At 37.4% G+C, this 144,179-nt stretch overlaps 1 protein-coding gene across 3 annotated transcripts; it reads left to right on the top strand.

The window, feature by feature from the left end:
• Nucleotides 1-69,280: 69,280 nt before the first annotated feature.
• Nucleotides 69,281-127,615, top strand: ERCC6L2 (ERCC excision repair 6 like 2). 3 transcript variants are annotated; one of them, XM_014069620.2, is made up of 19 exons: nt 69,281-69,621; nt 72,639-73,063; nt 74,921-75,040; nt 79,942-80,135; nt 81,215-81,376; nt 82,322-82,529; nt 86,620-86,760; nt 90,159-90,272; nt 92,262-92,381; nt 97,365-97,436; nt 98,608-98,753; nt 100,146-100,241; nt 100,337-100,436; nt 102,376-102,528; nt 103,183-103,254; nt 104,862-106,026; nt 107,684-107,838; nt 121,026-121,213; nt 124,957-127,615. In XM_014069620.2, the coding sequence occupies exons 2-19, from the start codon at nt 72,710-72,712 to the stop codon at nt 125,885-125,887; spliced, it is 4,491 nt and encodes a 1,496-aa protein (XP_013925095.2). In that variant the 5' UTR covers nt 69,281-69,621; nt 72,639-72,709; the 3' UTR covers nt 125,888-127,615. The 3 variants fall into 3 exon arrangements, with proteins under 3 accessions (XP_013925095.2, XP_013925093.2, XP_087572042.1); XM_014069618.2 differs by having other exon boundaries at nt 69,281-69,815; XM_087715916.1 differs by lacking the exon at nt 86,620-86,760 and having other exon boundaries at nt 69,281-69,815.
• The last annotated feature ends 16,564 nt before the right edge of the window (nt 127,616-144,179 follow it).

Below are 144,179 nucleotides of genomic sequence, written 5' to 3'. Positions count from 1 at the left end.
TCAGTAGCAATGGTGTACACAAAGCCATTTTCATGTATTTAATATACTTTCTCATAATAAACCAGATATAATTCATTATCCTTCTATAAGTATTTGCACATGTTAATGTTTATTTATCAATCTTCTCATCTTTAATCACCATTCTATTATGGAATACAAATACACCTGCTTGCTCAAACATTTGCCATTTATATACCATTTGCAATCGTTCACTTCACTTTTCTTGTCAAATACAATTAATTTGTATTTGTAACTTTAATTAGTTCTAAAAATGCAACTAATTTGTCTTTGTTACATTTGTTTTTGGTTCCATACTCCTTGCTTTATCATACAATTTGTCTGGCATTTATTGAGAATCACTCACAGCACCAACAAACTCTCAGTACAAGTATTCCTTATACATTTACCATAAATACATTAAAGCTAAAAGGGCATTATGTATCCTTGTATTATTCTTGAATCATTAACTAAGCATTCATTTTTTCTCATGCAAAATTTACTTTCATTTACCATCTTTATCTTATTCAGCAACCAGGCTTCAATTTCATCTTTGAACAAATATTCCACAGCTTGTCCATTCACATTCCATGTTTTCTCTAAATCAAAAATCTAATGAACTTTATTTCTCACATTCATGCATTTTGCATAAATATCCTGCAAAGCAAAAATCTGATCTACACAGCTGCATAAAGCTACACTACAAAATTTTGCTCAATGTCATATCTTGTAATACACTTTGAATCAGAATATTGCCAAACACTTTTCAAAGCTAATTCCCTTGTTGGTTTTGCATTATTACTATTATTATTAGATATAGAACAATGTGAAGTCACACCTGCCAGTTCTTTAACTGACATTGGCCTTCATATTGAGTTCTTCTCAAGAACCTAGGATGACATAGTGTATTGGAAAATATAGGCACAGATCCAAGCAGTGTGACCTTTGGCAATTGACAGATAGAAATTTTGTCAATGTACAGATTTTCCAAGTGCTATCCAAGATTTTTTGGTATGGTACCCAGAATGCTGATAATCACTGGGACCACCATAGCTGGTTTATGCCACACTCTTTCAACTTCTGTTTTCAGATCTCGATATTTTCTGACCTTCTTGTCCATGCTTGATGTTATCCAACTGCATAATGCTCAGATTTTGGGCTGTGTCCTGATGGCTCCAGAGGATTGTCCTTTTGGCATTTCAATTCCATCACTGTTCATGATTTTACCCCAATTTATTGGTACTGCAGCACATTTCTCTAGGCAAAAATTTCATTGCTATATCTGTGCTAATAATTTTTAAAGTATTCATCAGTGGATGGATTTTGACTTCTGATTTTCCATGAAGCTTCAGATCATACATATAAAACAATTATGAGATTATGTTTCGTCACACAGTCAGTGAGATCTTTAGATTGGATTTGATCTTTTTATCTACCTATTGAATCCTTTCCAAGGACCTGGGAAAGCCACAGTGGTGGGTTTCAAAAATTGTTTGAACCTACTCTGTGGGTGTGGCCTCCTTTGTGGGAGTGGCTTGCCACCCATGTGACCGGATGGGAGTGGCTTGCCGCCCATGTGACCGGATATGAAGATGCTGACGACACTTGTCAGAACCAACTTAAACTACCTCACACACAGCACTGGCATGCATAAGAATATGATGCAAACTTGTTTTTTAAAAGGCATCTTTGGTTAAAACAACTTCAACACACACAATGTTCTGATTGCACCACAAATGCAGTAGTCACCCTTATCTTTCACAGAGGCACTGAGTTTTATAAATATGAACATGATAGTGTAGAATAATCATATCCAAAGACCAGTGGTTGGTATCAAAATTTTTTGGAACCTCTTCTGTAGGTGTGGCCTGCTTTCCGGGTCCACTGGTGGAACCTCTTCTAACCGGTTCGGTAGATTTGACGAACCGGTTGTACCGAATAGGTGAGAACTGGTAGGAACCTACCTCTGGAGAACCAGATATTGCTAACTTTGTATAGGAAACAGTCCTTCCACTTTTCATTTTAATACCACTTAGGACTTACTTTTCTTTTCTTCGATTTTAACATGTGTAGCATTTATTTCAGTTTTACTCTTCAACATACCATAATCATTCTCATGAAAATCTCTAAAATAATCCTTCCAATATAAGTTAACTTCTGTATCATTCTAAATTATTATTTTATTTTATTTTTTAACTCTATTCACTCTGCTGCAGAGTCCTTGTTTGGATCTTTTCACTCATTTCAAAACCTTTTTTTTTATTTCCATCAGCATCTCTGCATTCTCTCTGCCTCATTTAATTCATTGCACTTCTGACTGTGTTCTTTGGAAGTATTCTTTTTCTCCCCAGGTGTATTTTACATTATTCTTCTCTCGTCCTCATTTTTCTCACTCTCACCTACAGCCTCTTTCACTTCATTATTCCACTAAGCATAATTTTTCATCTATCTACTTAGATAAATCCACACATTTCTGTGGCACTGTGATAATTTTCATTCTGTTTCAAGCAGCTTCCACATCTTTTTCTTTATATCCACTTTCCTTATTCTATTTTTTTCCCCATACTGGACTTGTTTGTCCTCTTACCGCAATCCATCTGCTTTCACTCTAATTTCTTTTATTTATTTACTTTCTTCCATGTCCATTTACCCCCAAGATCTATTCTTGAGAGAACAAAAAAAAAGTTCGCCTCACAGTCAATATTGTGTACTCTTCACTAAATCTCTCAATCACTTCTTATAAACAAACAAATAGCCATTAATTCTTTTTCCATGCATATGCCTGGATAAACTTATATTTAAACCATGTATTGAAAACAATCGTAAATTTTTCTAAGTGGATATTCTTAGAATAACCATCACTATTTATCCCTGGATCTCCAAATGATCCAATTATTTTTCTCTGAATTCCTTTGCCTTGTTCTTGTCCATCAGTTCATGTCATCTAAGAAAATAGTTCTGTTACCCTGAATGGCATCCATTCAGGTGTCACACACTTTTCTCCAAGACTTAACCCTACCTCATAATCATAACCTATTATCTTCCAGTAGAGTATAACATGCAGTTTTCCCCAATCGATGAGTTCTTACTTTTAAGAGTATCCACAACAAAGCAGATGACTCTGGTTCAAACTTTCTGATATATATTTTAGTCTTTCTATTCATAATTCAAGATCCACGTTCACTTCGCCATACGTATTCAACTCTATTTCATAAAATCAAATGATCTTCATTCAGATTTATTACATCTTTCCCCCTTCTCTTAGCTTCTTAGACACACAACATATATATTTCTCTTATTTCATACTCTTTATCATTTGTTTCAGGATATCCACAGGCTCTGTCAAAGTAGTCAAGATGGCCACCAGTTTGAAGTCAATACGTTTGTGATGTCTGCATCCCATTAACTAGGAGGCATTGCATCACTGACACTCTTTGTCTCTGCATCTCTGTTTATTTTACAAAAAATAGACGTACTGGCAATTTTTCCCCACTTGTTTTTTAAAAAGCACAATGGGACATTATCTTCATATTACTTGGAGGCAGCATTTCTGAAGATTCAGAGAATAATTTTCATGTACCAAGACACTTAGAGACAGGGAAGAGGCCCTCTGGAACACAGCAACTTGTGGCTGCCATCTCCCAGAATCTGCTGCCTGAATTTATTAATTTAATTTAAAGTATTACGTTGACTATGGATGCCCACTTCAGAAAACTCTGCTCAGCTTACAAATCCAAAGAGAGAAAAATCCCAGTAAAAACAATTAAAACCCACACAACTATAAACATAGGAGAACCTGAAGTTCTTGTTAACAGGATTTGTGGTTTTCATTTAAAATCTGACCTGTAGCAGTTAATTTACCCTGTATTTGCCTGCTGAAGTTTTTTCAGTGAGTTTCAATATGTATATGATTCTTTCATATTTTCCTAAATCCAGTCCTAAAATGATTTTCCTATGGACTTCATTTGTATTATAGTATAGCCTATTCCTAGTATATCTAGTAGAAGAATGAATTACATGAGGGACCAGGATAGACAATAATAGACATATATTAAATCAAACAAATGGGTCCCCTCTTAAAATCATTTTCATTAAGTAAACAGTGTGCAAAAGATTGGATCTTACAGGATCTGGACAATGGGATGATATTGGGTAATCTCCCACTGGGCTACTTTCTCTTAAGTTAAAAGGCCTTTTACTACATGGGTTTAGAAAAATAGATATTTCCCTCCTTTTTCAGATTTAAAAATCAGCTGATGACCATTAATGTGATTAGAAATTACTTTAAAACAGGTATTTTCGAAGGGAACTCTAAGTTTTACTTATGCATTACACTTATAGGCAACTTTTCTTTGTGGCCTCAAAGCGGCTTCTTGGGTGTTACCACTAATTTTATTTCCACAACAAACTTGTGAGTTTAGTTTCATAGAGAAAAATGACTGTCCAAAGTCAGTCAGGGATCACGGAAATAGAGGTTAAATTATGCCTTTTCTCACTCCAAGTCTCAACTGCCTATTACTACACTATACTGGGTAAAATTGTGGAAGCTACCCTTGACCCATATCAATGGACAATAAAAATACATTTGTTTAGACTGCTCTGTTCTTGGCTGTGTATCATTGTCCATTCTATCAATTGTTTGTAGTGGTTGTATTCTTTCCCCTTCTGTATTGTGCCAGAGCAAGCATTTTTAAATAAAGAAAAAATGAAATAAAACTTTAGCCCAGGCATAGCAATAGCAAGAGCAGTTAGACTTATATACCGCTTCATAGGACTTTCAGCCCTCTCTAAGCGGTTTACAGAGTCAGCATATCGCCCCCACAGTATGGGTCCTCATTTTACCCACCTCGGAAGGATGGAAGGCTGAGTCAACCTTGAGCCGGTGAGATTTGAACCACTGAACTGCAGCTTAGTAGTCAGCTGAAGTGGCTGCAGTACTGTACTCTAATCACTGTGCCACCTCGGCTCATCAAGGCATGTTCTACCCTTGGCCCTTGGGCCAAATGTGGTCCAGGACAGCTAGTAATGTGGCTCCACAGGATCCTAAACTTTTAACATAATTATGTGATTTAGGTACATTAACTATATATTTTATATGCAGCCCAAGACAATTCGTCTTCACTCAATGTGGCCCAGGCAAGCCAAAAGGTTGTACACATATGATTTAGCCAGATAGGACTGTAATTCTGATGAAGTAGGAGTGGTGGAAAGCAATAGGTAATGAGAAACAAGTGGAAAGGAGACAGCCATCTCAGCTGACAATAGAGAACAGGTTTAAGGAGAATAGAATGATTCTCAAAAGGGTTTGTAAAAGAAGCAGATCTTGAACAGGAAAAATGAAGCTGTTCCATAAATAGAAAAGGGAAAGCTTTTCTCCATATATAGAAAAGTGTGGAAAGATGCTGTGGAAATTGGAATGAAAGCTATTAAAAGGAACTTATCGAGATATTCATTTGGGTGGTGTTGGTGGAGAGGGGGGATAATAAATGAAAATAATATAAAAACTGGACTAAAACTGGACTGTTTATTCTGATCTTGTCTCAAAGATAACATTTAGATCCCTTTCAGTCTGGTTTCAGGCCTGGTTACTGCACTGAAACCGCTTTGGTCGCACTGACCGATGATCTCTGGTGAGCCAGAGATAGAGGACATTCCTCTATCCTGGTGCTCCTTGACCTCTCAGCGGCCTTCGATACCATCGACCATGGTATCCTTCTGTGGCGGCTGGAAGAGGTGGGAGTGGGATGCACTGTTTTACGGTGGTTCTCCTCTTACCTCTCTGGCAGGTCACAGTCGGTGTTGGTCGGAGGACAGAGGTCAACCCCTAGACCCCTTAAATATGGGGTGCCGCAGGGCTCGGTCCTATCCCCCCTCCTATTTAATATCTACATGAAGCTGCTGGGTGAGATCATTCGCCGGCACGGGATTAAATACCATCAGTAGGTGGGCGATACCCAGCTGTATCTTTCCGCCCCGTGCCAACTCAGTGAAGCGGTGGAAGTGATGTGCCAGTGCCTGGAAGCTGTCAGGGTCTGGATGGGAATGAACAAGCTTGCACTCAACCCTGACGAGACCAAGTGGCTATGGATGTTGCCCCCCAAGGATAGTCCAGATACGCCATCTTTAAGCCTGGCGGGTGAAATCTTACACCCCTCAGAGAGGGCCCGCAACTTGGGTGTCCTCCTGGACCCGCAACTGACACTAGAACACCATTTCAGCTGTGACCAGGGGAGCTTTTGCCCAGGTTCACCTGGTCCACCAGTTGTGGCCCTACCTGGACCGGGAGGCACTCCAAATGGTCACTCACGCCCTCGTCACCTCAAGACTTGACTACTGTAACGCACTCTACATGGGGCTGCCCCTGAAAAGTGTTCGGAGACTACAATTGGTCCAGAATGCAGCCACGCGAGCGATACTGGGTGTACCTATCCTCTGCAAGCTGCACTGGCTCTCTATCAGTCTCCGAATGCGCTTCAAGGTGCTGGTTATCACCTTTAAAGCCCTACATGGCTTAGGACCTGGATATCTTCGAGACCGTCTCCTGCCACATACCTCCCAGCATCCGATAAGATCTCACAGGATGGGCCTTCTCCGGGTGCCATCGACTAGACAATGTCGTGTGGCGGCTCCTCGGGGAGGGCCTTCTCTGTAGCTGCCCCGGCCCTATGGAACGATCTACCCCCAGAGATCTGGACCCTCCCCACTCTCTTGGCCTTCTGAAAGTCTACTAAGACCTGGCTATTCCGGCAGGCCTGGGGCTGTTGACCCTTGATTGAGTTCCAGCCCCTCTAAGGTTGAGTGCATGTTGTGTCCTTTTAACTTGCTTTGTCTCTTTATTTTAAATTTTTAATATTTTTTTTAAAATTGTGTTTATGTAAGCCGCCCGGAGTCCTTCGGGATTGGGCGGCATACAAATTCATTAAATCTTGAATCTAAATTCATTAAATCTACTCAGCCCTTATCTCTCAGTCTCACCTTTCTCAGACATTTGTTAGGACATTAAGATGTCTCATCCAGGCTTTGATGTCTAATTGTACAATTAACTCAATCTTTATTTTGGTTCTGGATAAATTAAATCCAGCATCTAGTAAAAAGAACAGGGTCTGATGGAATCTTGAAAACATTTATTCTGGCATAAACTTTTATGGATTAGTGCATTATATTCAATTCATGGACTGTTATCCAGAGGTGGAATGATGAAATAGTCGGGCTAAGTAGAGATAAAATTGCAAATAATGAATAATTACAGGTATCTTTGTCTGTGATACAGACGGGTGTGTACACATGTTGTTAAAATAATGTCAGAATGGTGACTGCAAAGATGTTACCAAAGCATCACCTCTACATACAAAAGTTGTGTACATAAGAAGCAAGTGAAACTTTGATCATACTGTGTTCTTCCTGATAAGTACCCATCTTACACGACACAACCATATCATGTACAGGATTACCATTAGATGGGTAGATTAACAGAGTTGGAAGGGGCATTATAGGTCATCTAGTCCAACCCCCTGCTCGAGCAGGAGACCCTACACCATCCCCGACAAACAGCAATTCAATCTCCCCCTGAAAGCCTCCAATGATAAAGCTCCCATAACAAGACATTTCCCTTCTCATCCAAGAAGCTTCTTTGGCTCTGACTGGAGGGTGGGCGATGATTTAAATGCTGTTGTAACTTCCAATTGTCACTAAATGAAAGTCAATGACTGTCTATAGGGCACCCCCTTGGAAATTCCCCTCTGGATCTTTGCACCTTAGCAAACATGATGGAGCTTTGCAATATATAAATCTTTTTAAAATGCTCTTGTCCTCAAGATAAGAAGGTTACATTCCAAGCCTAAGAGATGGAGGTATCAAGTATCCATGCTAGGACTGATGAATGTGTTAGATTTATAGTATATCTTATTTTAACTCAAGGATGCCTATATGTGGACCTCTCCTCATTTTGCTCTCATAGCTGCAACACTGTGACACAAGTTGTACTAAGGGAACACAATGCCCAAAACCCAGTTCATTCCAATGGTTGATGTCAGAGCGGAGTATGGGTCTCCCCACCCCACTGTCCTTCTTTGATATCTTAACCACAACATCATGGTAGATCTCATTGTGGATTTATTTAATGTGTAGATCCTGGCTCATATGTTTGACTAGTTTTATCCATCATCTCTAGATGTTCTTTTATTTTATTTTCTGGCTGCATTCTTTAGAGGATTATATCTTTGGCATCACCCTCTTACACTAATATTATAGTACTGGGAGTGGGGCTATGGTTAGTAGTTAGTTTTGGGTTAGATCTGGGAGCATGGAAATAATATAGCAGCTCATCATATAGCTTAATAGCTGTATCCAAAATTTAAACTAAGGAAATCTATTGTTTTAAGCAGTGCTGTGTGATCACAACTGTGTGCAGATTCTTGAATTCCTTTTTCAGACCACAGACTACCACAGACTATTTCAAAATGAGGGTTGGTAAGGTTGGACCAATATATTTCTTGCCTGAAGCAAATTACAAATGGTTCTTCTCACATACACTAAAGTCAATTCTTCTCACATGCACTAAAGTCAATTCTTAAATTATGGGGCAGTGTCCTTCACAGAAACATAAACAGAATAGTTGACCAGAATGATACAGCCATTCTCTATATCAGCCACTCTCCCCAGGCTGTGACATTGCTTGAGGCACTTGTCTTCTTCAGCCCTGTGGTAGGGCTGGCTCCGATGCACTAAAGTAACTATTATACTGTAAAGTTTCTTACAAACTCCCTTGAGGCATTACTGCCTAGTCTTATTTCTGGGATAAAGATGGGGGAAATCATGCAGATTTGGGCCAAACTATTTGATGGTTTATTTCTATGGACAAGTGCCAGTTAGACTACAGGCTTTTCACTTTATTCTTATCCAAACAACATTAAGGATGTAGAACCTGAAGTATTTAGTTACCTCTATTTTTCTTACCGACCATCACCTCATTTGCTATCATCTATGCCTGACTTGAGAAGCTGGGAGAAGCAGTGGATTGTGCCAGAATAAATTGTAGCCATTTGTGTGATTGTTGGGAAATCAGATGGAAGCCTTTTGGCAACACTTGTGTGAGACTGATTCAGTTACAATTTGGGTTCACAAGATCCTCAGAAAAAGGAAAAGACACAATAACTGCCAATAATAAAATCTAAATTGAAAAAAAAAACCCAAGATATCTTCTTTTAATATAATTTTATTGAAACTTTTTAATAAGATAAAAACTAACAAACGGTCCTTATTTCCATGTAAAATAAGAAAGAAAAAAAATTAAACAAAAAGCAAAAAAAGGTCAAGTAAAAAAGTAAATAATAATAATAATTAAAAAATGGCTTCCAATATTCTTCACAGCAATTATAGGCACAAAAATACATTATACATACATCTCTCTCTAAAGTTACATCATGTTCCCCTTTTTATAATAATAGGAAGATTTGTCTAATCATCAAAACTGTAAACCAGTGTCTTTTAAATGTTTCAAAGAAAAAAAATCCATAAAAGGATTCCAATCACTAATAAATTTGGATAGCATCTTTTCTGTAACCAAAGATGTCCATTTATCCATTTCAACAAAATCTGTCAGCTTCATCAACCATTCTTTCACAGAAGGTAATGTCAAATCATTCCATGATCTTGCCACAGCAATCACATAACAGCTAGCTATTCTGTGTTTTATTAGTTAGCGTCAGTCGTGCTAGAAAGATACCCATGGGAAATGCATGGCTTTAGAACATCTGGAGGCAATTGATGGAAAAATTGTGTGGTGTGATCTTTTGAGAAAACCCACAGTTCCAGATACATGCTGATGGGCCTTACTCTGAAAAGACTTCAAACTAATATTTTTACAGTAAGGAATAGCAGGTTTTATTCTGATATCTTGTCTTTACCGTTCCCATCACACAGTCTACCACATTTGTTTTGCATTAATATTTTTAATCCAGAGGAAGACAAATATAGACTCAATTTTGATAGATTTAGAAGAATAGTTGAATCTGAGCCATTGCAGAGTAAATCCAGGGATTTCTATTAAGAATCAGAGGTCCATTATTATTTCATGCAAAAAATTCATAGATTTTTTAAATAATGCTATTAATTTTTACTACTTTAGTGCCCTACTTTAAGGGTGACAGCAATTTTATATTCTTAGATAACAGGGATTTTTTTCCAGATCATACAGCTATTTTTCAGGAGATCTGAAACTAATTTATGCTATAATCTACAACAATGATGGCGAACCTTTTTGGCACTGAGTGCCCAAACTGGAATGCGCATGCATGCGCACACCAGAGTGCCAGAAACCCAAATACCAGCTGGTGCATGTGTGCACACCAAACCGGCAGTAATGCCAGCAGTAACCCATCCCTGCTTCAGACTTCCCCATTATCTGGCATCTATTAATGTGGCTCAAAAATATTTTTGCATTCTGTATGGCAGTGGTCCCCAAACTTAGCAACTTTAAGAGTTGTGGACTTCAATTCCCAGAATTCTCCGGCCAGCTATGCTGGGAGTTGAAGTCCACAACTCTTAAAGTTGCTAAGTTTGAACACCTCTGCTGTATGGTGACAAAACAGTATCAAATCTATTCCAAGAACTTTTTCTAAGTATAGTTATCAGAACTGACAACTCTGATACCAGAGGTGGGTTGCTCCCAGTTCGGCCCGGGTCAGGCAAACCAGTAGTAGCAGCAGCAGGAAGCTCCACCCACCCGCCCTGTCACTTTGAAGTGACAGTGCAAGAGCTCAATGATGTATTAAGCATAGCCTTATGCTTCAGTGCTGTACTTGTTTGCAAAATGTGGAATTTTTTCAATGCCACAAAAGCCATTTACATATATAAATGTTCTCCTTTCATTTTGGACCCTTTCTTGCAGAACTTGAAGCTGCAGCAATGCTAAACATGGTGGAAAGTCACTAAGCACACTACATAAAATTGTTATTTTTGAAACTATGATATTCTCATTTTGAAGGACAACAGATGTTATTGGAATCAGTCCAGCTCTTAGTTGTTAGATAACCCTTATTACCTAGTACTCCCCCTTGTGGTACTGTCATGCATTTTGTGCTAGAGTTTCTGTAGTAGTATCTCAGAGAGCCTTGATGATTGTTTCTCAAGATCAACATCTTAACTGTGGACTACAGCTCCCAGGATTCCTCAGCCAGCTCCGTGGCACATACGGAATTCTGGGAGTTGAAACCCACAGTCTTAAAGTTGTTGACGTTGAGAAACATGGGCCTAAAGGATTAAACAGGAGAGTGATTAATTCTATTCCAATATTCCATCCAACCTGAATGCTACTACCTTGTCTTGTAATCCGATTGTCCCAACTTTCTGTGCCTTCCTTCTAATAACTTATTCAAAAAATTGAATTCAGCATTGTGTGTAACTGTTTGTGATGCTTAATCCCCCTTCCACTTACTTTCCATCAAGTGAATAGTAACAACTTTTGCTAAACCTAAATTTGAAAGCCATAAAAAGTGAAATTTGAATCCTGAACATATACAACCCCTGCATTTGTGAATTAATATCAATTACACAGATGAATATTGGTAAGAAGTTGAATTTGTCTAAAATGTTACATTTTAGTTTGATTTTAGATTTTTAGATCTAGGTTTTAGTACATTTTAGATTTTGTTGGTAATCATATTGTTTAAATCAGAAGATGTTTTGAAAGGATCTTTAAGAATATGACAATGGACATACCTTAATTTCTTAGAAAAGGAAAAATAATTAGGGGAAAATCAGGTGTAATTTGTCTACCACAAGTTCAAAATGGATTTGATCATAATCAGTTAAGGATGTAAACAGAGCAATAGTTTATATAACTGACGTAAGATAAAAAAAACAAGGCAGTTCTTGCAGATTCATCAATGTTTTTGAATTGCAAACAAAACATCTAAAAAGATTTTGTTACAAATAATTATATTTTCATGTTACCTTTATTGAAGATATAACTGAATTTCTAACAAGTTCAAAATAATATTTCAAGGGAGTAAGATACACACACACACCACACACACACACACACACACACACACACACACACATATTGAAAAATACCAAAGAAATGTTTTGTTCTAATAGAGAATATATGTAGCTTAGGGCTAAATTGTGAAATCCTAGTTGCTCTCTGAATTTGTTTGCAGACATTTCATTACCCAAGTAGGTAACAACATCAGTGTTCCACAAAATGTAATTATTTAAATAACATCCAAATTCTTGTTGGGTCATGTAAGTAAATTCTGTCTCTCTCTCTATATTTTAAAGCGAGTCTATTTCAGTGGTTTCGAAACAACAACAAATCTTAATATATTTCAAGTCATTATGAGACATGGTGGCACAGGGGTTAGAATGCAGTATTGCGGGCTATTTCTACTGACTGCTGATTGCCAGGAATTTGACAATTCGAATCTTACCAGGCTCAAGGTTGACCCAGCCTTCCATCCTTCTGAGGTTGGTTCAGGTCTAGAGAGTTCAAATGAATATATAGGTTTATTGCAAGCTGAAGATCTCTACAAGAATATGAACTACTAATGGTTAAAGCAAATTGGCAGTAGATAAGAATCAGTGGAATTCAAGTTAGGCTGGACTTAGATCTCTTGTGGACATGAAGGGACTCGAAATGGCTGATGTGTTTAACCGCTCCCTCAAGCTCAGCCTAGTTATCTTCTTCATAGACATGATTAAAAAAACCTAGCAATATTCTGGTTCAAACATCACTAAATTATAAACCATGGTTTACAAGGTATTGTTGAGTTTCCTCTTGTATTAATTTAAAATCTAGAATCCATATTTATTATACCCTATTTTTAACTTTTGATGCCTACCGGACTCCTTCCTCAAATATTTTTGAAATTTAATTTTTTAAAATTAAATAAGAATGCTGCAAACTGCAAAGCAAAGGGCCAGCATTTAGCACTCTTTTTAACTTCAATATCCCATAGGTATTTTAATACAAAATAAGAATTCTGACTTTCTGCAACATAGCACATCCTTTGGAAGTTTGATCAGGAAAAAAAAAAGAATGAAAACAAAATCTATACAATGTAAGTTGGTTGATAGAAAACATCTTGGTAGGCTAGAGAGGACTGCAAAAGGTAACTTCACTATTTTACCTGATGATAAATAGATGTTTAATTTTTGGCCATGCTACTGTGGATACCCACCATGCTTTCAAAACTCCAAATGATGTCATCCTTACAAAAGATACGTGTTGGCCCTCTTTCAATCATGTTGGGACATCTTTCTACTCATCAAAGGATACCACAGGACATTGTTCTACAGGGAAATCCCACCCTGTCCCCATGCCTATATTCTAATTATTATTTCAGATAATACTTTTGTTGCAGGAAAGCAGAGGATAATTAGGGTCCTGCTGGACCCTAACTCTGGTCATTTGTTTCACTAAAATCTGGCTGACTAATCTAGAAAAAAAACCTCCACCAATAACCCTTACTGATTAGTAAAGCTCATCAGAATTCACCAACATTTTAGGTCAGTGGCTACACTTTCTTTATGGTCACTTTTTATATAATCAAACTTGAACTAGCTATTGCTATTGCTATTGCTAACTAGTGTTTCAATTAGCATTGTATTCGCTGGAGATCTTCTAAACAGAAATTGTTTTATTATGAAGGTGTTGCTCACAATATATATAAAAAATACACTGGCTGTCCCAAGGCTGGTGCTAAATACTTTTAAAAAATTGAAAAAGAGAGCTGAAAATGAACAGATCCAGTGTGTCTGTTTCTTAGAGATTGCTATAGTTAAAATACATGGAGTGAATGATGATTTGGTTGCAGGAGGTTAATTGTAACATCCTTAGCTAAATCTTAGTTAGTCAAAATCCTCTCCATCTGCCTTATCATCCATAACATCTTTTTAAAATTCAAATCTTCACACACTCTTAAGATCATACTTTGAGATTTATTCTTGTTTTTATATCACCAGTGTAGTATTTAACTAGGTAATGGGATTTATCATTTTGTTGATATAAGTTGTCTTGGCAACACACCATAAAAAAACCCGAGTTGCCTGGCAACTTGGCATTGTGGAGCTGCAGTAGAGGGGAGACCTTTTGTCTCACTGAAGGGAGGGTTTAAAGAATATTGAAAACTTCTGTTCATACGTCTCATGAAAATACTTATATTCAAGGTCATCCAATTTTTCCCTTTTCACAATTAACACAAATAGACTGTCCTTTCAAAGAAGCCCCCTAATGAATTTCTTGAAGATAGTCTTATAGTCAGAGAACAATTGGATTAAATGGTTCTTATTCCATGTGCACACTTGCCAAATAAAGTGTGGTGTTAACTATAGGACAGCTCTCATAAAGCAGGTCTTTTCTTTTCTTGGATTTTTCTACATTCATTAACAAATCAGCTACTGTACACCCCAAATCTTCTAAGATCGCAGGAATCCAGGACTCCTTTCTGCAAAAAGTGTACTTGTTCTGGTTTTCTTTCAAAAATTGAAGCTTTTCTTTCCCTTGCTTGGTTCATTGGTGGCACTATGGGGAAAAAATGGTATTTTGGTAGATGAAAAACTGGGCAAAGTAGATTTTGAGAGAGAAATTTAGCTGGCGTATGGAATCTTCCCAAAAGGAAATATATTTAGTGTGCTGATTTTTAGAGGGTTTATTGAGATGTTAAGTACATCTTACATATTCAATCATTAGAATTGCAAATGTAATTAAAATCCAAGATTCTTTCCTTTGGAAAAAAAACTGTTGTCCCAAGATGATACTAAAATGCATTCTCCCACACATCCAAACTAAACAGATGGAGACAGAAGCTGACACAGGATAAGGTATTGAAGTAGACATATAAGCCCACTCGGCAGAATCAGGGGAGGATAATGTAAAATGTATCTTGTCTGGTTTACCATTGATGTTGGACTGAAATCTGCTTTATACTCTATTACTAAAACTACAAAGGTGGCAGAACACCACAGATGATATCATATATCAGAAGGCAGAATATACCTTGGACCACTTATAGGTAAATAATTCAACAGCACTATATTCTACCCTTGAGTTTTCGCCCCCTTTCCCCTTTGAAAACGATTTTCAGGAATAAAAATTCCTGTGAATTATGTTACTTTCTGCTCTGTTTTCATCCATATCTACTGTATACTTATTTATTTATATTTATTTTTCACATTTCTGCTCATCTTCCTCAAAGAAGTACTATAATTACCATTTCAGCTGCTTTTTTCCTGTGCTCATGCTGGCTTCATTTTAAACTCTTTGTTTTAAAGATCCTGTCCACTCCAAGATATTTCATCAACAACTTGCAAATTATAGATTGTCCTTGTTTAGTGACCACTTATTCAGTAGCTGAAATTACAATGGCGCTTCATGAGGGGAACTTGCTACTGGTTCTTGAAATTACAGCAATTGCAGCATCTTAGCATTCGTGTAATCACAATTTGAATGGTTGGCAACTGGCTCGCAGTGCAGCATCCTGTGGTCATGTGATCGCCATGTGTGACCTTCCCCACTGGCTTCCTCAAATGAAATCAATGGGGAAGCTGAGAAGAGGTTGCTAGTACTCCATATGCCCAACTGCCATACTCTGTAGTGCCTACCTGAGGCAGCCATCTACCTCTAGCTGTCACCTGCTGGCTTGCTTAACTGGGATGTGGTTTTGAAGGCATAAGCAAGTTCTTCTGGATTTCTGCTCTTCCTACGGGAAATGGAACCAGATGAGCTAATACCATTTTTGTGAGGCCCCAAGCCAAGAATGACACACGGCGGTTCTTCCAAGCTGCGTTCTTCATTGTTTCACATCTTTAGACAATATCTTGCCAGACTGAAGACTCTACTAATCTGCACCTACAATATACTTTGTGAACTATTACAGAGAGGCTGTCTTCTCCCCTTTCTCTCAAGTATGATATCTGGGATGAGTTGCCCCTTATTCATCTAGCATGAAACCCCTCCCTCCTGGGGACCCACCTTCCCACTGCCTCACATCACAACTGTATTGTAAAGTTGCATTAACAGAATCTTATTAAAGCTCCATTTAACTTTACATATAAAATTTGAATGAATTTATGCTTATCAATATCAACATTTTAGAAACTACAATTAATATCTATATAAACTTTGCTTTTAAAGTTTAATCTATCTATCTATCTATCTATCTATCTATCTATCTATCTATCTATCTATCTATCTATCTATCTATCTATCTATCATCTATCATCTATTTTACATAACCACCTATCTCTTGCAGATCTAATAATCTCCAGTCAATAATGTATAAACACCACTGTGCCAAATATTATAATGTACTACTTGTGTTTCATTATAATACAATAAAACAATAGGGAAAAAGCAATCAGATCATAAGAAAAGAAGAATCAAGCTATCCTGAAAATTGTCATTGGCCAACACTAATAACAGATGCAGGAAAATTTTTTTTTGCACAATAACATTTTAAAAGAAAATGTGAGAGTTGTGCCTTCTTTTGAAACTGCAGATATCCCATTCTTTCTCTTTAAAAAAAGAACACACTTTAAAATTAAATTAGAGAGTGAGAATTAGAAGGTGTCAAACGTCATATCAACTGTTATATTTGCATAATGATTACAGTTAGAAAGACCAACTGTTTTTGCTGTAGCTTGCAAGTAGGCAAAAAAACCCAAAATACTAAGGTAGTTGGTTGCTGCCTGCCAGAAGCACATATCAGTGATATGACAGTACAATTTTCAAGGCTAATCGTCCACCGATGTTATCTCATCCTTTTTATTCATGTTGAATGGATGAATGCATAAAGTGAATGGTTGGAAGTTTCTAATCTACTGTTCCCCCAAACCCCTCAGATCTACAGATCTTCACTCTGTCTCTCACTTTGGTCCCAACATTTTGGGAAAGGGAAAAACTTATTCTTATCAATTTTCTTCACACCTTATTTATTTTATGTATCTCAATCATACCTCTGTTCAGACTTCCACCTTCCAAGCTAAAAAGTCCCAAACTTTCTAGGTTTTTCTCTAATGGAAGCTGTTTGAGCCTTTTTGTTTTTACCATCCTGAATCGTTTGTTCAGTTTCATCCAGAAACTTGGCCAACCCATTGCTTACTACTAAGTCAAGATAACGTATGATGATGTTAATGTTCCTGTAACGGGCACCACATCTTTCTTTTGTACCTCATATTAGAAAATGTATCTTTGTGCAATCCATGTAGATTTTCATCCAGAATCTATGTGCCTAGTTACTGTTTCTTAGATTAGTTTTTATCCATTTGCTTGGAATAAACATTAAACTGACTGACATAATATCTTGGATCTGATCTGGGTCCCTTTTTAAAAAGAAACATCCACTGGCTGCCTTTCAATCCTCTGGCACTGAGCCTGAGTGACAAATTACATAATTTTGCTGGAGGATCACAACTGAATTGACCACTTTCATGCTTGAGTTCTTTAAGAACTCTTGTGCAGATGCCATCAGGATCCACTGATTTGCTAGAGTCTAGTCAGTCAAGATTTCTAGAACATCTTTTTTTCTTAACCTCATTTGTTCATTATGTTTTCATTATATTGCTAGCTAATAACTTAGCTACCAGTTAGAGAAAGAACTGAAAATAAGAAAATGAAATTGAATAGAGACCAATGCAAATTCCATAGTTATAAAATCAAAAGCACAGATATAGGATGGGTCCTATCCAGTGGTGGGTTTGCAACTTTTTTTTACTACCAGTTTGCTTGTGCACACGCTTGGGCTCTTACGCACGCACAACACTTCTGCGCAAGTGCAGAAGCTTCTGTGCGTACGCAGAAGCATCCGGATGGGTGGGCAGAGCTTTCCGTCGCTGCTACTACCAGTCTGCCTGATATGGGCCGAACTGGGAGCAACCCACCTCTGGTATCAGAGTTATCAGCTCTGATAACTATACTTAGAAAAAGTTCTTGGAATAGATTTTAATACTGTTCTGTCACCATACAGAATGCAAACACTTTTTTGAGCTACATTAATAGATGCCAGGTAATGGGGAAGTAATTGGTTTGCTTCACTCTGTGTTAATTAGACCCCTCATCTTCTAGTATTGTGTCAAATTTTTTAAAAGAAAAATCTCAAAATACTTAAAAAAAAGAAAGAGAGAATGGTATTGTGGAAGATCAAGCACCAGCAACAATCTCTATGAAAAAAGAATGAAGGAACTGGGAATAGTACACTGAGCATTGATGTGATGGCACTTATCAATACCTAAAATGATACCACTCAGAAGAAAATCAAGATTTGTTCTTCATTATTCCTCAGCATAGAATAATAGATTTAACTTACAGGAAGGCTGAATGTGAAGAAAAATCTTCCTAAATAAGAGAGGTATGCACCCAAACCAATGAAAAGAGAAGTATTCAAGCAGAGATTCACGGCCCTCTCCACAGAATGATAGATTGTAGTGTGAAGTTTTGCTCTGAGCAGGTTTCCCCCTCACTGGCTCTTTCCAGTTCTATGATTCTAGTGAAAACTTATAACAAGGGAAGTTTATTGAAAAAAAATCACTGTTAAAACAATGGCAAAGGCAGACTGTGACCATCCTTTAAAAAATGCCAATTTTCTAAGCCTTCCAGAATGCATAACTATGATCTGTTCTCTCTTGTTTGTGTTGCTTTCTATCCAATTCCTCCTCCATGGTCTGATTACAATACGTAGTAACTTCTCATCTGGTTCCCAGCAGTTGGAATTCCTAGTGTTGCCTCCTGGCCAGCATACATAAACAGTTCGGTATTGCCCACCCACAGTCATGGCAAAGACAACTTTCAGTAATTTGTTAGAACTTGACTGGACTTTTTTAGTAGCTTTGTTAACATTTGCTGAAAACCCGAGCGTGATCTTACTCATAATCAAATACTTCAATGCCCATTCATCATTTTCTGCTACTCAAGGTAAGAACTGCAGTATGAATTCAAAATACACATGTATACAGGAGCATGCACTATAGAGAATATCTTCATAGGTGAGCAAAATATAGACTACAAACATAAGCATTTGTTCAGAAGAAAGTAAGTATAGATTTGTGAGGAACTTATACTAAGCTGCAGACTTGGTTAAATTAACAATTTAAAAAACTGTCATTTTTCATCTTTTGGGATTGCATTGGGCTAGGACAGTGTCATTTCTTGACTTTTTCTTTAAGATCCTTCAAAGTACTTGCAGGTGTTTGCTTGGCCCTGTTCAAATAAACTGCCAAGGCCTACTTTTGCTCTGAAACTTTTCTTAAAAGACCTCTTTGTCACTCTGTTATTTTACAATTCAAATAAAGACTAGCATAAAATGTAATTATTTAGTATTAATGACATGTTTTTCAGGCACATATGGGAAGGCCTCCTAAAAGAATCTCAAACTACTTTAATGAGGGGGAAATGTGTTCCTGATTATTTTTTAACCAGTATTGTTTTAGTCAAAAAGAATGCATTTTCTATCATTGTATTTTCAATTGTGTGCAATGAATAACTGCTTAGTTATAGTTCAAATACTTCCCATAATACAACTCTGTTTTTTTTTAGTATTTATTATATCAGCACTGCAACAATATGAAGCACCAATAGATGGTTGCAGAGTGAAAACTCTGTCATCTAATGGTATTCTGTATTTTTGCGGGACAAATATTAAAACTTCTTTTACATATGTTTATTTTTAACGGACTCTAGTTTTAAATGAAGGCCAAACACTATAATAAATTCTAATGCAGAGGTTGGGAATCTGTGGTCTTCCAGATGTTGCTACACTCTTATTGTCAGCAGACTTCATCAATATGGGCAATTCTAGAAAATGATGGAAATTTATTTTTTTCTAATAACTGGAGGGCTTCCCCTTTCTTTTTGTAAGTACCTTGAAGTACTTGGACCAGACTCTCTCCTATAAGAAGCATCTAGAGAATACGGCAGCAAAAATCAGTACTAAAAACAACATACTTCACACAAATTATGTGGAACTAAATTGGGAGCTCCAACTGCCTAGGTTATCAGCACTAAAGTTGTCTGCTCTGCAGCAGAATACTGTGCCCCTATATGACTTAACAGCTGTGATACTAGAAAGTTAGATGCCAAACTCAACAACACTATGAGGATTATAAGCAGATGCATTAAAACCACTTCAACTTGCTGGCTTCCTATTCTGAGCCATATAGTGCTTCCAGCTTTATGAAGGCAAGCTGCACTAGTCAGATAATTCAGAAAAATTATGAGCAATTCATTCCTACCAGTGCATACCAACCTTTCTCATTTATTAACTGGAAGACTCAAATCCAGAAAGCCCCCATTGGCACTTGCACAACATCCGCCCAACAACTTTAACATTAATTCCCAATGGAAAACTAAATGAATTGCAGAATGTACCAGACATAAGAAGACATACAAATGACACCCGCTCCCAAATGGTGCCAGGCTTTGAACTACCACATCAGCAATGGGCAAACCTGAATAGGATTCACACCTCACACAGTGTCGCCGGAACTCACTGTATAAATGGAGCATAGTACCCTTCCCTCAGTGTGATTACAGGGCAAAATGTCAAACTATAGATTACTGGTAATCGTGACCAATTGTAAGATGAAGGCATATACTGGTCCAGTATCTGATTCTTTAAAATATAAATGATGCTTCAATGATTAGATGGCTTAGACATTAGTATTTGAACATGGGTCTTTTTAACATTTATGTTTTATTGTGTTTTACTAATCTAGGTGAAATTTTAATATCTATTGCTAGTCCATGTATGATATGCCATATGCTAAATAACATTCTGAAGAATGATGGGTCAATGAGATGTCAAGAGGCAATCTCTGCATTGGGCCACAGACTTTAGTTCAAATTAATATCACAGAAAATTTGAAATGAAGGACATTATGAATGGTAATACAAAGAGAAGAAGCTAGTATACTTGAATACTCTCTCCAAATAAACTAAAGTGCACTTGTTTTCACAATGCATAAAGAACCCCTTTAGACTTATAAAAGCAAGCTTCTTTAGTCAATTTCACACAAAGCATTTCAGAATGCCCTGGTTAATCCACATTTGGTCATTTATAATTTTTTAGCTAAGTAGAAAATAAAAAAAACCTTTGAACATTTATAAAGAGTGGTATTTTCATTGCAAATTACTATATATTTACAGCAGCTGTTTTGCAACCCACTTTGTAGTTCCATTTAATTCAAATGTCATTCTTGTACCTGCATAAGCATGCTTACTTTTGACTTATCTATTCTATACTGTGTCAGTTATCTGTGCATCCTAATAATGAAGTTTGTTTGAGTAAGGCTAAACTCTTTTATGAGGATTAAATTCCTCATGAATTCCTCCAATTCTTCTTAAAGAAAAAACTTGAGCAAAGAAATAAGAAGAACTGAATCATCTTAGAAACCAGATACAAAAGAAAGAACTGAAACCTAAAGAAGTTTGTTGTATTGCTTGATCTAGTAGTATGTGGAATTTTGGAAAATCTGATTTGAGAGAAAAATAGTTTATTACTGTTGCATATTCTTTTAAGACAATTCCTTAGAAATTAATAGAGCAAATCAATTCTAAATACATATATATATATCATTTCTGTTAAATGAAAGTGAAATTATTTCAGGAGGAAAATGTAAAAGTGAACCTTGGTTTTCTTTACTAGATCATCTACACATGTATACCAGGGGTGGTATTCACTTACTTTCCCTACTGGTTCACAAATGTGAGCATGAGCATGTCCACGCATATGCTCGGCACTATGGCTTGAAAACATGCCTAAATATGATGGCATAGATCCGGGGCAGGTGGGCAGGCCTAACCGTGATTTCCATTACCGGTTTTGGGCAAACCAGTCTGAACCGGCTGAATACTACCTCTGATGTATACCCATATACTATCATCATGGAATTTTTCATTAAATGGCTGCCATGAAAATTGTAACACCACATTTTAAAAAAATGTTGATATTAGGAAGAGAAATTGTTATTCATGAAACAATTGTTGTTTATTATTACAATATAAATTAATACCGGAAACCTTGTTGTGACTACATTATAAATAACCTAGGATTCATCTTTTGAAAACTATATGGAGATATAAAACATGATTGAAACTCAAATTCAGGTGATGTTTCTCCTGCATCAAAACCAGCTAAACTGTTTCTTATTTATAGCCTGCCTAGCTTCTTAAAATAATGTATATAATAAACCACTTTGATGTTTGAAGCTTAAAACCAATGCTTTTAATCATTGATTATGATTGTAGTCTAAAATTGCAGCTCATCTCATGTCTTTTAAATATCATTGCATCTTCAAAAGCTTTCTGAATGTATCGTGTTCTATTTCTTCTGATGTAAGAACAGACTGAATTTGTTGTCAGATATTTATGGCAGATAAAGTACTGTATATGCCAGCCAAATTTTTATCCTCTGCTACAAATCATATTGTTCCAACAGCAATACTAACATATCATATCTGTATGCAAAGGGTATAGAAATATAATTGTGCCATTGCAACAAGCTGGTGCTGTTCTTTGACCTTTTTAAGAAAGTTGAGTTTGCATGTGCATTCAGTACAGAAGGGATTTTTCTACCAGCAAGTTTAAAACAGTCCAAAACAACATGAATCCCTATAAACTTCATAAAATAGCAGTGTACTGTACTGGAGGAAGAAGACTATTTTCTTCATGCTTTAGGAATGACTGTGATACATTTTTTTTTCCATTTGCAAAATGGACATGAAGTATTGTGAAAATATGTCATCAAGACTATATTATTACTACTGCTACTGCTAAGCCCATTCTTGGAACATAGCTTGAAACTGTTAAATTTTATTTGATTTTGAGAGAAATAGTTAAAGCTGACAGGATGACCATTTTCAGGATTGACAATATATGTTCTTCATTGACCCACAGGATAGGAACGAACCTCAGGAAAACTCCAAAGAAAAGTATTACAATTGTATATTAGATAAGCAAGTTGATTAGCTTAGTGAACAGTGTAGCAGATTACTGTAGGATATCTTCCTATTCTGCTTCGGCAGAATATTGAAGTAGATGACTTCTGCTTTGCCTTTCTGCAATGTGATTCCAATAAAGGAGAATATTTGTAGCTCAGGATTGAAGTGAGGGGTCCTTAGTGCTCTCTGATCTTGCTTGTTTTCTTGCATAATGTGATTCTATGATACTAGTATAACAAATTTTACCTGAAGTTACCTTCATGATAATTTTTAAGGGCTCGTGATTATTTGTTAATCATGTAAGTCTTCCTGTAATGCTTTATTTTTTGTGGGGGAAGACCACTAGAGAAAATTCTTCTTGACTGCATGCTTTATTACATGGACATGACATTCCTTTAAATCACAAACATTAATTGTAATAGCAACCATCTATTTGGTTATTTGGTTCAGGGCCTGTATTCAGGACAATATAATGCTTTTCAAAGAAAACCATCACCCATCTTTTTGAATACAGGCCCTGTTTGAATGAAATATTACTTCGTTTTATTTTTTAAAAAAATATGTGAGAATAAGAAATACTTCCACTCCAGGGGCAAAAAAAGTGGTCTACATCTGTTAAGGAAGAAATTAACAAGTGGGACTGATTAAGTCGTGATTTGGTTTTGTAATTGAAGTAGTCATACAGCCTGATGTCATTCAGCATTATTAATACTTAATTGCATTCAGAATGCTCACAGGGTACCCCTTTTTTCTCTTGTCTTACCCCAGATGAATTCCCAGAGCATTACATTATAGAAGAATGTTGCTGTTTGCACACGGTTGGTCTGTTTAAACTTCATTTAATTGCATTAGTTTAGTATAAAGCACAGAGCTTTTCAAGGCTCAGCTCTGGCTATTAGGGGCTTTTATTTTATTTTTCATTGTCAGGCTGTTCAACTGAGGAAAGGGGCTTCCGCTCAATTTTCATGGATCTCTTCTTGTCCAAAAGTTCAATTCAAGGGTCTTCTGATCCTTGAATGCCCTGATTGGGGCATTTAGAGAGGAAAGAGAAAGTGGGAAGAACTCCCATCCAGTTTCTGCCTGTACAACAGTCAGAATCTAGATTAAGCATTGAATCAGATTCAAGTATGTTATTGAATTGTGTCAGAAGTGTAAGGTCAGAGGCTGGTTCACTAGCCATTTCCCAAACATGACCATATGCCTCTACTTATATCCCAGTATTCTCTCACGGTTGAGACACCCTTGTTTCCACTCTGGAAGTGGTGTTTACTTACTACCTTGCTAGAAGACATTATGCAGCCAATATAGAGTCTATTGAAGTACATTAGATAAATGATGTATTGTCTGAAATCGCATGATCCTGAAACGAAGTGCTCCTTGGTTCAGCTCCAATTGGTCCTGCTGGTTTCTTGAGGGAATATCCCTTCAGTTTGGTTCCTGACCTCTTCACCCACCAGTCACTCCTCTTTTAGTTGCAAGAAAAACTGGAACTTTCTCTCGCTTCTTCAATCACTTTTCACTTTTCCTATTTATTTATTTATTTATTTGTTTGTTTGTTTGTTTGTTTGTTTATTATCAAACTTATTAACCATCCTTCTCCCTCACAGACGGGCTTTTAAATGGGTTTGTCAACTGTTTGACCCAGACAGCTAGAAGTGAAATTGACTATTATATCTCTGACTTATTATATGGATTGAGAATTTAATTGCTCTTGTACTTCCGTAACCTTTGTAGCAGGATATTATCATTCCCAGAATAGTCCGGATTATTCACTTTCTCCCTTACATTATGTCCTTGGTGTAGTGTATAGCTCAGATGCTGATCTCCATAGTTAAATTCTTGGGTGAAACTGCAGCTCTTCAATAATATTAAATCCAGGGGAAGGAGGAGCCAACGTTGCGATAAGATGGTCATGTGGTCTCGATGCTCTGAGACCGCAGCCAATGCTTTTGCCCCTGGGTGGTCTAAACAGACCTAAACTGTCTCAAAGAGATGGTGAACAGGAAGAATACGTCTTGCTGATCTCAGGGATATCACAAAATCTCTGAAAGAAGCAAGAGAAGTTCTTCAAGCTGGTGACAAAAATCCAACCAAGGCTGACAAAGTCGAGGTGGCTCCAAAACGGAAGGATACAGGAAGAGAAAGTGTTTCCAGCTGGTGAGGAACTTTTACTCTTTTAAAAAGAGACAGCCTATAAAAACTTAAAATTAATCTAAATTGGAGAATAGAAGAATCAAGAGGCGGAATTAAATTTGGAATGGTTTTGGACAGTGGTTATCTTACTTTTTAAGTGCTATATTCATGGTTGGAATTTATGCAAGCCTTTTGAAATGCATGGATTAAGTTTTCTTCTTCTACTTTTTCTTTTATTGTTCTCTGTAACCTATAGACTAAAGTTTTCCTCTTTCATGTGGGTATTTTTCTAATTCATTTAAAGATTGGACTCTTTTTTCTAACTTGAAATACAAAAAAGATACAAAAGGAAACTAGATTTTCAACAGTGTTACTGCTGCTCGGAGGCTGGGAGGATTTGTTGATTGGAGTTTTGTGTATTGAAAATGGAACACTTTTTTTTCTCCATGGATTGTTTTGACTTGGCACCACAAGGTTTTACTGCTTGGCTACAGAGAGTGATAAGAAGGGAAGCACACGGATGTCCCTTTGAAGTATATTTCTAACCAGAGAAAAGTGGAAACAACATTCTTTGTGAATCTATGCTTTAATCTTATTAACCTTCCAAGCTAGAGCAGCTGTGTTTGTTAGAATGGCACAATTTCAAAAGAAAATAGAAGTCTCAAATTTGCAAAAGATACTTTCAGAAATACAGAAATTATCAAATATATATGAAAGAATAGAGAAAAAACTGGAATACTTAGAGCACATAATAATAAAATATGATGAAAAAAATTGAGGCTGTCTATCAAATGCAAAACGAGGTGATTGAAACTCAAAAAATTGAAGTGGAAAATGAATATAAAGAACCTACTGATATTTATGGTAATTGGTTTGTTTCTGAAAATGGAAAGAATGGAATACTGAAAGAGGAATTAAATGGAGAGGAAATCTATTACAGAGGGCAACATACAGAAGAAGAAAAAAACTAAAGAATCTATGGATTTAAAGAGAGAAATTCTATTAGCAAAAGCATTGATAACACTGTGAACAATCAAAGATAAGATGAATGAGGAAACAGAAAGAGGGCATCAAGATTATATGAGAGATCTTATAAGCAAGGAGTTGCTAAGAGAAGTCTATACAAAGCTGATCAAGAAGATGATTAGAGGACTGGCACCACAAATGGCAGAAGATGTGAAACTGTTTTGCTATTGGAAAGATACACGTTGATAGATGGAAGAATATAATTGTAAAATTAGTTAAACTTAGTGAAATTTATTGATAATAGATATAGCTTAAATAAATAACTGATAATGTTACTAATGTATACAATGTGTAGTGTTATGATGAGTATAATTGGATATGTATATTGAATGGTACCCACGTAAGGAAGATTAGCAATCCCTTTGGATTATACATAAAGGTTAATAATGATAATAATGATAATGATAATAATAATAATAGAACTAAGTTAGATACAATTAAAGTTTTGATTATTAGGGGAAAATGTTATGATACAGGATATAGTCAAATAAAGGAGGGATAAGAATAACAATGTATATATATAGATATGGGTATAACATAAGGAAACTAGATGTAAACTTTAAACTGATTTGGAAAAAGGATTAGAAAACTTTGTTATTAAATATTATGGATGTTTAGCTAGAATAGGACATAATGATTTAGTGTTAGTGAAGGATTTTAGAAATAGTAATTGAAAGGCCAGTATGTGGTTATGTATTAAATTTTGGTATATTTTACGATGAAGGATGCTTAAACAATTATAGTCAAATGAAAATGGAGATATAATGACAGTGACATGTATAAATATTTGAGTTAAAATACTTAAGTTAATATGAATTATGTTTATTGACTGTGGAAGAGTTGCACGAAAGTATTTCTGATACACTTTCTATTGCATGTAAAGCAGTGACGTGCGGTGAGGTTTATGGCCGGTGAGGCAAGCGGGCAAAAGCTGCCCTATGTCTGCTGCTCTATGTCTGCCAGCGCCGGGGCTTTGGCGGGGCTTTGGGAGAGCTGTGCTGGGGTTTTGGCGCAGCTTTCTGAAAGCCACCCCAAAGCCCTACCGCCGCGTCTACCATAGAGCGGGATTCCCGCTCTATGGTGGACACGGTGCCGGGGGGCGGCTTTCGGAAAGCCATGCCAAAGCCCGGTGCGGCTTTCCGAAAGCCACCCCCGAAGCCCCGATGCGTCCCGCTCTATGGCGGACGTGGTGGCAGGGCTTTAAAAAATAAAAAATAAAGTGCCAGTAAAACACACACACACATACAAATTACTTACAATAATACAAATTACAGTTACTTACAAATTACAATAATTTTGAATTCCTCCCCCCTCCCTCCGACCCACATACCTTTTCCAGCTGTTTCACAGAGGATTTCAACTCTCCTCTTGTCTGCCATGATGAAAATGTAAAAAGTGTAAAAAGAAAAAGGCAAGAGCTGCTGAGGTCAGGCTGGGTTAGCTGCTGCCAGGGCCTCCGATGGATGACTCTGCTTAACTGTTTAAAAAAAGTGTCTTAAAAAGTTCCCTCTACAGGAGGAGGCGACAGAACCACGTGCCTCATCTACATAAGGAATTTTTCGGCTTTCAACCCTTACTTAACTCTGCTCAAGTGATCATAAAGATAGACTAAATGAGGCAAGTGGTTCTCTCGCCTCCTCCTGCAGAGAGCACTTTTTTAAAGAGGCGTTTTTAAACAGTTAAGCACTAAGCAGAGTCATCCACTGTGACTCTGGCAGCAACCACCTCAGCCTTTTTCCTTTTAATTTTTTTTTCTTTTCATGAAGACAGTGGTAAGGCCTGCCTCCCCTGCCTCCCCTGACTGCACGTCACTGATGTAAAGAAGGATGCTGTATTTGTTTTAAATTTAAAAAATATATATTAAAACAATAATATTTATCCAGGGTTGCATTTCAGTTATAGCAATCCCAATGGCCACTACATGGCAAACCAAATGTTACAAAAAAATTCCTAGCTCTTTGCTTTCACTTAGTAGATAATCTGTTCTACAACTGAACAGTTGACCTACACTTTCAAGGATTTTTAAAAAATATCAATTGACCATGCAATGGGAAGTAAAAAATATGCATGTCAAGTGGCTTTTCAAAGTGGATGGATCTGGAATTTCAGACAAGAGATTCACCAAACTCAACCCTTGTCAATCCATAGATTTATTGATTGATTTATATCTCATATTTACTGTATTTCCCCGAAAATAAGATAGGGTCTTATTTTCTTTTGACCCCTGAAATAAGCACTTGGCCTTATTTTTGGGGAGGTCTTATTATTTTTGAGGTGCAGGAGGCAGCAACTGTGGTCACTTCATGGCTGCTGCTGTATTGCAATATTTTCAGGCAGAGCTTATTTTGGGAAGAAAGGCTTCAGGGAAACAGGGTATTATTTTTATAAATAACTCAAAATGGTGATCACTCTTTTATTTTTTATTTTTTCCACCACAACAGCCATGTGAAGTGAGTTGACTAAAAGAGAGTGATGGGCCTAAAGTGACCTAGCTGGCTTTCATGATCAAGTGGAACTAAACTCACAGTCTGCTTCTTTGTAACACAGTGCCTTAACCACTACATTAAAGTATTTATATTTATGGTTTGATGTTAAATTTATGCTTTAATGTTGCACGTCTGTATGGAGTGCAGCATAGCACAGACTAATTTGTGGTACACAACACTCTACAGTCATGTTGTATGGCCAGCAAGATTTTGGGTGGCTTGTTTTCCTGTTGACTCAAGGATGGGAGGGGAGCATTGCAAAACAGCTGTGTAGATATGGTTATAGATTTGTACGGAGAAAACATACACATTAAGGATTGTGTTGTACTACCCTGAGAGTGCTGCCTTTCCTCAGACATTTACTGGTATGTATTCAATGTAAATTCCAGTGCACAATATTTTTTGGAAATGGCCACCCCAGGACTTTGTTTTACATATTGGTGCTTGCATTCTAAAAAGCAAGTAGAAACAGGGTCAGAAGAATTAAATTCTTCTAATGTAATGTAATTATTTTGCAGGTATGCAATGTTTCATTCTTCCCCATTGGAAAGTACGGCAAATTAAAATTATGGAGTAGTTCTGGGAACTAAGACTTGCAGAAGCTCTGGGCCTTGGGGTAGGGATGGTTGTTTAGTGTTGTGGGTTGTTGTTGTGTTTTGGTACCTGGATTGGAGGAATGCAATTTGTTTTCATTTATTTCAGTCTCTGAAGGCATGCCAGATGATGCAGTGATGCTACTAAGTAGATGGGGGGGGGGGAGAGGGGTAGCACTGGGAGACTGAGTATGTATTTTGCTTCTCAGTAATTTAATACATCCATTTTCACCCTTGTTTTCCCCGAAAACAGCAAAACATTGCCCTACTGAAAATAAGTGAATTTACCGTTAGATTTTGGTGGTGCAATTTGGGAATACTTTGGGATTGCAAAATGAACTGAGATGTAGATTATTCCCCCTCTGGCACACCACCTCAGTTTGCATTCTTGTGCTGCAAATGTTTGCAGAAGAAACTGGATCTGTGTATCTTTAAGGCTTCTCCCCTAAACATTCTTGCTCTCGGTGATGGGAAGAGCAACTATTAAGAGCAAGGCTGTGAGCAAAGTTATGCCACACCCAACTCTTGAATTTTCGTAATGTAGATCTATAATACTTGAGGAAGACTTGAATTAGACAGAGCTCTGCGTTAAAATTTGGTCTTAAATTGAAAATAAAATATGTGCAATTTTATACCCCCAGGACCATGAAGAACCAGCATGAACCAAACTAACTTAACTGCTACTCTTGCAGATCCTTGCATGCAGCCTGAGAGCTTGTACTACTAATAGGTATTGCTTTGCTGGGTACCTACCAAAGTCCACCCCACTTCCATATAGGGATTCCTAACAGTTTTTCTATGCTTCCCTCTTATACCAAAGAGAGCCAAGGTGGGCCAGCTTGAGCTTCTTTCTCATTCTCTCTTGTCTTTTTAGGCTAAACACATGTTTTTGTAATGACTCTTGCATTCCTTTTTTGAGATTATCTCTATGTAGAGATCTTATTTGAGATTCAAATCACATTATGCTTTATTTCCCTCTTTGCTTTCCTCTTACTAGTTGCTATTTGTCCTTCTCGTTGAGGGAGACTTATTTGCTGAATACAGAACATAGTCCACATAATTATGAAAATGCTACTATTAAAGGAAATTACAGAATCTGACTCAGGCAAAGAACTGGAGGAAAAGAAATGTGGGAAGTACTAGGTTTGCCCGCTCCCCCTCCCCCATCATGTTATGCTTCTTGCATTGCTTTTGTTAAAAACTGGCCCAGCTCTGTGGAAAAAGAATAATTGACTTCATAAATTGAGCAGCAGATGATGGACATTATAGGACAAGGACTGAAACCAAATTACTGTATTAAGTAAGAATAAACAACTGTTCTCCATTGCTTTAAAATTTATGATACACTTCTGCTTGTGCAGTTATGATGGGAAAACATCTGACTCCTTAACGATATATTGTGCAGGCCAAATCAGTCTATAAATACACAATCTGCATTTACTATAACAAAGACATTAATAATAATTTTAAGCTTATAGGAACATTTGTCAGAAAATATTTCAGCTACTCTGAGCAAACCCATAGAAAAGAGTTGACGAATGGCCACACATGGAAATGACTCTACAAAAAGTTTCAGCTTGTTTTCTTTTTATTTAAAAAAGGAGGCCAAAGAACTGGTGAAATAGTGACAAGAAATAGGCCTAGATCCTTGTTTCAAATGATCTCCAAAGATGGTTTTCCTGATATATAATTTATATATCACACGCCCAGAACCTACCAGATAAGACAATAATCCAGAACATATAAGGACCATTTTGTTTGGTTAGAAACCAATATTTTTTTCTGTTGTGATTGCTGAAAATTGCCAAGACAATTTCCTGTAGTTTCAAAGAACATGCAGGGGAAATGGAAGTTATTTTAATAAATCTGTTTTTTTAAAAATACCTCCACCTCAAAACTTCAACTTTGACTACTGACCATTTTATACTTTTGGAGAGCTCTTTTAAAATGGCTATTCTCAATAATAAGCAGGTAACATTGAGCAGTCTTTGGTGCTTGCTCTTTGAGTTTCATTGTTTTCTTGGGGACATTTCATTACCCAAACTAGACAACATCATCAGTACTAGCAAGGATTGGGGTTTGCTCTCTGTTTATATTGTAATGACATGCGCTGGGGTGGTCTTAGAGGTTCTTTGGTTGGGCTGTTTACTGTTGGCTTTGTTAGGAATATAATCTAACGGTTGGGTTGGCAATATATAAATCATGTAACAATGTTGTACTTGTTTCTTTAAATCATACTGTAAAATGTGATTGGTTGCTGTTTTCCTCAATCGGCCATAAGAGGGAGCCAGAATGACTGTTAGCTCTCTGTTTGTTAGATGCTGGGCTGATCTGATCTGAGTGTTATGGAAGCTGGCTGTTAGAAAGTGCCGTGAGCTATTGTAAATTTTGCAACTGCTAGCAAACTTTGAGTACCAGACTGTTTGTATGATTATGGACTATATTATTTGGATTATCCCTTAACTGAAAGACATATATGACTGACTGTCTTATCCATGTATGACTTAGACTGTTTGATGGACAGCTCTCACAATGCTTCTCTGAACGCACTCGCTCTCCTAACAGAGAGCTTACCTAACAGGCTTGTTTGGCAGTTCCTTGATTGGGGTATTGTTTACTGGATTGCTCATCTGATGTCAATCTTGGTTGCTTGATTATTGGTCTGATGTTAATCTTGGAGTTAACCTATGCTCATCTGAGTGCTGATTGCTGGTGGAGAGGTGTTTTGGTCAGAGAGCACAGAAGAGCCCTCATTTCAACCCTGAGTTACAAATATTCTCCTTTATTGCAGGAAACATTGTTAGTTGAATATACAGTACATATTTATTCACAAGTTCTAGTTAAACTTTAATGCCAGTATGCAATAAATGTCTTTGTTTCTTCTTCTTTTTTGTTAGAACTTTTCTTACTTGCATCTTACTGTGGCACAAACATGTCCTAACCTAGTCTTTTATTTGCTGTGTCCTCATGCTAATACTTTTGGTACTGTCCATGGGGTTTTCCAAAAGTATTAGCATGAGGACGCAACAAATAAAAGAGGTTGCTAGGACATGTTTGTGTCGCAGTAAGATGCAGTCTTAGAGGAGATCAACCCTGACTGCTCTTTAGAAGGCCAAATCCTGAAGATGAAACTCAAATACTTTGACCACCTAATGAGAAGGAGAAGGAGTCACTGGAGAAGAGCCTAATGCTGGGAAAGATTGAGGACAAAAGAATAAATGGACGACAGAGAATGAGGTGGCTGGATGGAGTCACCGAAGCAGTAGGTGTGAGTGTAAATGGACTCCAGAGGATGGTAGAGGACAGGAAGGCCTGGAGGAACGTTGTCCATGGGGTCACGATGGGTCTGACACAACTTCGCAACTAACAACAACATGCTAATACCTTCATCTTATCTGCAGCCAATACCTAAACCTTATGTCATCTTTACCTAGTCTGGGTTAAAGTACTTTTTAATCTCTTGTTCTGACAAATTATTGCTGTGAATATAATGTGAGATATTTCATCATTTGTTGGTGGTTTAGTAAGATGACCTCTAAGGAGGAAGAGAGTCTCCCTGGCACCTATTAATACCATTTTGAGGTAGTATAAATATGGCCCCTTCCCTCTAATCACAGTCACTGTTTTTCTAGGCAATTCTACTTCAATTAACTGAAAACCATTAAAAGATGCAAAAAAGAGACTAGAAATATTTTGACAAGTTCTAGGCAGCCATTTTGGAAAAGATATTTTGAAAAAGGAACTACCATTTAAAAAAAATACACTTCCAACCAGACAAATGTTGCCTCTACATAAATAGACACCAGGGACGCTAAGGAGAGTTTTAGAGCTCTGGAAGAGAGTTTCCTTTAAAATCTATGGTTCCAAGCCATGGAGGCATTTTTAAATTTAAAATGTAGATTGCAGCATGGTTACTCCTTTCCATCAAGCAACTGATATGTATTTGTTGAAGATAGGCTCCATGATAATATTTATACTTAAGCCAAAAAAAAAAGGATGAGTGGGTTGGTTAAATATGTGTCAGAGCAGATAGCACCACACCATACTGTAAAGTCCTTGCAGCTGGGAAAGTAACTGCTATTTTCATTTGCATTAGAATATACACTCAAAGGATCATATATAGTGAAGAATACACTGCATTTGGCACTGTCCCATTTTCTCTTGAATAGCTAGGATAGCAGAGAGTGAAGAACAAAGGGTATTTGCAAAACAACCTCAGAAAGATGGCATTAATGTATTAGCTATGAAATGATAGCTGGATGAAGAATAAGGCCTCTACTTCTCTAGTATAAGATAAAGTATAGTGAGTTAGAGATGCATTCTCTATTTCTTAATAAGATAATCCCAGTATAGTTTAATTTCCAATTTTATTTAAATACAAGTTAATGCACAGAATAAGCTTGCTCTACTAAGGAAGCTTTCAACTACCGATACTGTACATTGAAAAGATGTCATTGAATTGTGTATTATTTCCATGCAGGAACAATATCCTTCATTATGATCTAATAAGCATGGATTAGCTTATTGCTATCAATGAACAATTAAGGATATGTCTCCATATCTATTTATCAACTCTCTCTCCCTCTTTTCATTCTCACACTATTGGAAAACGTCCACCTAATATCTTAGCCCACGAGAAGACTGTTTCTACCAATATTTTTTTCCTAGAATGTTGGCAAGGAACCATCTTTGAAGTTGTTACATGAATTCTGCAGGTTGCAGCAGATAAAAAATACACAGAACACCGCTGAAGGCAAAAATGTCAAAGCACTGCTGTCATAATAACAGTGAAAAAGAAAGACATAGTAAGTACATTATCCAGACAATTTCCCAGTCACCTGAGGTAGGGGTTAAATCATCAGAAGCAAATAAACAACAAATAATATGACAGCATCATACACATACTCTTGGATGGGAGAGCACAAAAGCTCTCCAAGTAACTGAAGCAAGGAAATAGATGTTATATGTTAAAGAAAGACACAGAAAAAGAAAAGAAAAGTTCCTCAGGTTTTTCTGCACTTTCTATGATGCAATGTTTCGTTATTCATCTTCAGCAAGTGGTGGGAAACAAAGGGGCCCTTCCCAGTTTACGTAGTTTAGATTTGCATGTATTTAGATTTGCGTGGCAGGGGAAGGATACTATAAAATCTCCATTCCCACCTCACTCCAGGGGAAAGTTGCTACAAAATCCCCATTTCCTCCCAATCAGCTGGGACTCAGGAGATAGAGAATAGATCAGGCGGGGCCAGTCAGAGGTTGTATTTACCGGTTCTCCAAACTACTCAAAATTTTTGCTACCGGTTCTCCAGAACTGGTCAGAACCTGCTGAATACCACCTCTGGAACCCACCCATCAGGCTCCAGCATAATCTAAATCTGTACTAAATACCAATACCAAAAGATGCCAACTGGGGCATGGGAGAAGGTGTTAAACACTGTGCCCTTGCTGATTTTTTTTTTACTTTTTATTTTCTTTTTTTACTTTTCTTTCTTGAGCAAACATTTTCCATTAGTTAGTTGAAGGGGAGAAAAAACCCACACAGATTCTGGGACAAAATGGGGCCATTTTTCCAGAGGGGAAATTTTGTCATAAGGGAAAACTTTCAACTTGTCAATCACACACCCCTTTCCCAATTCTCACCTCATCCCCAAAGTAAGGTAACAAGAAAATAAAGGTGTGGGAGTGTCTATATTTTCATCATAACATGTAGTCCAGTCTTTTGTTAAAATAAAGTATTGAAAGAATTGTAGAGGAGGGGGTGTTTTTCTTGTAATGTTAGCCTTGAAGCACTGACCTTTCTTTTTTTAACTGCAATTTATCACTTTTATCCCTGTCAGGCAAATGGTCTTCTTATAAAACAGTTAATGGTCAGTTTCCTATGTAGCAAGGTAACTGTTAATTCTGCTGCTTTTTTTTAGTTCAGCAAAGACTCCAGTGGACATATTCTCTCTCCCACCCACCTCTGACATCACTGAAACATAAATACTGGGTTTATCAAAAATATATGCATACTGGTTGCGACTTTTATCTTGAATAGTTTAAAAATAGTGCTAATACTCAGCTGCAGAAATGTTGATGATTTAAAAACTGTAATGCTAATATTTCAAACTGGCATTTTATGCTGCTTCATGCACAGTGAAGTCTTTGGATATTTTTGATGTGTCTGGAGCATTAAGGGATGTCACACAGAAGAGGCAATTGACTTATTCTCCAAAACACCAAAGGACAGAAGAAATGGATGGAAGCTTATCAGACAGAGGTCCAATCTAGAATTGAGACATTTTCTGAAAGTGAGAAGAGTTAATCAATGGAATAGGTTGCTTCCCAGAGTTTTGAGTGCTCCATTACCGGAGGTTTTCGAAACTAGACTGGACAACCATTTGATCGGGACGGCGTAAGATCTCCTGTCTTGAGCATGAGGTTGGACTAGAAGATCTCTGAGGTCCCTTTCAGCCCTATAATTCTATGTTCTATGTTAATTTCAGGACTTGCTATTGAATTTCATAACTGATCTTTTTTATTTACATTTTCCTCATTTTTAGAGAGCTAATTCAAAAAAAGGTACAGGATTTGTGAATGCTTAATTGGAAAGAAGTGCCATTCATCAATATCCATTTCTATAATACAATATGAACATGAGTGTTGCTACTGAAAATTTTATAGCTACTTCATTCCAGTTCAGGCCAAAAGAAGTCCCAGATAACTTGACAAGACATAGACCCAGTTACTATTTTGAATTTTGTCCATGAAAATATTAAAAACTGGATTCTTTGAATAATGGGATTATAACCATCTTGAATACAAGTAGTTATCAACTTACAATCATTCATTTTATGACCATCAAGGTTACAAAAGTATTGAAAAAAGTGACTTATGTCCTCACACTTATGACCACCACAGTCACATGATCAAAATTCATGGACCTGGCAACTAGCATGCAGTTACGTTGATTGAAACATCTGAGATTTGTGTGATTGCCATTTGCAACTTTCTCAGCTGGCCTCTGACAAGCAAAATCGATGGTAAAAGCTGGATTTGCTTAATGAATCAATCCTAAATGATTCATTTAACAACTGCAATGATTCACTTAAGAAATGTGGCAAAATAGTCATGAAATCAATCACAACTCACTTAACTCTCTTGATTAGCAATGGAAATTCTGTTCCCACCTGTCATTGTAAATTGAGGACTGCTTGTAAGTTGAAAATAACATAGGGAAGAATTGCAATTTATGCAATCTTTTTTCTTTAAAAAGCACGATGATTGGACACTCTGAGCAATTTTTCTAGCTATGCTATCAGAGAGCAGCATGTGCCATTACCAGAAAGGATGATGGCAACATGACAGCTGTCAGGTAAGCACTAATGGGGACATTTTGGCACAGCCTCAAGCCTTCTTGCCCATTAATACTAAAAGAAGATGTATCAAGTGAGAAGAAGATAGGCAAAGAAAAGGTAACTGGCAAAGCATGGAAAAGAAACCTTCTATATAATTTCAATGTATTTGTAATAACTCCACTGTATTTTATTGAACTAGTTGAAGCTTGCCATTCTGAAGAAGGGCCTCAGATACAAACACTCCAGTATCTTTCATTTCCTTGTAAATCAAACAGCACCTAATCGGCGGAGCATGAATTCAGAGAGAAGACAACACGCTCCAGAAATATTTCTTTCTGCTGCAATTCTTAAATAACTCTGAAGATGTAAAGATATTAGGAAAATCAACACTGTTCAGAGATCCCTCCTCCTCTTGTGCCATGAACCTTTTGAAAGCCACAAATTTTTCATGGCTTTTTAAAAGGTTTCTTTGGGGGGTGGGGCAGAAGTCAGTGCCACTAATATTACTACAGTCGATATTTAACATAAATGTCATGGTTTGTAGCCATTTGCGCTCATTTTTCATGTAGCAAAGTCATCCTAAATATGATAACTCTACTACAAGAGTGCTTCAAAGCACATTCCCCAGAGATGAAGTGAAGATCGGCTCATTTTAAAATGTAAGGATGTGCATTTTGGAGCTACCTTCACTATTACTGCTCCTCCTGATATGATGGAGTGCCACTTCAAAGAGAAATCAAAACATTTCTATTGGATCACAGACTAATGAATGAAATATGGTAGTGACTCAGTATGATTATATTATGTGATTTTTTTCTTAAGTGTAGAAATAGCTATAATTTTCTGCACTGTCAGAAATACAGAAATGAAATGGTATTTGTTAAATTATAGAATATATTAACCTCTAAAGATATTTAGATGTGAATATATTCTATAATTTACTCAAATACTTTGGCAACTTAATGAGAAGGAAGGGCTCACTGGAGAAGAGCCTAATGCTGGGTAAGATTGAGGGCAAAAGAAGAAGGGACAACAGAGAATGAGGTGGTTGGATGGAGTCACGGAAGCAGTTGGCGTGAGCTTAAATGGACTCCAGAGGATGGTAGTGGACAGGAAGGCATTGTCCATCGGGTTGCGATGGGTCAGACTTGACTTCACAATTAACAACTAATAACAAAAGATATTTCAAGTTTTTGAATTCATTCTCATCTTCCCCTCACCCCAATTGCAGTATATTGCAATATAAACTCTGTTCAACTTTGTTTCAAACTAGTTTGGAAAGTTTAATTGCTGCAGAATAAAGTAGTCAGAGTGGATCTGTTCACTTGAGCCAAATATTGATTACTGTAATTTAATTCTTTGGGCATCAATCAACATTTATTGGGAAGGTTGCTAGAAGTATATGGATACTGTTCTGGAATGAAATTATAACATCCATGATGGTCTGTGGATAGGGAAGCTACAAATTTATCCAAAAGACCGCATGAAAAATACTGTAATGTAGATATACAGGTGAAACTCGAAAAATTAGAATATCGTGCAAAAGTTCATTTAGTTTCAAAGGTGAAACTAATATATGAAATAAGACTCATTACATGCAAAGCAAGATAGTTCAAGCCATGATTTGTCATAATTGTGAAGATTATGGCGTACAGCTCATGAAAACCCCAAATCCACCATCTCAGAAAATTAGAATATTACATGCAATCAATAAAACAAGGATTGTACATAGAACAATATCGGACCTCTGAAAAGTATAAGCATGCATATGTACTCAGTACTTGGTTTGGATCCCTTTTGCAGCAATTACTGCCTCAATGTGTTGTGGCATGGAAGCTATCAGCCTGTGGCATTGCTGAAGTGTTATGGAAGACCAGGATGCGTCAATATTGGCCTTCAGCTCTTCTGCATTGTTCGGTCTCATGTCTCTCATCTTTCTCTTGGCAATGCCCCATAGATTCTCTATGGGGTTCAGGTCAGGTGAGTTTGCTGGCCAATTAAGCACAGTAATCCAACAGTCATTGAACCAGGTTTTGGTGCTTTTGACAGTGTGAGCAGCTGGAAAATGAAGTCAGCATCCCCATAAATCTCGTGTGCAGAAGGAAGCATGAAGTGCTCTAAAATCTCCTGGTATACGGCTGCGTTGACCCTGGTCTTAATGAAGCACAGTGGTCCAAAGTCCTGTTGCTCAGTGGTCCAAAGTCCTCTTTTCTGATCAGAGCAACTTTTGCATCTCATTTGGAAACCAAGGACCCAGAGTATGGAGGAAGAATGGAGAGGCCAATCAAGTACAGTAATCCCACGGTCGTTGAACCAGTTTTTGGGGCTTTGGGCAAAAGTTGCTCTCATCAGAAAAGAGGACTTTGGACCACAGGGAGAACATAAGTTCTCCCTGGATAATAAGCCCAATCAGGCTTTTGAGCGCATGTGCTAAAATAAGCCCTCCCTCGAAAATAAGCACTTCCTGAAAATATTGCAACACAGCAGCAACCAATAGGTGACCTTGCTCGCCACCTCCTGCACCTCAAAAATAATAAAACCTCCCTGAAAATAAGGCCAATCACTTTTTTGCAGGGGGGAGGGTGTCAAGAGAAAATAAGACCCTTTCTTATTTTGGGGGAAACACAGTATGTCTAATTTAATGAAAAGAAGGAATAGGGATGATATGATAGCAGTGTTCCAATATCTCAGGGGTTGTCACAAAGAAGAGAGAATCAACCTATTTTCCAAAGCACCTGAAGACAGGACAAAGAAGCAATGGGTTGTTTCTTCTTCAGAGTGTCTTCACATCTATTGATAAAGGATTCTGCTTCATTTCTAATGCAAAAGGAGAAAAGGTTTTTTTGTGGTACAAAATGTTAAAGCAAATAGGATTATAATCTGCAAGTTCTCCTAGTAGATAGAGGTCAGTTTTGGGGCTACTCTGCCATAGGGCCTATGTTTGAATGACTGCTCTTTTTTAATGGTCTAAGAATATTGTGTCACTGTTTTTGAGGGAATGTCACATTTGTCATCAGAGAAGTAAAATCTGAGTAGAGGATTATTTTGTGTTGTTACTTCCCAGTCTAACTTTGCAATGTCTATATCACGTTCCGGCGTTAACGTTGCATACAAACAGAGATTCAGTTTGTTTGGTGAAAAAGACTTTTATCTCTATCTAACAAACAACGTGATAACCAGCACTAAATGACAATGATACAAAGGTAATCGAATCCAAGTGAGTTCTAACCAAGTTAACACCATCACCCATATATATATATATACCATTACCCCACCCAGCTCCACCCACAACTCCACCCAGATGAACATATTCTTCAATATCCCGCTTCATCTTTGGCCACCAAAACTGCTGATTCATCAAATGCAGTGTTTTCAGGAATCCATAATGTCCTGCTACCCGTGCATCATGACAACGCTGTAAAACTGCTATCCGTTGTTCTGTTGGAACATATTTTTTGGCCCTTTCTAGGCTAAACCATCTCTTTTGGTTAGAGTCTGCTGATTCACGTGGAACCAAGGGTCTAGTGGAAGTGCATCTCTAATAGACTGTGTGATATCAAGTGGAGGCTTTCTGCCCTGACTGTTGGCCACTAAAGCTATATTCGCTGACTGGGGAAACATAGGTTGGAAGGTCTGCTCTCAATCACTATTAAATTGTGGCTTCCGTGACAAAGCATCTGCCATAAAATTTCGCACACCAGAAATATATTTCAGTTGGAAGTTAAAACTACGGAAGTAGAGCGCCCATCGTACTTGCTTGGGTGACAGCTTCCGGGGATATTGTAGAGCCTCCAGGTTCTTGTGGTCAGTCCATACCTCGAAGGGAACCATAGCCCCCTCAAGTAAATGCCTCTGTGTAAGCAGTGCCCATCGCACAGCAAAAGCCTCCTTTTCCCATATAGCCCATTGTTGTTCGGTGTGACTTAGTTTGCGGGAGGTATAGGCATATGGCTGCAGCTCTCCTTTTCCATTCAGTTGGAGTAAGACAGCTCCCACTGCTACATTGCTCGCATCTGCCTGCACTATAAATTTCCTGGCTGGATCAGGATATCTCAGTATTGGCTCATGTGCGAACAATCCCTTCAATGTTTCAAACGCTTTTTGATAAACCAGATCCCATTGTAAGGGTTGACTTGGACGAGGCTTTCCGGCAAGGTGTCTTGTTTTCAATAGGTTGGTAAGGGGTAAAGCCACCTTGGCAAATGACGGTATGAATTGACGTAGAAGTTGGCAAACCCCAAGAAGCTCTGAAATTGTTTCCGAGTTCTTGGAGCCTGCTAGTCCATTACCGCCTGTATCTTTGCTGGATCCATTTCTATTCTCGCCTTGGAAACTCTATAGCCTAAGTAGTCCAAACAGGTCTGGTGGAATTCACATTTGGATACTTTGACATACAATTGGGCTTTTAACAATTTGGTCAGAACGTCCCTTACCAATTTTATGTGCTGATCCATGGTCTTTGTGTAAATCAAAACATCGTCCAGGTAAACGAGCACACCTTTATAGAGATGTTCATGCAGTACCTCGTTTATTAACTGCATGAACACCACTGGTGCCCCCTGTAACCCGAATGGCATCACCCGATATTGGTAGCTCCCCAGGGGACAATTAAAGGCTGTCTTCCACTCATCTGGTTCTCGGATCCTGACATGATAATAAGCCTCCCTCAGATCTAACTTAGTGAAAATCACTCCCTCAGATAAACGGGCCAGCATATCCTTTATGAGTGGCAGCGGGTACGCACACTCGGTTTATATCCCGAAAGTCTACACAGAGACGCAGACCACCATCCTTTTTCTCTCTGAATAACACAGGGGCTGCAATAGGGGATCTTGCTGGCTGTATAAAACCCCGTGCCAAGTTCTTGTCAATATATTTTCTCATCTCCTCCAACTCTTTGGGTGTCATAGAGTACATCCTTGGCGTGGGGAGCTTGGCTCCAGGCATGATTTCGATAGCACAGTCAGTAGAACAGTGTGGAGGGAGGACGTTGCACTCTTTTTCACTAAAAACCTCAGCTAAAAGAGCCGAGGTGGCGCAGTGGGTAAAGTGCAGTACTGCAGGCCACTTCAGCTGACTGCTATCTGCAGTTCAGTGGTTCAAATCTCACCGGCTCAGAGTTGACTCAGCCTTCCATTCTTCCGAGGTGGGTAAAATGGGGACCCAGATTGTGGGGGCGATATGCTGACTCTGTAAACCGCTTAGAGAGGGCTGAAAGCCCTATGAAGCGGTATATAAGTCTAACTGCTATTGCTATTGCTAAATCGGTGTATTCCTCTGGGACCCCTACCAAGTGGTCCACACCCTTCAACATCTCTACCTCCTGCTGCTGACCATTCCCTGTCAGCCAACTTCCTGTGCTTAGCTGTTCATGTGGCGGTGGTTCAGGCCCCACCCCAATGCATATACACCAACAACCCCCCCAACCATATGAGGGGGGCCTACTTATCCAGCCATGCAAGCCCCAATATCACAGTTTCCGTCATCTGTGGCACTACGATAAACCGGATTAACTCCCAATGGTCCCCAAGCTCGAGTCCGATTTTCTCTGTAATCTGGGTAGCTGGTGCCGCACCCAACACTGACCAATCTACTTGTTCAAACCATAGGGGGACAGGTTTCGAACCTTTATCCCCAGCTCCCTCACTGTGCTTAGACTTATGAGGCAACGAGTACTGCCAGAATCAATTAAGGCATCATACGTCCAATGCCTCTGAGCAGTGGGGATAACAGGCACCCTGAAGGGTTTTATTGATCTACTCACCATAGGGTCATTTTTACCCTCTTCATCAGTTTCGCACCCTTCTGCTGGAGGACTTGCATATGCTGGATCTCGAGAGTCATCAACCCCCCCCCCCCCGTGGAGTTTTCAGTGGCAGCTTGCTGAATGCCCCGAGATTTCTCTGAAATTTTCCTCATGGTTTTCCGGGCCGTATGAGGTGGAACTGGACTCACCTGGACTGGCTTAGGCTGTGCGGCTGGGGTCATCATATTGCAGTCCACTGCTCTATGCCCGGGTTTTCCATACCGGAAACATATAATGGGAGGCCTTTTTGTTACTGTCTTTTCCGTTGACCTTGCTGCCGACGTCAAGGATCCCGGAGAACGGCTCACAGTACGCTCGAGGAAACGCCATGGTCTAGCATTTCCCTTGTCTCTGGGTCTAAGGTCCCTCATCTCCGCTTCTAGTTCTGTAGCGGCTTGACACCAGGACCACAGGCGGGGTTGTAGGCAGGATAATGGTATATATATATATATATATATATATATATATATGGGTGATGGTGTTAACTTGGTTAGAACTGACTTTTCTATCAAGTTCCGGCATTCACGTTGCATACAAACAGAGATTCAGTTTGTTTGGTGAAAAAGACTTTTATCTCTATCTAACAAACAACGTGATGACCAGCACTAAATGACAATGATACAAAGGTAATCGAATCCAAGTCAGTTCTAACCAAGTTAACACCATCACCCATATATATATATATATACCATTACCCCACCCAGCTCCACCCACAACTCCATCCAGATGACACCCACCCATCATCACCAATCACCATGACCCACACCCTCAGCCACACCCCCACTCAGTGTCATCACAGCCTCTTTCCTGGTTAGCCGCATCTGAGCAAAAGAGTTACATCAGAGTAGGCAGTTGCACCCGAGTAGAAGAGCCACATGCAGCTAAGGCTCAATCAACATCAGAGAGGCAACATTAACATGGCAGCGTTAGTGGCGTGTAAGCATGGCTGAGCGGACATGGTCCCCCTGCCCTGAGGGCTGACATGCTAATCTATTTTACTAGCTCTATAGAACAATTAGATAGTAGTGTATTTTTAACTACCCATCATCCATTCAATACATTTTTGAAGGTTTGATTTTTTCCCCCAGATGTTGAGAATTATGAGCAAATGAATGAAAGAAAGAGTAAATGATCACAGTGAAAGACCTAATAAAGAAGTAGAATTCCTACCTTTATTGATTGTGGTCCTATATTATTATAGAGATTTCAAGGGTGTGTGTCTATGTGTATCTGTGTATGTCTATGATAGAGGAAGAAAGGGAGGGCGGGGAGAGACACAGACAGACAGACAGACAGACAGACAATATCAGAGATGACAAAGCTGGACATCCAAGGAATTTGAGCACACAAAGTGGAAAAGTTTCTTTGCTAGTAAGGATTATGTTATTATCCACTAAAAATTTTTAAGAACTAGCACATGGTCACATGTTTGTTCATCTTCAAGTGCACAACCTTACCAAAGTAATTCGTGACTCATGAATGGTTTGAGACCACCATTGTCTTCACAGTTCACCAAACCAGCAAGGGTGTCAAACTGGTGGCACTCAGATGTGTCATGCACAGGCTATGCCCACCCCAGCTCCATGATGAGAAAACATCGCAAAACATCACGTGACAGCAACATGATGCAGGGAGTTTGACACCCGTGCTCTACAGGCTGTTTGCCTTAGGACTATTTTCCTTATGTGATTTACAATACAGTGTTACTCAACCATTGCTGAGGCAAAATGTAACTTGTTCTCCTTACTGTTCTAAGAGCACAAGGATAGCTGGCTTAGTCTAGAAATGTTTCAAGTCTCTAGTAGGGGTCATGTTGTGTTGTTAATTCTCTGGATGTTGGTCCTTCATTCCCCAGTCTTTAACTAGCAGGGCTTTTTGGCTCTGACTTAGAAATTGACTTATGTGTTGAACTCAACACATCAGAAAGACGCCAAGTGTAAGAAAGCTGATCTATGTTCAGGCTTCTTCTGGAATACAACCAGAACCAAGAAGCAGAATTTTGCTTCTTGATTCTGGTTGTATTCCAGAAGAAGGGCTCTGCTGGAATCATATGTCAGATCTCTCACACTGATAAGTTCAATGGAAACTCTTTCACATCCTCACATGTGGGCACTGGCTTGCCTCCAGAAAAAGACCACCCACATGCAGGCAAGCTGAGGATCCTATAATTGCCCAACATTTTCATGACTTGTTTTGAAGTTGTGTTATCAGATGCTGGAGGGGAGAGTGGTGGTGAGGAACTTTCAATAACAATAGTTCATAAATGGAAGCAGCTACATCAGGACTTGATAAACATTTCAATCCAAAGTATTTGTGTAGCAGAGCCTGTAATTTACAACGTACTCAACTGCTCTAAAGCTTTGGTTTCACATTACAGGATAACATAATTACTGTTCTGGGGGGTACGTGTTAAGAAGGGGGCTCAAATAGCCAATATTTCATGGTTATCTAATCCTTTCAGAGTTAATGATGCCATTGCATTACACTTGTTGCTTTACCTCTACCACAGGAGCCACTGTGACATAAAGGCATGGAATAGAAGGATAGGTGGGGGGTGAGGAAAGAAAAATTATATTTATTTGACAAAGGCACTTTCTAGAGAGTTTGCAATCCTATGGGACACTACTGTCTTCCTTTGCATGCTATCTATCTACTTGCAAATGTGAAACTCTGTGATGTCTGGCTACACAAAACATTTTTCAGCTTTTACAACCTAAAGGAGGGAGTTAAGTTACTGTTGTGGATTTCTGTCTTTAAGTTATGTATTGTACTGTAAGTTATCCAGAATATTTTTGGAGTTGGATGGCTTTAACAATCAATTAAAAAGTACAGGTAGTCCTTATTTAACAATGCTAGCTGGGACTCAATTGTTAAGCAATGAGTTTGTAAATCGAAAACCAGTTCCAGTAGTCCTGGTGCCATTGTTGAGGAAGGGCCACACAGGCCATTAAGTAAGGACTCACATGACTGCAATTTCCAAATTCCTTTCAGTTTACCCATTATTTGGGGGAAGATGATAGGGAAGGTTGCACATTGTGAATATGTGACTGCAGGATGCTGTGAGAGCTATAAATATGAGGTGCGGTCATAACTACCATGTTTCAGTACCATTATTAAGTTTGAATGGGTGATGAATGAGTGGCCATTGAATGAGGACCACCTCTAAGAAAATGTGTACTTCAACTTTCATCAAAGGTCAAAGCAAGGGATAATAGATATTTTAGTACAAATTATACAGAGAACACTACACTCTTTCTTAGATACTCACAACGGTATCATAATTATTCTTGCATTATCAGAATTGCCTAAAATTTTAGGGGGAAAAACCTCAAGCTGCCTTGAAGTGTTAACTTTTATGTATTGGGTTTTTCTTCTTCTGTACATGCATAATAAATATGCTTCTGTAGCCTAGGACTATGATAAATCTTTAGGTACAGCAACCATCATCTAAAACTTAATATATTTTATCTCAGATGTTAACCAGCCTTAATGGTCTCTGCTGGGTCACCTCCTTGGGCCATCAGAACACTGCAATACAAAGATGCAGAAATTTCTCTCTGATTTTATTTTTCATTTATATAGTTTTGGACCAATACATTTTATTCCTATCACAGGTTCACACATAGTTCAGTACCTTAACATATCACAGCAGAGGGGAAAAAATCATCATTCACTCACATGCTCCCTCTGCTGGTTTCCTTACCATCCTAAAATTAGATCCTTTAATATATACAGTAACTCTTTTGATGCTCCCCAGAACTGGATACAGCTCACCATATACTATAATATATACCTTAGCACGGTGTCTGTAGAAACAACCAGATCTTCAGCACATTCTTCAGGTTGCAGCTTGCAGATTTATGACGCAAAGTTGTTCCAGAGGGCAGGTGCAGTGAAAAAGCATTCTTCCAGACAAAATGTTATTACACAAAGCCTCTGCTGCATTTTCAGAAAATTACAAGGGATCCAGTTATTGCGATCTTCCATGACTACCCTCCCAAATTTTCATATCATTGTTGCTTTTTCTTCTTGCCAGGAAAAAAAAATACTTCATTAAAACTCTGAATGTGTTAAAATAGGAAAATAAAGAATTTCTGCACAAGGTCTCTTGATTATGAGCACAAGGAGCTGCTCCCCTAAAGCCTCTTCAGGGAGAAATATAAAATTTGATGGAAAGATTTCATCAAAAAATGGAATCTGGAAACGTTTTCAGTAGCGATTGCTGGGTTTCGAAAGGAGAAACATGGGTAACATTTCACTGAAATGTTTGCAATGAATAATCAAAAACCAAAGAGGGAATAAAATTCATAAAACGAGAAGAGGGCAGGTTTGTTTCAAAAAATCAGAATCATTTTTTTGATGTATTTCTACCTCTGAAAAAGAAATTTTCATGGATATCACATTGAGTTATGACAATGTTTCTCAACCAGTTTGGCTGGGGAATTCAAGAACTTGAAGTCCACCCATCTTAAAGTTGCCAAGGTTGAGAAACACTGATATCACATGGATGTCTAACCAATGGCAGCTTGAGAGAACATTCCAACAAATGTATTCCAACAAATATTTTACAGGGGGTGGAAATTGCATCTCAGTTCCCAAGTTAATTATAGCTTGAATCTTAGGGAAATATTTCTGTACAATGCACATACTAGTTATGGAAAATATACTACAGCAACTTTAGTTATATGTATATTAGTATATTTAGGAATTTTCCAACATCCATTACCTTTTAAAAAATCAATAAAACTGTAATCCAATAATATTTTTTTAAAAAATATCATCCAGCAGGAAGGCTTCTAAACTTCCCTGAGGACAAAATAAAGAAACCAAACAAACATTATAGTTATTCCTACTTTGGGTAATTAAATGGTCTGCCAAAGCCTTTATCTGATTGGAAAATATGCTATTCAGGTTATATTTCATTTAAATTTATGCCTCACTAGCAACAAAGCTGCAGGAAATTAAATCTCGATGATACTTATAATTGTTTATAAATTGTATACAAAACTTATCTGGATGCATCATTTCATTCTTCATTCTCCCCTTGCTCATCTGTCCTTACTTAGGGACTCATAATAATTAAAAAGAATCTAAATGGGGTAGGATGCTTTAGCAGTTCCTTTCCAAGCAAGAGCGTAACCAACGTATGGATACAAAAAGTGTGCAGTTTCTTGTTTTCACCCAAAAGAAAGGGAAAGAAAAATGCGAGTTGTTTGCAGATGAAACCAGGCTTGCAAGTTTAACTCGAAGAGGTGTTGCTTGGAAGGGTTGAAAATATGGCACAGATAAATTCTGCTTAGAGAAATATTCTGTTGGAAGAAATCTTCTGGCAGCAAAAAGCAGTTGCTCCCAACTGATTCCAGCACAGGAACTACAGAAGGAGATGGATAATGTGGGGTGTCAAGAGAGAAGTCAGACTATTTTGGGATACAGCTCTCTATGGGGCTTTGAAAAGCATCTCAAGATTACTCTTCCCAAAGCTGGCCTGGTCAAAGAAGTAAACGAGATCATAAAAAAATAGTTTTTGTTTAATTGCATTATTTTTTTAAAAAAAATTGTTTGGTTCCAATTAACCATTTCTTTATCTACCTGATTTAAAGTTAAAATTTGCTGGCAACTTTTAGATAGTTCCCTGGAGGTGATACTCCTGGCTTTTGGGGGCCACATGCAGCTTTGAGCCTCATGTTGTCTAGCTGGGTGGGTGCTGCATCCTAGCCTTCTGTGACCAAACTAATTTCCAACACATTGTATTCTGCTTCAATAAAGCTTTCTTTATTCCTTCCTTTGAGATAATTTGAACTTGCAATGACTGAGATTAGAAAAGAGCACAGTTTCAATTAACCTAAAAGTCTCCTCAGCTAGGTCTTCTACATTCTCCATTTTATGGAATGGGTTACCAACCAGATGTGTATAGTATTCTACAGAGTAGACAAGACATGTATTCCTAGGACAAGTTCAGCCCTTCCACTGCAACCTGTATTCAAGGAACAGATGTTTTAATGTCCTTTGAAATTTCCTTCCTTTGTTGTGGTATAGAGAGGGGGGCAGTAAACAGAGATTTTAAGACACCTGAGCTCTCCCGTTTTCAAAATAACTCCAAGACCACCTAGTAGTGTCATTGAGGCCTTTCCACCGGGTGATTAGATGACATCTTTTGACTGGTCACGATAGTTTGAGAAGTGCCATCTTCCTTTCCTCCAAATGTTTTGTCCAAATAGTTCATCACAAAGGTTTGAAAAGCACATAGGGAGAAGGCAGGCTCTCAGAGATGTGCGCTGAAAGATGTGTTCTTGCAAGCTGTTTGTGCGTTTGCAAGCTTGTGTATGTATGTCAGTAGGAGCTCTGTGTGTGGCCTAACAGTGTGTCAACAAAAAGTGCCATTTGCCTTGAAGGCTTTCCAAGCCACCCTGAATGCTTAGCAGGAAACGTTGCTCTGTAAGTAAAAGAACACACAGGCCAAGATAGTTATTTGGTAATTGTGTCTTCTGTATATTCGCATTTGGAGACTCTGTAAACATCCTCCCGGCTGGCTGTCGGGGCATGCCTTTCACCGCAGGTCCTCAAAGCGAGGTTTGCCCATCTGTAAACATAGCTGTGCTCTTTTGTCTTGCTATTGTTCTCCAGGCATCTTACCAAATACCGTCAGCAACTACCTTCTATGCTAGACTTCCATGAACATCAATGGATTTTGGGGGTAGGGATTGAAGCATTAGATTTATCAGATGTAGGTTTGAGTTACCTTTTGATCATAGAGCACATAGGATGGCTATCAGCCTGCCATGCTTCCCTTGTTCAACTCGCTTCCTAGGACTGCTGCAGGCATCCTTATCTCCCACAGAAGCCAGCTTGAACGCTCAGAAAAAAAAGTTAGGGTAGATATGTAACCAATCAGCGATAAACAATAAAACAGCAATTGGTAGGTTTGTTTCATTTGGAGTTCTACTGCAAACTCTTTGTCAGATGTGGCTCCCTCAGGGACAGAAATTCACAAGCGTCATTAGATATTCATTCATTGCTCTTATACCTTGTGAAATAAAAAAGAGATTATGGGCTTTTTGCTTATATACTGTGAATTATATCTGTTCTATTCAGAAGAACCCCTGGGTAAGTAATGACTGAGGCGGGGCAGAGGGAATTTAATTCTGTTTAATTAACAACAGCTAACAGGCAACGACAGAAGTAAAAACTGGCAACAACATTCAGTCAGGCTGCTATTTAGACCTAGCAGCTGTCAGCAACTTAGCCAATGGCGCAGAGTTTTTTTTCGAGCTGTCAACGCTTGGCCAATGGGCGGAGAGTCTGCATGCGTGCCCATGAGGCAACACATCCTTGGGGATGTAACAATATCATGGGATTATTACTGTCCTTTAGAGGTCCTTCCTTGAATGACTATTTGGGAAGATGTGTGGTAGTCGGTACCTGGTACTTTTCAATATGGCATGCTAATTAAAAATGTGGGTCATTTTATAGATCAGGGGAGGGGCACTTACTTTGTTTTGAATTCTCAAAGGATTCTAAGGAGCTTTGAAATGATGTAATGGTATTTTTGGGGAAAGGGATTTTACAGTTCTTTTATGGAAGTGGGGGAGGGATAAGATGTATATTGGGGAAAAATTGAAAGTGTGCAAATTCCTGCCATTGCACACTGAAGGTTTCACAAAATCTCTGCAATATGACCTGGGGGCACAAAAATTAATCTGGGGGATATCTGAGGGATTGTCCATCCTTCCCCTAGAAGCTCATGTAACCAAATGTATCTGGCCAAATTTACAATTTATGCTACACTGTTCGGCTTTCATGAGGTAAGCTTGGTGCCAGGTCCAAGGCAGAAAAACTGAAAAGCTCGATATAGGTAGTCCTTGACTTATGAACACAACTGAACCCAAAATTTCCATTGCTAAGCAAGGCAGTTGTTAATTAAATTCTGCCCTATTTTACAACCTTTTTGTGCCACAGTTAAGCAAATCACTGCAGTTGTTAAGCAAATCATGTGGTCATTAAGAGAATCTGGTTTTCCCATTGACTTTGCTTATTGGAAGTTGGCCGGGAAGGTTATAAATGGTGATCACATGACCACGGGACAGGTCAACAATCATAAATGCATGCCTGTTGCCAAGCTCCCACATTTTGATCATGTGACCATGAGGATGCTGTAATGGTTAAGCATGAAAACTGATCATAAGTCACTAGTTGTACCTTAGAACGATCACTAAATGAATGGTTGTAAGTCAAAGACTATCTGTATTAGGGTCCTCAGGTGAGCAGGCTACAAGCTACTTCAGATTTATTGCTCACTCTGATGCTAAAATACTCTGCTCAGAGCTTCTGAACAACTACCAGTCTTGGAAATATCATTAGCTTTAAATTTGGATCTTTATTGGTATGTTTAGGATAGCAATTACACTAGCCATAGCAATTAGACTTATATGTTACTTCACAGTGCTTTTACAGCCTTTTCTAAGTGGTTTACAGAGTCAGCATATTGCCCCCAACAATCTGGGTCCCCATTTTACCAACCTCGGAAAGATGGAAGGCTGAGTCTACCTTGAGCTTGGTGAGATTTGATCTGCCAAATTGCAGTCAGCGAGAAGTCAGCAGATGTATCCTGCAGTACTGCATTCTAACCACTGCACCACTGTGGTTCAGAATGACAGAGTAAGCAAGAACAGCCCTGCTGGATCAGATTAAACTCTCTGTAGATACTTTTTTGTTCCCATGCTGTCCAATCAAATGTTTCTGGGACATAACATAAGCAGGACATTAGGAGACTATAACCTGATGCTCAATCCTGGCAAACAGGATTTGAAATATGCTACCTCTGAGATAGAAGATTCCATCACTGTTATTTAATAATCTTACCCCACAAATGAAATTGTGGTATTTGTCTTAGAAATTCCAATTATATTATAAATTTGAATGGGTTCCAGACAAAGAATACTTGGGACGTATGTCAATAGCAATAGCACTTAGACTTATATACAGCTTCATAGTGATTTACAGCCCTCTCTAAGCGGTTTATAGTAGCCTTTGTCTTATGACCACAATTGCGCCCAAAATTTCTGTTGCTAGGTGAAACATTTGTGAGTTTTGCCATTTTATGACCTTACTTGCCACCGTTGTTAACTAAATCACTGCAGTTGTTAAGTTAGTAATATGTTTTTTAAGTGAATCTGGTTTCCACACTGTCTAGAGGATCACAAAAGGTAATCACATGACTCCAAGACACTGCATCCGTCATAAATATGAGTCAGTTGCCAAGCATCTGAATGTTGATCACATGACCATGGGAATGCTTCAAGTGTGAAAAACAGCCATAAATCAGTTTTTTCAGTGCCATTGTAATTTCGAAAAGTCACTAAACTGTTGTAAGTTGAGGACTATCTGTGTTGCCATATCTGATTGGTAACACAGGCATCTGTTGAAACCCACAATGTTGTCACAGTGATGTCATGTGTGATACCATTTTTTCCATCTTTGTCTTCCCCTGTAAGACACCCATGCTTGGTAAGTGAATTTAGCTTGGTAGATCCATAGAGTTTCTCTCACTTGAGGGAATCGTGCATTTATTGGTAGCTTTAAATCCCTGAACCAAGAGTGAAGGGTAAAGTTTCTATGGCCCCCTTCTATCACACATATGGTCTAGAAAGTTTTTTTTTTTAAAAAAAATCTTTTTGTTTTTCCAGTGAAATATGTAGACAAACCACTGGCATTGTGAAGACAGTTTATAGTCAACAATCTAGCTTTGTTAAACAAATACAAATTAGGAATCCAGCCTTGGTTTACTTTTCTGTCAGTCTAAATGCAAGTTTATATGAACTAAATCCTTGTGCTGAATTTTTTTTGGATTGCACGCATGGGCCCCAATGCAATAAAGAGAGGGGAGGCAAGAAAGCAGCATGTCTAAAAACATAACGTAGAAAGCCAAGCCCAATAACACATGATAACTTAGGAGACACAATGCCAGTTTCAGCTTGATAGCATTATTTCCAAATGTTATTCACTTTGAACAATGCCAGATTTATATCACATTTCTCCTCCACATTAATTGCAGTTGTCCAGCGTCTGCCAGAATGCAGAAAACTATTGACTCTGACTTATTTTATTAGATCTGCCCTCAATGCACCAGAAAGGAACCCACCCAATAATAATCTTCAACTATAATGTTGTTGATTCAGTAATAATGTAATAATTGACTAAGTATAATGTAGGTGGCTCAGTGGCTAAGACACTGAGCTTGTCGATCAGAAAGGTCGGCAGTTCAGCGGTTTGAATACCTAGCACCGCATAATGGAGTGAGCTTCCGTTACTTGTCCCAGCTTGTCCCTTAAGCTCCGTATTTGCTGGCAGAGGCACTGTAAGCCAGTCCTTCACTGTTTCCCGGACTGCCTCACAGGCCAGATCTAAGCACCTCATGGACCGTTTGTGGCCCATGGACCTTGAGTTTGAGACCCCTGATCTAGTCCATAGGTTTCAAACTTGACTGCATCACAGGCTGGATCGTGACGTATTGCAATGTTTTTTGTCTTTGCGGGGATGGGCATGATCTGTGTGTGACGTATCCTGCCCATGGGCCACCAGTTTGATAGGCCTGATTTCTACTCCATAGTCTGAGTATTCTCTGGTGGTCTCCTATCTAACCCTATCTAAGTACTAATCAAGATAAACTTGGATTAGTTTTTTCAAGGTGAGCCGAGATCAGTTGGGTATTGCCAACTATTGTTATGTCTACCAAGGAGTTAATTATGAAAGCTATACTTTATGATATATATGCGAAAATTTTTTTGCAAAAGGTTTTCACATTTATATCATTTTGGTTTTTACTATATTTTGTAAAGTTTCCCTTGTAAACGATGAAAGTCTGTATGCTTAATCAGACCAGAATACCAAAGATAAGACTGCAAGGTTTGATTACTGCAAGGTTTACGGAAAAAAGGAAAACTTCAAAAGTAAAACTATAAAGGCTTCTTCTCATAAGTAATTTTCCACAAGACTCATTCCTATGTTTACCAAAACATCTGTGGTTCCTTTTGAAGGAAAGGTTTCAAAGCTTGTTTTTTTGCTGGCAATGAGGACTAATTCCATTGCAGCAATGGAAGGCGAGATTATTCAGGAAAAGCAAGGATTACAATGCAATCACAGATTTTGTAGACTAAATCCTAATATATATCATCCCAGTAAAGTATTTCAAGCTGGAATTTATTTACACACAGAGACACATATAATAATGTGATATATAGCTAATATATGTCTTATGACATACTAAGCAAGAACTTTATAATTGTTTTTTTTAATCAGTACTTCCTTGCATTAGTTTTAAAGACATTGCAATGAAATGATTCTTGCGTGTATGTTTCAGCAACACCTTCCCTTAAATATCAGGAAATAACTGGGATTCCCTGTAGCAATAGATATATCATGAGAAGAAACAATTAATTATAATTGTCTCAAATTCAGAAAACAGAATTTCTATCAGCCAGGAAAATCCATTTGATAATGGATGTGTTCCTTTCCATGCCCTCTCCTCCCACTCTGCATCCCATGGTATGAATGAAATCAAGATTGCTTTAATCTTGGTTTGTTGTGCACTTCTTGGTTTACTAGCACTGTAGGGGAAAATATTTGAATCTTTTCCAAATGTTTGACAGCAGTAGATTGAACAGAAGCATTCAGCCCACAGTTAGCTTGTACTTCATCTAATTTAGATTCCGTAAATTACAGCCTGCAGTAAATACATTACAAATATTCTTATAATTCACTGCCACTCTTTTTTAGTGTTTTTAGCCAACAAACTGATCATGTACTAGGAGAAAAGTCATTATGCTTTCCTGCACTGTGTGAAATGGGAAGTTATTTGTATCTTCTCAAGTTGATAAATCTGAATGCTATGGTAGTGGGAGGACAGAATGATTGATTAAACGCTTCCATAGACTTGTATGCATTTTTTATTCTAAATTTCAGTTTGAATGCTGTTGAATTCCTCCTTAATCTTCACAAATAAATAATGATCCATTTGTTTCCAGGTCCAACTAAACCATTAAAAGGCTGAAAAATATGTAATGGGCTGTGGGCTTAATGTGCATTTTTCTATTTCTTCATCTGCTAAAAAAAAGCATACTGACATAAATTCTGCTTCCCTAATGATATACTAATGGTGCCTCAGTAGTGAGGTTGGCATGTAATGCTGTCTAAAAAGTTTTATTAATGTGAGAAATATGAAGGCAAGTGATTGGCAATCTCCACCAACTTCCCTTCACAACAAATAGGAAAAACAACCACCATTCTTAATTTGTGGTCATGAAGAGAGAAGATTTCTGATGAAAATCCAGGAGTTATTTACACTAATAGGAGAGCACTACCATCATGTCCTGGACTAGGACCTGTGATGGTGCAATGGTTTGAGCTGCAGTGTTGCAGTGGTTAGAATGCAGTATTGCAGGCTATTCTGCTGCCTGCTGATTGTCTGCAATTTGGTAGTTCAAATCTCAGCATGCTCAAGGTTGACTCAGCCAGATTGTTAGGGCCAATATACTGACTCTGTAAACTGCTTAGAGAGGGCTGTAAAGCACTGTGAAGCAGTATATACAAGTATAAGTGCTATTGCTATTGTTAGAAGTGGAAAAACCCAGGTTCTCCTTTAGCTGTGGATGTCAGTCTAGTGCAGGGCTGTCAAACTTGCAGCCCATCATCTGGATGCAACACATGCTGGTCACGTCCATGCCTGGTTTAGCGAAGGGGGAAAAAGTCAAAATATGTCACATGACGAGACCATGACAACGCAAATTTGACACTCCTGGTCTAGTGACATGGACCAATTTTTTCTGTCAACTTTAATCAGTGTCATTCTCTGTGAGAAGCTAGATGATAAACAAAACATTCATTGATAGCTTTACTGTAATAACTTGGCAAGCACAATTTAAATAAAAAAGGATTCTGTAACCATACGTGACAAATACTAACCCCTCCCCCCAAATGTGTATATTTAATTGAAGTATAATTTATCTTCTCCACTTAACCTGTGACTTACAGCAAATGACAGTGCTAACAGACCAAGGGATCTAGTTCAATGTTATTGGAATAAGTAAAATGGTGCTGGCCTCCTCAAAGCAATAAAAACAGCAAAAATAATGACTATGCAAAACACATTTTTGGTATAAACAGTGGAAAACTTATAACAGCTTTGGGAAAGAAGCAAGAACACTTGCAGTAAAATATGGCTCTTTTCCTAGAGCAATCAGGTGTGGAAGATCCTGAAGGCAGCCTGGAAGAAGAAATTCAACAACTAATGTAAACATCAGCTCAGTCTGAATAGACAGGATGGTGAGAAAAAAAACCCTCAAGGTTGCTTCATATTCTTTTTAGTGTACATTTGGAGGGAATCTCTGTCGGGTTTTCAAATTTCTTTTACTATATATCTTTTGGCATCTATTTCCTAATATGCTTCAAACGGCTATCTTCAGGACTAGTGCTTTCTCCTATGTTGATCCTATACAATAAATCTAGCACTCTTTAACCCTATATTTAAAAATGGGTTTGGTGCTCTTTCTGACTTCAAAAAGTATTAGTTGGGCATTATGCAGATAGATCCCGATACATCACGTGGCACCGTCGTGACAACATGAGTTAGACAATTACTGAGGTGGGAGTAAATATAACTCCCCTAATTACATGGCCTAGGTGCCTCCTCATGGTTAGGAAAGTTATGTCCCATTGCACTTCAGCTAAGATTGAGGCCACCCCCTGCTGGGCTGGTGTATTTGTACTCATGGCCCATATTACCCATGATACCTGCCCTTGGGGGAAAATAAAATTTATTTTGGTGGTTCTAAGCTGATTTAGCCATATAAGTATCATAAGTATCAATAATCTATTCTAATAAAGCAAGAATTAATCAATTACAAATTAGACTTATCAATCAGGAAGTTAGATTTTCTTGATTTCTCTCCACCTACCCACATGTCAACAGCTACAGTGACTACATTATATAGACTCCCCACATACCAAAAACATCAGGATCTAGCATCAGAGGATCCTTTTAGATTTACATTAAAAACAGATGCTATAGCTGAGCGATGGCTTTTGAACTATTGTAATGTTTTGTTACAGTGATTTGGATAATGTTGCAGGATGAAGAAATTATAAATGAGTATAAGAAAACAGCATCGACCCCAACAGATAGAGTTTTACATTAAGTATAAAACAGATGGCTAGGTATGGCATGATGCTGTAAATCTTCTCATGCTGGGTATCAAAATATTTTCAGCTGTTTTTGCTCAGGAGTCTCTCTCTCTCTCTCTCTCTCTCTCTCTCTCTCTCTCTCTCTCTCTCTCTCTCTCTCTCTCTCTCTCTCTCTGTGTGTGTGTGTGTGTGTGTGTGTGTGTGTGTGTGTAAAATATTCCAAATGTCAGGTAACTTGCCAAAATTTTGGGAGGAAGGAATACAGCTATTTAGAAGTCAGTTACATTGAAATCTTTGTTGGGCAATGTTGAGCTTCAGGGTTTAGTGACTGGTCTAGACGACAGATTTTCTAATGTTTCACCAGGAACTGTAGCTGGCATTTTCAAAGGCTTTTATTAAACCCACAGCCAACCGAGCTGGGACTGACTGGGCTCCTGTCTATCACAAGATTTGTATCTATGGACAAATATACATTGGTACCACAAGATACAGTTTTTGTGCCTGAATGAAGGAACAAGAAAGGCACTGCAGACTACGACAGCCTGAAAAAATAATCTATTGTAGAACATCATTTGTTTATTAGTTTGTTTATATCCCATCTTTATTATTTTTGAAAATAACTCAAGGTGACAAACACATACAATACTCCCTCTTCTTTTCCCCACCACAACAACCCTGTGAGGTGGATTGGGCTGAGAGAGAGCGACTGGCCCAAAGTTACCCAGATGGCTTTCAGGGCTAAAGCAGGACTTCAATTCACAACCTTCCCAGTTTCTAGCCTGGCACCTTAACTACTGGACCAAGCTGGCTAGACCATAATGATGATGCAATTCAATCCAAGAACATACAAATGCTGTCAACAACATCAAACTATTTAGGTATACTTGCACAGAAAGGCTATTGAGTTGCACAAACATCCAAATAGCTTCAATAAGGAAAATGAAAATCTGAAAATTAACAAAGTTTGGTTGTATACCCTATGCCACACCAAGATGCCACTCAAAAGAGGATCAATTAGGAATCAGCTTCCATCCTCATCTCTGAAGACCACCGAAGATGCCAGTTGCTGGTGAAATGTCAGGAAATCTGTTGTCTAGATCATAGTTACTAAACTCTGGAGTTCAACATTGCACAATAGATGCTAGCCCTGGAAGCCTACACAAGTATATCGAAATCTTGTGTTAGCCTGATCATTACAAAAGTGCTTTTTAAAGAGGTAACTGGACTTTCTGTTTTTTCTTTGAATACATTTTGCTTCTCTTCCAAGAGAACAGAGTTGAAGAGAATGAGAAGCCAAACATCTTCAAAGAAAAACTAAAAAATCCAGTTGCTTCTTGAAAAAGCACTTTTGGGACAACTATGACCTGGATAACTGAGAATCTACATAGATACATATCCTGAACAATTATGAGGAATCCATGGACATTTGCTAGGGAACATATCTCTGATATATCTCTGCTCTTAAAATTGGATTGAAAATGGGTGCTAAATTTTGGGGGGAAATGGTTTGATTGCTTCATTGTTTAAATACTATAATATGCATATTATAGTGAAGAAATAGAAGTTGAAACTTTTTACACTAAAAAGCTACCTTGTAGATCAAAAAACTTCTCTGTATGTATCTATAAAGTATCTATGTATCTATAATGTATCTATTATTTTTATTTATCATAAAAATTATTATATAATTTTACTACAGTATACATTATACCTGCTTTCTACTCTTGTAAGTAGAATATCACTTATAGCAATTAAAACAAAATCTAAAATTAATCATTAAATTATTACATTAATGACTGATTCAAACCTTGGTAAATTGGATGTGGGATTTGACATTTTTCTAAATACTGGGAGATGGAAGGATGGCAAATGTATCTCCCTGGGGAGAGTTCTCCATAACCTGGGAGTTATTTATTAAAAGACTCTCTTGCATCTAGCTGATAGGCAAGCATACTGCAGTGGAGGCCCCTTTAAAAATGCCTCTCCTCCTGATCTATGGACAGATTCATAGCAAGGAAGATAGTCCTTCAGACTGTCAGTCCTTAGTCTGTTCAAAACTCATGGCCATCACCTTGTATGTTCAATAAAAGCCTGGTTATTGTCCAGTAATCCACTCACTGTTAAAGATGTCGGAGGACTTTTGCTTTGTGAGATAGTGGAGCTTCATTTGCAGGATGCCTAACAGGAAACTGATTATCGACTTTTTCCCAGCAGAATTCAGGCCCAGTTATGGGTTAGAACATTAGTGGTGCTGATGGATGATCTTTGTCAGGATCTGTTTTTTCTAGGGGGCATTTGACAACATGCTGTCCTTGTTATGGAACTATTTACCCTCCTAAAGCATGGTTCCAATCAGTGCTGCCAGAGACAAGTGCTCAGTGGGCACTTCCTGTGGGATTAGGGAAGGGAAGTACCCTGGTGATTAGTGATATTGTACTTACAGAAGTAGAAAGCAGATATAATTTATAATAAAATTATATAGTAAAGGAAATGCTGTGAAATGATTAAAAGAAATCACCTAATTGCCATTCTGATTCAGATTTTAAAAGTGATAAATCTAGGGAAATCCTTCAAGGGCAATGAAAACGTGGTGAGAAATTTATTTTAGCTTTTTTTAGCTTCAGTTAGAGAAGTTTGTACTTCAGATATATTAACTTCCTTTTAGTTTGGCAAATCAATAATTTCAAAACTGTCAATTCATAAGAATTTGTGAGAACATTTTAGTGTAAGCTAAGGTGCATATGATACCATTCAAAAGTCAATAGAATTGACGGATTTCTTATATTTATATAGGTCTGTGGACCTGATTTAACTGACAAATTGGATTTTATTTCCCAGTTAACTGTATCTTTCAATGACTGATCATCTTCAAACCTGAAGTAAATGCTACCTGATTAAAGTAGTAAAGGTTAAAACATTTAAAACACATGCTGTAGATCCGAAAAATCAAGTCAAGATGTGCGTGAGTAAGAATTATTAGAGGGTTTATGAAATCTGCCCCGAACAAATTAATTCATCTGTGTAGCCAAAGGCCTGTCAATGAATTCAAGAACTATTTCAAAAAAGAACATCTGGTGCATATTTAAAGGTTCTGTTTATATGTGAACATAGTGGATTACTCTGTCTGCAGGAGAATACACAGTTTACATAAATGTATTTGGTAGTTAATTTTAAATTTCTTTTATGTCACCAAAGATCAATGGTAATCTAATAATTCTAACAATTATTTTTCTGTCCCAAGACTTAACAAATAAATAAATGAATATGAGACCTGGAAAGAAGTAACGATGAAAAGTTAGCATCATGTTGCTTTTACAACATAACACATTTGGAAGAAGAAAGAGTATCTTTAAAAAGTTCCATAATTTAATAACAAAAGAATAAACATTTGAGAATTTTTACTTATTTATTATGATATTATATGGCATCTTTTCTATGAGAGGTCAAGCTCCTTACATGAAAGTCCCCCCTAATTGTATTCTTATGATAACTCCATAAGGTTGATTATGCTACAAGGATGTGACTGACCCAGAGTAATTCAGTGAGTGGTCAAGAGGGATCTTGAACTTGGATTGCCTAATCCATTCTAAACCAATCCATTCTAAGCATTATATAAGAACATACTGTGTGAATCCAGCAAAAGATAGGGAAAACCTCCTTGTAGCATTCACTACAATATTTTTTCAAGATTTGTGTTATCTCTCTTTCCACATTTGTTGGATTTCCAACAAACGTTAGGATCTCTGAATGTTTATTCTGATTCTACTAAACAGTGTGCACTTTATAAGCTTTCTTTCTTTTTTATTGTCTACTGTTTAACATAAGACAATGAATCACCCCTTGGCCCATCTAGTCTGGCCAGCCTAACTTCTTCATGAAACTAAGAAACATGGAGAAAAGAAATCTGGCCACTTTCACTGTTGTTCTCTAGCATCTGGTACTTTAAAATAATGCTATTTTGTTGTGCAAAAGTCCATATGTTTCAGCAGCCTGCTAGCAATTGTTGCAGGCATCACAATAAATGCCAATCACAGAATTGGAAAAGCATCAACAATATTGCAGAGATGTTTTTTCCACATCTATAGTTGATACTGCAACAAGGATTTGACTTTACAATACCATCATTCCATTGACAACAATCTATGCAAGCAAAATTTCAAAAAGCAACACACAACACAAAAGCTTAATATGTTTCATCAGTATCGTCTTTGAACAATCTTTGGTGTCATTTTTGATGACTATATTTCTGATAAAATTCTACGAAGCATTAGTTATAAGACCCTGAGAGGTGCTCAGGATACATTTTACTGAATGCAGTTTGCAACTGCCAGATCCCACCCAGGCATCACCCAAAGTCTGCCATAGTGATATCACATGAAGGAAGAGGAAGAGAAGCATATTCTTCAGGATTTGGTGAAAAATAGGACTTGGAAAATACTTGGAGTGATGAAAGCACACAAACAATTGTTGCCAATCAAAATCTTTGTAAAAAGGTTGTTGCCCAATGTGCTGTATGGCACAGAATGAAGCACACTAAACTATGTTTTGTGGTTTTGAATGTTTTTCATTTGCGTTTTGTTTCTTTGGGTGAAGTCACTGTCTCCAAATATGTTACAAGAACCTCAATTGAAGAAGAAGGACCTGGGAAGAAAGAAGCTTTATTATGTCCGATACCTTTGTTGTGGGCCCTCATGTCCTATTTTCCTTTAAAATTAAAGCATAATACTATTATAGACAGGCAGTGATATCTTCAAAAGATGTATTCGCTATGTTATCACCCAATTCTTTTCCAGTTTGGAACTGTTTTCTTTTCTTTCTGAAATAATGTGACTTGGTGGAACTTGAGAAAACTAAGAATAGCACACTTAAAGTAGAAATTGAATCAATGTTTGTTAAATAACTTGGGTTGTAAAGAGGTTCCTTTAATATTACAATATCTTCATAAACTATCAACCCTTGCCATTCTTGGCACTAAATATGTACTCCCCATTGCAATATAATATGTGAGGAGCTGTTTTACATTACTTTGCTTCCTGTGACAGTTCTTATAGCCAATCATTCCAAAAAATCAGTGGGCAGGATTATCCAAAAATGCAAATTCCACTGTATTATTTTGTTGTTAATAAACCATCATTGACTGGATTCACATACCATGCTAAATCATAATGGGTTTATTTTTGAAAAATTCCCCAAAATTAAAAAATCCAATTTGAAAATGGATTTTGGACTCCGTTAACCACATTTCATCGTGGGGAAGAAGTCCCTCTGTTTTTGTACCATTTGGAAAAAAATGGTAAAGACTTTTCACCAGATATTTAATTATTAATACATTATAGTGTTAGATTTCTAAAATATGTTTTTAACATTTTGGTTTTTATTGTGTTACTAACCATACTTGGCACACTAAAGTAAAAGATATGTTATCAGTCAATCAATCAATCAAATAAATATTGTTGACAATTTTGTCGAGATGCTAAAATTTCAGCCTGCTGAATCCTGTGTCTAAGCACTACCAGTAATAACCTGGCGATGAACTGATACAGGTTCTGTAAATTACTGACAGGTCCTTATTTCACCATTAGGAGAAAGGGGAAAAAACTGATAGAAAAGAATTCATAATTCCTAAGCCTCTTCCAGGTTCAAATCATTCCTACCAACCATTCCTTCCAGGTAATTTCTCCTCAACCTGCACTTCAGATGGTTTTCTTCCTATTACTTTGAATCAGATGGACAAGTATGATAGCTGCAGGGCTGGCATGCAGTTTTACCCTTTCTGACAGGAAAATGAGTAGTTAAAGATCATTTGGGAGCTGTTCCAGCTTGTTTTTTTTTTACCACCCACTGCAAAGCTGCAATAGCAATTATCCAAAATATTCTAGGGAGGCCCTCGTTGGCACAATGTTGCTCCACAGGCCAAGATGGAGCACTCCTATTTAATTTCATATATATATTACAAGTTTTCTTTACAAGCTCAGAATACTGAAGCTCACTAGCTTAGCAGAATTTGAATACTGGCTAAATGCCACTCCAAAGAATAGTACTTTGCAAAAAGATTGTGTGGTCTGAATACCCAGGAAAATAATATACTTTCAAAACCCCATACATTATTTTTAAACTGCAAAGCCAACACCCAGAAATTTTAAAAGCTGTGGTTTATGACAAAGAGATTCTACAAGCTGCAATACTTTTTGCCTAGGGGTTCTAAAAACACTGTCACAAAACAATAGCTTTGAGCTACTTCTTGGCTTTAGATAGGAGGGGATGAAAACAGAAAATTGCTGGAACATATGCAGCCCAATCCTAGGTGTTCATAAATAAGTCCCACAGAATTCAATGGGATTTATTCCCACACAAGCCTTTTTGAATTGCAAATTTATACAATGCTTTCATGCACAATACAGTAGAAGGGCACCATCAGCCTAAGGGAAGGAATCTTTTATAAAACGTCTACCTGTTGTTGTTAGTTGTGAAGTCGTGTCCGACCCATTGCGACCCCATGGACAACATTCCTCCAGGCCTTCCTTTCCTCTACCATCCTCTGGAGTCCATTTAAACTCACACCTACTGCTTCGGTGACTCCATTCAGCCACCTCATTCTCTGTCATCCCATTCTTCTTTTGCCCTCAATCTTTTCCAGCATTAGGCTCTTCTCCAGCCTAAGAGTCCTTCCTTCTCATTTGGTGGCCTCAAGTATTTGAGTTTCATCTTCAGGATATGGCCCTAAAATGCAGTCAGGGTTGATCTACTCCAAGACTGACCAGTTTGATCGCCTTGCAGTCCAAGGGACTCGCAGGAATCTTCTCCAGCACCATAGTTTAAAGGCCTCAATTCTTTGGCGCTCAGCCTTCCTTATGTTCTAACTTTCACAGCCATATATTGCAACTGGGAAAACTGGGAAAACCATAGCCTTGACTATACGTACTTTTGTTGGCAGGGTGATGTCTCTGCTTTTTAGAATGCTGTCTAGATTTGCCATAGCTTTCCTATTTTCCTATTATTATATTCTACATAATAATGTAGAACACCCTGAAGTTATTATAAAATAAATAAGAATTCAGGAGTGGAGCAATTGCAGCATGTTGTATCAATAATCAGCATGTGTCTTTAATTAATTAATTAATTAATTATATTCAACTATATGTATAACAGACCCCAATTCTAGAAAAGTCTGGGCAGGCTACAACAAAGTTCAATTAAGTATGTTGTAACCTAAGTATGTAAGTATGGCCTATTTAAATATATTGATTGTACACAGCATGTCTTTTTGGAAAAACTTTAGAAAATAATCAACTTATATACAATTTACTCAGAAGAATGCTTGTCTGTAAATAAATAAATAAAGTTTGTTCTCAGAAAATTGTACTTGGAATTGATGCCTAATTTTTGTCCTGGTGAAAATGTTCTTTTGTCGCACCATAAAACAAGTATGTATTAAATATGTAAAAATATAAAAATTATACATTGCACATATAAGTCTGTCTTTTAAATTTATTTCTAATTTGTCACCATAAATGGAGGTTCAAAACCATGGGCATCTTTATGTGGTAAGTTTGTATTTACTAATGGTTTGAGTCACTGAACTTTATTTCTGATTTGATTAAAAGTATTTTTAAAAATATTATACCTAATATAAAATCTCATTCTGTTTTTGAAATTATGCTGCAGAGAAACCAGAATAAAATAAAATAACCTGATGGCTAATTAAATTGACCCAGTGGAATTAGAGTCATTTACATAAGTCGGAGTAATTCATCCAGACAAAAACAAACAAGAGCATCCCACATATATATCTAATATAAATTGAATAAAAGGGAAAGTATCACTGTACAGTCTTTATTCTTTGCAATAGGGTAAGCTAAGTGCTTCTCTAATCATCTATTTATAGCCAATATTTATTTAAAGACAATATTTCTTAAAACCATACATTAAACAGATAACATACAGAAGTGAATCAGTGGAATCAAATAAATTTCAAGACTATTCAGGCTGAAGAGTGTAAGGGCCAAACTACATTGCCTCTTGAAACAAATTATTGGAATATAGCTGGTCTGACTTCAGAATGACCATCATTTGACCTTAAATGTCTGATTACCTAGCGTAGTTGTTATGGAAACATATAGGTTCATATTTCCTCTGTATACTTAATCCAATCAGCCACTAACTTAGTCAAGCAGCAGAACCCAGCAGTGGTTTTGCAACACACAGTCACACTAAGTGGGGAGTTGAGAGAAGACGATCCCAACTAATCTACCTCCCCCTACACAAAAATGCCTAATATCCCATGAGCCCTTCTAGCAGGAGGGCACTGTCAAGTCTTTATAAATAGTATAACAGCCCTTTCCCCATTGCTAGGCCGGATTAGTATATAATGTTTGGCCAGTAAACATATTCAGACTTTGTGACATGTATTTTGGTGCCCAGTCTTAGCAATGGAGTCTATAGCCAAGTGGTTTGTTTTTTCAGCTCTATTTCAGTTGTTTTTCACATAGACGTTTGTATATGTGTGTATGTATGTATTTATATATCTGCATGTATTTATATCTATATATGGATTAGACCTCTTCTTCACAGCCATCTTGTAAATTCCTTTGGGTCTTGACTCTGAAGAAAACCGTATCAGCATAATTTGTAATTACTCCAATAAAGGCTGAGCTTTAATCTCATCTGTTTATATGACTTGAAAGTGGTCCTCTCCTAACAAGTTTTCTTTATGACTCTTTTAAGGGCATTACTTTGAATTCATTATTCCTTTATTATAGTTGTATAACCGGCCATCTTATCACCATGACCCTAAGCCATGATGGCTCACAAATAATAATAAAAACAGTAAAAACCATAAACACAATTACAAAAGCTCTGATCTCTCCCAAAAGCAGCACACCCCAATATACAGGTAGTCCTTGTTTAATGACAATTGGGATGAGCAAGTCCATTGCTAAGCAACATGATTAAGTGAAGCATCATGTGGCCACAACTTATAATGTTACTGCTTACTTCTCCATTAACTGTTGGAAGCTAGCTATGTTCACACAAGTGGCAATTGCATGACAGTGAGATGTATTGTAACACCTGCTGGTTGTGAAGTGCTGGAATCTTGACCATGTGACTGCAGGGATAATGTGAAGGTTTTAAGTATGAGAGGGTGCGGTTTTTCATAACTTCAAATGGTTACTAAGTTGGGCAAGTCATTAAGTGAGGACTACCGGTATTCACAAACAACTTCACTGTCCTCCAGCCTTACTCTGTCCCAATGCTTGTGGAAAAAGATGGGCCTTTGAGCATTTCTGGAACACTTCACGTGCTGTTCTATTTTGGATCCGCTATTGATGAGAAAGATCATTAAAGGTAGTCCTCAACTTACAATCACAACTGAGCCCAAAATTTTTGTTGCTAAGTGAGATATTTGTTAAATGAGCTTCACCCCACTTTATAATCTTTCTTGCAACAGTCATTATCGTTGCAGTTAAATTAGTGACATGGTTGTTAAGTGAATCTGGCTTCTCCATTGACTTTGTCAGAAAATGGCAGAAGGTGATCACATGACCTTGGGACACTGCAACCGTCATAAATATGACTCAATTGCCAGGTATTTGAACTTTGATCACATGACCATGGGAATGCAGCAACAGTTGTAAGTGTGAAAAATTGTCATGTCACTTTTTTCAGTGACCTTATAACTTCAGTCACTAAATGAACTATTGTAAGTCAAGAACCACCTGTACTTGGGTGAGTGGGACTAACAGCCTGGCTGGCATGTGAGGAGGAGAGAGAAGTTTAAGTTGAATCAGGAATGAGCTAATCACTGCTACTCACCTGTCAACCAATCAGTGTTTAGAAATCTAAAGATGTTATCGTTGCTAATATTGTTAACTGAAATTGAGTCACAAAAACATTTCAAAATTAGAACAGCTATCTACAGATGAACGTAAGCCCTTTTCTGAGGATGAGATGAAGGTCGTACTTTGAGGACATATCCTCTATAAGTGGGTTAGTGGGCAACTTTATACTATGGTTAGTGGGCCATTAGGATAAGTTCTCAGTTTAATAAGGTACAACTGCATTTTTGGGGTAGAGTTAAGAGTTCATTTGGGGGGGGGGGTCAGTTGACTTTGTGTTTTTCTCTTTACTTAAGGTGACCAGACGTCCCGATTCTTGCGGGACAATCACGCTTTCGCACAATTTGTCCCTTGTCCCAGGGCGTTCTTAAAAAGACCCGATTTTTGTGACCGGACCCGGAAGTAAGCCTGCCCCGCCCCCAGCCCTGTATACCTGTCCCAGCCGGCCGGTATTTTGTCCCTTCTGTCTCCCCATTGCTCAGAAAAGCAACTCTGGGAAGGTCCTTTGCTAGCAGGCAGGTTCTAGGACGCCTGCCACCACCAAAGGACTTTCCCGGAGTTGCTTTTCTGAGCAACAGGGAGACAGAAGGGACGCAATCTCCTTTCATTCTCCCTCTGCCTCATTCACTCGTTTGGGCAGCAGAGAACGAAAAAAAATTGCATAGCCGACGGCAAAGGAGCCTGCAGCCTCCTTCATTCAAACGTTCAGGCAGCGGGGATGGGGGGGGGGCTTTCTTGCACGCCTTCTTTCTCTGAAGCCACGTCGGATTCAGCAAACCGGGCAGTGCGTGCCCTTGGGATTGTGCAACAGCCGGACATCGCCTGGTTAAAAAGGAGGAAGAGGAGGCTCTGCTAGTCCGGAGCCCATCCACGGGGGCAGGGATACACACACACATACACACAACCACACACACAGGAGGGAGGAGAGACAGAGAGAGAGACAGAGAGAGACAGACACACACAGAGAATGACAGAGAGAGAGACAGAGGGAGGGAGGGAGGAGTGTGTGAGGAGTGGGGATTTTCCAAAAGTCCCATTGAATCCAGAGGAGGGGAGAGAGAGAGAGAGAGAGAGAGAGAGACAGAGAGAGAGAGAGAGAGAGAGAGAGAACAGGAGTGTGTATTTTCTAAAAGTCCCATTGAATCCAGAGGAGGGGAGAGAGAGAGAGAGAGAGAGAGAAAGAGGGAGTGTGTGCACAGGAGTGGGGATTTTCTAAAAGTCCCATTGAATCCAGAGGAGGGGAGAGAGGGAGAGAGAGAAAGAGGGAGTGTGTGGACAGGAGTGGGGATTTTCTAAAAGTCCCATTGAATCCAGAGGAGGGGAGAGAGAGAGAGAAAGAAAGAGGGAGTGTGTGCACAGGAGTGGGGATTTTCTAAAAGTCCCATTGAATCCAGAGGAGGGGAGAGAGAGAGAGAGAGAGAGAGAGAGAGAGAGAGAGAGAGAGAGAAAGAGGGAGTCTGTGCACAGGAGTGGGGATTTTCTAAAAGTCCCATTGAATCCAGAGGAGGGGAGAGAGGGAGAGAGAGAAAGAGGGAGTGTGTGCACAGGAGTGGGGATTTTCTAAAAGTCCCATTGAATCCAGAGGAGGAGTGTGTGTATGTTTGTGTGTGTGTGTGTGTGTGTGAGAGAGAGAGAGAGAGAGAGAGAGAGAGAGAGAGAGACTATCACTAAGTGTTGTAGCTTATGATTCTTGATGAATGTATTCTATTTTATTTTTTTTATGTACACCGAAGACAAATTCCTTGTGTGTCCAATCACACTTGGCTAATAAACTATTCTACTCTACTCTACTCTACTCTACTCATTTCTATTTCAATTCTAATAAGGAGTTTAGCTTCTCTCTCTTGAAAATGTAAGCTAGCATAATGCAAGCTAGCTTTAGCTTTCAAACAGTTCATTTAGTGACCAAAGTTACAATGGCATTGAAAAAAGTGACTGATGACCATTTTTCACACTTAGCGACCATTTTTCACACTTAGCAACCGTTGAAGCATCCTCATGGTCACGTGATCAAAATTTTGATGTTTGGCAACAGATTCATATTTATGATGCTTTCAGTGTCCTGGGGTCATGTAATCGCCTTGTGTGACCTTTTGACAAAATATAAAAATTTTAATCAAGCCCCCCCCCCCCCCGCCCCTGGTCAATGGTGTCCCTCTTTACCAATCTGAAAATCTGGTCACCTTATCTTTACTGCATATCCTCTTTGCTGCCCTGGGAACAGAGAAAACCTCACATGCTTCATTTAGTCTCCCCGAGAAATTGGGAAAACTTCTGCTGTTCAGAGTATTATATGAAGGGGGAAATAAACAGATTTGCTTTGCCTGAGAGGCTGCATAGCATTATAAATGTTTACTTTCCTCCAACTTTTATGGTGGGGGGGGGGATGCTGACTCCTGCCGATTGCCAGGATATATTCCTGCAGTTTTCTTGGCAAAATTTCCAAAGCGATTTGCCACTGCCTTTTTCCTGGGGCTGAAAAAGAATGACCTAAGGTCGGTTCTCCATTTGACTTCATGCTTAAAATAAAAGTAAGAGCTCACCGTCTCCTGGTCCCTAGCCTAATGCTTTAAGCTGTATTACAGCTGTATGCAACGTAATTTCATTTTAATATATGCCAATTATTTTACATTCAAAGTGACAATAAAGTTATTCTATTCCATTCCATTCTATTCTATTCTATTTGCACCGAATCGGCTCTCTGTTTCCCCCGCTTGCAGACAAAAATAGATTTTAGAGTCACCTCGATACTCTGAAAAGATTTTCGCTGCCACGGGCGGCCAGTCCCCAGGAAAAGGTTTTAAAAAAAGACTTCTCTGTAGGATGCATCTCCTGAGAAGTGACTCTTTACGATTATACATCTATGGTGATTTCCTTTCGAAAGTAGAGTGGCTCAGCCACCAATAGCCTTTCTTAGAGACCTGATGCCGAACTGAAAGGTACTCTCGCGAGATTTCATCGGCTGCGACTAGATGGTGGTACCGGTAGGAAAGCGGTGGGAAGGGTGGCTTATGGCAATAAAGCGAGCGCCGTTTAGATAGGTTTAAAGTTCTCAAACTTTAAAGAGCCGTTTGAAAGCAGAAATTTTCGCCCGAGGAAAAATATTTCAGAATAGCCAACTTTTAATGCGGAGATCCGGGCAGCATGAGTTTATTTACATGTATCCTAATGTCTTGTTTTGCTTCCGACCTTCTAAACAAATGTCTTATAGGTCTGTGTGCATAAATACACGTGTATGGGGGATTTGCTGCCTTCTGAGTGGACTTCATTCACAAAGTCGGCCTATAAAGCCTCGATGAAGTAAGTCAAAAGATTGGAGATGTCTACCACGTCTCAGTGCGCAGTTTGTATATGATACACATATACAGATGCATTCTTTTCAGAAAGAAAGGATAGGCGACTTGACTCCCAAAATTTATGCCTGAGACATCCTAAAAGGGTACACAGGAACTTGCAAGGATGATCATATCTGACTCCAAAAGTCTGGATAAGCAGTAGGTAGCAGCAGGTAGTTAGAATATTTTTGTGTCACTTTGTCACAATGTTGCCTTATTTGGATGATTGCAGGTGGGAGATGGCAGCTCAAAATCAACTCAAATAAAACCCTAATGCTTTTTAAAATTGCCTTCCTCTGTCTCATACATTGTTTCTTAACCCTAGTGGCTTTAAGATGCGTGGACTTCAGCTCCCACAATTCTTATGCCAACATGCTGGTTGAGGAATTCTGGGAGTTGAACTCCAACCCATTTTTAAGCTATTAAAGTTAAGCCCTGACAGAGTACTGTATAGACACCTCATTATGTCTAAGACAGCAAAAAGAAGCCAATCAGGTAAGCTTTCTGTGATCCTTTAGAAGGGTTTGCTCAACACATTAAACCAGAAACAAATCAATTTTACCTTACTGTGTTGTGCAAGCTACTCATGTGTTGAAGTTTATAATTTAGGTAGGTATTTGGAAACCCAGAAAATTGCATTAGTTAAAAACATGAGCTGTATCATGTGCAAGAACAGGAATTGTATTTTAGGAATATATCCAGTTGAAACAGTATGAATGTGTTATGACCAAATTATCACAATATTGCATGAGTTGCTGGGGCTTTGTTTTCATCTCAGATTCTTTCCCCAAATAGTCTATTAGCTATTGAATAGGTGGCATATAGCTTACTAGCAATTGTCTAGCAGGTGGCAAATTAAATAGAGTTTGGCTTGGTTAGTATTGGATGTGAAACCAGTAGGGAATCACAGGACTGTGGGCAAGATTGGAAAGAAAAAAAAATCTAGAAGGCAGAAATGACTTCTTAAGTACTTACTCATTGCTAGCAAGTAAACAGAAGGCTATGTTGCTAAAGAAGTGAGTTCAGTTTGTGGGTGTCTTTAACTTATTAATCAATGAAGTATTTATGATTGTCTAAGAGTTGGTAGTAATGAGATCTAGGCAGAGTATTAACACAGTAATAGTAATATGATTTTGTAATGCACACAGAGCAATCTTTGATACTTTGAATGTTCTGAAGATTGTTTATAAACATAATTGGCTCTAATTTGGACAGATTTTGCAATTATACAACCCTCTTTCTCTAGTGATATGCATATACAACCCTCTTTCTCTGATGATATGTTCAGGATTTTAATGGCAAAAAGTCAGATGGATTTGCATTGCATTTGCTATGCCCTTTGCCTACCTGTTTTGCATTTTAAAATTTTTTAGTATGGGTTTTGTTTGATCCTTGATGGCATACATATTGTTCCTTTAATTCTCCCCCCCCACGCTATTTTATGGGCATTTGGTGATATATTACTACATATAATTAGGAATATGTGACTTCTAGAGATGAGTTATATTTTATTACTTACCTTGAAAGAGAGAATATAGTAATGCTGGAATCGATGTTTCAATCTTATGTAAGGACATTAGAGATCAAAAGTAAAAGTACAAATATTGCATTTTAATTGCTGTCTAATCATTATTGCATTTTAAATTTCTCATTTAACACAATTAAGACTGAAAATTCCATTGGTAAGCAATGTGTTAATTAAGTGAAACATCATGTATTCTGCTTTATTTGCTAAGTAAATGACCTGGTGTTGTTAAGAGTGACATCACATGATAGGTCCTTTGCAAGTTTCCCTACCAGCTTCTCCATTGACTTTCCTTGTTAGAAGCCTGACCATGGGACACTGCGACAGTTGTAAATGTGTGCTGGTTGTGAAGTGCCCAAATCATAATCACGTTATTGTGGGGACACTCGGATAGCCTTATGTTCAAGGACTGATTGTAAAGCTACTTTTTCAGTGGTGTCATAAGTCTGAACAGTCACTAAACAAGGCAGTTGTTAATTGAGGATCATTTTATTTCTAAAACAAGAGAAAGTCAGGACTCCCCATTGATTTTCTGTTCTTTAGCAAGATAATTCTTTGAAAACTGAATGGGACTTTGAATTCATATTTAGAAATAGAACAGTTGTGACTGGGGACTGAAGGGGGGGGGGCGGAATCCAGAAAAAAAATCCCAATATATCGCCATAAAACAGTAAATTGGACTTCTCCATTCTAATTCTTCATCCACCTTCTTTGCCAGTGATGCGGTTAAGACTAGTTCTTCATAAAGCGCTGAAAACAAAATCCGGTAACCATGGCCTTTGCTGATATCTGGTCTTTTTAACCTGGAAAAAGATTTAAGAGGAACATGGTGGAAATGTATACTATTATGGATGGTGTAGAATAACAGGAGTTTTATTAAAGATGTTAAAGATTAGGGTTAGGGTAATTTTAAATAGAAGTTAAATACATTCAAGCCTTATAAGGTGGTAATTGGCCTACTGTTATTAATGCTTATCTCCAGCAGCCTTTTTACAGCAATTGCTAGGTGTTGTGAGCTTCAGCATCTGTTTGTATTGTATAGAAAAAATAGTGGTAAGTCTTTGGTTGGTAATCTGGTACAATTCTTAAAGTATTTACTCAAAAACATGTTCATGGGCATTTCCACATATAAGAGTATTATATTGAATATTGTCTTTAATTTTATTCTGTGGAATTTATCCCTTGAGAGTTAGCCTTCTTTAAAATAAGTTGAAGATTATGCAGTAAACAAACAATGAGAAATATGCATTTGTCAAATTGACAGTTTTGGTTATTTTAGTGGTTTATTTATTCAAATGTATATCTTGCTTGATCCTTAGCATGGATAATGACAAAAGCTTAGTACTTTGTAAAAACATTTACATTCCAGTGTTATTTTCAGCAAGGATTTCTTTCCAAGTTTTGTTGCATTTTTGTTCAGTCTGAAATGTTATTTTCTTCGCATGTGCTTTTAACAGAGCAGTGGCATGTTGGAGATAGATGTCTTGCACCTTTTCCTGAACTTTGGAAGTTTTGAGATGCTACTATAATGTCTTTTGAAACAAATGGCAATGGGAAGTGTTTTGCCTCAGTTTCCACTGGGAAAAATCAGGAAGAGAAAATACTTACAACCAAACTCTCCCAGATCAAAACAAATAAAACTACAAAGAAGAATTTAATATTCGATGATGAAGATTTGGAAAAGCCTTATTTCCCAGACCGAAGTTTGCCATCACCGACGGTTGCCTTTGAGCTGTCCAACAATGGGGAAGAGGTCCCTTATACCATTAATAGATACCTACGTGATTATCAAAGAGAGGGGGTCCAGTTTTTCCATGGACATTATGTTCGTAAAAGTGGGTGCATTCTTGGAGATGACATGGGGCTTGGGAAAACAATCCAGGTATTTCTGCCTTCTCCTTTTGCTGTAAAAGTCCTGACAATATTTCTCAAATTGAATAAAGCATCCAAATTATTTATTTAGAAAACTAAATTGTGTAGGTCTTCACAGTGCAATCTTAGGGGAAGTGAAGATATAAATGAATCAGTTGAATATGAATATAGTTTTGTTTTTCTTTGTGAGTTTTTTGCTATCTTGTATAGTATATTGCTTCTTGCATTATTTTTGATGGGCGATGAATTAAACACAGCAGTGACAAGTTGGCATAGAGTTTAGGAGAAGCCTTTAAAAGAACTTTAAAGTTTTTTTTCCCTTTTCAAAATATACCATACTGTTTAAATCAAGTAATTGTAATCTTATTATAAAATTTTCTCAGGGACTTAATAAGAACATTAACAGAGAGAAAAAAAAATACTTATATTAGTTTGGTTCTGGATACTTGCATAGTTCTAAGTGGCAGTTTTGATAACTGATTTATAAAAAGCTAAGCATCAACATTTTAATAAATCAAAACTTTACTTTTTCACACAGATCAATATTAGAGATTTTGTATCTTTCACTATTTTGGCTTTAAAAAAAGCCTTATGGAATTGTTTAAAGTTTGATAATTGGAAAGTTGGAAGTATCTTTATTGGCTTTTCCATACTGTTTAAGATACTAAATAAACCTGGAAATCAAACAGTTGATGAAACTGAAATTTTTTAATCACAAGCTAGGAAATGTATATACTATAAAATATAAATTCCATATATTTCTTAAAAATCAAGATTGTTTGCTGCATGCCTTTTTATTCTACCTGTTGGAAATATAATTGCATTATTTCTGGATATCAGTCTTCATAATATATCGCACAAAATCATTATCTGAAGAAAATAGCTTTAATTTATTGTCACATAGGGAAAAATAACTATTATCTCTCAGAAAGATACCGTAACTCATTATGTCCAAGAGAGAACAGTATTCTGTGTGAAATTTAGAGATTAAATTGTATATTGATTTCAATTTACAATTTCATTGTATAATTTACCACACTCTGTTTACTTTGAACGTTCTATAAAAGTTTCTTGCATGATTTTTTAGGAAGCTGTTATAATGAAAAAACAGATTTTGTAGGAAGCTGTTATAATGAGAAAACAGAATTCCTTTGAACTTGGTTGTAAGTTGAAAGAAAATACACATATATTGGCAGGGCAAGTTTCTTTTTAAACATAAGCATTTTTAAATGTGTTCACCTGATTGAAAGTTAAAAGTCTGGTTTTAAGGCAATTTTATGAACTCAATTATGAATAATGCTGCTTTTAAATAGTACAAGAGACTGAAACCAGCATACATATGTGTAGTTAAATTAACATACAGTAGTCTTGCAAATGAACCCTTTTCAATGGGCTTCTGTACTGATGTTGATTATCTTTACATTTTTTGAAGACCAATCTTAACATTTTTTTGCTATCCTGTTTCCCTGAAAATAAGACCTTCCCAGATAATAAGCCCAATTGGGCTTTTGAGCTCATGTGCTAAAATAAGCCCTCCCCAAAAATATTGCAACACAGGAGCAGCCATGAGGTGGTCATGCTCACTGTCTCCTGCACCTCAAAAATAATAAGACCTCCCCGAAAATAAAGCCAAGTGCTTATTTCGAGGGTCAAAAGAAAATAAGACCATGTCTTATTTTTAGGGAAACACAGTATTTGTTCTGGAACTTGATTTTGATTGATGCAAAATATCCTTTTGCCATTTTTCCCATTATCAAAATCCCACTAGTTTGCATTCTTCATATTTGTGGATTTAAATATAGTTGCATATTCATTCATTGCCTGTTTCTGTTCTGTTCTTTGAACATTTCCTCTGTGCTTTCCCTAGGTTATTTCATTTCTGGCTGCAGTGCTAAAGAAAAAGGGAACACGTGCAGATATTGAAAATAATATGCCTGATTTTTTACTACGAACTATGAGAAAAGAAATGTCATCTGTTCCAAAGAAAGTATGCCTTTCATTTAAATACCTTTATATTTGAGTGTCTTGAAAATGTAGTATAATTAATCTTTAACCGGAAAATGAATGACAGTGTTTGCTGAGTAAAATAAAAGATGATTTGTTGAGAGGAAACTCTAATCACTGGGTTTCTATAATCTAGGTGTAAATGCAGAAATTTGACTTGTTTTTTATAATAACTTCAAATAGAAATCGCTTGGTAGGAATGATTAAATTTGCTGCTTGGAAAATAGTGTATATTTCTAGTAAGACTTGAAGAGCATCTAATGGAATTCACCAGTTGTGTTGATTGGATGTTTCTTGCACTATGCTTTCACTTCAGGTGGGCAGTTACTAACTATGTCACTTTCAAGTTCTTGCTTTCTATCCTAACCCCTTTCTAAGATGAGTGGTTACTGATTAGGGGCTGCATTTAATACTTTCTTCTTTGAATTTTTTTTTTCAGTAAAAAAAGACAGAGAGATAAAAATGTCAGGCACAAAAGACCATGTGGTCCACACATAAGAAGATTCAATTAAGCTGATTTATTTTTTAAAAAAACATCCATGAGAATCTTCTCAACTAACACTTAATACCTGCTTAGAATTGGATTAGGACAAACTTAATTCAAGGGAGGTTGTACTAAGTCTGCTTGTGGCTATGTAGGGATTCTAGACTGATACCTCTTTTAACTCCATCCCTCAGATTCCAACACTCCTTCTCCTACAAAAAAATAATAATTGATAGAAACAAACAGACAAGAAAAGAAATTAAACATTGTGTGTCTGCATAAGGAAATATAAGGCAAAACTGATTGACTGAATGTATATGCTGCCTGACTCCCAGCGACTATGGGTAGTTGAAATAAAAATAATAAACATCTACATTCAATATTTATTTTCAGATTACATTAATAAATTTAATTTATTAGGAAAAGATTTGCTAATATATTTAATAAATGTCAATCAAATCTGAATAAATTTAATGTTTATTTAAAATTTTTAAAGCTCTGTGTTGAATTAATTGTTCATCTAAAATAGTGTTTTAGATTTTTAAATAGTACTGAAAGATATTTTAATTTTCTAGTACTCCAAATCTGGCAGCTAATAAAAGCAATTGAATTGAATTTTACATTGCATAAATTTATACATTTATAACAATAGAAGTTAATATATTGTAAAAGATGGATGATTTGTTTCAATTCCTTCAGCAACTTTCAACCAAAAGCCCGGCTAATTGAGCATTTCCAAATAGTTTATCTTTGCCCATTCATTATTTACCACTAGTAGCCTTTGAAACGAACTGTTTTGACAATTGGATTTCCCCATTTTATGTATAAAATGCCCCAGCCCAAATATGAAACAGCTATTTTGAGCATTTTAGAAGCGTTTTCTGCTTGAAAGATAGTGTAGTTAATTCAAGTTCAAAATACTTCTAATATGTTTGAAGCCATTGCTAATATCTCCAAATATTTAAATACCACTATTTGCAACTGTGTACTACATGATATGGGAAGTTTAAAATTTATATGGTACAGTTTTATATAATAAAATGTTGCCTAGAAATTATCTTCATTATTTCCTTTTCCATAGTAATTCTATTAAAGATTACAATTTACAGCAATAAAAATGAAAACTAAAAGAATGAAGTGCAGAAAAGGAAAAAAAGAAAAAAATATAAAATAAAAATAATAATATAATGAAAAGAAATATATAAAGTAATGACTCCCCTCTTCACCATAACATGTAGTAACAAATTTAGTTCCCCATACCTCTTCTCTTATCTATAAACAAATTAATGAAACCTCATAATTCTAGTTCTGATGTCAGCCAAAGTCCACTAATGGTTACCAGAGATAAAAGCATATCTATTTTAATTTTGATCCAATAAATCAGTTTTATATTCCTTCCTTTTACTTCTAATAGTTTTGATCATTAGTCTCTTCAAATAATGTCCTAGAACTTGATTTTTCATTTTTTTCTTTGTATCTTTAAATTTAGTATAGGAAAATTATCAAGGTAATATTCTTGGTTTATTAATTGTACATTCCTTTTCATTATTAAGATATTGGCCCTTTTATCAGTTCAGTGTAAATCTTTTTCCATTTCATTTTGTAGCCTCTCTTTTTTAAATCCACTTTCAAATCAGTCTCAGTCATGTCAGTTAATACTTTTATTTCCTCTTCCATAGCATCTTTTAAACAAAGTATATCAGCAGAGGTTGACATTCTTAAAAGTAACTTCTGAATCCATTGTTCAAAAATGGTCTTAAATATATCAAATGTTAGAATATTTTGTTTCATTCTGTATTAGTAATTTGAATGTGAATGTTCTTCTCCTTTAATTGAAATTGCTATTCCTTCTAATTTCCTCTAATGTCCAATTTTGAAAGATTTTTTTTAAAGAATTCAAACAAAAACATTTTCCCATAAGAAGGATTCTTTATAAGTAATTCCAAAATCTTGTTTCAAATTTACCTCAACCCTTACTTCCATCTGTTTTCTAAAATCAAAGTTTTTGCAGATAATCCTTTATCCAAAATTATTGCTGCTACAATGCCCTTGTGATCATGTAAACAAAATTTGAACTCTTGGCCATATAACTGATGATAGTGATGCTGGAGTAGCTCTGTGGCCTATCCTTTCCCATACCAAGCTACTGGATTCCTTGGGCCTATTTCTTGCTTGCCAAGCAGGTAGTGGGCCTGCTTCCCATCCTATTGGATCCCACATCCTTGGACCTACTTTCCACCCAGGTGGGTCCCTGCAGGCCTTGGGCCTATTTCCCGCTCCTCTGGGTACCACACCCTTCTCCCACTCCCATGGTTCGGGCCACTTCCCCCACCCCCAAAACACCACTTTTGGGAAGAAGCTGCCACTCCATCATGTGGCCTTCCCAAATGGAGATTGTGTGATGGTCCCAGAAGTGGAAATCAATTTAGGAAATTAGACTTACAGAACAAAATAGAATAACAGAGTTGGAAGGAACCTTGGAGGTATTCTAGTCTAACCTACTGCTAGGGCAGGAAACCCTTTACCATTTCAGACAAATAATTGTCCAATCTCTTAAAAATTTCCAATGTTGGAGCATTCACAACTTCTGGAGTCAGACTGTTCCACTGATTAATTGTTCTAACTGTCAGGAAATTTCTCCTTATTCTAGGTTGCTTCTCTCCTTGATTAGTTTCCATCCAATGCAGTATAAGTCATTTCATTATTCAGAAGACTTTGGCAAATCTAGGCTCAATGGCTCTATGCAGAAATATACTGAGGATTAATTTCACTGACATTAACTCTGGCCAAATCTCTTCCTTTTCTCATTTGATTTGAATTTTCTGTTTAATTATTTCTGTTACTTCTCTTGAAACTGGAGAAATCGTTAGCCTCTTGACTTAATGCAACTGAGCTTGCTCATGCAGAAAGGGATTCTCGTACTTCAACTAGATACTGGGTTATTGTGGCAAAGCACTGCCGCTTTTGGGTGGACTAACATCTAAGTGATGCGCTGCAGGCAGCAATGGAAAGAGGAGCTGAAAGAAAAACTAAATTTGGTTGTATTAAAATTAAAGTTAATAGGGATGTTCCTTATCTATGCAATCATTATTTCAGTGGTGTCCTATTCAAAATCATATTTCAGTACTAATTTTGGGAAGGATCTGGAGGCTGTTCCCAAGTCTTCCAGGGATCACGTGTGACTCTGAGCTCTACATAGTGCACCTCACTAACGGTTAAATCTTAAGGTTTCTGTTGATCTCTTCACTCATGCCACTTCATTGTGAAAGCTGGTTGAATGGTTTTCATTTCTGCTTTTGTTTTCTCTCTCCCCTCTTTTCTCGCCCTGTATGCGGTTCTTTATTGTTTTTAATTATGTGTGTGTGTGTGTGTATGGGGTGTGTGTGTTAGGGTACTATATTTTTTTTAAACATTTCAAGATGCTTTTGTTCGAGAAAAAAAACAATAGCAATGAAATGTCTTGTGTTCCATACAAATATTATTACAAAGCGTTCAGTGCCAAACAGGGGCATTATGTTTGAGACATTATAGCAGATATTCTTAGGCACTGATCTAACAAGGATTTATAATAACTTCAATATAGATGCTGGTAACAAAGGCTGACTTGAATCTTACATGTTTGTGAATTGTGGGAAAAATCCCACTTGGTATTTAGGTCTGATTTGCTGTCCAAAATGCCTTCAAAGATTGTTTTTATTGTTAGATCTTCCTTTCCTTAACTTAGCACAAGATAATAACATATATTTGATTCTATTTCTTTTAGATTAAATTAAGTTAATAAAGTTTTAAGAGGAGTTTGATATCTATGTGACCTTTATTTTTATATTGCTCTATTCAAAATAATATTTCAATAGCAATGTGGAGAAGGATTTGGGGACTATTTCCAGAGCTTCTAGGGTCCACATGTGACCCTATGGCTTATTTGATTGTAACTTTATTTCTGTTAGTAATAGGAGCCAAAAAGAATCATTCTGGTCAGAAACAGCCTGGGGATGCTATAATTATGAAAACAACTTTCTGTTGATAGGATCATTACTTGCCAGTGATGCAGTGTAGGGCCAATAGTAACTCAGTAAATCATCCGTTTTTAATGTTGGCTGCCGAAATATAGGGAAAGGAATTGTGCATTTGTTGGATTTAGCTCATGCTGGTAGGTGGCATGTAATTTGATCGTTCTGTGTTATTTAGAGCTGCCATAAAACATACCCTGAACTCCATTTTCAAAAATATTCTTATATCTACATCTTAATAAATGTGCTGTTTTTTCTGAATTTATCTCTCATTTTCGTTGCAACAATTGAAAACTATTTCATTTGAAAATCGTAACAGTGTGAGAATTTTGCACTCTGGATACTTTTTGCTTTATTTATCAGCAGTATCGTATGTTTCTTTTGCTTCAGATTTTCTTGATTGTGGCCCCTCTTTCTGTGCTCTATAATTGGAAAGAAGAATTAGATGTTTGGGGGTACTTCAAGGTTATAGTTCTGCACGGCAGCAGAAAAGAGCACGAGTTAAATCGAATCAAGCTGGGAAAATGTGAAATTGTGCTAACAACCTATGACGCACTTCGCCTTTATTTGAATGAGCTTAACAGGTAACTTTCTGTAATGACTGCTACTGAATATGAAGCTTTAAAAAATAAATTTGGGGTTATCAATTCTTGAAATAGCTAGAGATAAAGGAAAAGGTATGTAAGGAATATAATCATGGGTACACAATGTGTCTGCTGAAATCTATGTGACTTAAACACATGCAGACACATGAAAATGAGTCCCAGAGACTTTCAGATTCCTCATTCCCTCCTCCATACTCCTTCACCCCATTTTTTCTTAAATAGATTCAGGCATTGGGTTCTGTCCTGTTGCAACATGGGCTTCGTTCAACTTCACCCTGAAAGTTAGAAAAATATCAACAGATTTAGAATAAGACAGAATACATGAGTGAACTCTTGTAAAAAAACATGGTCCCCAAAAGCCTACATAGGTCATGGATCAGTAATACTGTGAGGCAGTGGATCCAATCTCTCATGTGGGGGTTTTGTTTTTCACCAAATGCTGCCCTCGAAGAATACCTGTTAGTAGAAGGCAAAGCTGAGAGTTTGCTTTCTGGTCCTCTTTCAGTGACCTATGTTTGTCTGTATTTTCATTTTAGCAGCTGGGCATCCTTCCAAATAAAGCCCTATTTTCCTTCTTAAAAATTGCTTATAGAATATATACGGGCTTTTAAGCCTTAATTATTAACAAAGATATGAGTATTGCCTTAAACTTTTAAATATACACATACATACATACATACATACATACATACATACATACATACATACATACATATATATGAGAGCCACTATGGTGTAGTGATTAAGGTGCTATACTAGAAGCAGAGAGGTCCAGTCTGTAATTTTTCTTTAGACAGAGAAACTGAATGACTGACATTTATCCATAGATTAGAAAAGTGAAAACATATCTATCACGCTGCACTAATTCAGTGTATTAGATTATGGTTCCTATCCTTCAGTAAATAGGGTATCATCCTGCAATATATTGATTCAAGCTATTAATATATATGGCGAATAGGATGAGTTCAGTATGAAAAAAAGGAGCACTAGCTCATTATGATAACTGAATTGAAGGAGAGACTTTAGAAAAATGTTTACCAATTCTTTATGTTTCATAGCCTACAGTGGTCAGCTGTCATTGCAGATGAAGTACATAGAATCAAGAATCCAAAATCTCAGATTACTCAGACAATGAAGGCTCTAACATGTAAAGTTCGGTTGGGACTTACTGGGACAATTTTACAGAACAACATGAAAGAGCTTTGGTGTGTTATGGACTGGTAAGTGAAATAAAATTTAATATTACAAGCACAGATGGAGTGTTTATCATCCTTTCTCCCGCTTGTTTATCTCTACGCACAACAAAGTTCTCATGTATTATGCGTGGCTGGCACTCACATGTCTTACAGATGTCTTTTACAGAGAATTTTGGCAAACCAAAATTTAGTTGTCTATGCCAAGAATTGATAGAACACATATTTCTCATTGTGTGAGTGTGTGTCATGGAACTGTAAAATACAAGCCCATGATAAATGTGCATTTATTACTGTGTAATGTGTGAGATGATTCCTTCAATGCCTGATGTCATTGGTTGGAGGCATTTATATGCTGCTTCACAATACAAGGAAAGAGCAGTCTAAAAACCCAAGTGTATGCCTCCTTCTTTTTGTTAGGGTGTGCAGCACTTCAGTTGTGATGCAGAAAAGGTTCTTCATGGGATGTATAGGCCCACATAGTCCACCTGTTGGAATTTTGTGAAATAAATTTATTTATTTAGAAAATTTATATTGCCACCTTCACAAACATGGTGACTCAAGGCAGCTTACAGGACATAAAAACACGATATAAAAGAAATAAAAATAATAAAATAATCATCACACTCCAGTGACAACACACATTCATACCAGCCATTTAATGGGATTCATTCTGCTGTAGGCTCCCCAGGCCCGCTGGCAGAACCATGTCTTCAGGGCCTTCCAAAAGAGTGTTAAAGTGGGATGCCAGTCTAATTTCAGGAGGGATGATGTTCCAGAGGGAGGGAGCCACTATGGAGAAGGCCCTTCTTATGGTTCCCACATCCCAAATGTATCTCCTTAGGGGATGGGACTAAGGAGTATATCTTACAGCTGGTATATGAAACTCAATGACAACTGTAGTTCTTTCACTCTAGAAGCCTGCTAAAATTAATATCCTGTATAAGTGCAAGAGTTTTCTCTTTCTCTTAGGGCTGTACCTGGGCTGTTGGGTAGCAAAGCACGTTTCAAGACAGAGTTTTCTGAGCCTGTAGAACTTGGCCAGCGGCACACTGCAACTAAAAGAGAGCTAGCCACAGGTCGAAAGGCAATGACAAGGCTAGCTCAAAAACTATCAGGTTATTTCTTAAGGCGTACAAAGGCTCTTATCAGTGACCAGTTGCCCAAGAAAGAAGACAGGGTGAGCTCCATTTATTATCTTGGTTTATTCCTGTTACTGTTGATTTTGTACAATTTATATAGTTGATATGTTAGGGTATCCTACATATGGTGTTAGGGTATCCTACACTGTCCATGTGTAGTTCTATATGATGGGGTATGTGGGGCTGGAGATCCGTGCTGGATTGTAAAAGCACATTTGGAGGTGGGAAACTAGAAAAGGACTTGATTGTTTCCTTGATTGCTGATTTAATTAATATAAATAATTGTAACATTTATAATTGGCTTCAAGAAAAAATGGGTTCTCTTTCCTCTCAAAGGCTATGAGTAACCTAGCCATACTCCAATCCATTTCTTTCTAATATTTGGAGGAAGAACTCTGGAGGTTACTGTGTGGGACCTTATTTTTCTAAGTTCTTCATATGTACCAAGAGAATGTATGATAAAAAAACATTATTTTTTGTGTGATGTTACCAGTAATATTCTTTGACTTGGAAGACAGAGGTCTTTGAATACCTGAATTATAGATGCTATCTCTGTGAAGGTAAAACTTTTGAGTAGGGAAACTAGAGAAAGGGAACATAATTGTTTGTGGAATACATGACATATTGCTAAATGATATTCTGGAGGTACAAAGCCTTTATTTTCCTGTCACTTTTTAAAAAAAATCTGGATACTACTTTCTAATCACTTTTTTTATGGAAAAGATATTTTCCAATTTCTTATATATAGTCTCCAGTGCTGGGATTTTCCAATGTTTTCCCATCAAAGTACAAATCACATCCAACTCTGCTTAGCTTTTACAAAATCATCCATAGTCAGCTAGCTGTTGCTGTTTGATACAAATGTTTTATCAAACGTATTTACATAAGTGCATTTTCAGCCTTGCAAGGATTTGGTCTGTGTCACAGTGATATCATTAAATGGTATGTTATAAAAACAGAATTCCAAACACTTTGTTTTGCAGAATCTGGATGAATTATTAGCACCTACCTTTGCCCTGTAGTGGTTATCAGGGACTTTCAGCAATGTGCACACAATTTCTTTGTTATATTAGATTTCTATAGTGTTATTGAAAATAATGAATGGAAGTTCTGCACCCATTCTGAAAATTACCCAAGTGATTGTTGCAGTTATTGTCCCTGAAAATTCTGAGGGCATTATTCTCCTCTTGATGACTTCTTTGAAACAAGTAGGGATTTGGACTTACTTTGGTTCTTTTATATCTTGGGACATGAATCTTCCATTCCCACTGCTCATTAAAATAAACTTGTCTGTCTTTGTCATGGAAGTTCATGTATTGAAATAGCTATTGACTGAAGGGCTCAAAATCTGTTCCTATGGAATGCATTCTTGATTGTCTGAGCTTTTTAGAAAATACTAGCCTCTCAGTTTTTCTTGATTTCATCTTTACACACTTCTTTGGGGAAAAATATTTGCTCTCAATGGATTTTTGGAATGTTTGCATATTTTTGTCACTTCATATGGTAATGGGTCAGTATGAAAAAAAATGTTTTTTTTTAGGTTCAGTAACTTGTTGCATCAACTTTAGATACAATTCCCAAAAGCTTTCTATAATTGATCCTCATGCTCTCACATCACTGTCACATCACCTCTTTATGCAGGTTCAACTTATAATATTTAAGTGTTTTTTAAAATGAACCTTCTGTGTCACCCCATAACTTTTCTATGGACTCTGAAACATTTATTTTCCCTTCATTTTATAGATTTGTTTATATATTTAAAATCACTTTTTTGCTGTATGACACACTGGTGATTCAGCCTCAATTGATGCATGGATAGCCTGATATTGCCCTGTAGAATTCTCTGATTAAATGCAGAAATCTTGATTCCATTAAATAATGTAGAGTTTTCAGGCAACAAGGTATCTCCAAACTGTGACAAACCATGCTTGAGAGTTAATATGAGATTCTTATTGTGGAATGAAGTATTTGGTTTTCACCAGGTATAATGATACCCATAGAGCCTGAAAAATTCCACTTTTAAAAACACATCTCCAGAAGTCCTTATATATATGTTCTAGCTGCTTTTTCACAAAATAGAAATGAGCCCCAGTATTACTGGTATCAAAGAGGGGATCTGGGTGGTGAACAATATAATATAACTGATAAATAAAAATACATAAAAATTAAAGTTCAAAATTAAATTAGGATTAATTTTTTATAATTATAGAATAAGACAATTAAACATCAAAATGGGAAAATCCTATGATGGCCATTTAACGTTGGAGTAAAACAGGCTGCAGGGAGCAGCTTTCAAGGGATTAGCCAGGCCCATGTTTGTATGGTCTCTGTGGCCTCCCCCCATGCAAGGCCACTGAGCTAATTTATGCTTGTTTAATAGTGTTTAATTGTTTCTTGCAATAAAATTTTGTAATTATTTTGAGTGGCCAACTATAGTAAATTTAATAAATTAATCAAATTACCTTTTGCTTTTCTTTGGATAAATCAAAAAACACCCAAGCCAAAATGAGAAAATTATTTATTCAATTTGTATGACTGTCCATATCAGACTAGTAACTTTTTTGTTTGGTTGTATTGGTCTGAAGTCCAGTCTTCTAACATTTTATTAGGTCTGTAGTTACCTTAATATCTCTACAAAACAATGATATTTATCTTAGTTCATCTATGCAATTTAATGATATAGCATATGAAATAAGGTATAGAATAATAGTCAGATTTTTTAAATTGCTCAGATCATCTAAAATTCTTATTTTCCCGTGAGTGAAACCTACCCAGAGTGCATCAAGATGGAATTTGGTTGTTAAATTTCTACTCTGGACTGTCCAGAGTCATGAGGACTTTAAATGAAATACCTGTTTTGGTTTTGATTTTGCTCTTTGTGGCAGTCTATTCATGTAAGTTGTATTATTATGTGGAATTAAAGGAAAAGACTCAAGACTTTCATCTTTCAAGAAGATTCCAAATATGATTTATGCAGGCAGATATTTTATGAAAGAACCAAAAGCTTGACTTGAAAAATAAGAGTTTGAAATAAACCCTTTGCTTTTCTTCTCATTTCCAGTAAATATTTCTGAAACATAACAATATATGAATAATTTTCATGCAGAAGCATTCATAGGTTGATGGAAGATGCATAGATGTATGCATGTATAATATAGCAATAGCAATAGCAGTAGACTTATATACCGCTTCATAGGCCAACATACAATATGTTGTATCTATTCAAAATCCATGAATTAATTGAAGTTCCATACTTTTTGTACCTCTTTTTTATAGTATAAAAGTTTATTAAGAATTGATAGATGCAAAAACTGTGTTGTTTGTTCCCTTTATGAAAAGTGTACGACTTTTCAGTTATCCTGCCTAGAATGTTTTGATAAATGTAGAAATACATTTTAGAGAACACCCAATCCCAAATTTAATAAAGATACACATTTGTCTGCTGCTCTTTCTTCCTTGTTTATACCTGTCTTTCAGCTAAAGCTTGTAATAATGCAGTCTAAACTGTGTTTTCTAAAGAGAAGATTAACAGCAATGTCACTCTGTTGCCTTTAATCTAGAAGCTTTTATTTTATCCCATTCTCTTGATAATGTGAGTATATGTTCAAGATAGCATTCGATTATTATAGCACAGCATGGTGCTGCTGCTTTGTGGGTGGCCTAAATGCAGGAGGGGTCTTACAATATCTGTATCCTGCTGGTTGAGACCAAAAGATGTCATGGAGATGCCACCCATGGTCTTAAAGAGGAAGGATTAAGTATGTCATACCACTGTCCAAGAATCCCCCCCTCCTATATCAGCCATTCAGAATGTCAGTCTTAAAAATTGGCTGTTTTCTTTTATTTCTGCTGCCTGCATTAGTCTCTACAATAGTGCCAGGAAATGGCAAATGGATCTTTTAAGCAATTTAAGATCCATTGTCTTAGGGATTGAGAGGGATCACAACAGTTTATCTTTCACATTCTTAGCAGATTGTATCATTTGAATATAAAGTGCTAGTTGATCATAATCTTTGAAAAAGAATACTAAAGCCCACCTCTTCAGTTTGCAAGCTTGGTACATATTTTAGTTTGTGATGTATTATTTGTGTTGTTTTATTCCCCCTGTTTTGGATTTTTTCTCCCCAGACAGTATATTGTTATTTGACAGAGTTCCAGAGAGCGGTTTATAAGACTGTATTGGAGACAGAAGACGTGCAGTTAGTTCTGCGGGCACGTGAAGCATGTAGCTGTAATAGTGGCCATAAAAGGAAGAATTGTTGTTACAAAGTAAGCATTATTTTTAAACTGAAGTTTGTTTGAAGTACAGTGACCATCTACAATAGTCCTTTGACCTACTCCATATCCAGCTTCTGTTTTTTCCCCTCATAAATCTTAACGGGGCCATAGAGTAGATGGATAATGACATTCTGTAATGTAGATAGAATAAATACAAAAACGCTATTTTGGGGGGGAGGGGGTGTCAGATCTGTGTAATGCTTCTTACTTTATTTTTTTAAAAAATAGCACTGATTTGAATTACCAAAAAAGAAGTTCAATCACTATTGCTACGGTATTACAACAATGCTAAAATGTGTCTATGAGAGCCAGTCTGGTGTACTGGTTAAGGTGTCAGACTGAGATACTCCAAGTTCTGGTCCTGCTTAGATCCAAAGCCAGCTGGGTGACCTTGGGCCAGTCACTTTCTTGAAGGCCTAAGAAGAAGACAATGGCAAACCACTTTTGAAAAACCTTGCCAAGAAAACTGCAGGAACTTGTCCAGGCAGTCTCTGAGAATTGGACACAACTGAATGGAAAAAAGAAAACTATCTATTGGGTTGAGACTAATGCATCTTTTGATAAATAGATTTTTTGTAATGGGATGCTAAATGTGTGTCTAATCATACCATCACTTTAAAATGGTCTCATTGAATACTGTTGATTTACCTCAGGTTAAGCAGATGTATTTGAAAATGTTGTCTCAAAAGAAAAAATAATCAAAGAAAGGCTTTGTGGAACACTTTTACAAGCTATATTACTAAGACATAATAGAAGCTGTTTTATTATTGCTCATCTCGTGTGATCCATAAAATGAATAAACTTAATTTTTGTCATGTTTACCTCATTGGAATTACTACAACATAAATGGCCAGTGAATCATCACTTAAAAATCAGCCGGGCACAGCCAGGAAAGTAGTTATTTGAGACAGTTGTTGATATTGTTGTTGGTCTACTGGAAAGCTATCAGATGAGGTTTTTTTTTGTTTGAGATTTTTCAGTTTAAATATGTCTCAGATACTTGAAGAAGAATACTTTGAATTTTAAGCATGTGGTGCGGAATAAATTCCCAGGTGTTTTTAAGTTTATATCCTAACTTTATACAAAGTAAGCAAAACTAACTATTGTGAAAGATGAGGCAAAATACACTTTTGCCTAGGCTTCAAACATAGCCAACAGAGAAGAAGTGGAGGCAATATTTTTCAGAATCTGGAAGTCCAGGGGACTTGGCCCAGCCATCATTAATATGGAGGGAAAAATGAGCTAAAAGATTATTCCAGATAATTTTTGTTACTTTTTTCGATTTAAGCATCTGTATTATGAAAGCCAGTTTGGTTTAGTTAAAGTCATTGGGGTCTAGGCCTGACTAAGGTACAAAGCTGAATGTCCTTGGCTCAGTCACACTCTGCAAATCCTAAGAAGGAGGTCATGGGAAACCACTACTGAAAATGTTGCCAAGAAAACTGCAAGGACTTAATCTAGGCAGTTGCCAAAAGTTAACACTTACTTAAATGTATCCCTACACACACACACACACACACACACACACACACACACACACACACACACACACACACACACACTGTTATACTTTACGTTATTTGTTTTAGCCATGAAAGTCATGCACATTTCAGCATTTAAAGGAAGGTAATATAAACTATTCTGTAGACCATCATTTTTTGTGCATTAATAAAACTGCATGCTCCTTCACTTTGCTTGCTCAGGAAGAGGGAACCAACATAATTTAATAGATGACTGGCATCAAGAAGAATGGACAGACTTCATAATAATTGGAGACATTGGGACACGAGGGACTGTAACAGCTGTTGCTGCCGATAGGATTTACACGCCTAAAAACATATGGAAGTCTGCAAAGTACATGGAAGAACTGACACAAGATGCCAGAGATAGGGAGTGGCATCTACAGATTATGCCTTTCTGCATAACAGTGGCACATCTGAATAAACATTAAGTAGCCAAAAGATGTTTAACAAATGGACTAATGAAATTGAAATGCATCACTTAATCAAAAATGCATCACTCAATCTTGGTCCGTGGCTTTCAAGCTATGTTTACAGAAATCATTTCTGATTTATTACAATATTTCTGATTCTTCTGAGTAGCTTTACCTGTGCTTTGAATTAAGGTCTGATCTACATTAGTTGAACTGGGCAGCAAAGCATTCTTAACCTGGTCCAGATGCACGTTGGAGTTGCTATTTTGATTCATTACCCATATACAAAACTTCCTACAAGCAAAAACATAATAATGCTAACATGATAGAGATACCTTTAGGCCAGTGGTTCCCAAACTTGGCAACTTTAAGACTTGTGGATTTCAACTCCCAGAATTCTCCAGCTAGCCCTTCTGGCTGGAGAACTCTGGGAGTTGAAGTCCACAAGTCTTAAAGTTGCCAAGTTTGGGAACCACTGGTTTAGGCCATAGTCAGTTTTGGATGTGCTGTGCTTTTTTTATGCAGAGTATACAGTCAACATAAAATATCTTGAACAATGTACAATCTACATTCTGAAATACTTTAATCTATTATATCAGCTTAGATCTTTGTTATGCCTTTTCCATCCTATTCTAATGTTGGTATGGAGAGGTGGCTTTAGCAGGTTTAATTCATTACTCTCCACTCCAGCCTGGTTAGGATGGCAATTATTTCACTTAAATATATATTTAAATGTTTGCTTGGGGAGGGAAAGTACATATAATGGGCTGTGAAAATAACCTTGGCAAATAGGAGGAAGAACTGCAGCTCAGACAATGCTCCAATGAGAGAAATCTGAGTCTGAAGGAGGGACGAGGGGGAAGAAAGGAGAAAGGACCCTCTCTAGTTTTCTGGAAAGTAAAGGCAGGGGAGGGGAGAAGTGCTTTCAGACATGCAAGATTCTGTTACTGTAACCTCCAAATAAGGGTGATATTAATATTCATTGTTTGGCTACCTTGAAAGGCTGACAGTATAGATCTGCAGTCAAGCTAGCTCTTTTTACATGTAGGAGGACCTTGAATGAATAGAGAAAGCTAGAATTGAGTGCTTTTCAGATGATAGTTTCAAAACACACTGTATTTTTTGTTTGAAACACTATTGGGATGTTTGCTGTTTATAAAATGAAAAGGAAATTGACATTTTTTTGGCTTTTTCAAATTAGTATTTTCCCATTATAAATTATAACAAAACATTTTACTTTGATACTCTGACATGAAACTTTAGAGGTGGAATGTTGTATATTTTTTCCATTCAGTAAAGTACAAAATACATATCTTAATAATTCAGAATTCAGGTTTTCTCCCCAACCCTGAGAAAAGAAATCCAAACTGGATTTTGTGGAATAAGTATTTCCTGCCTTATTTAAGTACTATAGTTCTCTGAAACAGTTTCTCTTAAACTGTTTATATTTCTACAGACAAATGCTCATGGCGAAACAATGAACGCGTTATATTTCAGTTATGTGACAGTCCTTCGTAAGATAGCAAATCATGCTGCCCTGTTGCAGACGGAGAACACTAGCAAACAGCAGGTTAGTTTTCCCAAATTTTTTATTAGAAACAGCAACTTACCGGTAAATTCAATTTTTCATTTTATGTCTGACTCCATTCTGTTAAAATTATGTTGAAACTATATTGTTTTTCAAGGAATATACTTCCAAGTCTGCAATAGATTTATTGTTTGAGTCTGGTAATAAAAACATGATTATAGTGTCTGTCATCCTTATTCAGTTTGAGTGCAGGTATTCCTTGTTTAGTGATGTTTGCACTTATGATAGTGGTGAAAAAGTAACTTTACAATCAATCCACACATTTATGACCTACATGGATCTGTAAAACCGAGGAAAACTGAATTAAGATCATATGCATTTCACTTAAACACTGCTTGCTTAACGACTGAGTTGCCTATATTTCTCTTCCCAGATCTGTTGTTTTCTACCTTTACTTTTTTAATGGCAACAGGGACAGAACACAAATGTGTAAGGAACATAGCAAGAACTACACCATTAGTAAAACGGCAATGTGGTGGCCTCATTCCACTCCCTGTAACCTAGCAATCTCTTTGATACCTGCTGTGTGTTTTACATTCATTTATTTCAAAACAATCTTTCTGAGAACAGCTTTCTCTAGCCAGTATCAGTAGTTAAGCTAAAAGCCTGCTCTCACTCTCTCGGTTTTTTTTTTTTTTTTTGCCTTCCATTAAAAGAGAAAAAGGGATGACTGAAGAATGTCCAAAGGGGTTATGGAGGGCTTCTGCTTTCTAATTTCCCTTCTTTCTGTCTTGAAATATAAATATGGTGTAGTAGCTGTCAGATCTCCTAGCTAAGAAAAATCAGCAGAGGATTCATTGCCATTCCTCATTTTTTCCTCTTTCTTTCTAAGAGGTGAGGGAAATGAAATTACAACCAGAACCTGATTGTTGTAGTTTTAATCTGGAATAAGGGGGAATAGTCATGGCTCCTATTCCTTGTCCCAGCTCCTACCCACCTAGCAGTTCAAAAATATGCAAATGCGAGTAGATTAATAGGTACCACTTTGGTGGGAAGGTAACAGCGTCCCGAGTGCCTTTGGCATATAGCCATGCTGGCCACATCACCAGGGAAAATGTTTTTGAACAATGATGGCTCCCACCGCCAAGAAATGGAAGTGAGCACCATGTCCTAGAGTCGGACACAACTGGATAGGGAAACCTTTACCTAGAGATGGGCAGTCTATAGAAGATAGACTGCTACTTGCAGAAGTTTGACAAGGGATTTTCATTTGTGTAACAGTAGCAATAGCAAAAAGACATTCCTTCTATTTTAAATAAGTTAAAAGGGAAAAAAAATGGGGACAGCTGGAGTGACAAAAGGACAAATAATAAATTTCATGGCCAAGTGTTCTCAGACCTGGTCAGTTTCTTTAGTCTACTCCTCCCCATAGTTGAAAAATCTCATATATCCAACTAGGTTACATTCTACCCGTATATCATAAATCATATCTTAGATTGTTGCTTCTCATTTCAGGGCCTCCCCCCCCCTTTCCCCCCTTCTCTTCCAGAATATCTTCATGAAGTTCCTGCTATTTGTAGTCTTAACTATCAATTCCTCACCCTTCCTTCCTATCCTCCCTTCCTTCCTCCCACTAAATGTTCATGATGTGAACAAGTCTTGTATTCATAAGCAATATTATCCATTTTGTATTCATTCATGTGACAGAAATAAAAGCAAATTGCAAACTCCCTGAATGAAAGCACACTGTACTCTCATATATACCACATTGATTAATACATGTGCTTCTGTTTTAATGGGAAAAATGGGAATGGTTGATTCTTAAATGGAGACAGGTGGAATGAGTCTGCTATTTGTCTTTAATACAGAGACGGCATACTGGTCCTGACATTTGTTTTCTATATCTACATCAAATGTAGAATATGTAGAGGTTTTCAAATGTTTTCAGTTTCTCCTTGCACTGAGTATTCCATGTCTTTTTATTCAGCTATCAATAACTTTAGCATTTTTTTTATTTGTATTTTATTTTAGGAGGCCTATATCACAAGGATATGCAGCCATGTTTTTTCCAAGTTTCCTGATTTTGTGGACCTTAGCAAAAATGCTGCTTTTGAAACTCTTTCTGATCCAAAATATAGTGGAAAAATGAAAGTAAGTAAATAAGGGAAGGAGGAGTAGAGCTGTTTTCCAGTACATTTTTTTTTGCTTGCATTTAGCACACCATTTGTGAAAAAAACATAATGATTACATAATTATTATAAAACTATCATCATCAACACTTTACTTTTCTCGGGAATTTAGTTGAAGTTTCAGCAGTTTGGAATCAGGCAATGCAAATATCAAATCTCCTTCTTTCTACCGGCCTGGAAGGAAAAGAACCAGAATATGTAAAAGTACCCTATGATTTCTATCTTCCTAGAATTTGCAATACAGGTAGTCCTTGACTTAGGACCATAATTGAACCCAGAATTGTGGTTGTAAGTCTTTGCAACCATAAGTCGAGACACTATGTTACTGGTCCCAATGTTTTGATAATTTGTGTGGTGGTCATTAAGCAAACACATGGTCATTAAAAAAAATCCATTTTTCCCAATTGGCATTTTTTAAGAGCCAAGGTGGCTCAGTGGTTAAATGCAGCACTGCAGGCTACTGCTAGATCAGCAGTTCAGCGGTTCAAATCTCACCGGCTCAGGGTTGACTCAGCCTTCCATCCTTCTGAGGTGGGTAAAATGAGGACCCAGATTGTTGGGGGCAATATGCTGACTCTCTGTAAACCGCTTAGAGAGGCCTGAAAGGCCTATGAAGCGGTATATAAGTCTACTGCTATTGCTATTGCTATTTTTTGCCAGAAACTGGAAATAAAGACCGGAAACCTACAAAAAGAGTTATGAATCACAATGCAGTGATCACAGGATGCTATAAATGACTATGGAGGTTAGCCAGTAGCCCAAAAATGTGATCATGTGACTACATATGTGCAGCCATTGTACCTCAAAAACGATTTGTAAGAAGTTACGAGTGAGTGATGGTCTACTGCAGTGATGGGTTCTGGCTGGTACGCCATGGTACAGGTGTACCGGTGCTTCTGAGAGCAGCAGGCACTGCACCAGAAGGGTGCTTTGGAGAGCCTACCAACCCACCCGTGTTCCTTACTTGTATTTGAGCCAACTGGGCCATTTGCACATGAGCATGCAGCATATTGCACCTGCACAACACTCCACAGAGCAGCTGGAGCGTTGCAAGGCAGTGGGTTCTTAGCATTGGATGCCCAGAAATCATAGCATACCTTAATTTAGTTGATTCTCTTTTTCCTCCTTGTTTAAAAAAAAGATGAATATATTGGGATTTTTTGTTTACATTTTATTGAAAAGATTAAAATACAAAATACAAAGGGAAAAAAATTTACAAAGACAAAACAAAAGTAGACAAGAATCTTAAAAAAAGGTAAATTAAAAGGATAAAGAACAAAAACACATATTATCCCCTCTATTTGAACGTTGTTTGCAGCAACAATATTGCAGCAATATAATAGCTTCCCCCTTGCAAAACAGATCCAAAATTTATAAATTTCTACACCTATTTGCAACAAATTTGATCTGTCATATCTATGCCATCTGTATATCGATATATTTATCATCCATCCATCCATAAAAATAAATGGTTAACAGGTTAACAACTGCAAAGTTAATGTTCAAAGCCCTCTTTTAACAATCTGTTATTGCAATGTTCTTACTAGGTTTCTTATCTACCCCAATTATTATCTTTGATCCATCCAGGATCAGATACCCTGGTTTGACTCTTAAAAATAAAACCCACCCTTAGGATTTTAATTGGGAGCTTTCCCAACAATGCACCTTAGTTCTGAAATTCAGGAGAGGCTGAATATATTGTTGATCGATTTTAGTGGCTATTGTTAGTTCCAGCTTTGAAAATTTGTAAGATAAAATATATGGGAAGGTTTCTGGTGATGATTCAATCCCTCCTGAGCTAACTAGAAATAACTCAGTAGTGGGCTTTTATTTTGATCTTCTCAATAATTATGATAAAAACGAGGCTAGCAGCTATTTTTTCTAGTTTTAAAAAGAAAGAGAATGCCTAGCAAACACTAGACCCGATAATTTGCTTAGCACAATCAGTAAACTCTGCACCAGTCATCTGTATTGGAGTCTAAGGGACAGGAACAAGAAAAATCGAGTGGAAGAAAATGCTAGTTCCAAAAAAATTGATGTATCTTTGACTACTGCCTAGTGCTCCAACATTTAATTGAAAAACACTCCTTTCAGAGTCCTTTCTTTGTAGGCAGCCTTTATAGCTCTCAAGTCTACATTTCATTCTCTTTCTTGACTTTGGGGAAGATTTGTTGTAGAAAGTGGAAGCTTCTGTGATTGATTAGTGCTTACTATCTCTTATTCATATCGCCACAATGGTATGTCCCTAAAAGTCAGATGCAAACTCCAAAGTCATTAATCAAGCACTATTACGACCTAAAGGTTGAGCAAAGCTTCTGTTAAATTTCTCATAAATGCTGTGCCGGGTCTTCTGTTCCCCTCCCTCTGTATCGTCCTCCCCCAGTCAAAGAACATGGATAGATGGAGTGATGATTCTTTCTAGGTCCCCTATAGGACTCAAAACAACATAGCAAGGGAGAGGGTGGCTTCGCTCAATATTGAAGAGATGATATCTGGAAATAAGCTTTCATAAAACCAAGTTTATGGCCTTTGCCAGGAGATCAAAGGGACACTTCTGACATGTACTTGTGATCTAGAAAGGGAACAAAGTTGAGTAAATCTCATGCTTTTAAGTGTGATCTTTCATACTTCTGGCTCCAGAAAGCCCACAGCAACTATGATCATCCAATCATCAAGAAATATACTATTACTACTTAAAATTTATTATAATCAAAATATAGCTTCTTCAGACATGCAGCCCTTACACTATCTGAAGAAATTTTTTTGCAAATTAGTCCCTCTCCCCAACTGGCATTTCTCCAAATTCCATAAAACAGATATCACACTGTATCTCTTACTGACCTATAATTAAATGGAAGTGTAGTATGGAGTATGGATGTTGTTACTAAATTTTTGGCCAGGGCAGTGTTTTTCTCTATGGGCCTAGCCGCACTAATGCTGAAGGTAGGTCTCAGTCCTCCTGTGTAAATCTTGCTGAACAAATTATCACTTGAACTCTACTCTTCTATTTCATTTGCTCTGCGAGCAGCACGTAATGGGGACACACTACCAAACTGATTCAAGCTCTAAACTTTTCCACCACAGAAAACCTAAGGCTGGGATGGCGAACCTATGGCACGCGTGCCACAGGTGGCATGCGAAGCCATTTGTCAGGGCATGTTTTTGCTATGACAGCTTTCCTTTTTGTGAGGCCATTTTTTGCCCTCCCAAGGCTCTAGAGGCTTTATGGGAGCCTGAGGAGGGCGAAACAGCCCCCCCTCCTCCAGGCCCTCCGGAGGCTTCAGGAGCTTTCCTGAAGCCCCCCGGGGGTCAAAAAACTGGCCCTATGGGCAATGTTCCCTCTATTTTTTTTTCAGTGTGTGCAGAAAAGTATAGTGTTTGAGCGGCACATTTTCATGCCTGAGCACCTGAATTTTTTTTAGCCATAATTGCCATCAGAGCAGATGTTGGGGAGGGGGGCAAAGAGGAAAAGGGTCTCCTCCCTCTACCTCAGACCCCCAGGAAGAGAAGGGAGGGGGAGAGAAAAGAAAGGAAATGGGAAAGAAGAAAAGGAAAGGAAAAAGGAAAGGAAATGGAAAAGAAGGAAAGGAAAAAGGAAAGGAAAAGAGAAAGGAAAAGGAAAGGAAAATAGAAGAAGGACAGAAAGGGAAAGAAAAAGTGGAATGGATTGGTACTGCTCAAAAATCAAGTCTCAAGATCCCGTGAACCCCTTTGGCTCAGGCAGTCCAATTCCATGCTGGTTCTCTCTCTGCCCGAAGCGAAGGGATTGCAGAAAGACTGCCCAGTCCAGAACGGGGCTTCAGACAATGCAATGCCTGAGAAACCCCGGTCGTGCAGAGAAATGCAGGCTACAACCAGTGAATCACGTTTTTCCAGGAACCAACGAAGCCCCATAGGACCAATAGGAATTCTCCCTTCTGCAGCCTCATCGGTCTCCAATGAGGTTCGTCATCACTGACCTAAGGTATAGCAGTGGTGTCAAGCTGGTGGTCCATGGGCTGGATGCCTCACTTGCAGGCCACGCCCACCCCAGTTCCGTGAAGGGAAAAACATTGTGAAATGTCACATGACGGCAATGTGATGCTGCGAGTTTGACAGCTGTGGTACAGAGCAATATTAGTTGCATATGTTAAACCAGCCTGGAGTGGGGAGGGTCAGTCGAGTTTATGTGACTGAATGCATATGTGATGCGGCGATGCTACTGTGAGTGGGGGTGAGTGCACACATGCACAGGCATATGCCTAGGCCAATCACTCATGAGGCCCAGTGGCCAACAGGTTGTGGGTAGTAGGCTGCAGCCCACAGGTTGGGACCCCTGCCTTAAACACTAGAGGGCCTAAAACCATAAGGATCTTTACTTTGGTTTGCTGCAGTGCCATCACTGCTGTGATAGGTGGGAGACATAGGAAGACCTTTTTTCAATACGTTTGCCCCTGTAATGCTGGGCAGTTGGAACTATCAAGTACATCTTCCTGTGCTTGCTCATTTTAGATAGATGCCCAGATTACTCTTCTCAAACCATTCACTAGGCTTATAAACTTACAGAGCAATTCTAGTTCTCCCTACAAATCTCTGACTCAACCCATAATATTACCAAATTCTTGGCAATATTGGGCAAAAATTATCAGGAATTATGGCCAGACAGAGCTAAACAAACTTGACATGTGCTTTATACTGTTAGTGCTTATTTCCAGAGATTTTGGTTGTATAGCTTCTGTTGCCACAACTTAATTTTTAATTCATTTCTTTTTTGTAGGTTGCTTATAGCACACTATCAATTTACTATGTTTTATTCCATTTAACTTATGTTCTATAGACCAGTTTTCTGTGATACTTATTGATTTTTCTATATTTTTATTTTAAAATATCATGTTATGTAAAATAGATATGGTAAAACATTTGGGATGAGGTTTAATCAATGTTATTTTCCATTGTTCACTTCTAGGTTCTTCAGAAACTTTTAAATCATTTCAGAAAAAACAAAGATAAAGTGCTTCTTTTTTCTTTTTCAACAAAGGTGAGATATGATCCTAATGTAAGGCTCAGGGAATATTAGCATCTTTCATCCATTAGTGCTTTCTAGCTTGAAATGACTATGCATGGAACAATAGAGAACAAAGCATCTTCAAATGCTATAATTCTTTGCAGGAGAAAACCTTTTACATCATACATTTCTATTCTGATAACAACAAATCTATTGTTTGGGAAATGTTCCCCAAATGAACATATGAGATTTCCTCTCTCCTTCTCTCAAAACACTAACATTTAGGAGCATTCATGGAAAATAATTCAGATTCAAAACCAACAAAAGGAAATGCAGAGTAGATATTAAAAATGTGGAATGCACAAAATCAAATATAAAGAAACATCAATTTAGATGTGTGAAGTATAGAGTCAGCAAAATTTACTACAGCTGTATACATCCCCTGAATAACATGTAGAATATCTTTAACTGCCAGAGGGTATTAAAATAAACTGCCAGAGGATATTAAAGTAGATTATACTCCTGTTTGTGATTTTGAGATCCCCAGTATATTGTTGGCCCCTGTGCATTGCGGATGCTGGATTTATGAGACTTGGGCTTTAATTCAGCAAGGCTCTTCTTACACTCCTTGGTTCATGCAATAAAATCAATTTCTGTATATCATAATATGAGGATCATCATGTAGATATGATACATTTCTGAAACAGAGCATTTTTCTACAAGAAAAGTGATAGGTGAATCACTTGTTAAATGTAAAAGTTATTATTAGCAGTTTCTTTGGAAATAATTTCTATTGAATCCCAAGATATTTTTTTCTAAACCATATATATAAGATTGTGCTTCTAACTAAGCCCAAACACTTTGGTTTTGATGTGGGGCATTCCTGCTTTGCTGTTTTGGGGACTTATGACATGGCAATCAAGATCTGCAGCAAATGCTGCAAATGTGTAGAAATTTCACACATAATTGTCTGGTTTTTACAAATTCTGATGTAAATTTATGTGATGTTTCTGTATTAAATTACATTATTTATCGTGTGCTAGAAAGTGGGAAAAATTAAAATTTAATACTAATATAATAAATACAAACAATGGAAATGTTTCTTTTAATCTACTATGTGTGATTTTGGAATGATGAGAAAAAAAATGGGCTAACAGGAACTGGTAGTATTTTTTAATTGTTTAATTATTGCCTTTTCTATTAGTTACTTGATGTTCTGGAACAATATTGCATGGCATCTGGGCTAGATTACAGAAGACTCGATGGCAATACAAAGGCAGAGGACAGAGTCAAAATAGTAAAAGAGTTCAACAGCACGGAAGAAGTTAACATTTGCCTGGTTTCTACAATGTAAGAGAACCGCCATGTCTGCTTCTGTCTAGATAGAAATATATTGCAAATTTATTACACTCTTGATTGATCTTGCATTTGTCACCTCCTTGGGAAGAAACAATAACATTACTGTCGGCTGCTATAAAACTGGGAAGTAGACTTCATCACTCAAAACTCTGAGGGTAGAAGTTAGAAATGAATCAAGTGCTTATGTATTACCACCGTTTGTTTTTTTTTACTCTTCTCCTTTCCTGCGTTTAATTTAATATCTGAAACCAGTGATGAATATTGTTAACTAAATAAGAGTTTTATATTGGCCTCTCATCATTTAATGCTCTCAAAAAAGTAATTATAATCAGAATTATAAATAGCAGAAATCTCTTACAGACTTTTAAATCACTGATAGACTTTATATGAGCTTTTGCAAAAACAGTGGCTATTTTTCCTGATATAATACATTATATAGCTGTGTTCTAAAGTTTGTAAGCTACTAAGTATTTGATTTAGGAAACAGTTTGCTACTCTGATTTTTTTTTAAAAAGGAAAACCTATCACATAGTAATGTTACATTGACAGATGCAATTTGATTCCCAGTCTCTGGACTAAATATTGTAAGGTATCTAAATCTGTCAGTAAGATTTGTCAACAACAATAAACTTAATTGTAGAGGTAGCTACAAAAAAATGAAGATGATGCTATGAAACAGGTGATGAAAATCCAGTTCTCCTTTAAGTGCATCACTGCCACCCATTCTGATACCTTCCTTATGTCCTTGCTAAGTAGTTTAATGTAAAATTATTATGCACCATAATTGCTTATGTGGTCTGTTTTTCTCTAATTTAAAAATGATGGAAAGGAAGCATTGTATGAAAAATAGAACATTAAGATAATTTTATTTCTTGAATTTTTATTGGTAACCAAAATGAGCATGGATAACATCTCTTGGTATCAAATGGAAGAATGGTAGATTGGGTTAATTTTGTGGCAGAATACTTTTTCTTTTTAATAGAGTAATATATTTAATATAAATGTTAGGTTTTCTCCACTTAAGTGGGCAAAGAATGTTGCTGCACAAGTTATACATCTTAAAGTTATTATGCTACTGTAAAAACGGCTAAGGTTTTCCCATCAGGATGTGAATTATGGAAGTTATTAGGTATCACTACTCAAACGGTTCTAGGAAAATTTTGATGGACTATGGAACTGCAGTGAGCTTGTCTATAATGAAGATCTACATTGTATTTTTGTTTAATTTTATTTTGTAGCCATACTTTAATTGCTGATAATTTTGAAATTGTCATTAATTTGTAAAGAGGAAAAAAATTAGACCAGGACTACTACATGGTAAACATTGTTTTGTACTCTTGTATTTGTTCCTTAACCTTTACGTGTCTTTTCCTTATTATTAAGGGCTGGTGGATTGGGTCTTAATTTTGTTGGTGCTAATATTGTTATACTGTTCGATCCAACATGGAATCCAGCTAATGATCTTCAAGCCATTGACCGGTACATTCTAATTATTAAATTATTAAAAAAAAGTTTGCTTTCTATGGTTGGGAGGTTCATCTTTATTTTGATTTTGAAAATAATGATTTTTGCAGAGCATACAGAATTGGCCAGCGTAGAAATGTGAAAGTATTTCGCCTAATTTCTTTGGGGACTGTGGAAGAGATGATGTACTTACGACAGATTTACAAACAGGTAAAAGTTTTCATTATATTTGCAGTCATATTGGTTTCTTAATAAATTGCTCTGACCTGCCCTGTTTGTTGGGGAGGGGAAGTCAACCATATACAACTCACTAATCTTTAGTTTGGTTTTATAGCTTTTGGATTAATTTAATTCTGATTCACAAAATTAAGCATTCCTGCACTGGATATTATTAAGGAAAAGGAACTCTGCCATTCATCCAAATGCATTAATGAAAAAAAAATCAAATTTTATTTTATTACTATACCTATAATCAGAAGATATTTGTTGGGACAGCCGAAGTGGCACAAAAGGTTATGGAAACTTTTAAGTCTCGACATTTCTTCAGCAGACAAGAGTCGCCAAACTTGGGGAATGTTCATGCTTTGAGGTTTGTAGTTTTCAGGCTGAGGTCTGTAAAATTCCAAAAGATTTTCTCCCCTGCAGCGCTTTATAGTGCTCGGTCAATGCACATCTTGAGTATTTCATTTATCTATAGAATAAAAGGGAGAGGAAGAAGTTATTTTGCCTCTTCTGAAATATTCTTGTAAAGTGCAGATAGGGATTACTTGATCTCACTGCTGACATTTCTCATCTAGGATATTTACTGTTAACTATTAAGGATTTAAGGATGTCTATTCCTTCTTTCTCTTATTCTGTCTTCCAGTTCCTTTTCTGCTCCTCAGCTGACATCCTAATATTCCATGCCTCAACCATAAATGTGATATATTCACGCAGTCTGAATTTTAATCCTTCTAAATCAGACTTCTGATATCCTCCAGCTCTGCTGGATTTCAACTCTCATCATCTCCAAATAGTATAATCCATCACAACTGGAGGGCAACAGGCTGCTGGGGTAGTTTCCAGCACAGACCACAGAAAAGAAAACTGGAGAATACTACCATAGAAATGAGTACTATTGTGCTCACTAGGATTCAGGACTGGGAAAGAAGATCACTGTCATAGAAGGTCATATATCTAGAGTCTACGCAATATCTGAATTTGTGAAATATAAAGCTCTTAAGTGATCCTCAGTGCTCTCACTTTATATGGTGAAGGGAGAATAATTCGTGAGATTTAAAGTTGTGTCACAGTTACACATTTTACTGGATAAGATGATGCTATGTTACATAGATTTTGGCCGACGACCAATCTAAATATTTCCATATTTATGCAGTATATTTTAGATGCAATTGTTGAAGTTGGACTTCAGTAAACTGTATAGTAGAGATGCTGGTTTTGCCATCTTATTTCAGAGGCAGACAATGTATGATTCATTGGCTTCACATGCTCCCTTTACAAAACTATTCCCACAAAGCACCTTAGCTCAGAACCAGAGTGGTTAGGAGGAAGTGGGCTATTATTCTAGCCCCAGGGTATTAAACTCATGTCGTCGCATCATAATGTGACGTATCGTGACTTTTTATCCCTTCACTAAACCCGGCGTGTGTGTGGCCAGTACATGACCATCTGGCCCATGGGCCGCAAGTTTGTTCTAGAGTCTAGCTAAAGGGAAACATGGATGATAATATATTGGGACCAATTTCATGGCCTTTCTGTGACTTATCTCAAATAATACTTACCTGACAGTAAGCAAGTGTGAGCTTTATCTAGTATGTTAATATCATTTGCTATTCTAGTTAATGAATTATTGCAGGGATGAAGATGATGATAATGATGCCCTGAACAGTATGTCTTTATAAAAAGTTTTTAATAGACATTATTTCATATGTTATACAAAATAATAGGAAAGATCATATTGTACCTGTCCTGTGCTATATGTTAATGTGGTAGAACGATATCACATGCACCGGGGAAAATAAAAATATGTTATTTTCTTGTTGGACATTCTGCTTGCTTTTCATAAACCTCTTTCGGTACTCTGCATGTTTGGAAATTCTGCTACATTACTGACATGCGCATTTGAAACATGCGTATTGCTCTGTTTTAGCAACTGCATTTTGTGGCGATTGGAAGTAAAAATGCCAAGCGATACTTCAAGGCGGTTCAAGGATCCAGAGAGCATCAAGGAGAACTTTTTGGGATCCGTAATCTTTTCAGACTTCAAGACCATGGAACCTGTCTTACAAAAGAGATTCTAGAGGTACTGCGCATTTATTTGGGCTTTCTGAATATTTTGATTTATCCACCCTATTGTTTTTTTATGTTGCTGAATAATAACTAATTAGAAAATTCAAAAGACTATTCACTGATAAAATCACAAATTTTCATTGCATGAAAATACTCCTGTTTATTACAATAGCATTTTTTTTCTATTCACTTAATTTTAACTGTGTACAGATTTACTCTACTGGGAAATGTGAATACATAATTCTTTCCTTTATCTTCATCTTTATGATTTGGAGATTTTTTTTTGTGCTCCGGATGTAAGCTAATCAATCAGCCTCTCTTCTGGGACATTGTATTACATATCTCCTTGTTTTATTTCTGCCAGATTTCTATTTTGGGTGGGTTATATTCCTTAGGGCTGTAGGGATTTATTATTACATCAAACATTGAAATTAAAAAACTTAGGAAGTTCCTTTATATTGAGCTGGTATTTTTGACAGTTTTTCAGACCTTAGTAAATGTGCCAATTGATATTCCCTATTCCCATTCCTTGACCACAAATTGAAGTCAGATTTCTTACATAGGAAATGGAATGTTTATACTATTAGTATACAATTTAGTGACATAGTCAGAATTTGTAGACCAACTCAGGGATTGACTTATTTAAAATTGTTTTGCTTTTTTATAGAGAGAAGGTCAAGTAGAAGCTGGTGTCATGACAGCTGATACGTGGTTGAAAGAGGGATCCCAGCCTCGTGAGGTAAAAATAATAAATAATAATATCAAGAAACATGTTGTATAATGTTTTTGTACATGTGATTTATAACATTTCCTTCTACAAATAAAATCTGAAAAAAACAGGAAGAATTAGAACGAAGTATTAGGAATGTGAGGCCATTGATATTCTGAATTCAGTGCTTTCAGCTTGAATTATAATATACAAAGTTTATTTTCCAGTTCCTTTGACAGGTTTTGAATCCGGTTCATAAAAAGGTAGAGCTGAATAGATATGATTAGTGTTACATGGCATTGCAGAGCACAGCTAATACAGAGGAATCTCATAAGAAAACATTTATTAATGTACAACCAGTTAAGATGGTTTTTAAAAGTTAAATAACAAGGGATGACGCTTTTGATGTAACCATGGAGTTGGTGTAATAAATTGTACATTAGTTTTTTGACTTTTACTGTCTTAATATCATTATTGTGCTTCAGTTCAAAAGCAGGAGAATATTTTTCCCTAATGCTAAAATTCAGAATTCAGAATGTTCAGCCTAGTAATAGAAGTGAGAATTTATTATGATATATTGGAAGCAAGTTGTACAAGTAATTCCATGAAATATAGAGGGTCTGATATATGATTCCTATTAGAAAATAATAACAATTTTCAATAACTCTACCATGAGAACATTTGCAAAGTTTATCTGAAATACCACCCTTGACTTTAGAGTTTATATTGTTTATATTTGTAGTCAAGGGAATTATTTATATTTTGTTATATTCAAAGGCTTCATTCTAAAAGGAAGCCTAGTACAGCTGATAGACAAGATATGATAGGTATACATGCAACTGTACCATCAAAATATACTATAGAGAATGTGGAGATTAGTCAATTGAATGCATGAAAATATTTTTACCATATATTCCATTATTTCTTCAATATATTTCCTTAAAATTAATTAAACTAAACTTCTAATACCATATGTATTAATTACAACACTTGTTGAATGGAATAGGATTTATTTTCTTATTAAGCTTCACATGCCAATCTATACATCTTTGATTTGAATAATTGTTTTGCACAAAAACAAAAAAGAAAAAAATATTGAAAGATTAGACAGTGGAAGCCATAATAAAGATTTTCTCCTTAGTAAATAAATAATAGGTAGCTTTTTGTTGTTACATAGTTATTCCAAGAATTTGAATAGTTTCTAACAACCCCCCCCCCACACACAACAGTCTATACCTGTTTAATATAAGTGCAGTCTGAATGCAGGCAGAGCCAAGGAACACAAGACATCCTGCCAAAGGAAATGAGACAAGTCTATTTTTGATACTGTCACTTTTCTTTCCATCTCCCTGTGAAACTGCCAACATATTTCACTGTTATCTCCCAACTTTTGAAGTCATTTTTTCAGGGAGCTACATGTGAAAAGCGAAATTAGGAAAATAACCCCTCTTCATCACTGATTTACAAAACCAACCCAAGAGCTGATAGCCAGGGTATATCTCACCTTATCTTAAAAATCATGATACAGCTTTTAAACACTGACAATTACTTTTATGACAGCAATGCAGTTTTTAAGGGCTGATTATTACGAGTGTTATTTAATGAAACATTTTAAACCAGTAGCTTCTTTTATACAGGAGACAGAGTGTGATTATGAACATCAAGATACAAAACCATTAGAAAAGGAAGCACTTGGGTGTTCCAGTGACTTCAGTGATGAGGAACATGAGGAAATGTCTAAGGTCCAAGCAACAAAAAAGAGAAATTATAAAGCAAAACATGACAAAGTTGCAGAGGGACAGCTCAGTTTACTTCAGTGTGGATTTCCTAAACTTCTAGAAAAGAAAACTAGAACAGCCAAGGATGGCAGTTGCATCAGGATGGCTGTTGATGAAAATGCTGATCACAGATTTATGAGAGAGCAATCCAAAGGAAAGGCCCAGAATGATGGTTCTGTGAAAATGGAAGGCAGGAACATTTCAGGATGTAAGAAAACCTTACTGTCAAAAATGAGTGTGGAGAGACAAGAGAAACTAGATGAAGAAGCAAATAGGACTTATCCTGTTTTACCATGCTGTGCAGAAGAAAAGGATCAATGTAAAAACATATATAATTCAAATAAAGATGGAATAGTTATGGACACTGAAGACAGCTCAAGTGAAAATGATATTATCTTTCCTTCCCAATTTCCTAATGGTCAGGAATCTATTAAAAAATTTCAAGAGACTGACAGAAACAGTGACATTTTAGCTGCAAAAAAAATGCATTTACTTAAACCATTGCAAAAACATTTGACTTCTGAGGAGAGCTACACAAATGTTCTGCCTTTCAGTAAAATAAAACCATTTGAAAACATCCGAAAGACAACAGCTAGGAATGAAGTAAGTGATGTTAGCGACGAATCTGAAGATATTGAGATGTCCATTTCAGGAAAGCAGAAATTAACCAGTACTATGAAACAAAAACTATTCCAGAACAAGGAAAGAAATAAGTCTTCTAAAACTGTTGTTCATAGAAGCAGTCCAAGTAGAAAAGAAAGCAATGCTGATTCTCAAATTATAGAGGAATATTCATCAGAAGAAGAACATTTTCCAGTTAAGAAGGTTAATGCTAGTAAAAAAAATCTAACACTAAAGGGCAAGAGGAGTGGAATTCAAATGATGTCCAGATTCTCACCACATCTCAATTATCCTTCTATGACATTGAGAACACACAGTAATTCTAGCAGATGGGAGTCTTCTGTAAGCAAAGAGTCACCCTCAGGCCAAGGACAAAAAATAGGATCACTGGATGGACTTTTTGGTAATTATATTTATTTCACTATTTTATCATTTTGACTTAGGTTGACAGCCTTCCATCCTTCCGAGGTTAGTAAAAGGAGGACCCAGATTGTTGGGGGCAATATGCTGACTGTAAACCACTTAGAGATGGCTATAAAGCACTGTGAAGCAGTATATAAATCTAAGTGCTATTGCTATTTTCTTCTTTTCTATTTCATCTTTTACATTACATCTTCAGTTCTTCCTTAGACTTTCTCCTTGAGATGATAAATTCTTCCTAAACAAGGGTTATCGTACATCTCTGTTACGTTGCTTAAAAACTAAGATGTCCAATATCATCAACATAGTGTTTTGTGTTGCTTAGGAGTGGTCAGCTTTGCATGAATCCATTTTTTAGAGAGCAGAGAGATCAGAAGGCAATGTTGAGCCATTGGTCACTGATAACAAATTATTCTTCAAGAGTTGATCTTGTTGATAGTGTTATATAACTTGAACAGAAGCTACTGGAGGAGATCATCTAGGAATTCGCAACACATTAAACGTAAAGTATTTATTGAAATAAGTATTTACTTGCCGCAAATTATATACCATTCATGAGGTCCTACATTATACCTTCTTTGCAAAGTCAGCAAAACATATTACGTGTTGTTCTTATTAACTGATTTTAGGTGGGCTTGCATAACTTCTGCTAAACCAGTAGTAAAAGCCAATGGAACATTTGGCATCAAATCCTTGGAATGGCCTCTCACTAGCATCTGATTGGCTGTTACCCAGACTACCTTTGAGAAACTGGTCCAAATAAAGCTCTTCAAAGGGTGTTTTGGGTCTTCATTCTGCCTTAATTTTCTTGTAGTCTGGTTTTGTTAATATAATCTATTCTTGATTCTGTAAGGTTTGTATGTTTCTTGTAAATTGCCAAGAGTCCTTATGGATTAAGTGGTCATTAGAAGTAATTAATAATAACCTGTAGAATATTTAATCTGAATATAGATTGGTGTTGGTTCTTGTGGATTGCATAAAATAGTTTTTAGTTCTTTTCTGTAATCATTGAAACTGATCAAGCAGAAACAATTTTAATTGGTTATCATAAGTCCAATCTGGCTAAGTTAAAATTGAGTATTATAAATTTTTAAAAATATTTTCAGTAATCTTGTATTTTATTGTGTTATGCATCAGCCCCATTAATAATAATTAGAATGCAATATTTAACAATGATTATAATTAATGTTGGATCAAATGGCATTATCTAATTCACTTTCAGGAAAGCTAAACAAGTTGGATAAAGTTGGAGACACCACCCAGAAAGACTAGAGTGGGAAATTAAAAAACAAAAAACCTGAAAGAAGGCACTTTTATTGTCTCAGAACAACAACAGCATAGCATCCATGAAATAATTATAAGTTTAAGTCACTACAAGGGAAACAAAACCTTTCTCTTTACTAAAGAAGGATAAAATTTACATTTTTTTTCAAATTGCTAAATATTTAAAGCTAGAAATTAAAATGTACCATCAGCTAACTAAGATATTTAGAATTTCTAAAGAATTACTAAATTTTCATAGTAATGAAAATTAACATTGAGATTTTGTGAGGAACTTAATTTTAATGGAACATCCATCTACAAGTAAATCATATTGCAATCTTAAACCACTAATTTCTGTATTCTGTTTCAATTATTAGATAATGTTGCTGAAGTTCCATATGTTCATTCAAACCAACATGTGGTTGGCGCAAGCAAAGCTGAAAATAAAATGAGTCATTGGGCAGTCCGCGATGTTTTTGAACTACAACAATTTTCCCAGCTCCCAGCAAACATAGCAGTATGCAGAGCCAAGGTAAAGAGCAGGAACTTAGCTGTGTGTTTCTCTTGCTATTGTTTTTCTTTAACCCCAGTATTTTCCTTTTTAAACATGGCTTTCATTGTTGACCACTGTGAACGATCAAAGAGCACAGTTACTGGAAAACGATGCCTACAGCAGACTCTTAACAAAGTGAATGTTGCTATTTCTGTACCGAAGGAGTGAGAAAATTATTATGGAAGCTTCACTGAGAAATACTTAACGGTATATGTCAAGTATGCCAAGGATATGGTATATATCCTTTTGCTGCAGGTTTTTTTTAAAAAACAACAACAATCAGAAAGGAACCTCCGCATGTTTATTTCATATGTTAAATCAGAAGCTTAAATTGATATGTTTATTTCTGTAATTTCCCCTTCTTGCCATCTTTTTATTAAAACTACAACTTTAGGACTCGTGAGTTAAAAGGTTACGGTTATAGCAGAAGTCTTTTTTTGCTTTTGGGATGAATGTCATATGTAATACTTAAATTTGTATCAGCTATCCTATTGTATAAACTTGACAAGCCTGTTACATTATATTTGATTCATAAGTCTACAATTTACAGTCCTTTCCTTCAAAACCCCTTCTGTCTTTTTCATTTCTCCATTTTTATGCCTCACTCAGACATTATATGTCTATCTATTCACTATATTGGTAATTGCTGCATTACAAACACTGTAATGTCAATTAATTTCTTGAAGCTTCCCCCCCCCCCCTGAGATGTTGCAAACTTTATTGAGAAAGGAGAGAAAATCAATAGGAAGGACCAGTGTTAATCCTGTGTTTTAAAATAGAATGAAATAATCTAGAAAAGATTATCAATCCTTCAGTGACTGGGAAATTTTTCTTTTTGTTTTCCCTTTCCCTTTGCAAAAAAAAACAAAAACAAAAACACCAGCATAGATATAATGCCACTATAGGGGTTGTTAATACTGTGAATTTTGTCACATTCTGTCTTTGTTTTTGTTTTTGTCTTTGTTTTTGTCTTTGTCTTTGTTTTTGTCTTTGTTACATTCTGTAACAAAATTACAGGCATTTTAAAAACCCAGATTTAGGTAATGCAGTTGTCTCCACTTATTAGCATTAAATGAGCTCAAGAAAGATGCAGTATCTTCTTGATGTGGCCTTTGCTGACTTTAAATTAGAATTTTATTTGATTTCAAGGCCTTTCCTATAGGGAAAACTCAGAATACTAAGTTGTTGAATGATTCCAGGATTGGAGTTCATATAAAGTGTTCTCACTAATGCCTCCTGATCAGTGTACAGTGATCTGATGGATTGGGATATCAAGATCATATAAAGCACATATAAGATCTTTTTGATATTCACATGCCTTTTCTATAATCTATCTAACATTGGCAATGTGATCATGAGTGTTGAGCCCCATTCCAAAGCCAGTTTGTACATCAGGTGACTCTCGATCAATGACTTCAGTAGCTTTTGTTTAATGATTTTTAACATAAACTTTCTTGCATGAGAAATCAATACAAACAGCAGTCTCTGGCATCACATTTCTTTATTAATGGGATAAAACCAGATCTTTTAAAGTCCTTAGCCATTGACATGTAGTCCAAATCTTTTGACACGAGAGCGATAATATTAAGTTGCATTGGGGTTAGAAATTCCACAGGTATTCAATCAATACATGGGGCTTTCTAGTTTGGCAATTTCCCCATAACCCATTCTATTACTTCTTTCAAGATGTTTGATTATTTATTAATGGGGCTATCGTCATCATCCTGATGGTAAGTCAGACTGCTGTATATTCTTTTCAACTGTTCTTGATTTTCTGCTGGTCACTTGGTACATTTCCGTTGCGGTCTTTAACAATTCCTTGTCATGCTGAAAAGTTGAATTGCATAGTTCAGCTTTTTAACTTTGTCCTTATTATATTTGGTTTGAACGCCTTTGCTGATCAGCTATTTTGATGGTGTCATCAGATAGCCACTTGTTCATTCTCTTTGGTTTTTGGCTTGACACATACTTTCCAGCAATTTCCATGATATTACCTTGGATCTCTCGTCACTGTTTATTTGGGTCTTTCCCTTCTAAATTCAGAGACTTAACTTCTATGGCATACACAGGAGAGATGTTGTTCACAATGGATTTGGCGGGGGGGGGGGTATCTTCATTTTGCACAGTTTGAGCTTCGGTTTAGCCATTGATAGCTAATGATGTGAGCTACAATCAGCACCAGGAAGTGTCTTAACAGATGCAATTGAACTTTTCCAGGGTTGTTGACATACAGTGAAGCCTATCTCATTTCAATGTTGTCTATTGGATGCTGCCCATAACTGTATAACTATTGCTTGTGTTGTATAACCCACATGTTCAATATGTTGAGATGATTTTCCTGGCAAAATTGCACTAGGTGATTGCTGGCTTTATAATATTCAGCTAGCTTCAAACTTGCCTATTATTCTTGCAACTTCTCTTTGCCCTAACTTTACATTAAAATCACCCATAATATATGAAAGTTTCGTTTTTGGTATTTGCTTGAGAGCACCTTGAAGCTCACTGTAGAAAAGTTCAAATTCATCATCATTTGAGTCTACATTTGGGGCATAGATTTGTAGTATGGTGAGGTTGAGTGGCTTGCCTTGAATTTAGATAGATAAAAATATATAAAATATAATAATATCTAATAGAGAATAATAAAAACCCTAGGATACATGGAAATTTGCAAAAGCTATCAAAGTAGATGAAGCAAGAAGCCCCTTTTTCGGTTCATAGGCCGGCTTACATGCTTCTTTGGCTCCACAATCCTTATTGTGGCCTTAAGATTTTCCTTTTGGGGTGATTTCTACTTTTCTGTCTTCCCTTGTGTTCTAGTTCACTCGCTTCACCGGTATGAGAAATATTTGAATCTGTGATGTAGCATTTTGTAATTGTTGTTTCATGCCAATGGTTCTTGTTTGTCAGGCTATAATCATGTTGGACTTAGATGAGAAGCAGCTTGCAGAATCACAGTGATTGGTAGGAATCGTGTTTTGTTAAAGAAATATCTGTCTCCCACTCCTTTCCATTTATGGAAGGAGATTCATGTTTCATGCTTTCTGCTTTTTTATATTTATTGAGTGGGAGTTCCTAACTGGAAATGAAACCTCAATCTTGGTGGGGAAAATTGCTTGGTGATTTTATTTACCATCTTTGCTTCCTACTTTAGCAAACCTAATAATCCCTTTGCAATCTTTAATTCTAAATTTTTATGTGTAAGGCTAATTGTCATGTCCTCTGTTTACTTGTTGGTGCATTGTTTACTTCCTCGATGAAAATGAGTGATTTTGAAATGGATATAGCAATGAGGGAGGCTTCCAGAGGGGAAATGATTGTAGTGATATGTGATTTTAATCAACATCACAGAAACCACCATTACAAAGAGGTTTAATTTTAAAGAAATTTTAAATGACTATATCCTGATCATGGAACCAACCAGAAGGGAAGCAGTGGTAGACCGAATACCAAACAATGCCTAGAATGTAGTGTGTTAGTTAAATGATAAGAAAGATAAACAGAGAGCTATAAGATTGCAATTATATTTAACATTTCTACAGGAGATTAGCATAGTCATATTTGAGTTAAAATAATACTTTTTAAAAATGATGGGGACTTGTATGAGGGGATTTGAAAGGGGAAGGTTGTTTCTTTCTAGAAAATCACAATTCTTTTTTAAAAAAGAAACTTTGAAAAATGGAATATCAGGGAAATCAAGGCTAAGAGATTCACAAGAATAGTTAATCAGTAATATTGAGGAGAACTAATTGAAAAAATAAGGCTACCTAAGGAAATGATTAAATGTGATTCACAGATTTGTACTAAAGAAATGCAAAATAACAAAGGATACAAACCTATAGAGATTCATAATGTTAAAATGTCTATCTAGAGTAGTGAACACCAGGGAAATTAAAACGAATATTAATAGAAAATGAGCTCATAGAGAAAACTGAATTAATTTCTGCTATCTATTTTAACTGTACAAGTAGAAGGGCAGATTTTCAGTGTCAAAAGTGATATTTTCAGGAAATGGGTCTGAGGGCTAAAGAAACAGGAGCCGAGGTGGCGCAGTGGTTAGGGTGCAGTACTGCAGGCCACTTCAGCTGACTGTTATCTGCAGTTCAGCGGTTCAAATCTCACCGGCTCAAGGTTGACTCAGCCTTCCATCCTTCCGAGGTGGGTGAAATGAGGACCCAGACTGTGGGGGCAATTTGCAATTTGCTGACTCAATTTGCTAAAAATCTGTAAGCCGCTTAGAGAGGGCTGAAAGCTCTATGAAGCGGTATATAAGTCTAATAAATAAATAAATAAATAAATAATAAACAAACAAACAAACAAACAGGTTCCAATAATACAATTAGGAATGGAATACATTTCCAAAAGTATTGGGAATATGAGAATATTCCATATTCTTATCATGTAAATTCTTCTAGTAGATTGACAAAGCCTCTGGGTGAACTTGGTAAAAGTGGTAGGAAATTAGGAAAGGCTGTTGAGGGCCTAGTAGAGGACTGCACTACAGAGAAGGGGCAAGTGACAACATGATGGTGATTTGATATTAACATGGTTAAAAATGAACACCTACATTGGTCACTGACATTTCCTGATTGGAAATGTGTGAGAAGCAGCACTTCCTTTTTGCAAGGAAGTCCCTTTCTCTAAAAAAGGATCTATTATTCTCATTTTCCATTTAGGAGATTCCTGCAGGTGAGAGTTGATACACTGTCATGCCTTTCTTCACATGCAAAGGGAGCTAAAATAAAAAATCCTAACCAAGGATAAGATGAAGTGTCTTAAAAATCTGTAACATAATTCACACTCAAAAATCTGTAACATAAATCAAAACTACAAGGATATATATTGTGGATTTTCCTTGCTTGGTAGCTACCGGATTGGGACTGCAGAAATTTGGATAAGCAGTAGATGGCAACAAAGAGAAGAGCTGTAATTTACCCAGATTTTTGGAGCTGAAATCTGGTAACCTTATATTTAGGCTCCCAAACATGAGATTATACAAAACAGAGATAGTCTTGGTTAAAAAAGAAAAAAGAAAAAAATTACCCAGCCCAAATAATATCTATATGAGCAGAGACATCATATAATTGCATTGTGCATTATAGTTAATTTGTTGTTTTAGTGCAAGGTCAAAAAATGTATACTCTGCCCCTTGCTTATATAGACCCCTTTTTTCTGTCAATTGCTTGTTTTCAACAAGTTTACTTAAAGTTTCACTGAAAAGAAATATACAAAGATACCCATTCAATTGAGGATTAATCACTATGGCAACTGAAATGTGGTGACTGAAAAGGGGATGTATTTTCCCCTCAGCTTCCTGCCAGCTGTCATATTCAACTTTTGCGGCATGAACCCAGTCCAAGATATAGACAGTGATCAGTGCTAAGAAACTATATCTGTATTTTTATAAATTGGTACAAGTATCACACTATAAAAGAAGACTTAATCCCTTGAATTGGATGACAGACACTTGGCACTCTTGACAAAGTTTGATAGAGAAATAACAGGCTGCTTTGTAGTAAAACCTGGATTAATGGTAAACCCCTCTTTATGTTATTGCAATGTGGTGTAAATGAGAGAAAAAGTCCCCCTTTTCTGTCCAGTGCAGGTCTTAGGTATTCTGCAGAATACTGTACATTAAAAAATTAGGGTTATTAAGAACTTATTATGGCTCTTGAGTTTTGTATTACAAAGGTACTTTTGACTGGTCATGTAAACAAAAGGTTTTGTTAGCTGCATTAGGTTTGAGTACTGATCATCTCTTCTGGAGTTTGATTCAGCAAGAATACCATTTCACAGTAGATAAGATTGATTCCCACCATGATAGTTTTCTGGAAGGCCCTGAAGACATAGTTTTGTCAGCAGGCCTGGGGACCTCTAGGTGATACGGAGCTGATCAAGTGGCTGGAGTAGGAGGGAGACTGGCAGAGCCAAGGGTAGGAGTTAAATGAGGCATCAGCTTAGAATCCTTACATAGCCACAAGTAAATGAAGTTCAACTTCTCCCTGGTTATCATTGACACCTAATTTGTCCAGGTGCAAACTACTAGTCTGAGAAGATTCTGGTGCACAAGCTTTAGCAATAAATGAATAATTTAGAACCTTTGTGTTCTTGATTTTTCATGCCTGACAGCTGGTGTGATAGTGTGGTTGTCACTGTTGGAGATGGAGAATGTATATGGCTTCTTACATTGTGAATTTTTAATGTAAATCACTGTACATTATTTGGACAGCCATATAAAGCTGTTTAATAAATACGTAATAATATGTTGCATGGGAGCCATTCCTTTTTGACTTTTGTAAATAAAGATAAAAGTTCCCCTTGTGCATATGTGCTAGTTGTTTCTGACTCTAGGGGGCGGTGCTATCTCCATTTCAAAGCCAAAGAGCCAGCGCTGTCCGAAGAAGTCTCTGTGGTCATGTGGCCGGCATGACTAAACACCAAAGGTGCACAGAACACTGTTACCTTCCCACCAAAGGTCGTTCCTATTTTTCTACTTGCATTTTTAGGTGCTTTTGAACTGCTAGGTTGGCAGAAGCAGGGACAAGTAACAAGAGCTCACTCCGTTACGCAGTGCTAGGGATTCGAACTGCCAACCATTCTGATTGACAAGCTCAGCGTCTTAGCCACTGAGCCACCATGTCCCTTCTTTTGTAAATATATACAATTAATTTATTTTTTCAACATTTTGTTAGAGTGATGAAGAGTTTTGAATCAGTTCAGTGTTTTTGTTCATAAGAATTACACATTTCAGTTTGTAACATTTTTCTAAGAGGGCAAGGAAGGTGACTGAAGACCACTACTTATAGGAAAACTGTGAGGAAAAAGCCAAAAGAGTGAAGTGAGAAAGGAATTAAATTTTTATTTATTTCTTACATTGTATGCTACCACAGTCACAGAAATGACTTGAGGCTGTTTTAGTCTAGCCTCTAGGACCATGATGGCGAACCTATGGCACACGTGCCACTGGTGGCATGCAGCACCCTCTCTATGGGCATGTGAGCCATTGCCCCAGTTCAGCTACACTGCGCATGAGAGCACGCCTCCTGCCAGCCAGCTGGTAGTCAGGTCTCTGCTGTGCATACGTGGAGGGGAATGTGCGGGGGGGGCATGTGCATGTGTGGGTATGTGTGCATTGGGGAGGTGTGCGGGGGCGCATGCATGGGGGCTGCACATACATGCGTGGGGGTGATGTTCCCCACGCCCTGCAAATGCATGTGTGGGCTCATACGGGGGCGGGGCATATGCGTGTGGGCCATGCACGCATGCACAGGGGCCACAGTGCATGTGCTTGAGCTGCAGCACATGTGCTTGAGCTGCAGCACATGTGCTTGAGCTGCAGCGCATGTGCAGGAGCTTCACGCGCATTGCATTTTGGGGGTTTGGGTGTGCTTTAGGCAGTCAGTCCAGAAAAGGTTAGCCATCACTGCTCTAGGGATTCACATGAAAGGAGATCATGATGGGTAAGGTGTCTGCATTTCTATAGAAAAGATAGGATATATGTTAATTAAATATACATATAATTAATTGATATATAAAGAAAAGAAAGAAATGGAGTGTTAATTTTATGAACAATCCAGTATAAAAAAAAATCGTAACAGTTGTGAATGTATTTCCTAGACAGTGCAGAGGCTCAAGGAATCTCAGATGCTCAAACTTCCCCAGTTCATAGTAACAGCGGGTGAGAGATATTCTTTGTCACAGATAACAGAGAGATATCTAACAACTCCCTCTGTTATATAGATATATGTATAGTTGAACCAAAGAGAAAGTGGGAGAAAAGGGATGGACATGACATGGTGGCGCAGTGGTTAAATGCAGCACTGCAGGCTACTGCTAGATCAGCAGTTCAGCGGTTCAAATCTCACCGGCTCAGGGTTGACTCAGCCTTCCATCCTTCCGAGGTGGGTAAAATGAGGACCCAGATTGTTGGGGGCAATATGCTGACTCTCTGTAAACCGCTTAGAGAGGGCTGAAAGCCCTATGAAGCGGTATATAAGTCTACTGCTATTGCTATTGCCTCTGCTTAAGTTGAATCTCCCAGAAAGCTGGAGAAAGTCCAGAATTAACTCTGTGGAAATGGTAAAAATCTATCCATAATTTTGTATCAGATCTTGATTGATTTTTCTGGGTGGTGCTAATTAAGTGTTATTGACTCTTGTTCTCATTTATAAATTAAGATATTAAACGTGTAACTCAGCTTTGCTTTCCAGCCTTTAGGCTGAACTAAAAAAACAAAACCCTCTATTTACGTATTTATAAATGTCTTGATATGCTATCACTTCAAGACAAAACATCATTATGACAGCAGAAGCTTCTTGTGGTCTGCTTGGCTCACTGCATATATTTTGTATGTTTCTTCTTAAAAAGTAGATTTCATATATCTTTTTTAAAAGTAAAAATTGATTTTGTTTATATTTTGTGAGATTGATTTATTTCCCCAGGGCTGGTTGAAACCTCAAGTTACAAGCACCAAGTTATACAGCCAGGAGTTTGCATTATAACAATTCTTCAATTTTTAACCTTCATTTTAACCTTTTAAAAACTGGAAAAACAAAGCAAATTATAAGATCCTGATCTCACACCGAGATTTGAGGGAGAATGCCCAGTGATGTCCCCCTCGATGGTAGATGGTGGCTACAAAACTAGTCAAGCCATAATCACCCAGGCAAGAGACAAGGCTGGGGGCTTTTGGAAGAGTTAGTTTGAGATTTCCAGCCTTGTATACATGAGCTCAGCTGTTTTGCTACAGCAAGATAAACATCTAAAAATTAATTTAAACAATTTTGGAATGGCATTGACATTTAAGATGTCAAGATCTCAAATAATTACACTTTAGCAAAGATTCAAACAGTTTGCACAATATGTTTTTCCCCTCCTATTTTGAACCATCAGTGTTGTTCTGAAATTTGCTGATTTTCAAGCCCTGATTCAAAATAACATCAGCAAACATTTTCATTCTTATATGATACCATTTGAAATGTGATGAGCTTTATTTCTTGATAGTCATTTGTGAGAACTCTGTAGATGTTTAGCATGATTAGCTGCCTTCTTTTGAATGTTTGACAAATTCAAATGAATTCAGTATTCCTACATAACAGACAGCTAGTTGGCTTGTTTAGCTTGCAGGGTTTTTTTCCTTCTTCTTCTTCTCTTCTTATCCTTTCCATAAATACTACTTCAAGGATAATTTATGAAAGCTTAAGCTTATTCTGCCATTAGTATGAAATATATTCTGTTTACAATTTTATTATTTAGCCTTTGGGCAGAAACTTAACTGTTAATTTTGAGAAGAGTATTTCAAATACAAGCTTTGTAAGCACATTTAGCAATGCCCTCCCCCCTTTCAAATTCCAGATCCCATCTGTAATAATTTATTTGTACTAAGAAGTACTGCATTAGTTTTAACAACATTTCTATTCCCTTAAAGACAAAAAAGTTTGTGGGCTTCTCGACTACTTACAAAACTTGGTTATTTTCCAATTTTTTAAATGCTACTTTTCTGCTTAACACATGCAGATTGGTACCATTTAATGAATAAGGCAAATAAATGAACATTCTGAGGTTTCAAAATTATTTTAAGAAAGAAATGATTATATATTTGTTTTCCATTAATTGAGCAATGATATATTAATATACTTTTAAATTCCCCAGTGGTTTATATAAGACTATAGGGAGGAGAGGCCACTGTCCTAGTTATATGTTTTGCTTACTAACATCAGTTTGATCTATTGAAAATAAAGGTTATAGAACCAAGGTAAGTATTCAGCATTTAAAGTAACCATATTAGGTTTCTCAGTTGTATCATCTTGCTGTTTTTATCATCTTTCTTCTCCACCTCAGGATAGGCAGTATCCTATCAATGGACCAATAATTTGTTGGAAGGCAGTTTCACATGAATGGTTGTAATGATATAAGCCACTTTCAATACCTGGGCAATAATAACTGAGATCAGGGTACTAATATACTCACAGAAACTTCCTTAGGCACCTACCATGTTGTTCTTCCATTTGCCTTTTATAGAGTTTTTTAAAATGTATATATATTTTAATGGATTACTTGGCAGAGTTCCAACCTCCTGCATTATCTTCCTTTTCATTAAAACCTTTGGGTCCCAAATGGATCCAGCTTTGTTTAAAAATAAAAGTTATACTGTCCACTGCTTTGATTTTCTCATACACAGAATAAGTATAAAGGTATATAGCAAAAATGCAAAGATAAAAAAACATCCTGAAACAGGGAGTAGGACTAGAAGTGGTAGTAAATAGCTGAAGGCTTCAAGAAGGCCATTCGGACTTGTCTGTTTCCCTGGATCAGAGCTGAGCCCACACATATATGTTTGGCATAAATTTAGAATTCTTTATTGGCCAAGTGTGATTAGACACACAAGGAATTTGTCTTTGGTACATAAGCTCTTAGTGTACATGCAACAATAGTGATAGATCATTATCATAGTCATTGTAAAAATACATTCATCATAAAACATTAGATACAACATTTAGTAATAGTCATGGATACTAAATAAGCAATAGAAATGTTATGTTGCCTAGTTCATATTAAATGATATGGGATTTTTTTTAACTTATGTTATTTTTGTACATCCGTACATGTTTTTTGGGTCTAGGCTGAATTCTATGCCTATTCATATTCAGATGCAGTTTGGACAATTCTTATCTTAATCTAAAATATGCAGCTTTCATTATTCTTCTGGCATATAATGAAGAGGATATAAAATAAGGAAAAAAGCGGAAGAGGTTGGATTGTAACATCAATAACATTAAAATAATTACAGTGGTTCAAAATAGTGGCACCAAGATAAAAATTCACTACAAGCAAATTAAGACAGAACAGGACTTTTTTCATGCAATTCTAAAATTGACCAAACAGGAGGGCAAGGAATTAAATGAGGAATATTACTTGGATGCATTGAGAGAATTAGCATGGAAAACATCTGGAAAAGCAAGGACATTAAGATATCAGTCTAGAAACCAGGATATTGTGAATTCACACAGGTGGCAGGAAAGCCACCTGCGTGACTTTGGGCCAATCACTCTCAGGCCAATTCACAGAATTGTTATGAGAAAAATAGGTGGAAGAAGTCATCTTCGGCATGTTCACTTTCTTGTTATATGTAAAAATAATACAGTTAGTGTTAAGTACATCTCCTTTTGGAGACTAGAGTTGATTAGCAGAAGGTAGCAAGGAATGTGCTGCTGAATAGTTACACTATCAATGACAGCCGCCAAAGTTAAAACAAGGATAACTTTACTTGTGTTAACAAAAATAAAGTAGGATAAACATTCTCCATAACAAGCGATAAGTAGTCTTGAATTATATACACAGTCTATGATACAACACGTTGGTTTACAGATGCTCAACTTACGATTCACCATGTAGAAAGGTACAGAGTAGCCACCATCCAATATACAGGATTCAACTCCAATAATAAGCACGAACGGGGACACACACACACACACACACACACACAGATATAGATATAGATATAGATATATAGCCAACCCAAGATTAGTATTACATCCTTAACAGTTAGGATACAAGTAAATAAATAAAACCAATTAACTAATTAAGAATAGCAGATGCTTTGTTTTTCCTGTAATTGTTTATGTCATTTATAATTTGACAATAAAAAAGATAGAAAAAAGTAGACTCCCATCAAATGATGAGTTGGAAGACAGCTGTTGTAATATCTTGAGAAGCAAAAGTAACAAAAGAGAAATGTTTAGAGGAAAGCCAGAAATCCTACTGCAAAGTAAGATTACTAAATTAAGACTACGGTATTTTTTTAGGTCAAGACCCCTATTTCTAGGAAATTGAGTCAAGACCAACCTTTGGTAACTACTTCCATATAGTTTTATTTCTATATGTATTGATATTATTATTAACTAATTTACTATTGCTGCCTTTAGGATGCTTTTTCAACCTTACAAATCTGGTCAATCAACCCCCAATTTCCCAAATGGTCTCCCATCAAATAACAACCAGACCCAATCCTATTTAACATTTACAATCAGCCCTGTGTGTTCTAGATAAGTACTGAAGTCTAAATTGGTTTAATGTTAACTGAAAGTAGTTGTGGTGAGTGGCTAGAAACTGGGAGAGTGAGTCTTAGTCCCACTCTAGGCACAAAGCCAACTAGATGACCTTAGGCTACTCATTTATCTGAACCCTAAGAAGCAGGCAATGGCAAACCACTTCTGAAACCTTACCAAGAAAACTGTGGGGATTTATCCTGGCAGTGGCTAGGAACCAATTGATGTTGGGAGGTGTGCGTGTGAAACTAATCTATTTTAAAGATTGTTTAGAAACTGCAGTTGGTCCAAAATATAGTATTGTAGGAAGAATATTTCTTAAGAATGTGAATTACTTTATAACTTGCCAATTTTATTTCTTTGGTTTATTGCTTGTTTTAGAAGTCAGTTATAAAGCTGGGAACCATGTTAGCCCATTTAAAATCTTAGATGTGGTATATGAAAAAAAGAACTTTCTTTATATGGATCTGCTTAATTCCTAAACTTCTATGCTACTATCATTGAAAGTATAATGGAAGGGGAAAAGGAACAGAAGTGAAAAAAGTGTGAAATCTTCACAGATTAATTGGACATCTTTTTCTTGATTAGATTTTGAAATTGACTGTCATTCCTATTTCATTTTCACGTGTCTTCATTTATGCTGATTTTAGTTTAATTTTACTTTTTTGTTTAATTCTTGATATTACTATTGATGTTACATTTTAAGTTTTATTCTATTTTGGCTATTATTTACTGTTTGTATGCTTTATAGCTTGCAAAAAGGGATATAATTGAAATGTAAACACCAGTTTACATAAACTGATTTATCAAAAGCTACCTGTTTTTTTTTCTTTTTCCTTTATATGAGTGCAGGAAACAACTCTGTTGAATTTCACTGCAAAGGAACCATTACTGAGAGTGATCATTTTTCACAAAGTGACTAACATTTTGGTGACATGCTAGCATTAGTTAAAAATCAATTTCCCAATCAAAACATCAAGCAGTTGATGATATTATGAATCCCAACGTAATAAGATCACAATCATTTTGACACAAAATCTGAAAGGGAAAAGCAAGCGTGTTATGAGAAATAATGCTGAATAAAAATAACTATTACAATATTTTACTTTAAATTTGATTTAGAGAAGCAGACAGAGTCCTGAAGATGTTTCATCAAAGAGAAAAAATGTGAAGCAGGATCATTTAACAAGTGAAACCAGCAGGCCTCCTCTCCTTTATATTACACATCCTGTACACCAGAAACAGAAGAGGGTTCACCGTATAGGCTCAATTACCTTCCTGGTTGGAAAGACACCTAGAAAAATCCGCAGGTAAGATTACAATGTGGGATTGTAAAATTTTAAGTGACCTCAGGTTTTCTGGGTCCTGTCTAATTGTACTGAACAAGATTTTAAAATAAAATTTAAATTTAATAAATAAAATAAGAAAAAGAAATAAAATAAAATCTATTTGGAATTATTACTTAATTATATTTTGCAAACTATTTAAAATACTTGTCCTTACAATTATAGCTTTTTGCAAATTAATGCAAGCATTGGCAATAGTTTATATCAATTTTTTTTGGCTATTGTGTGTAACATGCAGATGTAGCTGAAATTATTCTGTAATAGTTTAGTGTAACAAAATGTGTTTACTGAAATCCCTTCATTCCCTCATGAATTGTTAATGATATACATTTACAGCTATGGCATTGTTTAATATCTCTTCTCCATTAGTAATACAGCTAGTCCTTGACTTACAACAGTTCATTTAGTTGCTGTTAAGTTACAATATCACAGGAAAAAGTGACTTATGACCATTTTTCACACTTATGACTATTGCAGCTATCCCATTGTCACATGATCAAAACTCAGACAGTTGGCAGCTAACTCATATTTATGACGGTTGCAGTGTCCTGGGGTCATGTGTTCCCCCTTTTCAATCTTTTGACAAGCAAAGTCAATGGGAAAATCAGATTCATTTAACATGTTACTAACTTAACAATTGTCATGATTCACTTAACAACTGTGACAAGAAAGGTCATAAAAGGAGACAAAATGTTTCACTTAGCAAGTGAAATTTTGGGCTCAATTGTGGTCGTAAGTCGAGATCTGCCAGTAGCTGCAGAGTCTTCTACCAGTAATAAAACAGACAAAAATCCAGAGATTGGGCTGAGTGAAAAGCCTGTGTTCTAACTGAGCAGTCATAGTGTAGATATTTAATTATAAGTATTTGATCTAACTATTGGAAAGTGACTTTTGAGAGAAACTAGGTAATGAAACACTCTATTTCATTTATGCTGACCTCATCAAGATTTGTAAGAAATGTCTTATGAAGTCTGCATTGGCCAAGAGTGTCACGTTTCATTCCAGAATCACTGCATCATAGTTTTATTAGCTTGAGCACTCACATCCCCATTTCATGAGGTGAATTATTCCTGAAAATCTCCAAAATGGTTAGGATAGAAAAAGAAGCAAAATGGTAGTTTAGGAATACTTTCTTTGATGTGATCTCTGGAGATTTTCATATGGGGCAGATTAAGGTTAATGTCCTCCTACATGGCACCTTTGTCATTCCAGAAATACAAGTAAGGAGTGGCCTTTAGAGGCTTTTTACCTCTCTTTAGCTTACCATATCCAGGAATCTAGACTGATGCTAGACTCCAAAATTGAGGGAGATGGTCTTAGCAGTCACTGAAATCAGTAATGTAGTTTAAGAAACATAAGCATTTGAGATCATAAGGTCTTAATGACACTTCTATAATAAAATATATTGCTTTCTTGGATTAGACCAATTATATTTTAAAAGCAATTTAGTTTGTGCAAATTAGAGTACAAATCATACTTTATGTACTATAAAATAAGTATGGGACACAAATATTGCCAAATGTACTATAATTTATTTAGTGAAAGTAGAATTATGAAAGTTACAATCAGTATAAATAGTAATATAATAAAGATCGAAGGCAGGTGGAAGGAAGGAAGACATTTTATCAGATCAGAAGCTTTAACATGCTCTGTGAAAAAATTTCTTGTGGTTTGAAAAACTTGGTTTATGCTTCCTTGGGAAAAATTCCAGAGGTTGTGTTTACAGAATATTAGGGAGCTTTTTCATGTGTTTTAGTAAGTAGAAAGATTGTATATTGAGAGATGAGTAAATAAATTTAAACAAATGAATAGGTCTTGGTATTTTTGTTCAGATCGTAGAGTCTAATGACATAATAGATATTTTTATATTTTCTAAAAAACTCTCTACATTTCTTACTGTCCTTGTTTGAAAGCTTTTTAAAGTTTTGAAATAGGAAAGAAAACTTTTCCCCCTTATCTCTTTGACAATTGCAGATGTCCATATATCATTATTTTTCAGGGGTTGAAAATTTCCATTCCCTATAAGAAAGTTACTTTTGAAAATTCTGCACCAGTTCAGATGCAACCCCAAGCCTCTGTCATCCGACAGCATCACAAAATTATCCTTCTCAGATGATCCATAGTATAATTCTAGCGTTTTGCTTCAAACTGATGCAGATGACAGTGTTTACCTAGTTGCCAAATTCATTTCGGGTTGTTTTAGGTAGTTTGCACAAACATTGCTTTAGATTACAAACCCCAATCTGCAAAGTTTAAGTAGGGTCCCAACCATTTCATGTTTTGTTTTTATTTAAACAAAATTCTAATCCAACATTTCCTGTGTCTGGATTTCAAAGCATGATTTTAAAAGAATCATAATTTAGTAGCCATTCACAAACCTTAACTCAACATTTAGAGGTCGTTTATCGTTTATTAAACTTGTATGCTGCCCTATTTCCAAGAGGGACTCAGGGCGGCTAACAAACCATAAGGAATGGGGACAATATAAAGAAAACAACAAGACAAAAAAAAAAAATGCAGAAAACGGAATTAAAAACTCGCAACAGGCACGCAATTCGAGTGGGGCTGGGAACTCATCAGCCCCAGGCCTGCTGGAACAGCCAGGTCTTAACGGCTTTGCGGAAAGCCTGAAAGGTGGTGAGGGTACGAATCTCTGCGGGGAGATCGTTCCAGAGGGCCGGAGCTGCCACAGAGAAGGCCCTCCTCCGGGTGGTCGACAGTCGACACTGGCTGGCTGATGAAACCCAGAGGAGGCCTAATCTGTGGGATCTAATTGGTCGTAGGGAGGTAATTGGCAGGAGGAGGTCTCTCAAGTACCCAGGTCCGATACCATGTAGAGCTTTAAAAGTAACGACTAGCACCTTGAAGCGCGTCCGGAGTCCAATAGGCAGCCAGTGCAGCTCGTGGAAGATAGGTGTAAGGTGGGTGTACCGGGGTGCACCCACAATTGCTCGCGTGGCTGCATTCTGGACAAGCTGAAGCCTCCGAATGCTCTTCAAGGGCTGCCCCATGTAGAGCGCATTACAGTAGTCCAGTCTTGAGGTCACAAGGGCGTGAGTGACTGTTGCAGAGGTGGTATTCAGCTGGTTCGGACCAGTTTGGCGAACCGGTAGCGGAAATTTTGAGTAGTTTGGAGAACCAACAAATACCACCTCTGGTCCGCCCCCGTTATTTCCTGTCCTATGTTCCCTTGTTTTTTTAGCTCAGCTGATTCTCATGGTAGAGCGGATTGCCATGCCTCAGCTAAGCAAAAAGCAGTTCAGCTCACCAGCACTGACGCCAAGGGTGGTCTTTGAGTGCTGTGTGCACGCACAGAGAGCTCTCTTATAGAACTGGTAGGAAAATTCCACCACTGAATCTGGATTCTTTATAAGATTTGGGAGCTGGGGCAGAGGGACCAATTAAGAAAAGTCTTTCTATCCCTATTTAATATTAACATCTTTCACTTGCATAATCTCACAAGCAGAACAATAAAAACAGTGAATGATAAATCAAGGAATTCAGACCATGCTGTTAGCTGAACCTTTTCCCCTTCCAAAATAACTCACTGATCTAGACGTAGTCGTAACATCAGTCTTTGTGACCATATTTCCACATCTTAGCCCTAACCTGGTTTTGAAAGAAGTGTCATTGATTAACCTTGATACCGATTATTTATTTTCCTGTCCTTTGAAAGAATTAACTATTCTTTTCCCCAATTGCTGCAGGAAGCAGTTTGAGGAGATGGCAGATCTTTTTCATAAAGCTCCTGTGGAAGAATTTGCAAAGTACATCACTCAAACTACATCAGAAGAAAGGCAGAAAATGTTGAAAGAATTTTACAGTGCAAAACACCCAGAATTAAAAGATGTTTTAAAAGTTGATGTCCCAGCTTCTGTTTCAGAAGGAAACAAGGAAGGAGGCAAGCGTAAAACCAAGTTCAGGGAAAAAACCTCCATTTGTAATCCTGGGCAATTGAAGCAGGATCTTCCTATAGATCTAGGTGTTCCAGGTAGATCTGATGCTGTAGAAAAAGAATTTCAGCATAAGCTTTTTGCACAGGCTCCTGGGGGTCAAAATGGGGAAGACAAACAATTGCCAGCTGATATTCTCGAAGACAGCATTAATGGGAGAAACAGTCTGGCATCCAAAGACTTTATGGCATCTGAGTCACTAAGCAGTAAATCAAGAATAATTGAGAGACTGTCTGCAAGTAGTTCTAAAGGACAGCTGAATTTGAAGGGGACACTGTCGCCCAAAAAACTTCTCATGTCTGACTCGGCAAGCAGTCAGGCTAAAATCTGCCAGAAAAATGCTGTTGCAGACTTGCTAGGAGACACCTCTATTTTAAATGACCTCTTCACAAGTAATGAAAATAGTCCAGCTGAAAGACCCAGGAGGCCTCTTAATGGGCCTGCCGAAAAAGCAGCAACTCGACCAAAAGATTTCTGGGACATGCTGAATGAAGAGAATGAGGAGTGTCTCCAAAGACTCACAGATGTGACAGCCATAGAGAAACTGTGTGAAAGACCGTCTTTCACTTCTTTGTTCAAAGAGAAAAAAGAGAGTGAGAAATCACTTTGGAAGGAAAATGACAATTTCTTATGGAAAATAGATAAGAAACCTGACACAGATGATGAATCTTTTTCTGTTATTTAATCTGGAATTTAAATATTGAGGTGGGGGGAGATAAAAATGTTCACAGACATCCTTGAGTTACGTTTTATTCCCAGAACTGGTTTAATGTATTAAATAATTAATTTAAGTTAATTAAACAATATAATACATGTCAAGCTTTTTAAAAAGCTTTTTCAAGGATACCTTCCTTTCAGAAATCTTACAAAGAAAATGTATGTATTTACTTTTCAGCCATTTTCTATCTGTTTTAAGAAATTTGCAAGAAAGAAAAAGATAAGCCTTTAAAAAGAATTGAAGAAAATTCAGAGACATTGAGTGAGGGTATTTTTTTCCCCATCTTCTGTTTTTTTTTCAGTGGGAACTCGAATAAGTAGATTTGAAAAGCTGAACAGCCTTTTTGCATATTTGCAAAAGGCAAGTGAGTCACTTGATCAGTTTGAAGGGAATCAATTTTATTTCAATTTCAAATTAGCAATCCAATTTCAAAAGTGTGTTCGATGTGGAGATTTTACCAATTTGCTTTGTAGTTAAATCTCCACATTGAAATTTCCCCTTGCCTGCAAAGTATTATCCTTCTCTGTATGAAAAATCAGCATCTTGAGGAGGTTAAGCAGAATCTCATTTTCTTTGCATGCAATCTCTGAGGTCAACCACATTCCTCCCTTTCTACTTAGTTAAGTTACATGTATTTTTATCATGTATTTAGTGTGGTGAGGGCACAACAGATATTATAGTGTCATGTAGTGAAAAACTATACTCTTTTAAATTGTTCATGCTCTGGTGATGTTTGGACCATAGGGGTTTATATTACATTTCTGAAGCAATTGAAAACTCAATTGGGACTACATTGAAAACAATATAGCCTTGGACTTAAAAATAAAAATGAAGTAATTTGTAAACACTTGGAAATTGTGGGGTTATGTACCAATTAAATATTGCTTAGAATAAATTCATCAAAATAATGGGACTTTTAGATTTCAATTCCAATTTTTCAATATGTCTTCCCTGAGCATTATTAAATTTGGTTACAATTTACTCAAAATGTTTTGAAAGTACTCTGTGAATAACAGGAGATAGTTGTACACTACAATTTAGAGAATATTTGGTCAGAGAGAAATTCCACTGTGATGATGTAAATAGCAGAACAGGACTGCAGTGGATGAATTAGTATTTCTACCTACTTAAAACTAAAATGATCAGTGTATGAAGTATATGGCAATGTCCCCTTATCTGTTTTTATTTTAAAAAATCAATTGTATTTTAATATTTGTTTTAAAAACTCCTTTTTAAAAAAAAAGCATTTTAATACCTGAAATTAGTAATTATTTACGTGTGGGATATCTTCTTGGGCCCATAAGAGCTCTGGATGTTAGAATTTAAGCACATAAAAGGCAAATCTTTCATAATGTTCTACTATTCATCCATTTTTTAATAACTTGAAAACTGTTAAGCTATAATATTTCACTGAAAATTTCTCACCAACATTTGCTGAGTGGATTGTATCTTTTCATTTCAATACAGAATTTTTGCAGATCACCAAAAATCACATTACGATATTCGCTATTTTACCTGTAAATAGTTCTGTGTCTATATACTGTAAATTATTTTAAACATTGCCTAACTGCATTTCACCAAAGCTATGTGGTTGTGACAGATTATTAAAAGATGATTAGGAAACTTTAACTTGGATAATATTATTGTAAACCGTCCATTTGAAAATAAAAATGTTTCTTGCTTAAAAACATAAAAGCGTAAAGTTTATGCCCACATGAAATCTCTTAAATGTTTGTTAATTCTTAAATGAATATTATTTCAATCTACATGATAAAACGGTTTAAAAAATATCCCTTGCAAGTTAAGTATGAACTAGAAAAACAATGAAAGACCTTTACTAGCAAAATTGGGATGCATTCAGAAATGTATCTGTCTTGAAAATAGCCCATGTTGAACTGTATAGCATGTTCACACATCAGCACAGGAAATGTTTTGTGATACTTTGTGTTATGTCCTAAACCATTTTATAATAATTTTTAATGTCATAAAACATTTTATAAAATTTGCCAAATTTCAGTAGTGCAGGAGTTATGGGACTCCCATTTTGGACACATTCTGTAAATTATCCCTTTTGAGGTACCTTGGTTCAAAACTTGTTGCCCTACAATGCACCGTTAAAATATAGGTACCTACCATATTTTTCAGAGTATAAGATGCACCTTTTTCCCTCAAAAAAGGGGGTGAAAATCTGGGTGCATCTTATACACTGAATACAGCATTTTTGGCCTCCTGAAATCATGCCTCCTTTGCAAAAATGGCTGTGCACAGCCTTTAGGAGGCTTCCGGAGTGCTCCTGGCGGCTGGGAAGGGCAAAAATGAGTGAAAGACAGGCCATTTTTTGCTCATTTTTACCCCCCCCCCAACCCACAGGAGTACTCTCTGCTGGCAGCCGGCCCACAACCATACAGCATATGCCCAGAGCGGCCACTGCGGGAAGACTCAGTTTGGGAGCTTCCCAAAAAGTCATGTTGGGATGGCGGCGGCAGCAGCGGAGGTACTCTGGCTATGCAGGGAGAGCTGGGCCAGGGCATTGTGAGGCTGGGAGGTGTGCGAGTGGGAATGCAACAGCCGCTCGTGCAAGCTCCCCCTCTCCAGCCATGCAGAACGCCATACACTGGCATTTTGAAGGTGCCAAGCTGCGGGAGCCGGGCAGTGGCGACCAGGCGCTCATGCAGCTTGGCGATACCCATAGGTCAGTGAATGGCGCTGGAAAGGGGGTTAGTCGGGTGGCTGCTATGATAGCACAACCCAGCCGTTCACCCCTGAGCCTGCTTGCAAGAGAGCAGCCGCTCGACAACCCCCCTCTCCAGCTGGGCATAGCGCCACTAACCAACTTAGCGGTATCCCAAAAGTGCCAAACAACGCAATCATCTTTCTCCCCAGTTCGGGAATACCGCTAGGTTGGTTAGCGGCGTTCTGCCTGGCCGGAGGGGGGAGGGTTGTCCAGTGGGCTTATTTGCAGGGGAGGCTTATATTTTTGCCCACCAGAAAAATGTGGCATGGCCTTATGTCATTATTTTGGGGGAAACACGGTAGTTGGTTAATGTTTGAAAAAGTTAAGTGTGTTGTATGAATCAGGTTTAGGTGTTTGAAAAGTGGAATTGAAATACAGCAAATAAATAAATGGGGTTCCAGGAAAAGAAAGAATGGTGGAGCTGTCTATCATTGCTCTGATCCACCATCACTTGTTTCCACTCTGCATATCCCAAGAATGTGAGGCTATCTCTAACAGTCCATAACTCTTCTAATTAACTGGGAGCAAATGAGATGGATCATAAATCGATTATACAGCAAGTTGGCTGTGGTGAGTTTTTCCATTCCATACTGAAGGTTACCCTTCTCACCCACTTTTAGCTTACCGTTTGAGAATCTTTTTGTACCTGTTTCCATTCCCAACAATGCATGTTTCCCTCACAAGATGATCTTGCCTGTCATTGAATGCCTTTTTTAAAAGTCTTTTGCAGAGCAACATTTGCACATATGGTTATATTATTAGAAAATCCCAAGTTTCCAACACTTGTTTTTCCATCAGATAGCAGACCACCAAAAGAGAAGGTTGCCTCCTTCTGTTGATTACATCTTGCCCTGATCATAAAGAGCTGTATTGTAGAGCAAAATAAGTGCTTACATAGAGCAATAACAGCATTTTTGTTTTCTTACCATAAAGTGATGCAACCAGAAAAAAGGTCTGTCAAATATAAAGGAAGATAAAACCCTCATGTTATAGTACCATGTGTTCTGTATACATGGCATAGATCCCATCTTTTAAAAATGCTCTTGGGTAGAGCTAAATCATGTTAGGAAAGGCCCCATTTCTGTGGGCTTCCCATAACTGCCTTCTTTACTATCTGCCTGTAGAACTCAGTACCCTCCCCCCAGTACAACTAAAAACCAATGTAAGGAATTGTTTCTTTTTAATTTAGTCATTCCTTGACATCAAATATTCACCCCTACCCTAAAATAAATGTGTCAAGGTATTATTTTATATGATAAATACACTCAGCCAAATTAAGCGTGGTTGAAAACCACCATGTCCATCCGCACACAACTCACTTCAGTTCCATAAACCTAAAGTTTTCACTATGATACATCATACAACTCCTTGGAAGACTGCAGGGGCTGATGACACTATAGTATGATAACTATTTGACTTGATAGTTCAACATCATCTTCAACATGGTAGGAAATAGCAAAGGACATTAAGGGTATATAATACACACTTGTTAAACAAATAATCTCCATCAGAAGTTTCACCAGGATGTTGTGTATGGCAATATCTGAGCTCAAAGATAACAGAATGTTAGTGATTCAACATCTGGAATATTCTTAAATGAGTTATGCACTCATGGAGGTATCCAAGTGAAAGCTATAGGTGATTTCAGTTAAGTTGAAGAAAATGATAACTACTATAATATGTCAAAACACATAATATGTATGAAATGTATGTTTAATACATAACAGAAATGTGAAGGTATAAATAGTATAATTGATCCCATATCACTTAGGTTTTTATATGAAGGAATTAAGTATAATGCACCTCATGTAAATATTTTCTATAATTCCTTTTTGACAGGAAACGTAGCAAAATTATGAGACACCTGAAGGGTTGTGTGGGATTGATCGATAGATAAATAGATGGATGGGTGGGTGGGTGGATAGAGATGATAGAGATGACTGATAGATAGATGATAGAGGATGGATGGATGGATGGATGGATGGATGGATGGATGGATGGATGGATGGATGGATGGATGGATGGGTGGGTGGGTGAGTGGGTAGGTAGTTAGGTAGGTAGGTAGGTAGGTAGATAGATAGATAGATAGATAGATAGATAGATAGATAGATAGATAGATAGATAGATAGCAGTAGACTTATATACCGCTTCATAGGCCTTTCAGGCCTCTCTAAGCGGTTTACAGAGAGTCAGCATATTGCCCCCAACAATCTGGGTCCTCATTTTACCCACCTCGGAAGGATGGAAGGCTGAATCAACCCTGAGCCGGTGAGATTTGAACCGCTGACCTGCTGATCTAGCAGTAGCCTGCAGTGCTGCATTTAACCACTGCGCCACCTTGGCTCTTAGATAGATAGATAGATAGATAGATAGATAGATAGATAGATAGATGATAGATAGATAGATAGATAGATAGATAGATAGATAGATAGATAGATAGATAGATAGATAATAGACAGACAGGCAAACAAATAAATGATAGACATTTTAGTCCCTTATTTGAAGAAAACAGATTATAAAGAGATTGCATGAGATTGGCTCTTTGTATAGTCAAAATTATAACAATTTTTCAAGGAAGAAAAAATAGCACTGTCTGAAATTGACAAACGAGTAGCACCACTTTGAAAGAATAAAGCTAGAGAGCACATTGCATGGCACAAAAATAGACTGCCTTTTTAAAGCTACCAAACAAAGGCACGGAGTGAAGGTGAAGGTGAAGCCATTTTTATTGCTTTTATTACTTCTAGCTTGCCTTTACAAATAACCACAAAAAAAGTGCCCAGGACTTCCTTTCAACCCCTCCCCACTAGTGTTGGGGACGCATACTTGAAAAGACAACAATATACAGATCAGCTTCCTTTTCTTTTGGGAAAAGAAAAAAGAGCATGCGGTGGGGAAAGGATTTTAGTGACTTTCCTCTTCACCATGGCAAGCACATACTGTAGTAATCCATTTTTTCATCAGCTCATTGCTAACAATCAGCCGCCTAAGCTCTGAAAACCTCCTTTTGCCATTCATTGTAGTCCGATGCTTAAAGGATTTAATGTCACTCATCATCTTGTTTTGGAGGAGAAGGAGGGAGGGACGGTGGCAGGAGGGGAGGTGGAGAGAATGACGAAGGGAGTGAGCCAGAGTTCAGCAATTGCTGTGGGGTGTGTGTGTGTGTGTGTGTGTGTGTGTGTGTGTGTGTGTGTGTGTGGTCTGAGGCCAGTTTCTCATGTTTTGCAGGGCGGGTTTCATTCTCAATTCAAGCAAAACTTGGGTCTCTGAATGCCTTCCAAAATATAGACAACGGTTCTGTGTTGGACTGCTACTATTCACAAAAGCGAATAAGCTATTTGACTCAGGATGGATCCTCCCTCCTCCTGGAATGCTTGGATATAATAATCTGAAAGCAAAAAAAATGGTCAGGAAATAATATAAACATTCAGAGAGGCCACTTGAGCTTTCGATGTCAAATTACATGGAGTGGATATCTAGAGGAGATTTAATCATGGTTGATAAAGAAAGCAGAGGAAGAAAGTAGTGTTGCCTGGGAATGAGTTGTCTGTATCAAGGACTCTAAGGTAAAGGTTCCCCCCGCATATATGTGCTAATCGTTCTTGACTCTAGGGGGTGGTGTTCATCTCCATTTCAAAACTGAAGATCCAGCACTGTCCGAAGACATCTCTGTGGTCATGTGGCTGGCATGCCTAAACACCGAAGGTGCACAGAATGCTGTTACCGTCCCACCAAAAGTGGTCCCTATTTTTCTACTTGTATTTTTATGTACTTTCAAACTGCTAGGTTGGCAGAAGCAGGGACAAATAATGGGAGCTCACTCCATTATGTCGTGCTAGGGATTCGAACTGCCAAACTGCCAACCTTTCTGATCGACAAGCCCAGCATCTTAGCCACTGAGCCACCATGTTCCTACTAGGATGCTAAACCATATCAGCATTTAATTTTCATTGAACAAATTGAATGCAAAACAGTTCTAACATTCACCAAATAGTGTGTTTAAGCAGACCTTGTACCCAAATCCTTTTGGAATAAATTGTTTCATATAGCACCATGTTAGCAACCTTTCTTTAAAAACAAAATAAAGCACACACATTTAAAAATAATTTTTGAATATTTTTAGAGTATTTAAAATTACGGCTTAGTCAATGCTATGCCTTCACATGGGTGCTTAAGGAAATCATTTTGATTCTGGGATCAACAGGCTTTGTGGCGCATCCAGGCAGTGGACTGTTTTAGTGCAGAATCTCTGCAAAGACCTGAATGGGCTCCTCTTGAGCTCCTTGTCATGCACCATGTCATGTATATCAAGGGTAGGCTCCGGCAGGCACTACTAAATAAAAATTGTTCTGCACATGAGCAGAAGCGAAAAACAAGATGATGGTGCCTACGGCACTGCTCAGAGTACCGGTTCAGGGGCATGGCAGGCCTGGGTTGCTGTCTGTTCCAGCAACCCAGGCCGCCAAATCACTATCTGTTCAATCGAACTGGGCCAAACCCAGTAGAAACCCACCACTGATGTACATGATAAGGAATGGTTAGTCAAAATCTATGGGGATGTCCATTCAGGACAGCTATAATTGTGATCTCTTTACCATAATAAAGAAGGCCATGGCATACAATATTATCATATTAATTGCTCCCTTTCCTTACAGATGAAGAATGGGATGCTCAGTGTTCAACCAAATGATGTCATTTTGGGATTTGAACTCTGTTCTCCAGCATGTTATCTTACGTCAATAATCATAGTTTAGGATCTAAACTTTCTTTATAAGTTTATTCTCAGTACAGATAGTCATGGAATGCAGAAGCCTCGTTGCTTAGTCTTTCTAGGGCAGTGGTTCCCAAACTTGGCAACTTTAAGACTTGTGGACTTCAACTCCCAGAGTTCTCCAGCCAGAAGAGCTAGCTGGAGAATTCTGGGAGTTGAAGTCCACAAGTCTTAAAGTTGCCAAGTTTGGGAACCACTGTTCTAGGGGAACATTCAAATGATCCATCTGGGTTATCATCAGGCACTTTTATCCTGATAGTTTGTACTTTTTTTGGACCAAAAAGTAAGCCCTACAGCCAAGCAGAGGAGTTTTATTCATTGCCTGGCTTCTTTAATATCCAACTACCAAGTGCCAGACAGCCATAGTTCCATCCAGATGAGGTTGTTCAAAGTTGGATTGGACCCCACACCAATTTCTCCTGTACATAAATTATACCAGTTGGAAAGGGAGGAAGAATAGTCCCCTTTACTATAAAGTAATTCCTCTTCTGAAACCAGCAATCAGCAAAACCTTTCCTTGGAAAAAGGATCTTACTATAGTACCTGCAGAGCTGAGCTTAGAGCAGTAAATGACCACAGCTTCTCTCCAGGGGCAGTGGGTACTGAGGCATGTGAGAAAAGACTCTGGCACATGTTTGTGGATGCTAGAGGTATTAAAATAGCCAGTGCCTGTTTCTGATTAATATCCCAGTCCTTCAGATGAATGGAATGTAAACCGCATAACAATTATTGGAAACCCATAGAGGAAACTCCCTTTTCTGTCTGTCTGTCTATCCATCCATCTTTCTGCCCACCCACAGGACTGTGGCCTTGTTGAAAAATGCCTTATGATGATAGAGTAGAAACAACCTTCTAGACCCCCAAATCACACTGACTCCTCAACACTACAATCAAGCTAAAAAGATAAAAGTGGAACATTTCATGTTATTTAAAGGTAACCAGAGAGACTTGCTAATTGAAACAAGGGTCATTGCCCCACTCTCGTGGATAAAAATACAAGGAATAGATTCTTGACGTCCTTAGTCATGGTTTTCTTTAGTTTCCAAATGGTAGTTTTAATGAATTGGATTAATGAGATTAGTTGAAAAATAAATCTTTGCAACAAGTTGTTCAAAATCCCAGAATTTCCCCCTAATCCTGCTACTGTACTGTTCATATCAAGTAGAAAAAAAGGAATAATGGAAACATCTTTATTAAGGGGACATTTTCATGAATAAAAAAGTTAGCAGCAGTACATTTTCTTAAGGATCTGCTGATTGTATGAATGACCCCACAGATCTGTACAATCCTATTGAGTAGGAGCTGTTTCACATAGTTAGAAGTCTGTTTTTAAGCTCTGAATTATTAGTGGAAAGCAAAAACAGCCAAAAAGGACTCTTTAATACCCCACTGTTCCTAATTGGGGTATTCTTTATTTCACACTCCAATTCATTGGGCTTAAAGAGAATATTATACTTACTTTATACCAGAGGTGGGTTCCTACCAGTTCGCACCAGTTCGGTAGAATTGGTTCGTCAAATCTACCAAACTGGTTAGAAGAGGTTCCACCAGTGGACCCCGAAAGCAGGCCACACCTACAGAAGAGGTTCCAAAAAAATTTGAAACCCACCACTGACACACACACACACACACACACAGACAGACAGACTCACACAGAGAGAGAAAGAGAAAGAAAGGAAGAAAGAAATAAATAAAAAAAGAAAAAAGAAAGAAAAGTGTGAGAGATGAAAGAAAAAAAGGAAAAAGGGACAGAGACAAAAGGAAGGAGAGAGAGAGAGAGAGAGAGAGGTCACATGGCCGCCAAACCACTCCCACAAAGGAGGCCACACCCACAGAGTAGGTTCAAAAAATGTTGAAACCCACCACTGCTTTATACTTACTATTAAGTACTATTTCAGTCACCTTTGGGTTTCTCTTGTTATTAGTCATGACAATCTGGTCTGACATTCACTTCTGCAGCTGAAGAAGATGCTGCTTTCTTCAGTATTCTATTTATAGAAATTGACCAGATGACCCGCTGGTTCTCACTTCTTTAGAACAGCTGAGATACCATTTTCAACCAACATATAAGGCAGCAAGTCAATTCAGGGCTTTAGGATTGAGATCAATCACAGTCTTGGTAAAACTTATTCCTCTTCCATAACATCTTTTAAACAATTGGGCTTGTGATAAAATCAGGGTGAGGATGCAACTACGTAATCAAAACTAAGCTCTCTTTTACAAGCACTTGTGCTTTGTTGCTCATTTTATCAATGGAAGGTTCATGCTATTTAGTTTATTATTTTTTGTGAAATCATGATCCTCTTGTAACCTATTAATGGCAACCTGATCATGGTTAACTGAACCAGCTATTTCCCATTGCAGTTTCATGCTAGTTATTCCCTCTGTTGTTGATAGTTGCGCAGTTGTGTCCTACCCATCACAACCCCTGGATAATGTTCCCCCAGGCCTTCCTGTCCTCTACCATCCTCTGGAGTCCATTTAAGCTCACACCTACTGCTTCGGTGACTCCATCCAGCGACCTCATTCTCTGTCGTCCCATTCTTCTTTTGCCCTCAATCTTTCCCAGCATTAGGATCTTCTCCAGTGAGCCCTTCCTTCTCATTAGGTGGACAAAGTATTTGAGTTTCATCTTCAGGATCTGGCCTTCTAAAGAGCAGTCAGGGTTGATCTCCTCTAGGACTGACCAATTTGATCACCTTGCAGTCCAAGGGACTCGCAGGAGTCGTCTCTAGCACCATAGTTCAAAGGCCTCAATTCTTTGGCACTCAGCCTTTCTTTTTCTTTCTTTTTTTAAAGGACAATTAACAGTGGTTTATCGATAAACTATATACAGACATATACAAGCAGGAGATAATTCCCTTTTCTTTTCTTTTTTTAAAAAAGATTTTTATTAACAAACATAAAATACACACACAAAAAATTTAGATGTACACCATATTTATGCAATACAATATGAACAGGAACTTCCTGTTCTTTATAATAGCAATTATCAATCGATACCACTCACCTTATATTATTTCCCCTTCTATTGTATTTCATTTGGATTTCACCATTCTTAACCCTCTTATTTTACTTATAACTATTATTTGTTGAGTTTTGTTATATTCCTTCATTGATTTTTGTTTCTTTCCTCCATCCACCTATACCATTTATCCCATATCTGGTAGAATTCTGATTCTTCTTTTCCCTGGATTTCTTTAGTTAGTTTGTCCATTTTGGCACAGTTCATAACCTTTCTTATTATTTCATGTTCGCTTGGAATTAATTTGTTTTTCCATTTCTGGGCAAAGGCAATCCTTGCCACTGTAATTATATGTAATATTAAATATTGGATTTCCTTTTTGTATTTCGCAGACATTATTCCTAATAAAAAAACTTCAGGTTTCCATTCTATTTTAACCCCTGTTATTGCCTCCAGCCAATTTTTGATCCTTTTCCAAAAACCTTTAGCCTCCTCACAGGTCCACCATAAATGGTAATATGTTCCGTGTATTGATTCGCATTTCCAACATTTTGGGGAGGTATTTGTTAAGATTTTAGCTAACCTTGTGGCACTCAGCCTTTCTTATGGTCCAACATTCACAGCCATACATTGCAACTGGAAAAACCATGGAAAAACCATGGTTCCTTCTGTTATCAGGAGTATTTGTTTGAACAGTGATTAAGAGGAGAGCAGAAAGATTTGCAATCCATCTTTGGCATACAACCTAAACCACAAATTATAAATGTGTTTTCCTGGATGATATTTTGTTTAGATATTATCCAGTGGTAAGAAGCAGGGCAGAAGCTCAAAATGGAGAAATGCAATGATATCTGATTTTAAATTGTCATTAAATTGGGTTTAAGAAGGTGCAATTCTACTACAGGGTCTTCAACCTTGGCAACTTTAAGCCTGGAGGACTTCAACTCCTGGGAATTCTAGGAATTGAAGTCCTCCAGGCTTAAAGTTACCAAGGTTGGAGACCCCTGTTCTACTACTATGTTTCCCTGAAAAAAAAAGACAGGATCTTATTTTCTTTTTACCCCCCCCAAAATATGGCCGTGGCCTTATTATTGGGGGGGGGGAAGTGATGGGCTGGCTGCGAGACTCCGCTTTAGTTTCCAAAAACTCCCCCCACCAGGTGAACGAGTGAGGCTGGCTGGCTGTGACAGCTCGGATTTGGTGAGGCTCATAAAAAAAAGAGAGTGTGAGAAGGGCGGGAGAAGAAGGGAAAGGGAAGCGGGGGGAGGTACAACTTAATGGGATATTCGATATTCTGCAAGGCATATTTCTTGCCCTAGGACTTTTTTCCCTTCCTCCTTTTCTTTCCTTTGCAAAAAGCAGAGCTGCGCCAGCTAGACAGGACAGAGATGAGGCAGCAAGGATGCTTGGGATGGGGAGGGGGGGGAAACTGCTGAAGAAAAAGAGGGAAGGAGGGAGGGAGGGCTTTGACTTTCTCAACACCTTTCCTCTCCTCCTTTAACCTCCAAACTTCCCCACTCGCGCAGCCTCCTCCTTCTCCCTTTTCTCCCTTTCTCCCTCCATGAGAGCAGCGCTTTCAAAAAGGCATTAGGAGGAAAGGAAAGGGTGAACGACTATAGTGGCCGCCACTGAGCATTCCCGTTCAGCTATTTGGGCATGCTTAACAAAAATGTAGAAAGGCAGCCTGGCTGCCAAAAGGAGGCCCCACACCCGCTTGGCATGGGCTTTGCCAGACGGGGTCCCGAGAAGTTTAGGGGCCATGCAGAAAGGGTGAGAGAGATAGAGGGGGGGTGACAGGGCTGTTGGGTTTCCTTCGCCAGACTTCTTCTACACGACAACAAGGCAACACATGATGGACTGGGCAGAATGCGTCTCCAGAGACCTGCCAACATTTGGGGGCAATTTTCCTCTCCCACCTGGAGGTACTGGAGGGCAATCAAGGAGCTGTGCCCACCCAAACTCCACCCCAATTCGCTGCGACCATCCAACACAGGGGTGAAGGAGACCCGGGTGCCAAATGTGACACATTTAAACACATGCAAAAATAAAATCACAACCCTCTCCTTTCTTCTCAGCCTCCACCCACCCACCCTGCATTACCCCTATCTTTCAGATTTGATGAACTTCCGAAAAGCCTGCCATCTCTCATCATGCAGGCATTTAAATAGTTTTAGAGGAGGACATATTATAACCCATGTGCTGAAAAGCCCAATTGGGTTTAGTATCAGGACATACCATATTTTTGGGGAAACATGATCTATCTTGGCTGAAAATATATTTGGTAATATTATGTTGAATTTGCATTTGATGTATATGATATTGCGCACTGTGAATAACATTTTACCCAAATATTCCAGTGGGAAAAATATTTCTGTAGATGGTTTTATATTGGGCAGAAAATAAAGAAGTTGGCAGAACAAGCTGCCTTCTTAATTTGCCTGGCAGGTTTTCTCAGCCACGTCCTTTTCCAAATGATCTGTGAGCCTCTGGCAAGGTACTTTATAACCACTCTACTTTTTCTCCAAGGTATTCTCATTGGCTTTCAAAAAAATGCATGCCCTCAGTATGGAAGGGCAAATGGAGAAATTCTGGATTCCAGGCACCAAAGAGCACCTAGAACCATGATGGTGAATCTATGGCATCAGTGCTGGAAGTAGCATGCAGAGCCATCTCTCCAGGCACACGAGCAGTTGCCCGTTACTCTTCCAGTTTCCAGTACACCGGCCAGCTGATCCTCATGTGCGTAGAAGTGCCAGAAACTGGAAGAGCAGTCACCTGGTGCACATGCGTGTGCAACCAGGAAGATGATCTTCTGGTTTCTGGCATGCACATGCATACTGGCTAGTGGTCTTTGCTTGCATGTGTGCCAGGAACTGGAAGACCAGGTGACCTGTGTGGAAGCACATGCCGGAAACTGGAAGATCACCTTCCCAGTGTGCACATATGCACGGGGCGGCTGCTCTTCGGGTTTCCAGCACATCCATGTGCTCCCGTTTCCTCACTCAGTGCCAAAAAGGTTCACTAACACTGACCTAGAATGTTTGTCTATTTCTTGTGTTGCATTGATACCAAATGCCCCTGTTTGATTTCACTGCTACATCCTCTGGGAGGGTGGAAAAAGCGATGTAGTGAGGCTTGTTTCTAAATGGGCATGGACACCTCTTTTAAATGATGTCCTTGCTTCTCCTAAGTTGGCCTGGAAGACAAAGAAGGTAGCTGATACCCTTGTTCCTTTCTGGTAGGAGTTTATCCACTTTAAACTTTGGCTATGTCCAAAATGCAACTGGGAGGAAAAAAATTCTTTATGAACTCAGTACTTGCATGCTTTGATTGGCTGCACCCATGAGTACAGCAGAACTGAGAGACAGACTATGTGTTTGAGACAGAGGAGCAGAAGATTTTTATCTGATACACAAGAACTTGAGGCACATTGAGACACCCATGCCCCTATTTCTGATTCTTACATTTGCAGATTAGGAGACTTTGCTTCTACAAATACTCGGCTCTCTGTTCATTCTGGACAGATCCCAACAGATCCATCTGCAAGAATCGATGAAGAAGGCCCAAATGGAGCATTTCATTTCTAACATCTGTGGTCCTAACAAGGCATTGGATGGTTTCAAATTGCAGCAGTAAGTGCTGCATAGTGAAGCAGTAAGCCATACTAAAATATTTTTTTTCTTTAAAAAAAATGATAAAAACAGGCAAGCCAATCTTGGATAGCTGGCAGAAGCTTGTAATGTAATAAACTGAGTGCAGCAACTCGGGGTTTGCACAGCAGCTACCTCATCTTTCAGTGCAGTTGTTTTCTAATACTCTGCTGGCCTCTAGAGGCATATGCAGCATACAGACTGAGGCAGAACTCTTGCTAATAGGATAAAAAAAACAGTCTGTTTTGTCCTTATGTAAGAAATACAGCTAGCTCTCAACTTACATCCACAATAAAGCATATTATTTGTAAATACTGCTAAACAAATAAAGCAATTTAAATCTTATAATTAATTCTTTTGCGCAATCCAAAACATACTCTTTTCATTCCATTTTGTAAAAGGGCTTGATTGCTCTTTTCCATGAGAAGGACAAATCCAGCTTTCTTAATGTGTTGGGTTGTACTGGGATCACAGCTCCCAAAATTTCCAAGCAGCATTTATTTGAGCGGGGGGGGGGGGGGACCTGAAGGTTCCAAGGTAGAGAGCAAGAACTGAAATAATCAGGCTGAACAAAGCCCTTAGTTCTTTATCTCTGAAATGCTTTCTGCTTACTGGCCTGAATCACAGAAGTCAGCTGTGGGGATCTATAAAATGAACTATTTGTAGGCAATACAATGGGCTGAGTTAACACAATGTGCTAAAAGCCAACCAACCAAATTAAATACTTCAGTGCAAGGTTTGAAGAATATGAAATAATCATGAAGTTACTTTTAATCAGAGTTGTAACATAACTGCTGGGTAATTATTATAGTAATTTAAAGTTTGGAAGTTCCCAAGAGCCAGGCCTCCTCCTCTTCCTCCTCCTCCTCCTCCTCCTCCTCATCATCATCATCATCATCATCCTCATCATCTACAACTTGGGTGTCAAACTCATGTCATCGTCATGTTGACATCACATGACATTTTACAATGTTTTTCCCTTTGCAGAGCTGGGATGGGCATGGCCTATGCATGACGCACCTGGCCTGCGGGCCACCAGTTTGACACCCCTGATCTAGAAGGAGAAGAAGGTCTGTCAGGCTTTAAGTCAAAGGTGTATAAACATTTTCCAGATAGCATGGTATCCTTTTGGGAGAAGGGGGAAAAGGGAAGTGGGTTTAGTATATTCATTTCTCAAGCTTGGCCCATACAAACACTGACCATCCCATGCTTCACAAGATGTTTCAGGCTACCGTATGACGCAGTGGTGGGATTCAAATTTTTTTACTACTGGTTTTGTGGGGGCGTGGTTTGGTAGGCGTGGCATTGCTTGGTGGGCATAGCATGGTGGGCATGGCAGGGGAAGGATACTGTAAAATCTCTATTCCCTCCCCACTCCAGGGGAAGTTTATTGCAAAATCATTTTCTCCTGATCAGCTGGGACTTTGGGGGCAGAAAATAGATGGGGGCGGGGCCAGTCAGAGATGGTATTTACCGGTTCTCTAGAACTGGTCAGAACCTGCTGAATACCACCTCTGGTATGACTATCTGTACCTCCACTGGCCACAAACCACAGAGGAGACAATTAGGCAATCAATGCTTTCCTCAGTCAACCAATGAATAAGGACCATAATAATTTGTTAATTTGTTCTACCCTCTGAGTTACAGCCAATCTCCTTCTCATCACTCCACACAAAAAGGAAATAAAATTGCTAGCAACTCTGAACCACATATACATTTGCCTGATTTGTACAGAGAAAATGATTAAACTGCTGCCGCTATTCGTCTATTTTATTTTAAAGCCCCTAAGAATTATAAAAGTAAAATGAAAACATTGTCAGCAATTATGCAAATAGACAATTTCCCCTATAACTGCGACCATGACTGCATGGTGTTAAAATGACTGGAGAGAGAGAGCAAAGAGACAAATCTAAATAATGCATACAGATAAAGTTCAAGAAAGTTTGTGCGTGAAGATTAAGCATTGAAGTTTCCAGGAGACAAGAAATTAAAAAGAGTTGCTTAAGTATTTGAAGGTCTTTATTTGCTCAGTTTGGACTTATTGGTTGTCCTAATATGAGGAACAGCAATAGCACTTAAACTTAAGCTTCACAAATGCTTTACAACCTTCTCTAAGGAGTTTACATAGTCATCATATTGCCCCCAACAATCTGGGTCCATACTTTACCAACCTTGGAAGGATGGAAATAAAACCATCTTAGTTTTTGCAAAGTTCATTTCCAGCGTTTCAGCAATGACAGGTAGATATAGATAGAAATTGGGATGTGAGCTAAAAATGGTTTCTTTGAAATAGGACTTCAAACCAATTCTTTGAAATCTCTGCTTCAAGTTATTTGCTTTACCAACAATGTTCTTTTCTGACCAGAACATGTGGCATTGGAAACAATATTATAACTTGTATTAAACGTTTACTTTCTGAATGACATCTCTCTAATGTTGAACGATGATTTATTTTATCAGATTTTAAATTAATTTAACCCATTTCAGGAATTTCTCTTCTGGAACCATTATGAAACATTAACTGAGGTCCAGGGTTTAAGAATTTCTCTATATTTTCCCCACCAACTAGTGATTGTCCAGTTTTGCAGCTCAATTCATGGAGTCCTGAACCAGTCAACCGTACTAGTAAATTCAACTACAGTAGTACTTTGGTACTCAACTGCTTTGAAACTCATCGAATTTAGTACTCAATGCAAATGTTTGTAAAAATTTTGTCCCAGTAATCATAATTTGTTTGGTCCTCAATGCACAAGCTAGAATTTGTTGATATCAGCTGCCTTGTGACGCACTACATTTTTCCTTATGGAAAATATTTTTTAGTGCTTATCATTTTTGATACTCATTGTACCTCATCAACTAATAATGAGTACTAAGATACTACTGTATATCCATTCCATTCTAAAGTGTGCATCTAGTTATGAACACATTTGAAGGTGCAAAAAATGTGACAGACAATATGCTACCTATTATAAAAAATACTTCTCTTTGCATGAAATGAGATAGTAATATCAGTACTTTAAGTGGAAAACACAAAAACTCATCTGTCAGGGTTGCCAGGAATAACTGCCAGGAAGAATCATTTGGAGCTCATGCATATAGCAACTTTAAGCTATTTATCTCCCAAACTACACCTGGATGGAAATGAATTCAGATTAAGGCCCCGCTGCCTGGATTTCAATCCAAAAATTGAAATAATTCCAGCAAACTAAGTGCATAGCAACTTGCTAGTCCTGTATGACCAGCTATCACTCATCTATAATGCAACCAGGCTTTCTGTGGGAAGGTTCTTTCAGAAAGAATGGGGAAGGATACTGCAAAAATCTCCATTCCCACCCCACACCAGGGGAAGGATACTGCAAAATCCCCATTCCCACCCCATTCTGGGACCAGTCAGAGGTGGTATTTGCCAGTTCTCCAAACTACTCAAAATTTCCGCTACCGGTTCTCCAGAACCTGTCAGAACCTGCTGAATTTCAACCCTGCATCAGCCCAAATGAAATGGTGTGGAAAGCAGTGACCAATAAGCCGAAGGAAAGAGGCATGCCTGCTGCTGGACACAATAGCCAAGTGGGCAAAAGTACATACAAGAAAATGAAGCAGACTTCAATGCTTTGCTTAACTTAGCAACTTAGAAATGCTGGTTTTGGCATGGAGCAAAAACAGAGCAGCAGAAACCATTTTCACAGCAAGCTAGGGGAAGGTGAGATCACATTTTTCCAGTCTTCCAGAAACAGGTGTCTACATGTTGGGGCAAAAATGACATGGAAGCGAAAACTCAGTGCCATCTGCTATGGATAACTTAGCACCCCTTTAGTTGGGCCTGTGAGAAAAACAGGGTGAGGATGCAGTTTTAGCAGTATTCTACTATTATTATTCAGATCTTCTCTTCCATTCAGAAAATGGCAAGAGAGATGGAGTGAAAGTGCATGCCTGATTTATTTTTGTTTCCAGTTTTTGTAATGGACATGAAAATGCATGAAAAATGAGACAGGTTTAGGAAGAGATGCTAAACCGAACAAGTGGGAAGACACAATGTGAGGAGAAATGAAAAGAAAATTAAAAACTCAGAGAAATATAACTATTTATACTTTGTAAATCTCTTCAGCCTGAGTTTGCTTTAAAACTAAGCCAGAGACTTT

Source organism: Thamnophis sirtalis, unplaced genomic scaffold, assembly GCF_051295495.1.
Source record: "Thamnophis sirtalis isolate CommonGarterSnake01/CBP01778 unplaced genomic scaffold, rThaSir2_p1.2 scaffold_5, whole genome shotgun sequence".
Classification (NCBI taxonomy): domain Eukaryota; kingdom Metazoa; phylum Chordata; class Lepidosauria; order Squamata; family Natricidae; genus Thamnophis; species Thamnophis sirtalis.
The sequence above is the reverse complement of the archived record's forward strand: the minus strand, read 5'-3'. Positions and strand labels throughout refer to the sequence as shown.

Excerpts from the sequence above, each read along its gene's own strand:
- ERCC6L2 (XM_014069620.2), top strand. The coding sequence starts at position 72,710 with ATGTCTTTTGAAACAAATGGCAATGGGAAGTGTTTTGCCTCAGTTTCC. Across the intron at positions 75,041-79,941 it reads TGTCATCTGTTCCAAAGAAA|ATTTTCTTGATTGTGGCCCC; the intron begins GTATGCCTTTCA and ends CTTTTGCTTCAG. Across the intron at positions 121,214-124,956 it reads ACACCTAGAAAAATCCGCAG|GAAGCAGTTTGAGGAGATGG; the intron begins GTAAGATTACAA and ends CAATTGCTGCAG.